The sequence below is a fragment of the Meles meles genome, chromosome 16 (genome assembly GCF_922984935.1).
Source record: "Meles meles chromosome 16, mMelMel3.1 paternal haplotype, whole genome shotgun sequence".
Classification (NCBI taxonomy): domain Eukaryota; kingdom Metazoa; phylum Chordata; class Mammalia; order Carnivora; family Mustelidae; genus Meles; species Meles meles.
In genome coordinates this window covers 54,946,884-55,074,697 of record NC_060081.1, presented here as the reverse complement: position 1 = coordinate 55,074,697, position 127,814 = coordinate 54,946,884, and the positions used below count along the sequence as shown (strand labels likewise).

At 46.6% G+C, this 127,814-nt stretch overlaps 4 protein-coding genes and 1 pseudogene across 8 annotated transcripts; all 5 read right to left on the bottom strand.

The window, feature by feature from the left end:
* Positions 1 to 11,590: 11,590 nt before the first annotated feature.
* On the bottom strand, positions 11,591 to 14,433 carry LOC123926618 (annotated as a pseudogene).
* Positions 14,434 to 18,573: 4,140 nt separating this feature from the next.
* Positions 18,574 to 46,511, bottom strand: FKBP1A (FKBP prolyl isomerase 1A). 3 transcript variants are annotated; one of them, XM_045980682.1, is made up of 5 exons: positions 46,305 to 46,486; positions 46,153 to 46,200; positions 30,828 to 30,940; positions 27,615 to 27,779; positions 18,574 to 18,780 (listed from the first exon to the last, which is right to left on the bottom strand). In XM_045980682.1, exons 1-4 carry the CDS (start codon positions 46,339 to 46,341, stop codon positions 27,651 to 27,653), a joined length of 327 nt encoding a protein of 108 aa, XP_045836638.1. In that variant the 5' UTR covers positions 46,342 to 46,486; the 3' UTR covers positions 18,574 to 18,780; positions 27,615 to 27,650. The 3 variants fall into 3 exon arrangements, with proteins under 3 accessions (XP_045836638.1, XP_045836639.1, XP_045836637.1); XM_045980683.1 differs by lacking the exon at positions 18,574 to 18,780 and adding an exon at positions 24,471 to 25,589 and having other exon boundaries at positions 46,305 to 46,511; XM_045980681.1 differs by lacking the exon at positions 18,574 to 18,780 and adding an exon at positions 24,471 to 25,589 and having other exon boundaries at positions 27,610 to 27,779.
* Positions 46,512 to 65,638: 19,127 nt separating this feature from the next.
* On the bottom strand, positions 65,639 to 87,623 carry NSFL1C (NSFL1 cofactor). 2 transcript variants are annotated; one of them, XM_045981233.1, is made up of 10 exons: positions 87,466 to 87,623; positions 84,802 to 84,899; positions 79,295 to 79,369; positions 77,402 to 77,407; positions 76,638 to 76,803; positions 75,925 to 76,017; positions 74,776 to 74,885; positions 73,815 to 73,952; positions 67,106 to 67,270; positions 65,639 to 66,046 (listed from the first exon to the last, which is right to left on the bottom strand). In XM_045981233.1, exons 1-10 carry the CDS (start codon positions 87,568 to 87,570, stop codon positions 65,884 to 65,886), a joined length of 1,119 nt encoding a protein of 372 aa, XP_045837189.1. In that variant the 5' UTR covers positions 87,571 to 87,623; the 3' UTR covers positions 65,639 to 65,883. The 2 variants fall into 2 exon arrangements, with proteins under 2 accessions (XP_045837189.1, XP_045837190.1); XM_045981234.1 differs by lacking the exon at positions 77,402 to 77,407.
* A 6,780-nt stretch (positions 87,624 to 94,403) lies between these two features.
* On the bottom strand, positions 94,404 to 99,884 carry SIRPB2 (signal regulatory protein beta 2). Its single transcript, XM_045980561.1, is given in 5 exon segments — positions 94,404 to 94,572; positions 96,231 to 96,466; positions 96,468 to 96,574; positions 97,984 to 98,042; positions 99,880 to 99,884. Coding segments are annotated over 5 exon segments (576 nt in total).
* Positions 99,885 to 112,468: 12,584 nt separating this feature from the next.
* On the bottom strand, positions 112,469 to 125,418 carry LOC123926785 (signal-regulatory protein beta-1-like). 2 transcript variants are annotated; one of them, XM_045980942.1, is made up of 6 exons: positions 125,303 to 125,418; positions 122,666 to 123,022; positions 117,569 to 117,883; positions 114,344 to 114,625; positions 113,602 to 113,713; positions 112,469 to 113,192 (listed from the first exon to the last, which is right to left on the bottom strand). In XM_045980942.1, exons 1-6 carry the CDS (start codon positions 125,373 to 125,375, stop codon positions 113,114 to 113,116), a joined length of 1,218 nt encoding a protein of 405 aa, XP_045836898.1. In that variant the 5' UTR covers positions 125,376 to 125,418; the 3' UTR covers positions 112,469 to 113,113. The 2 variants fall into 2 exon arrangements, with proteins under 2 accessions (XP_045836898.1, XP_045836899.1); XM_045980943.1 differs by lacking the exon at positions 113,602 to 113,713.
* Positions 125,419 to 127,814: the final 2,396 nt, after the last annotated feature.

The window sequence follows — 127,814 nt, the reverse complement described above, 5'->3', positions numbered from 1 at the left end:
TCTGCTGAATCTACACGGACTTAACAGTTTTGCAGATAAGATAAACTGAGGCCAGGGGAGCAAACAACTTCCACCATACCCCAGCCAGCCTGTGGTGCAGCCTGGGCCAGGGGTAACACCTACCTTCCCTGCCTTTGGAGAGGGAGGCTGGGGCTCAGAGGAGGAAGGCCTTGGTCAAGGTCACACAGCAATCGGGATGAATGCAGCAGAACCGGGATGCAGGGATTCTAGATCCTGGCTCCCAGGGCTGCCAGCCAGGGAAAGCTGCCCAGCCCTTTCACCCACTTTTTGCCTTGTGCTGGGGAAAGGTTAAGCCACACAGCAGAGGCGGCATGATCTGAGACCTCCACCCAGTCTCAGACACCAGGGGATGCAGCAGTCCCCCTTGGACCCTAGCGGCAAGCAGCATTCTGAAAGCCCACCCGAGCAGGACAGTTATTGAGGACATAAGTGCTCAAGGTGGGGAGCTCCGTCTGGTGCACGCATGATCTCACCTAACCCACACGGGGCCCTAGGGTTCCGTGTTGCCAGAGAGGACACTGGGCCGAGTAGGACTGGGGTCCCGGGACTCGCCGTCCAGGGCTCGCGTCCCCGGGGTGAGGGTGGGGGGGTCTTGGATGGAGGGGCCTGGCGGGGCGCCCAGAACAGTGGGGGAGAGCGCGCGCCGCCCGGATGCCCTCCCCGCCTGGGGCCGGAGCTGCTACCGCAGGTTCCCAGGCAGGCCAGAGCAGGAAGGAGCAACAATGGGCAGCGGGCAGCAGCGGGGAGCCGGGTTCCGGAGGCAGGGTGCGGCCCGCCCGGACACCAGCACTTTGCGAACAGAGGCCCCTGCGCCGGGGACCAAAGAGATTAACCGCTGCCACTGTTCGGGCCCTTACTGTCTGCCGGGACTTGTCAGACCGCGTTCCGTGGCTTATTTCCTGGGATCCTCACCTCGCCCTATTATTTAGCCCTATTTTACAGATGAAGCCATGGAGGCACAGAGTTTAAGTAAAATGCCCAAGGTTAAGGGAGACGTGAAAGCGAGACTTGATCCTACGCAATCTGGCTCCAGATCCTAAGCTCTTAACCACCCCTGTTACACACACACACACACACACACACACACACACACACACGTGCGCGCGCTGTATATACTCTCTCATATTTTTTCCTTTTCACCTATATCATTGACAGCTTTCTCCGCCATAAGTACAGCCCACGGTTACCACGGTTATCCTAGTCCTGACCTGCTGGGAAGATCTTGTCCCTGCGCCCAGACCCACCCCGTCTTCCCCACCGGCTGAGGGTCCCTGTCATTGCGTTAAGGTGGGCTTCCTCTAATAAAAATTGAGGATGACAATGGGGTGGACCGATGGGTGCTTAAACCCCTCCTCATCTCGATCACAGGCCCTTCTCCCAGCCAAATCGCACCTTTTAGATAAAATGTGCTTATGCAAACGAAGCTTAACAACAGGCCCACCTGCATCCAATCAGATTGCCGCACCCAGGCCCCGCCCACAGGGAAGTTCCGAGACAGCCGGGCTAGTAGGGCGAAGCTCTACAGGTTTCCTGCTTTGAACACAAGATGTGGAGACACTGCACGTTTTTTAGAATTGGGTCCCGTGAAGATCTGGAGCCCAGGGCCACGGAAAACCATGGATGGGTCCAGCCTGGCTGGGCGGTGGTGGCTCCAGAATTTCCAGAAAGGATGGGGCGGCTGGAGCTGATAAAGGGACCAACCTGAGGCTGCGCTTACTCCCTTTTATGTAAGATCGAGGCCTTAGATGGGTGCCATCGACGACTGGGAATGCCTATGGGAATCTAGAGCACTTCTCACCTGTCTCCCTTCCATCTGAGACAGACTGGGAGACCCCACTGCAATGCGGGCGAGGGAGCACATGTCGGGAGACTTGTCAAAGACTCTCCACCAAGGCTACTGGCAGAAAGTCCCAGGAGAAGCGGAGGGGCTTCCCAATCGAGAGTAAGGAACCAGCTGGAGGCCCCCTTCCAGAGCCCACTTTGGCCCTGGCCCTCACAGGCCAGTGGGAGCACCAGATGGAGAACCAAGATTCGGGAGATTTGTGTTCTGGTTTCATTCCCACCTGTGGGCTGTTTATAGCCTCGAACCAGTCGTTCCCCCTCTCTGTGCCTCTAGTTTCCCATTCCTACCACACCAGGGACCTCCAAGGACTCTTCTCACTCTGATAGGTGGTCTGGTGGTGTTTTATCTTTCTGGGATTCCCTGAGCTGTCTGGTGAATGATCTGGTAGGAGTCACCTCTCTGAACCTTCCAATCACCAGCAAATCACAGTCTTCCAAATATGGCTGCTACTTGGGGGGCCACCCAGCATCCACTTCCCTTTAGTTTCCTTGGGGGGAAGCCTCCCTCCTCCACCTCAGCCAGGTTCAGTCAGTGGAACTGACTTCATCCCTGACTCCCTGGGGAGGAAGGTGACCAGACAGGGGGATGCCTGCATTCCATTCCCTGAGCTGTCCAGGGTAGCCATGTCAATTCCGGTCGAGGCCAGTCAGGTTCGGGAACTGTCCCAAATGCAGAGAAGTCTGGAAGCATAAAACCTGGGTGGGCTGGCGGCTGAAGCTGCTGGCAGTCATCCTGCCTCCGTCGGGAATGGAGCTGCAGCAGAGAATGCAGAGTTTGGGGGCGGAAAGATGCGGCTGCTGATGTAATTCAGTCCCTCCGGTCCCACTGCCCTGGGCTTTTCAGGTTCAGGAGCCAATACACGCCTTTCTTGTATTGAAAGTGGATGCTGGGTGGCCCCCCAAGTAGCAGCCATATTTGGAAGACTGTGATATGCTGGTGATTGGAAGGTTCAGAGAGGTGACTCCTACCAGATCATTCACCAGACAGCTCAGGGGATCCCAGAAAGAAAGTGGCAGAAAGTGGCAGTTTGAAGTGGCTATTCTGTTGCTTACAACCAGAGGAATACTGACTATTTTGTTGGAGTTAACTTGATTCTACGACACCATCAATAATAAGAATTTTTTTAATAGTAAGAATTTTTTTAAGACAAATATTATATCCATTTAAATAGCAGCTTTTTTTGATGAGAAGAGGAGTGTATCTGGTGTGCTCTTAAAAGACTGACAATAGTATGTTATTATTTATAAAACTGTCTTCTTTTGATCAAAGTTCTTCACATTCAGAGTCTAAACTTTCCTTGGATGAATTTGGCAAATTTTTACTTCTAATTGCATTGGCTGGCTGGCGATGGCTTTCTGTACACTTAGCCTTATGCTTCCACATGGTGTCATTTTAGAAGTCTTGCTAAGTGATAATTAGGGATGCAGTCTGGTAAAATTCCATCAGGCTCGACTGTGGCCACCTGAGCCACTGGGTAGCAGACAGCAAGGACGCCTAATCACCTTCTGCCTGCCGACTGGCATATTTCTTGGACATCACCTGTGGGGCCCATCTTCATTCCAGAAGTGCTAAGCTGCCAGTGTGAGCCCACGGTATCAGAACTCTTTCTGATGATGCAGCTACCACTTCCTGCAGGATAGGCACCAAGCTAAGTGGAACAGAGTTAGGACCTTGGGCAAGTAACATTGCCACTCTGTTTCTGTGTTGCCCCGTCTGTGAACGAAGAGAATAGCTTCACAGCAGTGTTGAAATTTAATGAAAAAATCAGTGTAATGCTCGTAGAACAGCGTTGGCATATAAGGATCACCCAGTTTCAGTTACTGCTGTTTGAATTCTCACAGCTACCCTTGGAAGTCAACAGGATGGTCCTACTTGTGGTTTAGGACCCTGAGATCAGAGACAAGAACGGACATGTCCCAGGTCACTCACTGGGGAAGGAGATGGTGGATCTGGGACTCAAAACCAGGTCTGTCCAGTACCCAGGCTGATGTTCTTAACCATAATGCCACATGGACCTCCAAGGGCACAGGCTTGGGTGGGCCAGTGGAATTTGGGGTCCAGTTCTTAGACACAGAGCAGAGAAAAGTCAGACCCACTCACCAGCCAATCTCACTGCCCAGACCACTGTCTTCGTCTGATTTGTGGAACCCTGGGCCTTTGAAAACTCCAGAGAGAGAAAACACCACGGCCTCAAGGGAGATGGGATTGTCCAAGGCCATATAGGGAGAGACAGAGGTCAGGCTGGAACTCCCCATTCCCTACCTCCTCAGATCCTCCTGCTTCACTGCCCTCCCTTATAGGCATCTATCCCGGCACCTCCTCCGCTGAGAAGCTCTCCCAGACTGCCACAGCTCATGTCACTGTGCCTTGCTCCTTGAAGTGTCTCCACACTCACTGGCATTTCAAACATGCTCTTTGGAGTCAGGCCGACCTTGGGTTTGAATCCTCCTTTGCCACTTAAACTGTATAATCCTGGGTTCATTTTCCCCATCGCTGAGCCTTAGTATCCTCACCTGTAAAATGGGCTTTTTACAAAAGCCCATCTCATGGGGTCAGCAACAAGTTTCAGGGGAGGTCAGGGCTGAGTACAACTTGGTACAGCAGCCATCCCCTCCCTCCCTGCCTCTATGCAGCATAACTACTTACATGAATAATCTGAAATAAAATGAATGAGGACAATGGGCAGAAAAGAAAAGCAGAGAGTGAAAGCTTTTTATTGAACTACACATACATATATAATTGTGGCAGTGAAAACCAACAAACTAAACAAATAATACAAAATTATACTTCTGGAAATAGAAGAAGGAAACAGTAACAAATCAATACTTCTAAGTCACATTGTTGTTGTTGTTACAAAAGGAAAAAGAGCACATTAAGAAACACTTGCAGAAGAGCGGACCTGGGAGATTCAGAGCGTGTGATGCATTTGAGCCAGAGTGGGGCTCCGGGAACCTGGCTTCTGCCTCTTGCAGTCACGCGGCTGTCTCGCCATCACACAGCTGGTGCTGCTTGTCCCTCACCTGCTGTTAAATGCAGGGCTATGGAGAGTACTGGACGGAGCACCAGAGGCCGAAGTTGAGTTTAACCATTCCAAACGGTTACCAAACTTGTAGTAGTTGAGTCTGGGCATGCTGGGAGCCGAGCGTACAATGAGGTTTTCTGGATGAACTTCCGTTTCAACCCCAGTGTTCATCATAGTTAATGTCACCTTTCGATGTGCTGATCTCACATTAAACCTAACGGGAATGGCAGCAATTGTTTAGAACATGGCCTAATGAAATATTTGGGCTGGGAGGAGTAATTTCCTCACCAGCTTTGGTGAGAAGGGCCAGTGCAGAGTGATAATAAAAAGCAGACCGACTTTTAGAAGTTTTGTTATTGCTTTTAAACTCTGCAGATGCTGCTCCCCTCACTGCTTGCACGAGGCAGAAGGACCTCTGCTCCCTGCCTCTGTCGTCCACTGAGCTCATCTCATGGTAAGTGTTGTTTCGATGATCATAACATGATTTAATCACTGAGCATCCCCAGGAAGGGGTGAAGGAGGGAGGGAGGGAGGGAAGGAAGGAGGCAGCCTGGAACAGGGAGCAGTGGCTTCTGAGTCTTAGGCCTGACTCAGTTATAACATGCTATGTGTCTTAGGGAAGTCACACCCTCTCTGGGCTTCAGATGGGATGGGGCATCCTTCCCCAGCTTCCCTCAGCCCAGACAATAGAGATGCCAGGCCCAGGGACAGAAGCACAAGACAAATGCATGCCTGGTCTAACCCTGGGCCCCTCTTTCGGAGTCAGGCCTGCCTCCCTGGCTGCTAACCCTCCTGTCCCAGCTGCCTGGCTGTCCTTAGGCTGTGACCGCTCCACAGCGGCCCCACATGTGAAGGGGCTGAGCTCCGCTGCTCTGCCTGCCCCTGACTCCCAGTGACCTCTGTCACTAGAGTTACCTTGTGGTGGCCACAGCGGCCACCCCGTTTCCAGCCTATAAGGAAGGCCTTCCTAGTGTCCAGCTGTTGCAGAGGCCCCACTGCCCCAGGCTGGGGCCCCAGGCGACATCTCTCAATCCTGTCACTCAGCCGTCTTCTTTCTGGTGGGCTGCATTACAGTAGATCTTGGTTAGAAAGCAGCCTCCTTCCCTCCCTGGAACCTCAGCTCCCTGACCCATTGCAGGGCTGTGTGAACACTGGCCTGCCTGGAAGAGGACACATACTCCAACATACACCCCCATGTCACATCTATTTAGCCAAGGGTACATCTCATGGCAGCAAGGTGGCCACAGGGCAAAGAGCAGATGCGACAGGTGGTGGCCCAGCTTCTCCAGGTCCTTCGGCTTCTTGTGGGACCTCACAGCTGTTGGTTCTTTCTCTGAGGAGGTAGCTCCTTCCAGAACAGAGACAGAGGCTGAGTTCTTGCTATGCTACCGAATCTTTTATACTCAGGTTTCATCATTGTCCAGGAGAACAGCCATTAACAATGTAGGCAGGTTCTCAAAAGGAATGTTGACCAAGGTCAAATTCCCTGGTTTCTGATTCTGCATTTACAGCCCTCCGGTGACCTTCAGAATTGTCTCCCCAAGCTCCCTGGCATTGAGGGATCCTCCATGTCTTTTTGTGGCTTGATAGCTCATTTCTTTTCATGGCTGGATAATACTCCATTGTCAGGATATAATAAAGTTTGTTACCCACTCGCGGATGCAAGAACATCTGGGTCGTTTCTAGGTTTTGGCGATTATGAATAAAGCTGCTATAAACATACACGTTTTGCATGTAGATGTAACTTTTCTAAGATTTTATTTATTATTTGAGAGAGTGAGTGAGCACACTCATGTGGAGGGAGGCGCAGAGAAAGAGGGAGAGAGGGAATCCCAAAGAGACTCCGCACTGAGCGTTAGATCCTGACACAGGGCTCGATCTAATGACCCTGAGAACATGACCTGAGCCAAAATCAAAAGTTGGAAACTTAACCCTAGGCGCCCCTAGACATAACTTTTCAATGCAGTTGGGTATGTACGAGCACAGCTGCTGGATTGCGGTAAGAATGTTTACTTTTCTAAGAACTGCCAAATTGTCTTCCAAGATGGCTGTACTAGTTTGCATTCCCATCAGCAATGAATGAGAATTTCTACTGCTTTTTATCCTTGCCATTGTTTGGTATTAAACGTTTTGTGGATATTAGCCATTCCAAAAGGTATGAAGTGACGTCTCATTTTATTTTGCCATCCCCTAATGACATATGATGTTGAACGTCTTATTTCCTTATTTGTCAAACCTGTCTATATTCTTTGGTGAGGTGTCTGTTCAGATCTTTTGCCCACTTTTGAATTCTTATTGTTGATTTTTAAATACTCTAATTTTGGGGGTACCAGTCCTTTATCAGATATGTTTCGCAAATAGCCTCTGTCTGGAGAAGTGGCTTATCTTTTCGATCTAACTTTTTTTTCACAAAGCTGAAGTTTTTACTTTTAATAAAGTCCAACAGAATCATTTTTTTTCTTCTATGGATTGTGTTCTTAGTGTTAAATTAAAAAATTCATTGCCAAACCCAAAGTCACTTATATTTGCCCTTATGTTAGCTTTCATAGGTTCTATGGTTTTGTATTTTACATTTAAGTCTAAGATCCATTTTGAGTTTACTTTTGCAACAAGTGTAAGGGCTGAATCTAGCTTCACTGTTTTGTGTATGGATGCCCAATTGTTCTAGCATCATTGTAGAAAAGAATATCCTTTCTCCATTGAATTACCTTTGCTTTTTTGTCAAAAAAAGTTGACCCACATTTGTGTGGGTCTATTTCAGTCCTCTTTGTTCTGTTCCACTCATCAACCTGGGTATTTTTTCACCAATGCCATGCTGTCTTGATTACTGTAGATCGATGGTTAGTCTTAAAGTCAGGCAGTGTGAATCATCTGACTTCATTCTTCTTCCTCAGTATTGTGTTGGACATTCTGGGCCTTTTGCCTTTTCATATATAAAGTCAGCTTGTTAATATTAAAAAAAAATTGCTGGGTTTTGACTGGGATTATGTTGAATTTGTAGACGGAATTAGGGAGAATTGACATCTTAAAATATTTAGTTTTCCTATCCACGTACATGAACTCTCTCTCCATTTATATGTATCTTCTTTGGTTCCTTTCATTGGAGTTTTATAATTATCTTCTTATAAAGCCTGTACCTATTTTGTTGGACTTATGCCTCCATATTTCATTATTTTTGCTGCTAATGTAAATGGTATTGTTTCCAACTATTCATTGCTGGCAGTGGAAAGCAATTGACCTTTACATGCTAACTTTATACCCTGTGACCTTCCTATAATCATCTATTAGTTCCAAGAGTGTTTTTGGTCTAGTCTATGGAATTTTATACATAGATAGCCATGTCCTCTACGCACAAAGACAGCTTTATTTATCTTCTCCCCCTCTCCATATGTATATATTTCCTTTTCTTACAGCATTAACTAGGACTTCCAGTCCAATGTTGAATAGGAGTGGTGAGAGGGAGTATCTTTTCATACTCCTAATTTAAGGGGGAAAATGTCCACCGTCTCTCCATCAAGTATAATGTTAACCATAGGATTATGGTAAACACCCTTTATCAGTAAGTTTGAGAATGTTCCCTATTATTCCTAAATTGTTCAGAATTTTTATCATGAATGGGTATTGGATTTTGTCAAATGCTTTTTCTGCACCTACTGATCTGATCATGATTTTTCTTCTTCAGCCTGTGGAGTGATGTGATGGATTATATTAACTGGTTTTAGAATGTTGACTCAGATTTCCATACCAAGAATAAGTCTCATTTGGTCATAGTGTATGTCTTTCTATACATTGTTGGATTTGATTTGCTAATATTTTTTGAGTATTTTTGCATCTACATTCATGAAATTATTGGTAATATTCCTCTCTTATAAATATCTTAATTTGGTTTTTCTCTATTTCTTTAGTAAATATTGAACTATTCAAATTATCTAATTCTCCTTTTGTGAGTTTTGGTGGTTTGTGTCTTTCAAGGAATTGGCCCACTTCATCTACGTTAACAAATTTATGGGCATAAAGCCGTTCATAATATTCCTTTATTATCCTTTCAATGACTCCTTCATGTCCGATATTTATTTTTTTTTCTTGGTTATCTTGGAAGGCTTATAAACTTTAATGATATTTTCCCCCAAAGAACCAGTTCCCATTTTGTTGATCTCTGTTGATCTCCTGTTTTCAATTTCATTGATTTCTGATTTAATTTTTTATTACTTATCTTCTGCTTATATTGCTCTTCTCTATTTTTTATTTAAATTCAAGTTAGTTAACATATGGTGTAGTATTGGTTCCATATTATATATAATACCCAGTGTTCATCACAGGTGCCCTCCTCAATGCTCATCTTCCGCCCACCTCCCCTCCAGCAACCATCAGTTTGTTCCATATAGTTAAGTCTCATGGTTTGCTTCCCGCTCTGTTTTTATCCTATTTTATTTTTCCTTCCCTTCCCGTATGTTCATCTGGTTTCTTAAATTCCACATATGAGTGAAATAATATAATATTTGTCTTTCTCTGACTTACTCTTATTTTGCTTAGCATAATACCCACAAGTTCCATCCATGCTCTTGCAAATGGCAAGGTTTCATTCTCTTTGATTGTTGAGTAACATATATATGTACATATGTGGGGTGTATATACATATACATATATGTGTACATATACATATATATGTTTATATATGTACATACACCCTTTATCTTCTTTAGCTATTCATCAGTTGATGGACACTTCTAGTTTCTTATGGTGGAAGCTTATTGATTTTAGATTTTCTTTTCTGATATGTATTTTAAAGCAATAAATTTCCCTCTAGGCATGGCTTTTCATACATTTTGATAAGTTCTATTTTCATTTTAACTCAAAATATTTGTAAATTTCTTGAGATTTCTTCTTTGATCCATGCATTATTTAAAAGTATGTTGCTTAATCTCCAAATATGTTGAGATTTTCCAGCTATCTTTCTGTTACTGATTTCCATTGTGGTCTAAGAGCAAACCTTATTTGATTTCTATTCTTTCAAATTTGGTCAGGTGTGTTTTATGGCCCAGAATGTGGTCTATTTTGATGAATGCGCCACATGAACTTTCTAAGAATGTCTATTCTGCTGCTGCCCAGTATTCCATACATGTCCTTTATTATTTTCGTAATTGATCTTTGGTGCTATTCAGTTCAACTATATCCTTACTGACTTTCTGTCTGCTGGACTTGTGATTGAGAGGTGTTGATATCTTTAAAACTGTAATAGTGAATTCATCTATTTCTCCTTGCAGTTCTAGCAGTCTTTGCCTTGCATATTTTGTTGCTCTGCTGTTAAGCACATGCAAACTAAGGATTTTCATTTCCATCTTTTATTATTATATAATGCCCCCTTTATCCCTGATAATTTTCCTTGCTCTGAAGTCATCTTTGTCTGAAATCAGTACAGCTATTCTAGTTTTACTTTCATTAACATTAGCAATGGTATATCCTTCTCTGGTCCTTTACTTTGTATCTACCTGTGTCTTTGTACTTAAAGTGGGCTTCTTGTAGACAACATGTCAATGAATCTTGTTTTTATTCACTGTGACAAGGGATTTCAATTGATCTTTTCATTGGTGTATTTAGACCATTCACATTTAAAGTAATTTGGATATAGTTGGATTACTTTCTATGTCTGTAACTCTTTTGTATTCATTCTATTTTTTTTCCTTGTTCTTTGAATTCTTAAAACTCCCCGTCTGGCAGGTTTTCACTTTATATGTTTCTATTTTCTCTCCTTTTGGCCTATCAATCACTTCTTTAAAAAAAATTGTTAGTAGTTTCCCTAAAGTGTGGACAATGTATGTTTACAACTAATCCAAGTCCACTTTTTAAAAACTGACATATAATTGACATACTGGTTTCAGGTATGTAACATAATGATTTGATTATCTGCATGTAAGTACACTTCAAATAATGCTATACCACTTCCTGGGGAGTGCAGGTGTCTTGTAACAGAGTAGCCCCAAATTCCTCCCTCCCATCCCTTATAACATTGCTGCCACTCCCTTCACTTCCCCATATGTTATAATCACCCAGTTCATTGTTGCTATCATTACTTTGAACAAAGAGTTATCTGTATGATTAGGTAGGTATACAAAGGTAGGTATACCTTTATATACCTTTATATATACCTATATATAACCTATATACATTAGGTAGGTATAGCAAAGATTTTTTTTTTTTTTAAATTAGGCTCCATGCCCAATGTGGGCCTTAAACTCAGGACCCTGAGCCAGTCAGGTGCCCCTATTTTCCTATAATTTGAATATGATACACTTACGTGTAGATTTTTGGTATTTGCTCTGCTTGGTATTTTCTGAGCTACCTGAATTCGTGGTCTGGTGTCTATCATTAATTTTGGAAAATGGTCATTACCACTACTTCTGCTTTCTCCTTCTTCTCCTTCTAGTGTTTCCTGTTTTGTGTACATGACAATTTTTCTTCTTTACTATATAATTATTATTTTTAAAGATTTTATTTATTTGAAAGAAAGAGAGCACAAGCAGGGAGGGCAGCAGAGGGAGAAGGAGAAGTGAGCTCCCTACTGAGCAGGGAGCCCAACTCGGGGCTTGATCTCAAGACCCAAGCAGTCACTTAACTGACTTGAGTCATCCAGGCACCTCTATATAATTATTTTTAATGTCCAGCATTTCCAATATGAGGGCCAGAACTTTCTCTCCAACTCAAGTTTATAAATACTCAATTGGCTTGTGAAGCCGATGGGGATACTTTTTGTCTAATTTGATTTCTGGGAAGACTTCATTCAGGTCCTCAGTGGTCACTGGATCACATGCAATTATGATCATCTTCTCTAGCTCTTTTTCATATTCCTCAATCCTGGCCTTTGAGAGAGACAAAAATTCAGCACAACTTTTCACATCTTCTTTTTCTTTAGCATCCACCTGAACATTGTATTTCTCCTCTGGCAGAGGAAACTTCAGGGTATTAAACTTCTCAAAGTCATCTCCCAAGATAGCCTTTGCCACACTGGCCTTGTAGTTAAGCCCAGCCAACAGCAGGTGGTTTCTCAGGCAGAGTAGCCCACCTGGAGGTAAAGGTCTCATTCCAGAATTTCAGAAGTTAGCAGTGGCCTTCTGGTTTTGGGATATGATTTCCCCAAAAGCTGCCCAGTCAATGGCTTTTAGAGCAAGTTTCGCCTGGCCATCTTGAGATCCCTCACCAACCCCAGCAGCCCACAGTCCACCTATGTTACACTTTTGTAAATGTCCCACAGTTCCTAGATATTGTTCTAGGTTTTTTCATCATTTTTTCTACCTTGAGATATAACATATAACACTGTGTAAACTTAGGGTGTACAATGTGATGATTTGGCATACTTATATATTGCAAAATGATGACCACGGTTGGGTTAGTTAACACCTCCATCATTCTGCATGATTACTATTCCTTCCTTCCTTCCTTACTATTCCTTCCTTCCTTCCTTCCTTTTCTGGTGAGAACATTTAAGATCTACTCTCTTAACAGCTTCCAGGTACGTAATACAGTATTGTTAACTATAGTCTCCTTGCTGTATGTTAGATCCCCAAAACTTGTTTCTCTTCTAACTGAAAGTTTGTAACATTTGAACAAATATCTTCCAGTTTCCTTCATCCCTCACCCTTGGAAACCACTCTTCTACTGTCTCTATGAATTTGGCTGTTAGTGCATACTATTTTAGGATTTTTAGGATTTCCTGGCTTGGGGTTCTTCCAGCTTCTTTAATCTGTAGGTTTACGTCTTTTGCCAAATTTGGGGAGCTTTTAACTATTGTTTCAGTATATTTTCTGAACTGCACTTCTTCTCTTCTTCCTGTGGGATTCCTGTGACACACATGTATTTTGGTATTTTCCCACAGACCCCTGAAGTTGTTCATTTTGTTCATTTGTTGTTTCTTTGTTCAAGTTGTAGAATTTTTAGTGGTCTGTCTTCAAGGTCACTGCTTTCCTCTGTCATCTCCAATGGGCCACAGTGCCCACCCAGTAAGTTTGTTGTTGCTGCATTTTTCGGGTTTAGAATTTCCATCTGGTTTTTCTTTGTATCTTCTTTTTCTCTGTTGAAATTTTCTTTTTCTGTTTCAGGTCTATTCATGGTTGCTCACAGCTTTTCTTTTTCTTCCTTTCTTCTTTTTTGGGAATAGCTACTTTAAAATCCTTGTCAGATAATCCCAACATCTGTGCCATCTTGATGTTAGCATCAGTTGTGTTTTTTGTTTGTTTTGTTTTTTGTTTTTTAAATTAAGAGAAGCGCTGTGCCCAATGTGGGGCTTGAGTTCATGGCCCTGAGATTAAGAGTCACTCACTGGGCTGACTGAGCCAGCCAGGCACCAGATGTTAGCCATCCTTTCATTACCCTTTTTCATTCCAGTTCAGTCTTCTTCTGGCTTTTGGTATGACACATACTATTTGATTTTATCCTGGACTTTTGGGGTATTATTATTAGGAGTCACTGGCTCCTTTTTAAAACTATGTTAGTATGTATTCAACTTGTTCAAGTTCAGAATGAGTACCATGGCTCACTTTTGTGGTCTGTGAACTGGAATGTCAGTTTAGTTTAAAATCAGTACGATTTTGGTCTGCCATGCTGTGTGGTACCCAGAGGCCGTCCTGAAACAGTACGGTATTCGACATCATATTTGAGTTCTCAAGCTTTCACTATGTTAATTCTGGTGGGTTGCACACATAGGTCACTTGTGGGTGGGTGTACCCTGCACTTCATATACAAATTGAAGCAATCTCTTTGTAGCTCCCTCTTGTCTGTAATCCTCCCCACACGCTCCAGCTGTGAGAGGGTGGGTGCTGCCTCTTTGTCAGCTTTGCTTATTAGTGCAGTGCAAGGATGGCAACAGGGCCCTACCCTGCTGTCACAGCACTCCAAGAGGATGGGAGAGGAAGAGGATTCTCGCTGATCACACTTGTGCAGAGTGGGGCTGACTGACAGAGCTCCACATCACAGTCACCACTAGAAAGGAGAGTGAGGACTACCCAGACGGTAGTGCACAGCTGGGATGGTGGGCAAGCTCCACACCACAGTCTCCCCAAAGCCTGCTGGAGAGGACAGGCCTTGGCTTATTTCATGGTGTTTGCCCAGAGCAAAGCAAGCATTGTTAAAAAGTCTATCTATCACTGCTGTCCCTCCCAGCCCTTTGACCCCCTAGAAAGTGGGCTTTCATTGGGACTTTGTGCTTTGGAGATGGTTTTGGGTTTGGCTTTCTCTGGTGCCCAGGCTGGGATCTAGTTAAGTAGTAAAGCCCGCGAGGACTCCCAGCTGTCATCGCTTGAGACCCAAGTTGTCTATACAGTTCACCTTTTCCCCACCATCAGGGAAGTCTGATAGTTGCTTTATGTATTTTGCGAAGTTGTTGGTTGTAGTAAGTGGAAATAGTAAGGTAGAATCTCCTGACTCATCTTGTCTGGAAACGGAAGCCCCGTGTACTTTTTTTAAAGTCAACTTTTTGAGGTATAATTTACATGCAATAAAACATACCCATTTCAAGTGTACATTTCCGTGAGTTTCAACAAAGGTACATACCCATGTAACCACAGTCAAAATAGAGAACATTCCCATCTCCCCAAAAGGTTCCCTTGTGCCCCTTCCCAAGCAACCCCCCCATCCCAGCCTCCAACAAACACTGATCGATGTCACAATGGATTAGATATGTCTTTTTCAGAGTTTCAGATAAAATCACACAGAATGTTTTTTTAAGATTTTGTTTATTTATTTGAGAGACAGTAACTGAGATACCAAGAGAGAGCACAAGCAGGGAGGAGAGGGAGACAATCAGGCTCGATCCCAGGACCCTGGGATCATGACTTAAGCTGAAGGCAGACGCTTAACTGACTGAGCCACCTAGGTGCCCCCAGAATGCATTTTTTTTATAAAAGTCTGCTGTCTTTTGTTCAGCGTATCTTTGAGATTCATGTGTATCACCAAGTGTATCAGCAGTTCATTCCTTCTCATTGCTAAGCAGGGTTCCATGATATTTTTGTGTATGCTTTTCTTCAGATTGTCGCCCTCCTCTGCTCTAGAGACAACGGACCACAGTACCTCCCTGCCACAACCACTGCTGTGTTTCTGCTCTCAGAGCTCCTTCTCTTTGATCCAGGAGAAGAAAAGCTTGATGGATCACTAAGTACTTACTTTAAGGCATGGGTAGGATACTATTTCAGGATAAAAAGATGGGTTTCTTCTGGATTTAGCTCCATTGATCTGCTGTCATACACTTACTAATCCCAAGCTCAGACCAAACAGTCATTGTCTTGGCAGGGTGTTTTAGGGGTTTGTAACTTTGGTCTTATATTGCCGTGTCCTCTGAATTAGTAATAGGAATATGGACATGCTTTTCATTTTATGTAAGGATAACTATCTGATCACAGTGATGCGTAACTAACGCCATCCCTCCATGTTGAATTCCTGGTGGCTTGTGATGAACTGGGTACCTCAGCAAACAGTCTTATCCACATCCTCAGGTTCTTGGTTTTTCTGTCCAACCCATGCACTCATACAAATTCCATAAAAGAAATTTGGTACTTTAGGCAATCAGCTGATTCACTTTGCGATGGCAAAGGACACAGTAGCTAAGGGATGACCTGTAGCCTGACCTTGTAGATTCTCTCCTGGCTAGTTACACTTACAAAGTGGATAGATGCTTTCTCTGATGGCTGTCTTCTCAAAATTCTGCATTCAGACTCACAAATGAAGTGCTAAGTGGTTTTTATATAAGAAAACAAGGCCAGTTTTCTTTCCTACCAGTGCAAGTTTGGAAATATTCTTTTAAAAAAGATGACTGAATATTTCCCATTTAGCAAAGTCTTAAGGTAAATAGATGGTTGCCAGGCTTCTAGTTACACTGGTTTCTGCACTATCTATCTGTTCAGACACAAGCTCCTTTTAAAATGTGCCTAGTCAGAATTTCTTCATATACTGCAACCAAAACAACATATTGCAACAGACGGAATGCAGAAGTAGATGTGAGAACTCAGCTGTCTTCTATTAAGCCAGGCATTAAAGAGATTTGCAAAAAATGTAAAATAATGACACTCTTTTCTTTTTTATTTTTTTAGAGTGGAGAGAGAAAGAGCATGGGTGGGGGGCGAGAGGGAGAGAGAGAATCTCAAGCAGGCTCCAGACGCAGCACTGAGCCTGACACAGGGCTCAATCTCCCAACCCTGAGATCATGACCTGAGCCGAAATCAAGAGTTGGACACTTAAGTGACTGAGCCACCCAGGCACCCTAATGCCACTCTTTACTATGTTTTGTGAGAAAAAAAAAATATATATATATATATATATTTTTTTAAAATATTTTATTTATTTATTTGACACAGAGAGAGGTCACAAGTAGGCAGAGAGGCAGGCAGAGAGAGAGGGAGAAACAGGCTCCTCACTGAGCAGAGAGCCTGATGTGGGGCTCGATCCCAGGACCCTGAGATCATGACCTGAGCTGAAGGCAGAGGCTTAAACCACTGAGCCACCCAGGCGCCCCTGTGAGAAAATATATTTGTGGAAAATTGAGCTGTCAGAAAAATAATTCAAGAAAAATTTCAAACTACATTTCCAGATTAAAGTGACTTTCTAAATGCCCAGTATAGTAAGTGCAAAAGAGGAGGAAATAAAGAAAAAAAAGAAGACCCACACATGGCCATACTACGAAATTTCATCATACCATAGGTAAGAAGATCCTGAAAGATTTCAGAGGAATAAAAGCCATCACATATAAGGAAACAAATCAAAATGGCATCACCCTTCCCAACACCACCAGAAAGTAGAAGACAATGCAGAAATGCCTTCATTCTTAGGGAAAATAATTAGCAACCTACAATAATATTCTCAACTAAACGATCACTCAAGCGTGAGGGTAGAAGAGAGACATTTTTGGATATCACATGGTACAGTATGATAGTGATGGTCCCCAGTGAGTCACAACTCCCTTTTACCATACCCCTTTGTGATGTGACTTTGCTGTTCCTCCCAGTGACAGGAGTCTATTTCTTCACCTCTTGAGTCTGGTCTGGTCGAGTGACTTGTTTTAATCAGCACAACATGGCAGAAGTGATACTGTGTGAGTTCCACAGCCAAGGCTTTAAAGAAGACTTGACGTATCTCCTCTCATATTCTGGGTCAGAGATCACTGTGGAACTGACACCATGTTGGGAAGGTGGGGCATACCTACTGAGGATGAGGCCACATGAGAAGATATCTAAAAGTGAGGCATCAAGACAAAGCAGTCTAATGTGAAATTCTTAGAACACCTTAATGGTGTCTCCTATTAGACTATCACTTTCTTTAGAATTGTTTACATATTATTTGTTTTATTTTATGTATTTATTTTATATTTTTATTACAATAGTTTGTTATTATATATTTACTGTATGAGATTTTAATATTTTGCAAATATTTTCTCTTCATTATGGCTTATCTTTTGGTTATGGTATCTTTCAGGATACAGTTTTACTTTTTTATGGTCACATCTATTAACCATTTTCTTTGTCTTTATGTCTTTGCGATTTTTTTTTTTTTAAAGACTTTTTTATTTATTTATTTGACACAGAGAGAGATCACAAGTAGTTAGAGAGGCAGGCAGAGAGAGAGGAGGAAGCAGGCTCCCTGCGGAGCAGAGAGCCCGATGCGGGGCTCGATCCCAGGACCCTGAGATCATGACCTGAGTCGAAGGCAGCGGCTTAATCCACTGAGCCACCCAGGCGCCCCGCGATTTTTTTTTAACCTTATTTATTTGACAGAGAGCACAAGTAGGGGGAGCAGCAGGCAAAGGGAGAGGGAGAAGCAGGTTCCTCGATGAGTGGGGAGCCCAATGCTGGACCCCAGGACTCTGGGATCATGACCTGAGCCAAAGGCAAACGCTTAACCAACTGAGCCACCCAGGCATCCTGTCTTTGAGCTTTTAAAAAAAGATTTGTTTATTTATTTGACGGGGATAGGGTGAGGACAGGCTGAGGGAGAGGGAGAGAATCCTCAAGCAGACTCCCAGCTGAGTGTGGAGCCTGACACAGGACTCAATCCCAGGACCCCAAAATCGTACCTAAGCTGAAACCAAGAGTCTGCTGCTTAACCGACTGAGCCACCTAGGTGCCCCCTTATTTTTCTTTTAAAGATTTATTTATTTTAGAGAGACAGAGATTAAGAGAGAGTGGGGGCAGGGACAGAGGGAGAATCTTTGAGCAGACTCCCCACTGAGCACAGAAACCGGTTTGATTCCACAACCCATGAGACCATGACCTGAGCCGAAACTGAGACTCAGATGGTTAATCAATTGAGCCACCCAGGCGTCCCTTTGTTTTTTGATCCTCACACCACCACCAAACCAGTATAAGCAATTGGTGCAAAATGGTGGTCACTGTCAAAGAGAGAACTGAGAATTTTAAATAGTTCTTTCTAAGGAGTAGTCTGGAGTTAGGAGAGCCAGGCAAGGAGCTGCTGCTTTTCTACTGACTTTTCCCTCAGGCCAGGCTAAAAGTCACACTGACAAAGTGCGCCCTGAACTGGACTATTGACTATCCTCACTTCTTCCAGTCTGGTCAAGGCCTCTATTATCTCTGGCCTAAATGACCCCAACAACTGGCTCACTGGTGTCCTGCTTCCACCCCTGCCCCCATTTCAGTTATCCATTGCTAGGAAATGAACTACTTCAAGACCAGTTTATTACATCTCATAATTCTTTGGTTTTCCTGAGCTGACAGAGGTGGTTCCTCTATTCATGTCATGTTGCTGGGGCTGTGGGCACTTGTGGGCAGAATATCCAAGCGGCTCGCTCATCTTCTCTGGCAGTTGGTCCTGGCAAATGGTTGGGTCCTCAGCTGGGATTCTGGGCTGTGGGTCTCAATTCTCTTCCATGTGGCCTCTCTGTATAGCTTGGACGCAAGAGCTAGCATTCCAAGAGAAAGGGAATTCTCTTAAGGCCTGAGCTTGGAAGTCCCAAAACATTCCTTCCACTGTCTTCTACAGGTCAAAGCAGCCACAAGTAAGCCCAGAATCAAGGGGAATGGAGGAATCACTGGGGGCCATCTTTGGAGATAAGCTTTCATCATCCCCCCTTTAGTCCATTTTCCACTTTCCAGAGACATCTTTTTTTTTTTTTTTTAAAAGATTTATTTATTTGGAAGAGGGAGAATGAGAGTGTGTGCATGTGCATGTGGCAGGGGTGGGAGGGGGGAAGGGCAGAGAGAGAGAGAGAATCTCAAGCAGCCTCCCTTCAGAGCGCGGAGCCCAACACAGGGCTTGATCCCATGACCTGTGAGATTAGGACCTGAGCCAAAACCAATAGTCAGAAACCCAACCAACTGAGCCACCCAGGAGCCCCACCAGAGGCATGGTTTAAAAACAAATAGACATCACTCCTCTGCTGAAACCCACCAATGACATCATCATGCTCAGGATACCTGTCACGTTTCATGCCCTGTCTTACCTGGGTCCTGCCCGATCCTACCCATACTTCTGCTCTCCCCATATTTGGTCCTTACCATCTTCCCAGCACCCCTAACTCACCACCCTGAACTTTTTTTTTTTTCCATTTTATTTATTTTTTCAGCGTAACAGTATTCATTCTTTTTGCACAACACCCAGTGCTCCATGCAAAACGTGCCCTCCCCATTACCCACCACCTGTTCCCCCAACCTCCCACCCCTGACCCTTCAAAACCCTCAGGTTGCCCCAACCTCCCACCCCTGACCCTTCAAAACCCTCAGGTTGTTTTTCAGAGTCCATAGTCTCTTATGGTTCGCCTCCCCTCCCCAATGTCCATAGCCCTCTCCCCCTCTCCCAATCCCACCTCCCCCCAGCAACCCCCAGTTTGTTTTGTGAGATTAAGAGTCATTTATGGTTTATCTCCCTCCCAATCCCATCTTGTTTCATTTATTCTTCTCCCATCCCCCCACCCTGAACTTTTGTACTTGCTGTTCCATCAGCCTGGAACAGTATTCCTCCACGCCTCACTTGGCTACTTCATTTCATAGTTGGGAACCTAACATTATTAACTTATTCATGCTTTCGGTCTCGGCTAGAATTTCAAGTCCTTGTCAGCAGTGCCTTTCTTGGTCCTATCCTGTATTTATTCCTCACACCTAGAAAAGCATTAATCACGGGGCTGCCATACCATAAACATACCCTATAGTTAACTGAATTGATTTCCCTAAATCTTGCAGATGTACTGCCTTCAGAAATGTATGAATTTATTTTAAAATAGGCAAACTACAGTGGCAATTAGCACACGGATCCAATAGGGTACCCACTCTATATACCCACTGGCAAATATTTCCACCTTCCTAATGAAGCTGACAGCTGTCTCCTGTGTGTCGTGTGGGTCAGCTGCTACAGCAAGCCCAGCCTCTGAGAGGTCCATCATCAATCCACCCTGTGTGTGCACGGAACTCAGGGAACTCAAAGGGACTCTGATCAGACACACTCTGGGCAGAAGCATTTTTATTTTGATCCCTTTTGGTGTCAGCTGTCCCACATTAATTCACTGAATTTAATTAGAGGGTTGAATGAGAACCCTTCAACTATGGCATCTAAGTGACCACTGCAGTCCAACACTGTCAATCAAAGTGAACCCACATATATCTAGGAAGCAGGCATGCGTTACAGGGGGTATGCTTACAGACACACATCCCACATGTCAGAGATAAATCTAGGCCCAAAACAATACTAACAAAGCTTCTTTTTTCATAAACTGGCAGCAGTAGAACACTTCTGCCATCACCCTTGTTTCAGCAGGCGTTCAAAGGTGTCAGGGAGTGTATTTCATGGAGTAAAAAGGAAATGCTGTCCCACTGAAAAGCATTCTGCAAGGGTAGGATTAGTGCAGTGAGGGAGACTCATTGGTCTTCCAGTACATTTGGCCATCCTTGGTTAGCTGCAAGGGGGCAAGTGAGCATTTTGGGGACATTTCAAAAGAGGAAAGGGCGGAGGGTTTTCTGTGGCCAGCCATTTCCGGGAACAAGTGGGGATCGATGAGATGCTTGCCTGTAGTCAAACTGTCATCATGGTTATTGGGGGGGGGGGGGGAGGTTTGCTTTCCTGCAGAAAGTTTCTCATGTGATCATTCCATTTAAAATAATTATAATTTTAGGGGCACCTGGGTGGCTCAGTGGGTTAAAGCCTCTGCTTTCAGCTCGGGTCATGATCACAGAGTCCTGGGATCGAGCCCCGTGTCGGGCTCTCTGCTCAGCAGGGAGCCTGCTTCCTCTTCTCTCTGCCTGCCTCTCTGCCTACTTGTGATCTAAGTCTGTTAAATAAATAAATAAAATCTTTAAAAAAAGTAATTATAATTTTAGAGTTGAACTTTGACCCACCACCTATGGTCCCACCCCCCAAGTCTATTCAATGAATGGAAAACCTCAGATAACAGGGTAATTTGGTGTTTAAGCCTTAGCTAGCAATGGTCAGAAACATAATCAGAAGTTTTCCTGAATCCTAGGGCTGGGGATACAACCACCATGCTTCTCAAAAATAAAACAAGGAAAACAATGAAAATACAGTCAGTAGCAACATAAACCAGTTCTAGCCAGGCCCAAGGATACCCTTGCTTCTGTAACAGAACCCTGACCCCTGTCTGTTATGGAGTGCAGGGACTCTGGTCTACAGGGGAGCCTAAGCCTCTCCCCAGTACTGGAGAGAGTCCTCAATCCGTCCAAGTCAGTCAGTTCTCCATGGATCTTTTTCGCCAATGAATAGAAGGGAAAAGTGGGTGGGCGGGGGGTGGGGGGCAGGGGAGCATCTGGAAAAGAAAGTTTGAGGGTTCTTAAGGGCCCACAGAAGTGGTATTTTCTGCAGTGGGACATGGGTGGGGTTTGTTTTCCGTGTGTGGGAGAAAGGTTCATACAACTTGGCAATGTTAATTGAAAGTCAGAATCTCTTTGACCCTACAATCCCCCTTCTAGCATGTTATCCTACAGAATCAAGGCATTTAGGAAAGAAAAAAATTAACACATTCAAAGATGTATTGGTTTTTTGTTTTTGTTTTTGTTCTAATAAAACCAAAGAACTGGAACTTTGGTTTTGGAGCATCCAACAACAGGGCATCAGGAAACAGCGTGAAAGACTTTGAAACAAGTCTCCCCAACCTGCCGGCACTTAACAGAGTGCTTTTAAGCTACTTGAGCATGATGCAAATCGAGGGAAACAGATCATGCAGGTGATTCCATACATATGCAAGTTGCACCATGTAAAGTCCTAAATGTAACTGATTATCGTTCAGTAGATACTGGCCAATTCTGCCAACTATGTATCTACTAAAGCAAATTTTTCAGCATTCCTACTGGGCTAATTGTATTTTTATTTGTTCTCTGGATTCTCCTTTGAACCAATTAAAACATCTTAACTTGTTCTCTCATTGATGAACAAATATCTTTAACATACTTGTTTTGTATTTGAGTCATGATTTTACTTTCTAAAAACAAAACTTATCCTTCAGCAAGGTGGTTAAGTACATTTAGTACATTCATTTGACCTTACCTACAGCCCTCTTCAAAACAGTTATAAAGACAATACAGCTGGGTGCCTGAGTGCCACAGGTGGTTAAGTGTTGGGCTCTTCGTTTGGCTCTGGTTGTGATCCCAGAGTTGTGGGATCGAGCCCCGCATTGGGCTCTGCGTCAGTACGGAGGCTGCTAGAGATTCTCTCTCCCTCTGCCCTTCCTGCTTGTGCTCTCTAAAATAAATAAATAAACCTTAAAAAACAAACAAAAAACTTATACATTAAAACTAAAAGAGGGGCACCTGGTGACTGGGTAGGTAGAGCCTAACTCTTGATCTCATGGTTGTGAGTTCGAGCCCCATGATGGATACAAAGATTAACTAAAATTTTTTTTTTAGAAAAGATTTTCTTTATTTGAGTGACACAGAGAGAGAGAGCATGAACGAGAGGGAGAGGGAGTCTTAAGCAGGCTCCACACTAAGCATGGAGCCCAATGTGGGACTCAATCCCAGGACCCTGAGATTACGACTTAAGCTAAAATCAAGCATCAGATGCTTAACCAACTGGGCCACCCAAGTGCCCCTTCAAAATAAAATAAATAAATAAAATTTTTAAAATATAAATTAAAGAGAAACAAAGGCTCCACATTAGTTTCCTCTTGTTGCTGTAGCAAACTACTACAAAGTTCACGGCTTAAAAACGACACACATTTATCATCTTCATTCCAGAGGCTAGAAGTCCAAAATGCATCTCACTAGGCTAAAACCAAAGTGTTAGCCAGGCTGGTTTCTTCCAGAGGCCCCGTGGGAGAAGTGTTTCCTTGTGTTCTCCAGCTTTTAAGAGGTCACCACAGTTCTTGACTTCCAGTCCCTTCTTCCATCCTCAAAGCCAGCAAGCAAGGCATCTTCAGATGTTTTTAAGGAGTCTTATGATTATGCTGGACCCACCCACACAATCCATGAAATCCAATCCTGAAATCATCTCCCCATTTCAGTGTCCACCGCATAATCATATCTGCAAAGTCCCTTTCACCTTGTAATCTAGTCCCAGTCCTGCCTAACTTTAGTAAGTTTAGTGAGAACTAACAGCACCCCTGTGTTTCTGAGTGAAGGTACCACACTAGGTGCTGAATGCAAGAGCTCCTAGTACAGATCTCCTTTAAATCTAACTCAGAAGTAACAGGCAATACCAGAGTAGGAAAACAGAACGACTACTGACTTGGAGAGCGAGTGGAGACTGAGAAAGGGCAGAAAGGAATTCTCTAAGATAGTGGTCATGGTCTCTATTCTGTTGTAGGGTGCAAGAGGTATAAACAAATACTAAATTCTAACAGGTATTTAGAGGGAATTGTGATGTCTGCCATCCTAAAATGTGCTATGGAAGGATTAGGGCTAAGGTTAGGGGGGTAAATAGGTGATAAGCAGGTACAGTAACATATTTATCATAGAAGCTAGGTGGGGAGTACACAAGTGATCACTATAAAAATCTTGCATTGTTTGACCATTTTTATAAGGGAATTTTGGAAAAAATGAGTGATGACTCCGCAATATCACTCCAGTGACTTAAATGAATAAAGGGATGGGTCGTGTTTTGACAGGTGCGGGAGTACTACTGACTGTCTCATCACAAGGGAGGAGGGGATTATTACCAGCACACACAGGGTGGGGGCCAGAGAAGCTACCAGAACTAACTAGCCTGCCCACAAGACAAAGAACTTCTACACCAATGGCACCAAAGAGCACCGATTCAAAACCCCTATCTTCCCTGTGTAACCCTCCATCAGTTTGCTGCAGCACATCTCCAACCGGGTAGTAGCTCGTTTCTTGAGAGCCGGTTGCATCTCCCACTTCTTGCTGACTCCAGAGAACACAGCAGAATGCTCTACCCAGAACACGTATTTAAAAAAACATCTGATGATGGTGGGTGAGGGGCTGGCCTGATAGTTCCTCCACCAGAGAAGATGCAAACCTACCCCCTCTCACCCCGACCCCCAGAAGGGCCAACAGGGAAGGACGTTCCTGCTACAGTTCTTTTGCCAAGCCCCAATCTCCGACACGACATCCCCACTGACACAGCCCCTACCCCATCCCCTATACCAAACGGCCTGTGGGGCACCTGAAAGTAATCACGATCACACGGGGCTGAGAAAAGCCAGCATAAAGCACTTTTATTGCAATAATAAAACTTGAAACTCATACGTAGTGCGGGAAGGTGGGGGTGGGAGAGTAGGCAGCAATAATTTCTCTCACCAAATCACTACACAGGACAGCAAAGGGGTGAGAGGGGGAGGAGGAGAAGCCAGGAAACTCTGATTATCAGCAGGGGAGCCGAACATCAAAAACCAGAAGATGCTGAAGCTGTGATGACCAGCATCATTTTCTCAAGACAACACTCAAGGGTTTGTCATGATGGCTGGGCTTTCATCAGGTGTTAAGTGTCTACAAACAGCACCTTCAATTTAAACTTTCGATTAAAGTTCTTAAAATTTGGAAGTAGAGCTCGAACAGCTATGAGATTACAAAAGTCCTGAATATCCGTTAGAAAAACCACAGGATGGGGAGAGAGAAAAGAAAAAAAAAAAAGCCAGGCCACGAAGAAGGCTTCGGAGGTCCCTGCTGGCCTGGGGACAGATACCTGTAGTGTCCAACATCGCAGTGAGAACGATTTGCTTTCAAAAAGGCAGAGGGTTTAAGGGGAGGCTGGGGTGGGGAAGTGGAGGCAAATGCTCTCCCCCCCCCCCACCACTTCAGTTTTAGGTCGGGCTTTTAATACAACCCAAGGACATCTCTCAACTGGGAGAGTAATTCGGCCCTCGACAGCGCCTCAAATCTGCTATGGCTTTGCAGCGCAGCAGCAAGAATGTTTAATATATAATAGATAACAATTTCATCCAAAAAAAAATAAAATAAAATAAAGATTCTTGCATTCCCCCCCCACCCCAACACCAATTCCTATTCTAAAGTTAACCCATTACTTGTGCTGTTAATACTTGACTAATACTTAAGTGGAAACCTAGATCCAAAAGATTGAAACTGAACCTTCACCCCAAAACAAAATGAAATAAAATGAGTAACTTGAGGTTTATGGCATATAGTTTAGGTCAACACACATACGAGGAGAAAGGGAAAGAGCAAAGCCGGGTGACAGAACACATTCAGTCGGGGTCGATGTTTAGACAAAGAGTGTAGTGGAACATCAGGAAAAGCTCCGTCCGGGTTCGCGTGTGCACGTCTGAGGGCGCCATATCCCTCCGCGGCACATCTGTTGGGAACAGAAAATCTGTCAGTTCCAGCAACACGGTGCTCTGTATGCATGCTGGGGACAGGCACGGGACGTCAGCCATTCCAAGTCCGGGGAGCTGCAAGGTCTCAACCGGAACAAGCCACCTCCGTTCCAGCTGGGGAGAGCCTGCTGGGCTTGGGCTGGCTTCCCAGAGCAGCTAAGGTGCCATCTACCTTGCTGCGGAGAGCAGTGATGGCCCATTCCCCGTTATCACTGGGTCTCCCAACTTGGCTGCACACAGGAATCACTTGGGGGCTTTAAAGGCATGTCCTGCTGGGTTCCCACTCCCAGTGGTTGTGGTTAACTGGTCCCAGGTGTGGCCCGGCCATCGGCAGTCTTTGAACTGAGTCTTCCTGCGTGACTTCTGTGTGTGTGGCACTAAGTTGGTACATCCCTCAGGTTGAAGAGATTTAGAATGCGTCTGTGCTCTTTATTCATTTATTCAAACCTATAACTTTCTAGGTCTGGCCTTGGGCTTTCTCTTAAGACCTGTGCAAGAAGCTCTGAGATGTTCTTTGGTGATGTGGGGGAAGCTTTGGCTAGAGTGACTTGTAGCCCTCTCTCCCTGCCTTCCCCTCCCTTCATCCCATCAGATTTACAGAATGCCTCTACCCAAATCAGCATAATTCCAAGGCTCCCTTCAAATAGTTTTATGTCCAGACCTGACCCCAGGTCAAATAGTTTTATGTCCCTGACCTGACCCCAGGCAGCCAGTACTATGCCGCTGCCGCCACTCGGGCCTTCAGCAGTCTGTCACTCAGAGCACGTTAAGTGGCATCCATGCTCTTAAAAAAGGAGTACTTTGACCAAAACTCCGCTTTAAACGAAAACATATACACAGCTCTCAAAGAACAGGAAAGAGGGTATGGACTAAGTGTAGACCTTTGGGTAGACAGAGGCTCTGTAAAATGTCAAGAGGTCCCTCTTGGTGAGAATGACAAGTAGAGAAGCCAGGGTCGTCAAACCTGACCCAGGTATATATGGTTCAAATCAGAGAGAGAAAAAACAGCTACGAATTTAAAAAGCCCTTGTATTTAAAGAAGTCCATAGCAGCACAAGGTTAGACTATAAGAGACAGGCTGGCAGCCACTTGTCACAGCTTTCAAACAAAAGCGTTCTCACCCAGCCCCTGGTTGTGGTCCTCTGGTTCCAGGGCCAGGACGGGGGCAAACCTAGAGGTCTGGGGCCAAGTGGAAAGAAGACGGCAGCATTCATGTGTTTTATGATTCTGATACCCACGTGAAAAGTTATGAGCCATTAAGCCACTGAGTTCGGTTTCCTAGAGAGGAGGGTAAAAGGACGGAAAACAAGTCCAGGAAGGGGAAGCAGGAGAGGGGTTCTAGTCCTAGTCCGCCGCTGCCTGGAAGTGACCTCGAGTGACCTCAGGTCCCTCACCTGTTACACAGAAAGGCTGAGCAACCCCTCAAATCTCTTCTTAGGACTGAAGGCACCTCTATACTTCACAAGCACCCCCCGGCCTCACTCTTCCAGCCACAGACAGTAAGTGCGCCTATGTGCTCCAGTGTCCTGGGCATGGCCCCGAGGCAGCCGGCCTGGGTGACAGTGCCTCTTGCACACCCCCTCAGGCAGTGGCCTCGCTCTACATGGTGAGGGGGCTGCGTGCACAAGTCACAGCAGGCAGTCCTCAAAAGTCTTCCTTCTAAAGAACTAAAATGCTGCCATTATAAATTTGGCCACGTTTCCAGTTCCCAACTCAGTTTTAGTTTCTAAGTTAAATATAAAACATCCTTCATTTAAACGGCTACCATCAGCTGCCCCATCCCAGTGAGTTTTTTGGAGAGCATACACCATCCGTTTCCACAGTGTGACCAACTTTTACATTCAAGGTGTACACTAATAACTCAAACTGAAAGGCTACCCAACTGAGCAAGAATGTAGGGGGAAGAAAACCCATGGCATTTTTGGTTCTGCTACCCACCAAGCAGTGGGTGTAACATGGGAGGTACAAAGGTAGGAAAAGACCCTTCACATTCACTGCCTTACCCAAGAATGGGGAGCTCATGGAGGAGGCCATTCCTGTCATTCCAGTTTCAGAAGCTCCACGTCAAAGACGAGAGTGGCATTTGGCGGGATGATGCCTGGGTGCCCAGTAGCACCGTAGGCGTAGTCTGGGGAGATGGTCAGTTTGGCTCTCTGACCCACACTCATCTGTGAAAATAAAAAGAAAGACTCAAGCGGACACACTCCCCAACTGTCTCTGTAAGAAGCAGGGCTGCTTACTGGGGTGTCCCTTAGTCAGCGTCCCGGGACTCAGACATGCCAGTGACTGTATGGATGGTCTGGGGGCCAGGCACCTCCCAGTGCAGAACATGAAGGCTGGCCATCAAGCTACACAATCCCTGCATCTGGCTCTGCAGGGCCCAAGCCCGATGACACGCACCTTCCTGCACAGGCCTCCCTAACCTGACCCCAGGCAGCCGGTACTATGCCGGTGCCGCCACTCGGGCCTTCAGCAGTCTGTCACTCAGAGCACGTTAAGTGGCATCCATGCTCTTAAAAAAGGAGTACTTTGACCAAAACTCCGCTTTAAAAGAAAACATATACACAGAAAGTAGTATTTGGGGTAGTCTACTCTTCTGTACTTTCCATATTTTATACTTATGCTCATACAGAAAAACTTAAAAAAGACAGATTTTACAAAGTATCATGTATAGTAAGCTACCATTTGTATGAAAAAGAGGGAAACATTTATATATTTGCACCTTGCCTATATAAACAGAAAACACCTTTGGAAGGACACAATTCCAGCATTTTTCCATGGGGAGAACAGAGTACAGTGGCCAGGGTGGAGGGAAATTTTTCACTTTTAAAAATACATTTGTACTGGAGCTCCTGGGTGGCTCTGTCGGTTGGGCATCTGCTTCAGCTCAGGTCACGATCTCAGGGTCCTGGGATCATGCCCCATATGGGGCTCCCTGCTCAGCAGGGTGGAGTCTGCTTTTCCCTCTCTTCCCCACTAATGCTCTCGAGTAAATAAAATCTTTAAAAAAAATACGTTTGTGCTTTTTCATTTCCTAATCGAATATATAAATAAGTTTCCATATGTATTTTCTGAATGGTGAGCAGGCACTCTGTGTGTCTGTCCTTCCAGCACTCTCTGCTCAGCCTCCTGGTATGTGCTCCTGGCTCTCTGACCTGGCCCCAGAGACAGCGGCTAAGACGGAGCCACGGGCTGTGCTCAGAACATAATGCGACTTAGAACCTGTGCTCCCCACATCTCCTTTCAGAAACCAGGACACGCTGGACCAGAGTGGTAGAGCAGTTAAAAGCATATGGCTTAATCTAATGAAATTCAGAACAGTCATGTCCTTTTACCCAGCAATTCCACTTCCAGAATCTTCCACTAACCACCCAAATGCCCATTTCAAAGGGAGCGGTTTCACAGGCCCATCTGCACCACGGGTCAGCCACTAGAAAGAACACAGCAGCCTTAAGTGCACTAACACGGAAAGATGGCGAAGACACAGAGGGGAAAGAAGCAAGCTGCCCAAATAGCACCTGCGGCAGGACCACGCACCTGTAAACGCGTTAGAGCAAAACAACAATATCAAAAGAAAGGGAAAAGGGGCACAAGACAAACCCCCTTCTTCCTGTGCTTTTAACTCACTCAAAGAAATATCCCGTGGAGTTTTAAAGGTGATCTGTGCAGGTCTCAGACCACCCAGACTTCTCCCAAGTGACAGGCCTGGGACCGACCCCCAAGTACACTGGGTCCAGGGGTAGACTGGGCATCTCCCCAACACCCGGTCAGGCTTCGCCAAGCCTGGGATGTAAAATAGGCTGATAACACTATCTCGGTGGCCGCCAGATCTCTTGGAACACAACACAGTTATTGTTCCAGTGTCGGAAGCGCCACAGAAGATGGCTGTGGTGTGGACAATGGTTGGCATGGTCGTGGGGGATGGGCTACATACAGACCCAGAGCCAGCCAGACGCAGGCGGCGGGGACAGAGGTTTCCAAAAGGAAGTGAACCACAAAGATCCTCTCATTCTTGTACTGCCAACCCTCTACCCTGCAGGAACAGAAATCTAGACACTTAGGAGTGGGATGGCTTAAAGTTTTTCCAAGTTGAGCAGGTCACTGGGAGATAAATCGGTGATGGTTACTAGAGGAAGCAGAGCAATGTGTATTCTGGAAATGAGAAAGACCTCTTTCTCTCCACTTCGGTTACCCCTCAGTTCTCTTCGGTGGGAAGGAAACAGACTGATGGCCCCTCGCTCAGGACTGACTCTAAAGCCCCATGTCTCAGGACGCCAGAACCTGGTCGGTGCCGGGAAAAAGCCTCCTGGGCTTGATGGAAGGCTGGAACCCAACTGGAATTTGGCACCCCTGGGTCCCCTGTTGTCCACTGGGAATTCTGTTGTGCTGGCAGAACAAAACCTGGTTACACACCTGGGGAGGGAGGGCTGAGGAAACAGACGCAAGACAAACAAAATGCCTCTCTCCATGAGCATGAGCTGTCAGAAGGGGTCTGACACAGCATGGCCAGCAATTAGACAAACGCAAATTAAGACCACATCAAGGTAACATTTTCCCCTCATTGTATTGTCCTGAATCCAAAAGTTGAACAACACGCTGCTGGCGGGGCTGGGAGGAGACAAACACCCTCACAGCCCGCCCATTGGTGGCAGCTCGGGGTCATCCCTAGGGATGGCAACTGGACAGTATGTCAAAACACAGTGCACGCAGCCAGTGACCCGCTTACCCCTCCTTCTGAGAACCCGCCTGTGGCAACACGGACACAATGTAAAATTCAGTCCACATGCGACTCATCACTGCAGCACTGTTTATAATAGCAAAATACTGAAACTGACCATCAATAGGGTACTGTACCGATGAAACAAATAAAACACGCCCGCCTAAGGGCGTGTGGGAGGAGAGCATCCTCCTCTTATGTCCGGATATATAAAGTGTGAAAGATTAAATGAAAAAGCAAAGTGTAGAACACTGTGTGAGACTACAGCAAAAAAGGGGAAAAGTACGCTTTCATAAAATGCTTAAGGAAACTCTACCAAAAAAAAAAAAAAAATACCATGAGTTGCTGCAGGTGAGGGGACTGGCAAGATGGGGTGAGATGGAAGTGAAATTTTCCACTCGCACCTTTTGTTTGTTTCTGAACTGAATGAACGTCCTACCCACAAGCATCATTTCAAAGGCAGACACCAGGAAACAAAACAAAACAAACGAGAGCATACCTGGGCAACCCCTTCTTCCCAGCCTCGGATCACCTCCTGCTTGCCTAGCATAAACTTAAAGGGCTTGTTTCTGTCCCGGGAGGAATCAAATTTCTTTCCATCTTCAAGCATCCCTGTGAAAAAGGGCAGTTGTAACATGAGCAACAAGGAGTGATGACGTGAGGCGAGTCAGAAGCCAGCAGCAGAGCGCCCATCCCGGATGCTGGCGCTGAAGGGCCTAGCAGGGCTGCCGGAGGCCTGAGGAGGAAGTGCGGCGTCCAGGGAGGATTTCCTGTGTCCTCAGTGGCCCTCCACTGAGCTGGGATAGTCCCTTTACCCCGGGGCTGTGAATGTTCTGCCCGACTCCAGGCAGTAGGCTGACCACCAGAGGCGGGCAGCTGTCTGCCCTGGTGTGAGAATGGGCAAGTGTGTACGTGCCCAATGTCGATTTCCAGCACGCTCCCAGGCTAAGAACAACTGTGGGCCCTTTAGGCACACGCAGTGGCTGGCAGTCACATGCAGCCCAGAAGCAACAGGCCTTCCTCAGTTCACCCATCCTCTTTTACAGAAACGTGGGTAGTGTCAGAACTGAACTGAACGGTTCAGACATTTGGACGCCAGTTGGTGTCAGAGAATCAGGGAAGGGACAACAGAAAAGACACTGAAAGCCTCTCCGCAGGGAACGCCCAACAACTCCTGCAGAACTGTGGGCCGGGCTGCCACTCGGAGTCAGGGACTTTCCATACATGAACCTACTCAGTCCTCCCCCAGCACTGTCCCCATTTCACAGAAGGAAGTGAGGCAAAGGGAAGTGAAGCAACCTGACGAGTAGTGAAGCCAGACTATAAATCCAAAAGCCATGTTCGTCCAACTTCTCCAGCGTCCCAGGAGCCAGACAAAGCACAGGGGCAGCCTCTACCGAAAGGGGGACTTCAGAGATGGAGATGCCAGACGGTGAGTGCCACAAGAGAAACAGATTCCTGCCACTCCTCGCTGAAAAAGGACTGTCATGGTGGCTTCTCTGGAAGCCAGAGTCAGCCAGTCACAGCCATCACTAAGGTCCTGAACTGTCAAACCACCGTCCCACACTGGAAGGGGTAAGCCAGGTGTCAACATACAACTAACACAAAGCAGATTTCCCTGGAGGCGGAGGGTGGGAGCCCACGATGGTTCTAAGTATCACTCAGAAGACCCAGCAAAACACAGAATTCTGTTGTGTTCGGATGTTTTTAGAGGAGGAGGGAAATCCTAACATAAACCATAACATGAAAAACAACGTCAAACTTGCAAGTGGGATGGGGAAGCAGGGATCAACTGAGAGCTTTATCAGAGCTGCCAGAAGAGCTGAACTTTGACAAAATAGGAAATGGGCAGTGGCGGGGACGGGAACTGCTGTCCTAATAGAGCAGGAAGGCAGACAGATGTCCTGAGCAGAGTGGATGCTGACGCCGCCTGAAGTCTGGAGATGGGGGCCAAGGCCTGAGAGGTAGACAGGAGGGCGGGGATCCACCCCTGCCAAGTCAGTGCAGAGCCAGGAACTGGTGCCCCACAACTAGCAAGCTGGCGTGTACATGGAGCTCATCTCTTTACCAGAATACAATCATGGTCTGATGAAAGAAATGACAAATGGCAGCACTTGAGTAGTTTTCTATAAATGAGCAGCTAGGAGAAAAACAGGTATCCCCCCCTCCACAACTCTCACAGTAGTCCGTCCCCTACGAGCTCTACTTCATACGCTGAACCTGACCTCCTCCAACCCTGCCTTAAGGGTGAGAGTAGGCCATGAGCAGTCCGGGAATCTGAGAATCCTTTCTCTAACCAGGCAGAGAGCCTTTCCAGCCACGCACCCAAGCCTGCTTAAAACAAAAATAAGGAAACCAACTCCAAGGCTTAGTTAACCTGCCCAAGGTCAGAGTCACTGCATAGTGTGGCCTGGCTCTGGCAAAAGACAAAAACAAAAAGCACCAAATAAAACACAAAACAAAAGGCCTACCATAAAAAGAGAGTGAAGAGACAGAGAAGCAACACCCGCCACAGCTAAAACATGGTTTCTGAGACACTGGACACAGCAGTAAAGGAGAGTGATCCCTGAGGGGAAACTAACAAGGCCAGCGTGAGGACCGCCCAACTTACACCCTTGGGCGTTTCCAGGGAGAGGGACCTGGACCGAGCTAAAGGCATCTGGAGTCCAAAGGACACAAACCAGGAAGGACAGAGGTATAGAGTGAAATCCCTGGAGATTTACAGAAGGTCCCTCTTGAGTATTTAACAGAATACTAGTCAGCACATGTGTCTGAGGAAACTGCTTAAGGCCAGGAAAAGAACTATCCACAATTAGAAAAGTACCCAGCGCTTACACAGAGCTGGGATCAGTGACTGTTTCTACGAGGCAGACTGGAGAAAATCCTGGTTTATGAGGCACTGGGTAGGACACCCAGAAGATCTCATCTCAGCACTGGAGACTAATCAGCCCCAAACTGAACACTGCTCCAGACCCACCTAACAAATCATAAAAGATCCAAAGGATCAAACTGTTTCCAAGTAACTTAAGTGCTTCCAATTACAAAGCTCAAGAAGATTTATAGAAATAAAAATATCCAGCACCCCAAAATGTAAAATTCACAATGTCAAGCACCCAAAATTACCAAGCATGAAAACAGGAGGGAAAACATGACCCAAAATAAGGAGACTAAACAATCAACTGAAACCACCCTGAAACTGCCAGAGAGGGAAGGACAGAAAGAGTCAGACCAAACTTCCAGACATGACAACTACATTGGTCTGCAACAACTGGATACCCACAGGCCAAAAGTATAACTTTGGGCCTGCACTTCACATCATAATCAAATACCAACCCAAAATGGGTAAAAGACCTAAACATAAACATAAACCTATAAAACTTCTAGAAGAAAACACAGGGAAATAATGTCTATGACTGTGGGTGAGGCAAAGATTTCTCCGATATGAGGCCAGAAAGCACAATCCATAAAAGGATCAACTGAACTTCATTAAAGCTAACAACTTCAGCACTTTGAAAGATACTTTTAAGAGAATGAAAACTCAAGCCATAAACTGGGAGAAAATCTTTGCAAAAGCACCTATCTGATAAAGAATTTGTGTCCAGAATATAGGAAGAGCTTGCAAAACTCAACAACAAGGAAACAAACAGCTCAATTTAAAAAGGGCAAGAGAGGGGCGCTTGGGTGGCTCAGTGGGTTAAAGCTTCTGCCTTTGGCTCAGGTCATGATCCCCGGGTCCTGGAATCGAGCCCCACATCAGGCTCTCTGCTCAGCAGGGAACCTGCTTCCTCCTCTCTCTGCCTGCCTCTCTGCCTACTTGTGATCTTTGTCTATCAAATAAATAAATAAAATCTTAAAGGGGCAAGAGATGTGAACAGATAGTTCACTGAAAAAAATAGCTAAGTGGCAAGTAAGCACATGAGGAGAAGATGCTCGACATGACTAGTCATGATAAAAACATGTATGAAACCACTAGGCGGTATGACTACTTACTAGAATGAATACAACTGAAAAGACCGAGCACATCACGCTCTGTGAGGGTGTGGAGGAACTAGAGTTCTGACACGCTGCCGATGGGACTATAAAATGGAACGGCCACTCTGGGAAACAGGTTGGCCACCTAAGTTAAACAAATACCTTCCATATGACCTGACCGTTCCATTTATCCTGGATAAAGACCCAGGAGAAATGACAGCCATACAAAGACTTACATAGAGACGTCCACAGCAAACTCACTTGGAATAGCCGGAACTGGACCAACCCAAACATGTGCCAACTGGTGAACGTATAAACAAGTACATCCACACAACAGGAAACTATTCAGCAGTGAGAAAGAACGAACTACTGATAACACAGAACGACATAGGAATCTCAAAATAATTATGCTGAGCAGAAGCAGCCAGACATGGGTCTATACACTGTACAATTCCACGTAAATAAGCTTTTAGAAAACACAAACTCTGCTGAGAGAAAAGCCAGCCAAGGGTTGCAGAGGATGGAAAGAGGAGGTTTCAAAGAATGGCAAAGAGATATATCAAAACTCAGGAAATTGTACCATTAAATATAAGCAGGCTACTGGATGTCAATTATGCCTCTACAAAACTGGTTTGTTTTTTTTAAGGGAAAAAAAGTAAAAAAGTGAGAGTCACTAAAATCTTACACGTGTTTACCTCCTGCAGCCAGCCCGGCAGCGGGTGGTGAGGTGCTTCCTCTGTAAAGCAAGGGAGCAAGCGAAGCAGGTGGCCCGTCAAGTCTCAGCCGCTGCTCCCACTTCAATTCCAGACATCTGTGGGCCAGGACCTGGAGCCCTTGAACAGCAAAACCACCTGCCAAGCTAGTGCCATCATTTCCTCGAGAAAGCACGCTCTGATGAGAGAAGGCAACTGAGGTTACAGCTCAGACACGACAGCTGACACTCCGAGCTCTGGAGGCCACTCTTAGCAAAACCCATCACCAGCGTGGCCCTCTGTCGGCGGCACTGACGGATTTCATTTCTGACTACACGCAAACCTAGGCCTCACGACCCACCGACTGCCTGGGACCGCTCTGTATTCTCCATTTTGAAAATGACTTTTTTGTCTCTCCCGACTGAACACAGCTTGAGGCAAGAGAGCGGGCCTCAGAGTCCTGCGCCCCTGCCGCAGTCAGCTCAACCCCGGCCCCCACCGTGCTGGCAGCACTCGTGCCCACTTTGAGATGGGCTTTGCCTGCACGACTTGTAAGAACCAGCAGAACAGCACGAGGCTTCCATATTTAGACCTCTTCCCGTGTGGTAGGAAGAATCGGAGGGGTAATCCCAGGGTGACAGTTTTCACTTTCAGCACCTTTAAATGACTCATCAGTGAGAAAAAAAATGTGAAAACTTGAGGGCCTCTAGCTAAAAGCACAAGGACCATAAGCTTTGGTTGCACGAGGGACTGTGAAGCAGCCTCTGGCGGCCAGACCATGGATGTCACCTTCCTCTGAGTTGCCTCCCCAACGATTCAGCTGTTCTTCTGGGGAAGAACCAGACTCCAATCCTCGGAGAGGGAGCAAAAAAAAAAAGATGTGGAGAAGAATCTCAAGTTCGCCTCCCCCACAGTAGCCTGCTCCTTCCTGCTCGCTCAGAAGGAACCAGCAAAGGCAGACCTGGCCAGTGGCTGCTGAGCAAAGCGCCCGTGGCCTATGCTCCTGGTACTTGGTCCAAGTCACAGAAGTAGTGGTGAAGACTCAAAGGCAGGTTCTGGAGATTGAAGAGGACCACGGGGTTGATTTCACTAAGAATGCAACAGTGCATCATGGAAGGCAGAGAGCCCCGTTTCCTCTCCAGGGTAGGGAGGGCGACTGCAGAAGGACCTGCTGTGAGGGTGAGGGCTTCACACCTGCACCCGCAGGCACCTCCAGTTTATGACTCCTGCTGTGGTTTTCATTTGCTGATGGAATCTCTGCAGGTGGTTTTCACAAGCAGCATTTTACAGGGTTCAAGCTACTGAGAGTCTTAAAGACAAAAAGCCCAAACTATGACAACAACAAAACAGAACATCCCACACTCTAAACTTGCCAAAGCTTTTGCTATTTACAGCTGAAAGGAGGAGAAAGGACTTCTGCTTTCCACTCAACAGGTATTTTCATTAAGTACAAAAGTACAATGGTTGAATGGAGGAGGGGGAACCAAAGTGAAAGTCCCCAATCTTTCTGAAGATTTACACTTGAAGCCACTTGGAACACTCCCAAACGGATGTGCTGACCCAGGTGCAAATGGGCATAGTGACCCAGGCCAGGCTGTTTCCCTTCCTCCTCATTATATACAGAAGCTCCCTCAACTTTTCACCCAACTGCCTCGCCTAAGATTCCTACAAACCACAGCATGCACAGCTCCAGCCCAGCAAAGGAGCCTTCAGTCCTTTCTCCAGTCCCCCCGATTCTTCTTGCCCGCGTGCATTTTATCCCTACCAAGGGCTGGTCAGTTATGTTTACTCTCAGACTCATTTATGTCAGTTATACTTACTGAGTACAGACACAGAAATAGTATGCAAAGGAATGAAGTAGGAGTGTAAACAGAAAAGAGTGGTCCTAGCTGGCCCTTTGGAAAGACTCAACAAAGGCAAGTCACAAAAAATACTGCTAACGAATAAATGTGTGTCAATGAGACTAATGTATGTTTGAAGAAAGAAATCTTTTTGGGGGCACCCGGGTGGCTCAGCTGGTTGAGCGTCTGACTCGATTTCAGCTCAGGTCATGGTCTTAGAGTCTTGGAACTGAGCCCCATGCTGGGCTTCTCGCTCAGCAGGGTATCTACTTGAGGATTTTTCTCTCTCCCTCTGCCCCACCCTCCGCTGTCTCTAAAATAAATAAATAAATAAGTAAATCTTTAAAAAAAAATCCAAAATGGTTTGGCACTGATATGACCTCATAATAGTCCTTACTTTAAAAGACTATAAAATTAGACTTTTGCAAACTCTGATGGAAAATTCTATGAGAAGAGCCATCCTACAAGACATGGCCTTTAGCAAATGATTCATGTTTGGATTTGAAATAAAATGAAATAAAATGTTTAGAGAAGCCATGTCACTTTTATGATCAGCTATCCATTTGTCCCCGTCATGATGACCTGAAAAGAGATTTTTCCACCCTGCGGGAGCTATATCCAAAGCTTATGTCTATGCTCCATTTCCAGGCCTCTGTGGTTGCATTCCCTGGGCAACCTTCCTGAATTGGGAGTTCTGAGAAACCCATTTACGTGGTATGATCAGGGGTCAAGTGCCTACCCAAAGAGGGAGCCAGCTTCTTCCTCCCCATCACACAAACCGAGTGCAAGAACATAACCCACCTCTTATCTGGAAATGCTCCTAACCTTTTGCTAAATCTTTTTCGATTCAGTGACCAAAAGTGTATTTTCAAAGGATGTCCTATGAGCGTAGGAACGCATGGGATCCCAGAACACAAACCAGAATGCATGACCTTGTGGGCATGCCTTGTCACTTCCCACTTTATCACAATACAAATAAAAGGACAGCCACATTATATGTCATGGGGCTGGGGCGGGGCGGGGGGAGACGCAGAGAGGAAAACAATACTTAATCGTGGCTATTTGGTAATGGTAGAAATATGCATGATCTTTAGCTTTTCTTTTTTCCTGTTTTCCAGAAAATGCAGAGGCGGGAAGCCATCGGGTATAATGGGTAAAAGCATGAGTTCTGGGGCTTGGCTCCAGATGATTATAGTAATCCCCTCCCTGGTGGTCCTGCTTCTGCCCTCTTTCTCTTACAGTTTAAACTTGGCACAGCAGCTAGAAGGACATTCTTCTAAAATACAAGTCGGACCCTATTACTCCCCTCTGCTCCAGACCCTCCCATGACTCCCCATCTTACTCAGAATAGAATCCAAAGTCCTAAAAATGGCCTAGAAGCCCTGGAGAGGCTGCCACCCCACACTGGCATGCCGCTGACTTCATCTCTGATTACTCTCACACTTTCCACTCCAAGAACCTGGTTTCCTTCTGTTCTCTAGAGACACCGGTAGAGTTACTCCCACCACAGGGCCTTTGTCCCTGTTGGTCCCTCTGCCTAAAATGCTCTTACGGGAGAGCCACATGGATTACTCCCTTACCTCCTTCATGTCTTATCTCAAGTATTAGTTTCTCATTGAGGTCCATCTAAAATCTCAGCCTTCTGCCCCCCTCCTTTGCACTTACTAGCTAATGTACAATATATTTTTGCTTATTAATCTATCTGTTATCTGTCTTTCCAACTACAGTGTAAGATCTGTGAGGACAGGGACTGTGTTATATCTTCTTCATTCCTACACTCTTGGTGCTCAGAACAGTGCCTTGCACAAGATGGTCAATAAGGACTTGAAGAAAAACCAAAGGTACCCCTTCCCCCTCCAGGCCTTTGCACACACTTAGCCAGCTCTTTCCTCCCCAGCCTGAGGCATACACGTCCAAGACCAGGTGGCACTTCTACCCCAGGTGTGGGCTGCTCAAGGCACCTGTCTTGTAAAAGCAGGCACAGGGGAAGGCACTCCCTTAAGGTAAGCACCTCAAGGGCAAGGCCAAGGCTTTCTCCAGTTCCTAACACATCTGTTGAATGACTGAGGGAAGGGCTTAGTGTGCTGGCCTGTGTGTAGTAGGTGTGAGAGGAAGTAGTCGTAACTTTGTAAATCCACAGTGATGGGGGCAAAGTCCAAAACATAAATATTCTCATTCTTATTCTAACTTAAAACGAAACAGAAATATTATACCAAATACAACATGAATGTGGGCTTTGTTCACCTCTGCTAGAGTCCTGAGTGACTCCATGCCAGGCACTGATGTGGGGGTGCAGAGATCCTGGAGACTACCACCAGTGTGGGTCTGGTCTCCTGAGGCCTGCCGCCTGCTGGGGAAAGAGTGGAGGCAACCAGTCGTCCACCGCCTGACTACAAGGAAGGCCACAAAGGAAAGGGACGAGCACTCTGCTGGAGAATCAGAGGCGTGCGCTGTGAGCATGTCTGAAGAATCACTTTAGTCAAGGGTCAGTCAGGGGACACTCAATGAGGGGGCGCCCTGGATGCCGTGAGAGAGAAGAGCCTGTCTGTGGCAGGGAGTGGCGGCCTTGTGGGAGCTGCTCTGCACAGGGCCAGAGAGCTCCCTCCTGGGAGGGAAAGAGTAAAGGCCGTAAGAGCAGAGCCGGCAGCACCCAGGAGTGGATTATCCCCCACCCCTTCCTCCTCCTCATCAGCTTTGCACTGCTAGAATTTACCTGGACAAAGTTAAAGGGAGCTGGGGAAGGAATACAAGGACTCAGTGGAGTTGCTTCAGTAGGTAAAAGAACAGGAGAGGAAAAAAGAAATAAAACACAAACATCACCATGAGCACCAAAGGGAGAACTGGATAGTACACGCCTAAGTTATCCAAAATACCCCTGGACTTTTCCAGGGGAACAGCAGGTGACAATACTATTTTTGGAGAAAATCCCAAGGCAGACAAGCGATCCCTAGTTTACAGCTACAATGAACCCATCAGCACTTCATAAAATCAGTTTGTTTTTAAGTAGGTCTCCACAGCCAACATGGGGCTTAACCACTAAACCAACATGAAGAGTCGTATTCTCTACTGCCAGGCGTCCCACAAAATCAGTTTTTAACCACCAAAAACATCCAAGTCAAAAAGCCTCTGGATGAATGGGTAAATTTTATGGTATATAAATTATATCCAATAAAGCTGTTAAGAAAAAAAAAAAAAGTCCATGAGACCCACTGAAAGGAACCAGAGCTCTCTGGAGAGACCACTGAGGCCAGGACCACAGTAGGGGAACCAAGGAACTGATTAAGGAATAAGGGAGCCTATCAAAAAGGTACCGGAGGCAGCCCAAAGGGGCTCCTACTGGCCAAATCTGGGACAATGTGAGTATCAGAAAGAATAAGCAGTATCAGTTATTTTAAGCCCTGAGGGAATTTATGAGTCCCCAACATACTAACAACAAAAACCAAACAAGTTGATGGGGGCGGGGAGAGCCATTTGTCACCACTGGGGAAGATGACAAAACAGATTTCTCACTTTAACATTTGATAATTGAAGGAAAAGAATTAAGCTTTTCCCTATTTTATAGAACAGCAGCTGATAAATGTAGAGGGTATAAAGGAATTTTAAAACTGCCGGTCTGTAAATGCCAATGAAACAGTGTCTTCCGGCAAGAATGACCAGCAGTGTCAATGCCAGAGGTGGGAGGTAGATGAGGACCAGGCACAGGCAGAAGGCCCAAGAACCCCAGAAATGGCCGGCTTCCTACAAAGGGGACAAGGTGCCTTTACAGAAAAGATCCAAACAGGGGTGTTCACCACGGTGTGCCGGGCATCACGTGTGAAGCATGGAAGCCGTCCCCAGGCATGGGAGGGAGTCCCACAACACAGGGAGCAAACCAGGGGACAGATCAGGGGACAGACGGGCATTCAGATGGTAACAAGCCCGCTCTCTCTGAACACCCAGGGTCATTAAGAAAGAAAACCCGGGTGAGGACTCTTCTAGATTGATACCAGACACAATATCCAACTGCAATGAGTAAACCTTGAAAGAATTCTGGCTACAAAAAAATAAACACTTTAACGACATCTGGGGTGGTTTCAAGATGAATTTGGCTTTAGCTACTATTAAATCATTTCAAGTTTTCTTAGATGGACCAGTAGGAGGGTAAGGAGGATATTCTCCTTCTCAGAGCACGCTCGAGTGTTCAGAGGTACGCATCAGGCCATCCGCAGCTGGACTGATTTATGAACAACCCAGAGACTGTGTGCACACATGTGTCCTCTCTGTGAGAAGACAGAAATGCCAAACAGGATGAAACGCCATACATCATAGATGCCAGGTCATGGGTACAGGGGTATTGATTTTGATTTTTCTCTACGTCTGAAAACTTCACAAGTAAGAGTCACACATACACACAAGCATGCTACGGGGCCTTCAGTTCACTCAAGTGAGCCTTCTGCTCTCATCTGTGCAAGCAGAGAACAGGACACCTGCATGACTGCGTATGCTGCTAATCACAATCCCAGAGGAGAGAAAAGAATGCTTCCACAGCAAATCTATTTCCAAAACGTTAGAACCCCATTTTGTTCAGGAAACTTGAGGAGAAAAGAATGGACGCCATCGGACGGCGGCGATGCCAGAGGGGGACCCAGTGTAAAGCACAGACTTGCTCAGCTGCTGTGCTGTACACCTGAAACCAATGAAATGCACGTCAGCGATGCTTCAACTAAAAAAAAAAGGAGTGGCACCTCGACTTACACAGCCAGGCTCTCTCGTGCCCACCAAGAAACAAGGAAAGGGAAACGAACACTAACCATCTCCCTCGGTAGGTACAATTAGCATATCGGCTGCAACTTTCTTAGCCAGTATGTTCTATTCTGTAGGTAACATGCAGGCCTGTTTGAACATGAACCCTCACTCAGACGTGTCTCTTATCAGTGCCTATTTCCCTACGTGTGAAGGAAAGGAGGCTGGGGCTTGGCCCCAACCGTCCTGGGTCAGCCTGGGCCACTCCAGGAGCTGAGTGCTGACACCTCTCTCCCACTCTAGCCATCCCAGGTGATGCTGGCTGGCCGAAGGACAGGCCGGGACACATCACCCCGTGCCCGAGGCACGAGCAGCCCCGTGACCGTACTCGCCCCCAGAAGGCGGTTACTTCCATGTGTGGGAGGCACATGGAAACTGAGACAAGTGCAACAACAATTTGCCTAAGCTCTCCTGATATGTTACATGGCAGAGGCAAGATCTGAAACCCAGCAAAGAACCTCACATCCCCTTTGGGGTTCACTGTCCACCTAACACCACCTTTTCCCTCCTGGCCAGGCTGGCACACCGCACACCAGGATACAACCAGAACCCTGTTTCTCACCCTGCCCTCAAAAGTTCCACGATCACACAGCAGCCAGAAGGGACTAGGCCTGTGAAAACCCCAGTCAGCTCAGACCCTCTAACAGCTGCCGCCTCACTCAGAGAGAAAGCCGATGCTCTTCTAGCAACCTGCAAGGCCCCACCATCACCTCATTCTCCCACCGCTTTCCTCTCCCACCATACAATCCAGCCACACTGGTCTCCTTGCTGTTCCCCAAGCACAGCAAGCATGCCCCAGCCTCAGGCCCTCCGTCTAGAAGACTCTTCCCCTGGGCAGCACACTGCTAGTTCCCCAACGCCTTTTGGGTAAATATTAAAATGCCACTTTGTCAGAGGCCTTTGCCAACCACCCTCACAAAAGCAGCACCCCCTCCGCAGGACTACACTCTGCTTTCACCTCTCCCCAGGGCTTCTCGCCACCTGACACACCTGCAAGCCAGCAGCCTCGTCACCCCAGGGAAGCCCCCCAGATCTAGCCTTTGCCTCTGTAGTTCGCTGGCCATGGCCCCCGTGCCTGGTTCGCTGCTGCTGCTCCATAAACACCTGCTGCGGGAAGGAAAAGGAACAGGACAGCCAGTCTGACTGAAGACACCGTGGCGTGGGGGTGGGACCAGACCCGCCTGAGGAGCCTCTGCTGGGCATGAGCCTCCTCCCAACACGATCAGCCAAGAAATGCGCAGCAGCGGGGTGCGTGGAATAAAGCCGAGAGGGGAGGGGACAGAGAGGTGAAAGAAATGCAAGGGGTTGGAGACGGGGCTGCAGAAGAATGGCCCCCTCAGCTGCCCTCCAAGGGGACCCTCTGAGGAGGTGAGGCTGAGGGGCCCCTGGGTTTTTCTCATTTAGAAGCCAGGCTACTGACAACTTAAACCCAATCCCAAGGGCGAAATGTCAACTATCTTTTAAGAGGATAAAAAAAGAATTCCTTCAATCCACTTGAGGTTGCTCTGACAATGGCAGGCATGTGGCCCACTGACAGGAGCAAAAGGGACATAAGCCTAGCTGTGTGTCGGGACAAGCTTGACAGTAACAATGACGGAGCTACCGGAGGCCAGGAAGGAGCTGTGGGAATCCACTTGATCCTCAAGGCACATACTTGGCAGGCTGTCCCTCTACCTCCTTCCTCCTACCTCAGTGCCTGTCATGCTACTAGGAGGTCCTTGGCTGGGGACAGCAAGTTTTCGCTTTCCCTTCTGGCACCGCAGAGAGGTGAAGCAGGCCTTTCTCTGAGGCCATGTGCGTGCTGTGCTCTGCTAGAGGCCAGAGAAGGCACCAGAGGGAGCCCTGAGAGTGGCCTCAAGGCTATGACCAGCAGCCACCAGCAGCACTTAAAAGGTCCATTTGGTGAGAGTCGGCCTGTGCTATGCCCACCTCCGGCGGCTGAGAGGGGGCTTTGGCTACCTTACTTCCACTACTGTTTCTTTGCACCTGCCCCCGGAATCAGCAGCAGTGGACTGCAGGCCAGAGCAGGCCGGATCAACAGTGTCTGACCCAAACCTGGGTCAGTCAGATTCTCCCTCCTAGGAATTGTAATCACTGGAGTCACAGCCAAGCAATGTGAGAAACCGGGCATGGGGGTGGAAGGGCACGCAGGGGACTTCCAACATCCACCACTTGGGAAAAGGCAGAGAGAAAGAAGTCTGACAAGGGAATACTGACACAGCCAGGCAGAGAAAAACAGGGATGAAAACTAGGAGTGTTACGAGAATGTCTTCTTATTCTTGAGGCCCAGTGGGCTTCTGGCTATTGAAGACCCTCAAGTCCTTCTGGTGCTCCCCCACCCCCATCATGTTGCCCCAAGATGAATTGTTCCCACAGGCTTGAAAGCCTTTGCTGCTACAGATGAAATCTCAAAGCGCCTACCCATTCCTCTCACGCCCCCACAGGTCTCAAACAGGTTCTTCCTGGGAGGTTGGTGGCAAAGACCCGCAGGAACAAAGCCGCCTGCCCAAGAACAGCCTATTCTGTGAGCAAGAGGCAGAGCTGGCTTCTCACTGAGGCGCCTTTGTAGAGCTTATCAAAAATGAAATGAAAAAGAAAGCTTTTGTCCCAATGCATGCCAGGGTCCTGCTGCTGTTCTGGGAGCGTGTGGGTGGGTGCCACCCTCAAGGAAAACACAGACTTGAAGAGGCACTGGGAGCCCTGATGGTGTTCTGGGTCCCACGACCATCTGTTCTCTTAGGAAAGGCTCCAGACATGCTGTGTGGGGACTTTTCACCAAAAAGCACAGTGAAACATGGTTCAGGCTACGGATCCAATCCTGCCGTCAGCACCAGAAGATGGGCAAGCCAAGGATGAGGGGCACAGACTCGGGAGTGAGAAAGATATAACCAATTATCCTCATGTGGCTACTTATCAAATGGGGGTGGGAAAAGTCACCTCCTCACCCGTGTCCCAGTGTCTGCCCCGAGTGGCTGTGGGAACTAAGAACTGCCCACTCACCCCAGCACTGTAAAAGGCAAGGCTTACTCTTTTCATCCCACTGATCAAAAGCAACCAAACTGACAAGCTTTCCTCCATTAGAGCTCCTAGGCTCAGGTGCTGACCATGGCCTACAAAGCGAGCTATTTAAAATGTCAAAAGCACTTTCCAGTTTCATATCACAGGCATGAGAAAGTTCCCTAAGAAGATGGGTTTCAATACTTCCTCCTTGGGTAGCCTTTTAAAAGGTTCTAGTCCTTAACTCCCTCTACCCCCTGCCCCCATTTCTGCACCTGGAGAAGAGCCAGAGAAATAATACAGCCAAATAAGTAAAAGGGCATGGGAAGGGAGATGTTAGGTGCCATTCCTTTCCTTCCCTATGAAAGTCATTTCCCTTAACAGAGGGCTCCCCCCATAATCTGGGAGAGAAGGGTAGGAGCTTATCTCTCAGCAGCTTGGTCCTAACTGCTCACAGCCTACTACCCAGGAGGAGGAGGAGGAGGAGAAAGAGGAAAAGGGAGGGAAGGAGAAGAAACAGAGGAAGGGGGAGGAGGAACATAGGAAAGGGTGGGAAGGGGGAGAAAGGGGAAGGAGGAGGGGGAGGGAAGGTTATTCATATCAACAACTGTGGCTACACCAACGCCCTCCCACCCCTCCGCCACCTCCAGCGCACAGCCACGGAGTCTGGAGTCTCCGCCTGCTCAGCCTCCACCTCCCTCCCCTTCCCAATACAACCCAGGAGGACCTTGTAAGGGCATGGAGTAAAAGATGGTCTCAAGGCATCCACTCTTTTAAGTCTGAATTCCGGCAAAGTCTAATTCTGGCTGAAGGTCTACAGGCTCCTTTGGCTTACATTACTGTTTGTTACTCTAACTGAGCCTCAGTTTCTTTCTCTTTAAAATGGGCGGGAGAAAGCCTAGTTGTGGGCAGGGGAGGCTAAATTACACGTTCAGTCAGCCTGGGCCGTCAGTGCCACTGAGGCTGGGATTTCTAAGTGGCTCAAAAGTCAGAAGAGGAAGAAGACCGTGCGGTTCTAGCTCCTCCAAGGCCAGGCTGAGCCAAAGCAGCGCCTTAGGAACCCCGGCGTTTCTCCAGCCGCGGCGTAGGGACGAATCCCGACTTCGGAAGAAGCAGCTCTCGGAAGAGTGGAAATTACCTCGCCCTTCTTATCTTATCCAAGGGAGGGCCGGAAGGGGAGGCAGGGTGTCACCCGGGACACAGAATTGGTACAAATCCTTTCTCATGGCCCCTCGCCAGGGCGCTGCCCGTTCCGGAGCATGTGACCTTGCGCCAGCAACTTCACCTCCCCAAAGCCTCAGTTTCCCCATCTGTGCAGTGGGCACAGGATTGCTCTGGAAGCGCGAAAGCGCCGGCTCAGACCGTCCCGCGTGCGGCAGGCCAGAGGTCGTCCCCTCGGGGGCGCTGCCACCGCCCAGGCCTCCGCCTTGGGCCACGCGGGCCCCGCCGCCGCCACCACGCCCCGGGCCTTTGCCCCCAAGGCCGCTGTGGCCAGACGCCCGGAGCCGAGACCTCCCACCCCGCGAGCCCGCCGACTCACCCGTGTAGTGCACCACGCAGGTCTGGCCGCGCTTCGGGAAGGTGCGCCCTGAGGAGACAGACAGGACAAACAGACAGACAGACAGACGGGAGCGGTGAGCGGATGCGCGCGGCGGCGGGGGCACTCCGAGCCCGCCGAGCGCGCCTACTCACCGTCTCCGGGTGAGATGGTCTCCACCTGCACTCCCATGGCGGCTGCGGCGGAGACGGAGGCGGCGGTGGCGGCAGCGGGGGACGCTGGGCGCGCGGGCGGGCGGGCTGCACGGCGGGCGGCGTGGACCCTCAGCGGACCTGGCGGCGCTTCCCCGACTCTGCCTCGGCCCTCCGCGCCTCGCCTGCGCACGCGCGCGCCCCCGCACGCCCCGCCCTGCGTGCGCGCCCCACACGGCGCGCACGTCCCCGCAGCCCGGTCGGCGGGCTGGGGGACCGGAAGCCCGGCGGCCCGAGGCCTCCGGACGCAGCCGTCTGGAGGGCGGTCCTGGTTCCCCCCACCCTTCCCTTCCCATGCTCCCGGCCTGACGGGCCTCTCTCTCCCCAGGTTTCCGCATCTGGGAAATGGGATTAATGAGTGGGGGCCGGCCGCTTACAGGCTAGGTAACTTTGAGCAGGTTCCCACTTTGAAGTACACGCTTGCATAAACAGCATGGTCGTGGGGGGTCGGCGCCTCTGTGCGCTCAGGTTAGTGTTCACCGAATGGCTCACGATTCTGAGCTCTACTTTTCTTCGTGGGAAGAGGAGTCGGTATTTACACAGCCCTATGTCGGAATTTCACTCATTCATTCATTCGTTGCTTACATCCTTAGGTTCTTACCGAACGCCTACCGTATGTGGTGCACGAGGCACTGGGGAAGCAACAGTTGAAGGAGACAGATTCGGTCCCTGACCTCGCAGAACTTAGAGTCTGATGAGGGAGAGACCATCAAATTGTCGGAGATCAATGTAAAGTTTCAAATTTGTTCGTGCTGTCATTGATCCATGACGTTATGCTCCGAAGCACGTATAACAGAGATGCCTCACTTAGTCGGGGGGGGGGGGGGGTGTGTGTGTGTGTGTGTGTGTGTGTGTGTGTGTGTGTGTGTGTGCGCGCGCGCCTTCCGTGAGGTAGCCAAGTTTAGCCAAGGTCTGAAGCAACTGACCCACTGTGTGTTTGCTGGGAAAGAAGGAACATGCAAAGGCACCGTGGCCCCAGGGAACATTGTGACACCGCACAGAATGGGAAGGCGGCAAATCTGTATAATCCATCTCTGAGTCTTCCTATACATGCTCCTGAGATATTTTAAACATGACCTCAAAGTTCTTGGACACTTCCCATCATCTATGTCCCCTTCCCTAGAATCTCAGGAAGAGGGACGCCTGGGTGGCTCAGTGGGTTAAGCGCCTACCTCTGGCTCTGGCCATGATCCCACTGTCATTGGATCCAGTCCTGCATCAGAGCCCACTTCTCCCTCCGCCTGCCGCTCCCCCTGCTTATGGGCTCTCTCTCTCTCTCTCTGACAAATAACTAAAATCTTTTTTTTTTTTTTTTTTAAGAAGAATCTCAGGACGCTTGTGACAGCTTTGACAATTTTTATATTATTTTGGATATGGGCTTTAACAGAAACCAAAGTAACAGTGGCTGAAAGGAGACCGAAATTGTTGTCTCTCTCTTCTAACAGTCCAGAGGCAGGCAGTTTGGCTTCATGGGCTGATCCTCCTACTTGTGCCTCTCCATCCCTAGGATCCTACTCCTCGATGCATGACCCAAGTTGGCTCTCCAGAATGTTTACGTCCCAACCAGTGGCAAGGGGGGAGGGTGGAATGAAGGCAATGTCTCCCTCCTGTAAATACATGATCTAGAAGTTGCATGCATCTCTTCCCTCACACCTCATTGGCTACTACATAGGGAAGAATGTATATTAAGAGACAAAATTAGGGGCGCCTGGGTAGTTCAGTTGGTTAAGCAGCAACTCTTGATCTCAGCTCAGGTCTTGATCTCAGGGTCATTAGTTCAAGCCCTGTGTTGGGCTCCACCTACTTAAACAAACAAACAAAAAAGACAAAAATAAAAAGGGAGAGCTCGCCAGTGGCCAGGACTGGCCCCCTACCCCACCTTGCCACCTCCACAACCACCTGAAGAAAGTCAGACTGCAGAGTTCCTGGCCAAGCCCACCCTGAAGCCCAGCAGCCTGTGGCTTCCCTCATTTTCATTCTGTGATCCAATGGTTCTCTTGTGGCTCTAGACTGGGCATCAGTTCAGAACATAGACAGGTCTTTGAGACATGTCCATCCCAATCCACAGACAGAAGAATTTGTTTACCTTTTCATTAGGGAATTTGCCCAAAACCTCATGTTTGCACTCCCTCTTCTTCACTGTTTTGGGGAATAGAAACATGTGACTATATTTCAGCTCTTCGTAGTCCTGAGATGAATTGGCCACCAGGGCAGATGTGTGCTAGGTAACACAAGGGACACTTATTAAATATTTGTAAGACTTTTTAAATCACTGGGAGAGTTCCTTTCCAACCTGGCTTTTTTTTTTTTTTCTTTTTTACTGAAGTAGAGTTGACACACGATGTTCCTTGAGTTTCAGGCATACAACGTAGTGAACCGGCCAGTCTACACATTATGCTGTGCTTGCCACACATGTAGCTGCCACCAGCCACCACATAATACTGTTACAGTACTGTTGTCTGTATTCCCTATGCTGTACCTTTCATTTCCGTGACCTATTCATCCCCTAATCGGAAGCCTGTACCTCCCACTCCCCTTCACCCATTTTCCCATTGTCCTGCCCCCCTCCCCTCTGGTAACAAAGGTATGTTCTCTGTATGGGGCTGTCTCTATTTTTTTTTATTTATTCATTTATTTTGTGTTTTAGATTCCACATATAAGTGAAATCGTATGACATTTGTCTTAGGCAGTCTGACTTACTTACTCAGCATAATACCCTCTAGGTCCATCCATGTCGCAAAAAGCAAGGTCTCATCCCTTTTTATGGCTGTGTAATATTCCACTGTATATGTATATCACATCTTCTTTATCCCTTCATTTATCGATACACACTTGCTTCTATATCTTGACTGTTGCAAATAATGCTACAATAAACATAAGGATGCATACATATTTTCTAATTAGTTTTGTTGTTGTTGTTTTCTTTGGGTAAAAAAAATACCCAGTAGTGGAATTATTAGATGGTATGGTATTTCTATTTTTAATTATTTGAGGAACCTCCATACTGTTTTCCACAGTGACTGCACCAATTTACACTCCCAGCAACAGCGCAAGCTGGTTCCTTTTACTCTACATTTTTGTCAATGCTTGCTATTTCTTGTCTCTTTTATTCTAGTCATCCTGACAGGTGTAAGGTGCTATCTCATTATGGTTCTATTTACAATTCCTTGGTGATTACTGATGTTGAGCATCTTTTCACATGTCTGTTAGCCATCTGGGTGTCTTTGGAAAAATGTCTATTCATGTCATCTGCCCGTTTTTAATTGGATTTGTGTGTGTGTGTGTGTGTGTGTGTGTTGAGTTCCAACTTGGTTTTGGTTCTATCTTCATACATAGCCTAGTTATTACTTTTTTTTTTTTTTTTACAAAATTGTGATTTATTTTCTTGTAAGACTTAATTGGTTAGCTTAAGTCTAGTTATTCATTGATAAAAATGTTGTGTTCAAATTCTTTATTTTTTTAGTGTTTTAAAAAGATTTCTTTATTTTAGAGAGAGAGTGGGGGGAGGGACAGAGGGAGAGGGAGAGAGAGAATCTCAAGCAGACTCCCTGATGAGCGCTGAGCCCAACACAGGGCTTGATCCCATAACCTTGAGATCATGACCAGAGCCCAAATCAAGAGTCAAATGCTTAACTAACTGAACCACCCAGGCGTCCCAGTGTTCAAATCTTTTAAAATCAAACTTCAGCAACCTGAAGAACTTAAAACAGAAATAGTGAGTGACTCTAAGAGGTGGGGCTAGGAGAAAGGCAGATTAAACTTTTCATTTAATGTCATCCTGAACTGACTGAATTTACTTCAGTCTCTGTGTGTATTATTTTCATGGTTTATAAAGGACACATGATGTCATTTGAGTCTCAAGTTATAAGCATCCCTGATGACAGGAGAAGTGAACATTCCTTGGCACTCCGAAATCTAAAAAATGGGGCTTAGGTTTCTTTAGGATTATCCTGTTTGTATTTCATTCATCTTCTTGAATGTGGGTGTTTATATCTTTCACAAAATATGGGAATTTTTCAGCCATTATTTTTTCAAACGTTTTTTCTGCACCATTTCTCCTGTTCTTCCCAGATTCCGAGGCCATAAAAATCCACTCTTTTGGAATTGTCCCACCAATTCCTGAAGTTCAGTTCATTTCCTCCCAATCTTTCTCTGTGTTGTTCAGATCGGATAATTTTTTTCTTTTTTAAGATTTTATTTATTTATTTGAGAGAGAGACCATGAGGGGGGAAGTACAGAGAGAGAAGCAAGCCTCCTGCTAAGCAGGTACCCCAATGCAGGACTCAATCCCAGGACTCCAAGATCATGACCTGAGCTGAAGGCAGTCACTCAACCAACTGAGCCATCCAGGTGCCCAATTTTTTCTTTCTTTTGAGAAAGAGAGAGATAGAGCATGCACACACAAGTTGGAGGGAGTGGCAGAGGGAAATGGAGAGGGAGAATCATAAGTAGACTCCACACTCAGTGTGGAGCCTGGCACAGGGCTCGATCTCATGACCCTGAGATCATGACCTGAACTGAAATCAAGAGTAGGAAGCTTAACCAACTGAGCCACCCAGGTGCCCCCAAATTGGATAATTGCTATTTTTCTATCTTCAAGATCATTGACTTGTTTCTCCACCATCTCCATTCTGCTAGGCACCCATTCAAAGAGCTTTTTAGTTTTTGCTTATTTTATTTTTCAGTTCTAAGATTTTCATTTTGTTCTTTATATGTTCTATTTATTTGCTTAAAATTTCTATCTGTCCATTTGTTTCTAGATTTTTTGCTCTTATTTGCTGGAGCATTTTTATAGTAGCTGCTTTTTTTTTTTTTTTTTTTAAAGATTTTATTACTAGAGAGAGAGTGAGAGAGTACAAGCTGGGGAAGGGACAGAAGGAGAAGGAGGCTCCCGCTGAACAGGAAGCCTCACACAGGGCTCGATCTCAGGAACCCTGGGGCTCAATCCCAGGAACCCAGGATCAGGATCTGAGCCAAAGACAGATGTTTAACTGACTGAGCCACCCAGGCGCCCCTATAGTAGCTGCTTTAAAGACTGTCAGATAATTCCAACAGCTGTGCCATCTCAGCATTGGCATCTCTAGATGGTCTTCTCCTTTGTGAGTTGAAATTTTCAGGTTTCTTCAGGTTTCTGGAATGTATGTGGACTTTCAGAAAATCATCTTATAATACTCAGAGTCTTTTAAAAATCATATGGAGAATGTTGATATTTTCTTCTAACAGTGATTGACCAGATTGGCTCAGGCTATCGGTTCCATTCAGCCTTTTGGGGGTTATGACTTCGAGGTCATTTCTATTTTCAAAAGCCTCTTCCACGCCATTTGAATTCATCCTGTGTGTGCACGACTCGGTGGTCTGTCTAGGACCTGGGAAGTAGTCAATCCTATAGTAAATTCTCAAAGTCTAGGTCAACTGTTTAGTGTTTAATTCATGTATCTGAAACAGGGGAATGGGCCCAGAAGTTTATAAACAACTTTTTAGGTTGCTTTCCTGAGCTATTCCCTGTCTGTGATTGCATCAATAAATTTTTGATTTGCTGGGGTTCCTCTTTTTGGTCCTCCAATCAGAAATCTGGGAACTTATTTGCTTAGTTCATACTTATATGTGGCCTCTTCAAAGGCCATTTGGCTTCCTTACCGTGTGATGGCTGGATTCCAATAGGAATTCCAATAGGGGGTGTCCCAAGAGAAGCAGGTGGACTCCCTATCACATTTTAGGACCCAATTCTGGAAGCCACATCACATTACTTACTCCATAGTGAGCCCCACCCCCACACTAGATTAAAGGAAAGGAAACGTAGACCTCACTTCTCAATGGGAGGAGAGTAAAAGTCACATCATGAAGAAGAGCAGGTGGGATGGAAAACTCTGTCATAGCCATTGCTGGGACATACAATCCACCACAAAGATCTCGGTATTATTAAATATTAAAATAACTCCCAAACTGTTACTAGATAGCAGTGCCCCCCTGTCCCCTATTGCCTTTCTCCCTTCTCTTCTCTGGGGCACCACCTTCTCAGAACTCTCTGTAATCTAACAATTGAAGAGTTGATAACTGGTACAACAGGGACCTCTAGGAAACTGTTTCAACCTAGGGCCAGTCTTGTGATCAGCATTGTCCTGCTAGTTGTTAACTCTTTTGAGTATCACCTCTGGCACTGAGGTCCCCCACGCTGGCAGCTTCCCCAGCCTGATCTAGAAGTATGGGGGAACTTCAGGGAACCTTGTAAGCCTCACCTAAGATGTGGGGTTTTACCTTCGGGTGTAACCTTCTCCAGTGCTTTTGACTTTCCCTTTAACCTAGTTAGCTCTGCCTTTTGCAGGATTTATGCCCTCAGTGGGAAGCCAGTGCACACAGATTTCTACCTACCTGCCTCCCCCACCCCACCCCCACCCTGCTTTGTGACCCCATCCTTCACCCATGGTGGCATCTTTTTTCCCATCTAGCACGGCAACAGGTGGCTGACCCCATAACACCAGATAAACCAAACTGACCAAAATCATATAGCAAAGGCTCTAAAATCTAAACTGTCATTAGAACGGCAGTCCCCCAAAATGGTCCAGGACCTGAATGTTAGACCTAAGCAGGGTGCCTGCCTGCTGAAATAAAGAACTTCAGTGGGACTCGGCATTTCCAAATATAATAAAGAAAATGCCCAGAAGACAACTGAAGATAACCCGTCCTAGTAAGAACCAAGAAAATCACAATTTGAACGAGAAAAACAATAACCTGACTCCAGCACTGAGATGAATCTGATGTTAGAATTATCCGAGAAGGTCTGAAAGCACCGTCATAAAAATGCTTCAACAATCAATTGCAAATTCCCATGAAATGAAGGAGAAAAATAGATAATCTGAGCAATGAAACTGACCTTATAAGAAAGAGTTGTAAAAAGAGCCGTCAGTAAGAACTATGTTAAATTTAATATAGATACAGATGGTTACATACAGAAATATTTATGGATATGTGTATATTACAGATTAGTATATACACATGTATTTCTTTGCTCTGTTGGCTGTCAGGGACTAAAAGAAAGACATGCAAAGAGCAAGGAGTCCACTTAGCACCCAGGTCTCAGTTTCTAATATCATTCTCCAATAAAAGGAACCAGGACTCCTTGAAGAAATAGCCAATCTAGGATCAGGGTAGGAAATATACAAGATGAGCCTGAAGCATCTTGTAGTGATAGGAAATAAGAAAGTGCTCAAAAGCAAGCAAGCAACCAACCAACCAACCAACCGACTGCCCAAGGATCCTGCCAAGGAAACTGGGAGGGACAGGTGGTTGAAAGCAGGGTCTCTGGAAGCCCTGAGGGGCCGGTGAACACTCTATGGAAACTACTGGGAGGACAAAGGGCCAGACAGTGGTGATGTGGAGATGTTGGTGGCCTTGACTGCAAAAATCAGGAGAAAAAACAATTGTCACATCTGGGCTTCTCCATCCACACCAGAGCAAAGTGACTCTGGCCAGGCTGGTCTCCATTCTGCCACCCTTTTGGGGTTCAACCAAGTTCAGGGTAGGGCTGAGCCTCACTTAAATATTCTGGTGACATTTCTTCTCTGTCTGGGTGTCCCCACAGTCTCGTGCTTGGGTCCCTGGGACGTGAGATCACTCCCATGCTCTTAAATCCATTAGGTGCGTTATCTGCTTCCTGCTTCCTTACGGGACTGTCCCTTCACCTCCAGAACCAGCACCAGGCAGGAGAGGCAGGAGAAAGCACCCAGCCAGCATGGTTACTCTCCAAGAGGGAACAAAAAGAGAGAAGCCCACATAGGCCCCTGCGCTCAGTCCCACCTCCCTACCTCTGTGTGATGAGTCCTGCCTGGAGAACCTTTTCTTCCCACCTCTCCAAATCCCACCCCGGCTTTGAGTCCTGGCTCCAGCCTGCTTCCTCTCTCAGGCCTTCTCTGCCCCCTATACAGATTGCTGTCTGCTCTGAGAAACTTTGGTGCCACAGGGACATCAGCGGAAAGAGCAACCACTTCTGCCTCCCTATGGAGCCTAATAATGATAATCAAAACCATAACAATAAATGCTAATAATTACTGAACTGCTATTCTATTAGCTCACTTCATTTTTTAAAACATTTTATTTATTTATTTAAACATTTAAAAAAATTTATTTGACAGAGAGAGAGAGAGAGATCACAAATAGGCAGAGAGGCAGGCAGAGAGAGAGAGGGAAGCAGGCTCCCTGCTGAGCAGAGAGCCCGATGTGGGGCTCAATCCCAGGACCCTGGGATCATGACCTGAGCCGAAGGCAGAGGGTTTAACCTACTGAGTCACCCAGGGGCCCCCTCCTTTTTAAAAAATGAATCTCTACACCCAACATGGGGCTCAAATTCGAACCTGAGATCAAGAATCCGATGCCCTACCAGCTGAGCCAGCCAGGCACCTCGAGCTCATTTCATTTTTGCAACAGCCCGCATGGTGGGCTCTGTGACCGGTTTTACAGATGGGAGGAGGACTGAGGCTCAGAAAAGTTAAGGACTGAACCACAGAGTTCATAAATGGAGCCAGAATAGAGGCCAGCTGTTAGGAGTCAATGGCATGAAGTCTGTTTCCCGAGGGTGTGTGTTCCTCAAGGGTGGAGCTTGTGTCTGTCTTTTCCTTGCTGCAGCCCTAGTACTCAGAAGAGTACCTAGCACACCCGAGGGCCTTGCTAAATTTGGGCTGAGTGGGTGAATGAATATGGCTGGTAGTAAAAATCGTTCCGAAGCAAAACAAAGCTGGTTGAGGGGGTTGGGATCAGGGAGGCCTTCCAGGAGGTGGCATTTGATCAGACACCTGCAGTGTGTGTGTGTGTGTGTCCATGTGTGTGTCTGGGCCATGTAAAGATCTGGAAGGATGTCCAGGCAGATGGAAAAGCATGTGCAAAGGCTGAGGGTGGGGCGTGCCAGGCAGGTCTGAGGAACAGCAAGGAGCCCTGTGTGGGGAAAAGGGTGGAGACGAGAGCAGGACAATTCACCAACTCCGTGCCTCAGTTTCTTCACCTGTAAAATGGAGGAAAATGATACACGCTTCATAAGGTTGTTTTGAGAATTACGTTTATAAATCTGTCGTGGAAAGTTTTCATTTGAAGCGTTCCGAGCTGGGTTTGGCAGGAAGTAAGCACTCAGTGATTATTCACCATCATCCTGGAAGTCAGGAAGGAAGGATTGGCATTCAATGATGTCATTATCTTGGGTGGTGATGGTGGATAATGAAGGACAGTAACTTTTGTTTTATTTATTTATTTATTTGACAGAGGTCACAAGTAGGCGGAGAGGCAGGCAGGGGGTGGGGGGGAAGCAGGCTCCCTGCTGAGCAGAGAGCCCCACAGGGGACTTTATCCCAGGACCCCAAGATCATGACCTGAGTCGAAGGCCGAGGCGCCCCAACTTTTGTTGTTTTAGATGTTTCAAACGATTGGGTATAATCAGAAAAAATTCCTGGTATTATCTTTCCTTAAAAAAAAATGTTTTCCCTGTGCAGTGGGTCTTCTCGGATAGCTTGAGTTTGGAAGAAGCAGGGGTGAAGAAGGAGAGAGGGGAGGAGGAGGGGAGGGGAGAGGTGAGGAAGCCCAGGCTGCTGGAATGGGTGGTGGAGGCTGCCGTGGTGGTCGTGGTGGGGCAGCAGCTGGAGGACGGGTAACTGTGGGCATGGTGGAGGGGCAGCAGGTTGGGGGGGGGGGGACGCTAGGGCAGCAGGGAGTAGAACACCGCGGAGATGGGGGAGGAGAGGGTGTGCGGGCAGTCTGGCATTTGATTGGGTGCCCTGCATCTCATGCCCCTGGGAAACAGACACCTTGTTATGGGATCCTCCGAGTTTCCAAGAAGGGGGCAGATTTGAGGCTCTGTAGGAATACTACAGGAAGCTTCTTTGTGAAACTTCAGTTTCCTCAGACCCCAACCAGCTAGAGCTGCCAGGTTCCATCACGCCCCCAGGGCTCTGTGGATAAAGCTTAGAAGGAACAAGGCTGTTTTTCCTTGCCAGTGAGTAGGAGTCCTCCTGGAAGGAACTCCATGTTGGACTTTGCGAAATCAAAGATTCTAGATCTTTCATCTGAACCCAGAAACAGCCAACCATTTCTTAGAATGACATCTGTCCTGCACATCTCCCAGGTACCACAAAAGCCCGCTTCCTCTGCTCCCTGCAGGCCTGTGCCTGCGACCGCATGTCCCTGGGACCAGCATCTCTCTGGCCCCACCATAAGCTGGGTGCCCTCCTGACTTCTCAGGCTCCCTCCCTGACCCGCTCCTCAGCCCCCCTCTAACCCACCGTCAGCACTCCAGGCAGGCCCCGGCTCGCTCATCTCTCACCCTGACAGTTGGCAACTTGACAGTTGCCAACGCCTCCTGGCTAGTGCTTCATTCTGGAAGACTTTTATTCATAGGTGACATGCATACAGATAATTCAAAGTCAAAAGTGTGATCTCGATGAATTATCATGGACTGAACACACTTAAGAAACCATCACCCAATTCAAGGAATGGTACACTACCAGCCTCTGAGAAGTCCCATTGAGCCCTTCCATTTGCTCCTTCCCTCTCTCCCAAGGATATCCTTGATCCAGACTTTTGACACCACAGATCACTGGAGTCATACAGTATGTGCTCTTTTGTGTCTGGATTCTTTGGATGAACGTCATGTCCGTGAAATGCATCAGTGTGATTGCGCAGTGGTCCCCTGTTCATTTGCCTTGCTGTGTGGTGGTGGTCATACATTATGTAACTAGACACATGGATTTGCATATTCTACCATTCATGGGAACTTTGGTTGTTTCTTGTTTGGGGGTATTGAAATGCCTTTTTTGACCTAGGCACTCATTTCTTTTGGGTTTACATCTAAGAAAATTCATTTTCCAAGGTGGTCCTAGCAAGGTGCACTCCCATACAAAGCATACATGCTGTGAATCCATCCTCTTCCCCCAGCCAGCAGGATCTTTAGTAGGCACTAAAAGTGCATGATACAGGGGCGCCTGGGTGGCTCAATGGGTTCAGGCCTCTGCCTTCAGCTCAGGTCATGATCCCAGTGTCCTGGGATCGAGCCCCACATCGGGCTCTCTGCCTGGTGGGGAGCCTGCTTCCTCCTCTTTCTCTCTGCCTGCCTCTCTGCCTACTTGTGATCTCTGTCTGTCAAATAAATAAACAAAATCTTTAAAAGTCATGATAAAAAAATTCTAAAAAAAAAAAAAGGGCATAAAATAATCCCTCTTCCACACCATCCCTCAGCCACCCAGATGCCCCAGCTCCTGGCACCCACGATTACTGTTCAATGTGTCTTTCCAGAGTGGAGGGGTCTCTCTAGATATAATCAAATACGTATTTATAACCATTTTATTTTATATGGATGGAAGCGAAGGAAACCAGAATGTGTCATCCCCAAATATGCCTCTTTGACATAAAAATTATTTTGAGCTGAAGGCAATTAAGAAGGAGCAAACCCAGAAAAAGCTCCCTCTTCGCTGCCTAAAGGCAAGATATAAATTCTCTTTTTATTGGAGACAGATAAATCTAGAGATGACACCAGAGGAATTTGCAAACAAACCTTCCTCCATTCGTTCCCTCCCGTGTATTTACTTTTCCACAGTCTGTTGCCCTCTGAAGCCTGAAGTCATTTCCCTTTGTCCTGTCATTTCTCTGCAAATGTATTGTTCTTTGTAGAAGATGCTGTCTGGGTTAGAATTCTAAGCTGCCATTTTGAGTGGCTTTTCAGTAGGTTTCTCCAAGTAATGTGTGCTGCATGAATTAATCCAAGTGTTTTCTCTTGTTAATCTAACTTTTGTTAAGAGTGCCAGCTGAGGGGCGCCTGGGTGGCTCAGTGGGTTAAGGCCTCTGCCTTCAGCTCAGGTCATGATCTCAGGGTCCTGGGATCGAGCCCTGCATCGAGCCCTGCATTGAGCTCCGCATCGGGCTCTCTGCTCCGCGGGGAGCCTGCTTCCCTCTCTCTGCCTGCCTCTCTGCCTAGTTGTGATTTCTCTCTGTCAAATAAATAAAATATTAAAAAAAAAAGAGTCCCAGCTGAAAACCTAAGATGGGTAGTGGTGACATTTTGCCTCCCCTACAGATGCAAACTACACAATTCTGAAGGAGGGAGGGAAAATGGTCCAGCAGAGATGCTGGATGCAGTCCCCGAGTTCAAATCCTGCCTCCCCCAACTGCTGCCTGAGTGACTTGGAACAAGTAACCTACATTTCATGTTTCTCTTTTCTTTCTCCTGAATGGGGTTGGTGTGAGGATCACAAATTAACTCTCATCGAGTGCTTAGAACAGTGTCTGGCACATGGTGAGCCCTATTCCTGGAAATGACTTATCAGGTATCTTGGAGAACATCCATTTTCATGCATGGAGAACTCATTCTTTACAAATGGCTGCACTGAATTTACTATGTGACTGTATCCAGAATTTACTTAATCATCTGGGTGAATGGACATTTAAAATTCATTTGGAAATATCTTATATTACAAAGACTGATCCAAAGCCATTCATTCATTCGTGTGTGCATGTCTCACTCCCAGAATGCACCACACTCTTTTGAGCTAACCGGCCTTTGTGCCTTCTGTCCCTCTTCCCAGAACATTCTCCACCTACTCTCTGACCACTTGGTTGGTACCCGCAACATCCAGTTTTCGGCTCCAAAGTTCCCTCCTTGGAGAAGGCTCCCTGCCCCCCTGACATGGGGCCTGTGAGAAGCTCCCAGGGTTGGTCTCTCCCCTACCATCCTTGCTGTCCTTTCGTTACCACCCTTCTCTACAGATTCTGGATGGGGTGGGACACTGGACAAACCTGGTGGCTCACCATGAACTCCGGGGTCTGGCACCAAGCAGGTGCTCACCAACCCTTGCTGGCTACATGGGCTACAATTTCTTTCACTTGTTTAACTTTTTAAAAAATATTATTTATTTTTTAAAAAGATTTTATCTTATTTTTTTAAAGATCTTATTTTTTTTAAAGGATTTTATTTATTTGACAGAGATCAACATAAAAGAGAGAGGGAACACAGCAGAGGGAGCGGGAGAGGGAGAAGTAGGCTTCCTGGCGAGCAGGGACCCGATGCGGGGCTCGATTCCAGGACCCTAGGATCATGACCTGAGCCGACGGCAGACGCTCAAGGACTGAGCCACTCAGGCGCCCCTAAAGATTTTATTGATTTGATAGAACACAACCAGGCAGAAAGGCAGGCAGGAGAGGGAGGGGGAGAGGGAGAAACAGACTTCCCACTGACCAAGGAGCCTGTTGTGGAGCTCAATCCTAGAACCCTGGGAGCATGACCTGAGTGGAAGGCAGACGCTTAACCGACTGAGCCACCCAGGCACCCCTCTCTCACTTGTTTTCATATTCTAAATCTTCGAGAGACTGGATTTTACAAAGTGCACTTTCTTGTGCTCAAGATCTCAGCTGCAAACAGAGAGCTCAAGACAGATAGCAGTTAGCAAGCTCACTTGTCTCTCTCTTGCCCTGACCAAGTAACACCAGATGCTGGAGTGTGAGCCTCTATGGATTACTTCACTTCATTCACTGTCTTCCTTTAGAAATGAGGGATTTAAGGCTCAGAGAGGGGGAGCAGCCGGTCCAAGGACACACAGTCAGTTAAGGGGTGGGGTGAAATTTAAATTCAGGTCCAGCTCAGGGCCCTGGGAAAATTGTCTTTTGGTTACTTCTATGTGAGCCTTTGGGGCTTCAAGGACTTGGTCTGGATAATTGTGAGGCCTCTGTGACAGCTCTTGTCCCCAGAGAACCTCCCCCCACCCCAGCCCTGCAACTATAGATCTCTGTCATCTGGCTGGAGAGCTGAGAGTGTTTGGAGTTCAAAGTCTCTTTTGAAATCTGGCCACCACTGGGGATTTGGGCACCTGTCTGGTCTGCCTGGAGCGGAAGCGGTCACATCTTCCTGGGACCGAGGATCACTGATAAGCCGCCTGGTCAAAGACTTCTGGGTCTCATCTGATTGGGACCTTGACTTTCAGGTTCTTGGCTGAAAACCAAGTGGGAAAGGGCAAACCCTGGGCCCAGCAAGAGACAGTGCAAAGGTCACTCCGGCTGCCCAGCCACCTTATCAGTCTGATATCTTCCGATAAGCCCTATCACCTGTGGGGAGTTAGTTGTCCCAAACCTGCCCTAGAGGCTGGAGTGCGGTTTTCAAAATCAACAGTACTGGCTGATCTGGGGACACAGGAACTCAGAGGTCTGGGAAACTGTTACTGAAAACTGAGGGCACTGAATTAAGAGCATTCGGTGTGTTGATTCCTTTAATTCTGCAGACAAACCACTTTACAAATGGGAAAACTGCAGAGCAGAGAGAGGGGTGTTGAGGAGGAAGGGCTTGGATCCCAGGTTCTGGGGTCCATTTCTGGTTTCATCAGTTTGCTCTCATCTCACAAGTCTGATGGGAGACTCACTCTTGTCCTTCAGTGAGGGAGCTAATGCCAGGGACAGCATCTGGTCCCTTACCAGTTGCTGTCCCTGGCAATGGCTCCCTCTCAAGAGCCCAGAGGTCCCCCAGATCTGCTTGCCCCACACCTTCATACATCCTTTGGGTTTGTGTCTTAAGGAAGGGATATCTTCTTGCCTCTTTCCCCAAGAACAAACCCTTGATCATCTTTCATAGTCCATAGTGCCCTCTTCTGAGAAGCCCTCCCTGATTTCGCCCTGCCCCAGTCACCTCTCCTGCCTCTGTCCTTGGGCCTGCCTTTTTCACAGCAATAGTTTGGTGGTCAGGCGGCTGGGATTCAAATCTTGGTTCTGCCTTTTTCTCAGTGTGGGACTTCAGGTTAGTCCCCTTTCCATGCCAAGACTCAGTGTCTTTCTCCATTAAAGGAGCATAGTACCTCAGGTTGCTGTCAGCCTGCGGGGGGTAAGGTACATACAGGGCCTACACAAAGTATTGCATGTCACTGTTAGCATCAGTCTTAGCTGAAGACCTGGTCTTGATATCGAAGGCCTCAGGTGCTCAAGACAGAGGGTAACTGGCCCTTAATAAGCGTCCTTGTCCAGCTCAGTCAGGGTCAGGAAAGGCCTGCAGGGCATTCCCTTCACACCCTGCTCCCCCTCCCTAATACACCGGGTTTTTAGCTCCACCTTCTCAGTGCCTTTGCTGGAAGCAACAGGTGCCCTTCGGGATGATGACCCCCTGTGGCTGAATGAGAACCTGCTTTGGGGAAAAGGCAGGGCCTGCAGTTACCATAGCACGACCACATGGGGCATGTGCGGGCATGTGCTGGGCAGGGCAGTCGTCACCCTTGAGCTGAGAGAGGGAGGTCTTCTCTCTTTCACAGGTTCATCCAAACAGTTATTGGTGGAGGACTTGCCGAGTCAGGCACTGTGCCGGGGGCTCAGGGTACAAGAGCGAAGAACACAAAAGCCCTGTCTTCATGGAGCTTATCATCTAGTGGAGGGATGAAGGAAACAGACACACAGAATATGTAACACACCAGAGGGAGTTCAGAGGAGAAGGGAAATAAAGGACAAAGGGATATGAGTGACAGGCAGGGGCCAGAGCTTTCCAGACCTCAATGAGCAGTTTCCAGGGGTAAGGGGGGGGGGGACCACCTGAGGGCTTTAAAGGAAGTGATGGGTGTGGTCCATTTTTTTTTTTTTCACTTTTTAAAAAAATATTCAGCGTAACAGTATTCATTGTTTTTGCACCACACCCAGTGCTCCATGCAATACGTGCCCTCCCTATCACCCACCACCTGGTTCCCCAACCTCCCACCCCCCGCCCCTTCAAAACCCTCAGGTTGTTTTTCAGAGTCCATAGTCTCTCATGGTTCATCTCCCCTTCCAATTTCCCTCAACTCCCTTCTTCTCTCCATCTCCCCATGTCCTCCATGTTCTTTGTTATGCTCCACAAATAAGTGAAACCATATGATACTTGACTCTCTCTGCTTGACTTATTTCACTCAGCATCATCTCTTCCAGTCCCGTCCATGTTGCTACAAAAGTTGGGTATTCATCCTTTCTGATGGAGGCATAATACTCCATCGTGTATATGGACCACATCTTCCTTGTCCATTCGTCCGTTGAAGGGCATCTTGGTTCTTTGCACAGTTTGGCGACCGTGGCCATTGCTGCTATAAACATTGGGGTACAGATGGCTCTTCTTTTCACTACATCTGTATCTTTGGGGTAAATGCCCAGTAGTGCAATTGTAGGGCCATAGGGAAGCTCTATTTTTAATTTCTTGAGGAATCTCCACACTGTTCTCCAAAGTGGCTGCACCACCTTGCATTCCCACCAACAGTGTAAGAGGGTTCCCCTTTCTTCACATCCTCTCCAAAACACATTGTTTCCTGTCTTGCTAATTTTGGCCATTCTAACTGGTGTAAGGTGATATCTCAGTGTGGTTTTAATTTGAATCTCCCTGATGGCTAGTGATGATGAGCATTTTTTCATGTGTCTGATAGCCATTTGTATGCCCTCATTGGAGTGTGGTCCCTGTTTGTGAACAAACTGTCGGGGCAAGGGCAGAAGCAGGGATCAGCGAGCTCAGTGCAGTGGTCGCCAGCAGAGACATGGAGGCATATGTGGTCTCTGTGGAGAGACCACAGGGGAGGGACCAGTGGCTTGACTGGGATGCACGTGCAGCTGAGTCCAGGGGACTCACTGATGGACCGGATGTGGGGGGAAGGCTTGGGGCCATGGGAGGAGAGAGAGAGAGAGAAGTCCCAGGTGCACGAGCTGCTCAGCTGGGCAACAGGTTGGACGGCTGAGGTGGACGGCATGGTATCTGCTCTGCTTCCCAGTCCTGGCCCGAGAAGAGTGGACCCAGAAGGGAGTGGGGGAGGCCACAGCTACCACCCAGGAACAGGAGCAAAACCCATTTAAGGAAGGAAGACCTTCCTTAATTTGGTCCTGGGAGGGAGAAGTCCTGAAGCACTGCCCCCCGAACATGCCAGTGGCTAGGGCAGAGGGTGCAAAGCAGCGAACCCACCTTTCTGCACCAGCTGCTTCCCCCCGTGAGCTCCAAGTCGGCTTTAAGGGGCTCCCGGCGGGCATGGGAAGGGGCGCTGCGGCCCTGGAGGGCACTGTGGCAATGCCAGCCGAAGCCCTAGAGCTATGCTCCACTGCCACCCCACATGCTTGCTTCTTCCCGTGGCCACCTCCTGAGGAAGCAACCAGATAGACCCCAGACGGTACATACAGGGTTTGGCATGGTATCGTTTGCAAGACCACACAAAAACAATACACGTGTGGCCTGGGAGAGAACAGTTTAAACTGAACTTGGTGAGGCATCATCACCATCACAGTTAACTTGTGTTGTTCACTCAGTGACATATAGTTCCATCAGGGAAGGTCCCATGTTTTCCAATATATCCTTGGCCCACGCAATGCCAGGAAGGTCCCTTACCAACCAACCAATTCTGGGGATGACTCAAAATCCTCCTCCCAGATGAACTGAATGTTTGGTTGGGAACAACTGCCCTGAATTCAGATGCCCCAGAACCAGCGACTGTAGTTTTTTCTTAAAAAACCTGTGATGGACTTTTACATCTTAGCCACCCAGAGCAGAAAGCCGGGGCTGAAAACATCCTTGCCTAGGCTGGATCCAGACCAGTGTGAGCTCTGGCTCGGTGGCTGGCAATCCCTCTGACCTTGGGCTAGACACCCGCTCTGTCTGAACTGCCCTGGCTGACGACAATCAGACCTGCTGCCTTACCTACTTCCCCAGAAGAGGTGGGAATCTGAAAAGCCCTTTGTAAGTTCTTCTAGATGATGCAGGTTCTAAGTGGTGTTTTTATGATCTCTCTGGGTACGTACTAATTAATGCAGAATGAACGTAAGCAGAGTGTATGTGAACAGGGCCAGGGGTTGGGGGATGGAGTGTACACAGACCCAGGGCATAGAGGTTACGGGTGCAAGCTCTGGAGGCAGGCAGACAGCACCTCATCACTTACCAGCCATGACCTGGGCTTTAGGGTTTGCGTTGCAGTAGCTACTGTTATTATACTCCTTCAGAGTAAACCATTAAAAAGTACAAAACTCTGCTGTCCTCGTTCTGGTTTTTAATGGTCAAGGTGACAACAATTTACAAAGTTTTTCCAGACCCACATTTCGTTTCCGCGGTCACCTCTGCCTGCCAGATGTGCTGAGGACCTTGCTGCCCTGGCAAGCCCCTGCCAGTTTGGGATCAGAAACGCCATGCCACATCCCCGTCTCAGGATGGGTACCGGCGGAAACCCCAAACCCTTCCCTAGCTCTGGGGTTGGGAAGCTGTCTTCCTGTCTCGCCACCGGGGTGAAGCAGGAAAGAGCAAGTGTGTGGTGAGGAGTGCCTGGGAAGGGGGCTGAGGCACGTTATGATTCAAAACCAGGAGACTCTGAGTCAGTGCTGATTCAGTATGTGGTTCGGCTATTAGGGCGGTGGAAGGACTTCCATCTGAGACCCCTGTGATCCTCCTCTGCCAAACCCGCACAGGAAGCATGCTGCTGGGAGGCGGCCTTTATCAGGGGGAGCTCGTGCCTGTGCTGTGACAGTCGGAGGGCGGCAGGGCAGAGAACTGCGCGCAGGACCTGCACACTAGAGCTAGGACACTGCACTCGCCCTCGAAACGGACTCAGCAGGAGCCTCTTGCAAATGCTCACACAGTGGAAGGGGCTCATGGCACAGGGAAGGCGTTCCTTCGTCACCATCTGATTTGCCCTGCGCCGTGAGAGGAGAGCACAGGGACATTCAGATTCCCTCTCCTAGGCCGAGAGCTCTACTCTGCACTCACATGGGTTGGCAGAACTGCTTCCCAATGAGAAAACACCCTATCTTGTCTCCCAGGTACAGATCTATGCACGTGGAATAAATAAGGCAATGGCAGAATGGCTGAGAGAGTCAGGGTGCGAGTAGCCCAGACAGGGGAGGAAAGGGCTGGGGCAGGTGGAGGGCAACAAAATCCCAACTGGCCCAGGTCCAGGGAGCTCGAATTTCCCAGGATTTGAGTGAAAAGAGCACAGGGAAGTATTTATTTTCACCTGAAGGGCTCGTGGGCATCTAGATCTGACCTCACACTTCAGGCACTCCTGCTGCTGCCCAGCTTGATCCACTCAAGAAGTTTGTTCTCGTGGGAGCAAGTGGCTACAAAGCCTCTTTCTTCAAGTGCCGGACTCCCTTCCCAACAGAGGGGAACCCTCCACTAGTCATCTCAGGGACGGTGGGTGGATGCTAGCGGATGCAGTTGTGGGCCACAAGCCATTTTTAAGCAGCAATCATGGAAGGGAGGCTCCTCCCCACACACCCTGGAAATTAATGTGATTTTAAAGCAATCAAAGGCAGCTTCAGTGGGAGAGGTTCCGTACAACATGCTGGTGATATTCCTTCAATTTTTTTGGTTATTTTTATTTTTTTCTTTAAAGTCCATTGATCGTTCACAAAAACCCAGGAAATGCAACTAAGGAGAAAACAAATGTCCAACCGAGATCTAAGAACCCAGAGCTACGGAGGAGACGTGGCACTGGACTGCTGGGTGTGCGGGAGGGGGGCGGGAAGGGTGGTCCCCGCGGGGCAGCTGGCCGTGGAGGACGCAGGAGGGAGATGAGGCTGCCAGCCAGGTGGGCGGCTATGTTAACCGCTGCACGATGACGGCGTTAAGGAGGTTGGCTTCCTTCAGGGTCTGGCTCTCGTCAGCCAGCTCTTTGTTTGGGAAGGTAGTCATGAGGACAAAGCTGGTGGCAGCCATGGCCGGCCGGGCGTCCACAATGAAGAGTCGGATGTCGCTGATCCTGGTGGAGCGGGGGTGAGTGGGGAGGTGGGTGAGCAGAGCCCTTCTCTGCTGTCCACAACCCCCGGCCATCCTTCTCCACAGGGCAGCCAAAACACTCACTCGGAAGCACATCAGATCATGTCACTCCCTTGCTTAAAACCTTCATGGTTGCTCCCCGTCTCTTGGGATAAACACCGACTGCCTCACTGTGATCCCTGCCTACTTTGATACCACCCTTCTTCCCTTAGGTTCTCTATCTTCCTCCTCCTAGATTTTCATCATGCCCGGCTTCCAGCCCACATTCGGGTCCCTCCTCCTAGAGGCTCCTCTTCCTGACCTACCTCCTGTAATCCTAATCACACTCGTGTCACAACTTAGCCCACATGAGACCCCTGTCAGCACGCAAGGACTGTCAAACCATTCCCCGGGCCCCACATGTGCTTCCGATTTAGTGGGCCTACGGCTAATGAAATTCAGATAGGACTATTCCAGAAAAAGGAGTTGCCAAATACCTATAATACTATTAACAGTCCTTCCCTGCTAATCTCTTCAATCTCTCTGTGCCTCGGTTTCCCCATCTTTAAAACAGGGTTGGCACAGTTTGCTTTAATCAAGCCCAGGTGATCTGAAACAGTAGAGCAGGTATTCTAGTATTCTCAAAGGGCATATCTAGAAGAGACTTTGACAGCCCAGTGGTTTTCAGAGATCCCCTGGAGGTGGGTGGGTAGAAGAAGCCAATTGGAGGGGATGGAGACCCTGTGCTCTCCCCTCCCCCCATCAACCACAGTAGTTTTTATTCTTCTATACTTGGGCTTTACCATGAAATCTTCTGTGAACAAATGCTGTGGGTGCTAAAAATACCCTGAGAATTCCAATCCCCTAATTTTACAGGCGAGGAATGAGACCCACAGCAGGAAAGTAAGCAGTTACTGGCCACAATGTAAGAGCAGGGACTAGAACCAAAGGCTTTTGACCTGCAGACTTTCCCATTCCACTATCGCCTTCAGGGTGGCATGGAGCGCCTGCTGGTGTTCAGGGGGCCCTCCCAGGATAAGCAAGGCCAGACGGCACAAGGCACCTGTGACTGTGGTTGAACTTCTGCACCAGCCTCCCGCCGTCGGCGAGCCGTATTTGGATGTTTGTGGTGGGCTGTGACTCGTCGATTGAGACGGAAGAGCTGGCTTTGGCTTCATTTTCTGCCTGTTGGGCTGGAGAGCTGGTATTCAACACCTGGGGGGCCGTGCTGAGGAAAGAGGAGTTAATGTCAGGCTGCACACAGAAACAAGGCCCCTGGAGGAAGCAATCCTGCCTTGGAGTTGGCCTGAGCACTCGCTGTATCTGGGACTAGGCTTGCTGCTGCCACCACAGGGAGCGACGGTGTCCTGCCCTCGTGGAACCTACCTACAGGCCCAGCAGGACTCGCTCAAGCCCCGAGTCGCTGCTATCTTCCTCACTCCTGAGTAACTGGGGCAAGTGACTCAACCCCTTCTTCCTTGGCGTCCTCAAAGCAGTATGCAAGATAGCCCACAGCAGGACCAGACCGGGCTGAGTTTGAGCCTCAACGAGAGAGGGGGCCTGACACAGCCTGGCAGGTGACTGCTGGGATGTAGCGACCAGTCCAGACTCCTTCTCTGTCACAGAATTTTCTGGCCTGCATTCCCTAGTACAACCTTACTCGTGTGCACATTTATTCTCCTGTGTCAACTATCAGAAAGGGGCAGAGATTTCCCACAGGCCAACCAAGTACCCCACACCATAGGGATTAGTTACACATTATGAACAGGACGTGGTATCTGCTGCAGTGTTTAGAGCTCAGATCTTAGATCAGATGGACCGGGGTCTGAATTCACCCATTAGCTATGTGGTGCTGGGCAAGTTACTCAAACTCCCTTAGTTTCAACAAGGGTAGTAACGAGGATCTTGAACAAGGGTTAAGGCTATGTGCCTTACTCTGTTTTTGTTAGGGATAAAAGGGACAATTACATACAGCACAGACATATACAAAATGACATATATAACTCTTGGGGTGCCTGAGTGGCTCAATCAGTTCAGTGTCCTAATTCCTGATTTCTGCTCAGGTCATGACCTCAGGGTTGTGGGACTGAGCCCCACGATGGGCTCTGTGCTCAGTGTGGAGTCTGCTTGTCCCTCTCCCTCTGTTCCTCTCTGCTAGTGTGCATGTTCATTCTCAAACAAAATCTTAAAAACAAAAGAAAACACCTTCCAATTCTTGAGAACTGCTGGGTGGTTTCACTTCTCTTCTGTAAACACCTGTGCATCTCATTTCCCAGCCTTTCTCTTAGCAGACAGCCTAGCCCAGACCCATGCAGAGAAAAGGCCATGAGATGTTCGCTTGCTTGCTTTCCTAAGACATCAGTTTTTAAACCTCTCCTTTCGCCCTGATCTTTACAAGCTTAAAATGGTACCCATAGCAAATCCAACAGAAAGTGCTTTCCCAAGTGTGTTTTCTGAGATCCAGTCCCTCCATCACCCAGGAAGGTTATAGAAATGCCACAAAACAAACTGGCAGCATCCGAAGCCACTTGCATATTAAACGTCTTGAGAGACTGTGCAGTTAAGGCAAACTTACTTGACCACCACATGCTTTGCATGTGGGACTCAAATGTGAGCCAGGGCATACAGAGAAACCACAACACCCCAGACTTCAAGAGATGCTCACGAAGTTCAACATTACCCCTGTAAATGCCTAAGACTGACTCTGTTTTGCTCGGGAATTCCATGGGCATTAAGTCAACTGTCTAATTAGACTGTAGGTGGCCTGTCCGTCAACTGTTCGTGTAACACTTCCAAGGACAGAACAGGTACTCAGTGAAGCTACTGCCTGCCAGAAAGGGAACTCTCACAACTTCAGTCAGGCCTATAATGAGAGAGGCTATTCCAAGAAAGCCCAGAGTATCTGTACGGGCAAGGGTGGGAACGCAGGGAAATGGAAATGGTGTTCACTTTGTGAACGTGCTGTCTTTGGTGGGGGGTTTGATAGCCACAGCCTCATGACTCATCACAACTGTCCTCTGCGACAGTACGGTCTCCATTTCATGGGTGGGAAAATAGAAATGCATGCTGTAGGGCAGTTTTTCAACTTTTAAAAACTTATGTAACAAACAAGCTTTCTCTCTCTACATTCTGTGTGTTCCTACCAGCCAGGACTTGGTCAAGCTTCACATTCTATGGCTTACTTTAAGAAACAAATACCTACATTAAAATTGCTTTCTCAAACCTGTCCCCTGCTCCCAGAGAATCTGATACACCTCTCGCTCATGAGCTAGGGGACCCTCAGCAATTAGTGAACATCTGGGCTTCTCCATTTCCTTTTCTGTAAAAGGGGAATACTATCCCTATCCCACCTCCATACCTCTTAGGGCAGGCAGTCCACTACATGGCAGCCGTTCCCATGAAGGAGAGTCAACGTGATGCTGGAGGAACAGCACAGGACCGGCCATCAGCAAGCTGGGCCGAGGCGGAGTATTTCATGCACAGCAGTTCTTTTAATCCTCAGTGGTGTATGAGGTAGGAATTCATCATTACTTTTTAGGTGAGGAAACTGAGGCACAATGGGATTAAGCAATGTACACCAGGTCCCAGAGTTATTTCGAGGTGAAGCTAGGACAGAAGTCAAGCTGCCTGGCTCTTGTCCTGTGCTCTAACACCTGCCATACTCTCCCACCAAGCCTTGGAGTCAGGCAGACCTAGACCTGGACTTCTGGAACACTGTCCCAAGACAGTTTGCTCATCAATAACATGGGAGTTAAATGAAATTTCTGGTTGAGATAACAGCTAAAAATAATGCACTGTATCCAGCATAGACTAGAAACACAAACAAAGACCTATGTCTATGTAAGAACATCTCAGATGCAATACAGCACGGGAGGTAAGAGCAGAGACTGGAGGGAAGCCATCTCTGCACTAACCAGCAGTGTGACCTTGGGTGTGACCTGACCTCTGCAAGGCTCAGAGTCTTCATCTGTAGCCTATGGATTGAGACAGGATTAAAGGGGGTAACACATATGAAATGCTTACTCTAGTGCTTTGCTAACAGCAGAAAAACACTCTAAAAGCTGATTACTACCATTCCTCAAGGTCCTGCCCCACTTATATTTGTCTACATTCTGGACCCAAATCAGCTGGAGATGCTACTGCCTGGCCATGAGTTGTAACTGAAGGTCACCTAAGGGGCACTCCCAACCTACACAGCCCGCAAGGAGGGTGAGGACTGGAGTAGGAGGAACCTCCATACCAGATCTTATGGTTCTTATTTGTAGCAAGACACTCAAAAAGTAGTAGGTCCAAACTGCTCTAGTTGTATACGATAGCCACATGCATTGGTTCAAGGGAATGAAGCCTTGGGTCTGGTGTTTCTGGAGAACTGCTGGCACTTGAGTCATACCTCTCAAGGAGCGGCTGGGTCATTTGAGGCAAAGAAGGCACTTCACCCAGGGACAGGAATGGTCAGATCAGACATCCGGAAGTTTCTTTACTATCTCCCTGCAAATACCATACAACTCACAGGGCAACAGTGCCTCACCCAGATCGAGAGCCTGAATCACCCAATTGCTCATTTCCTTTGTAGTCAGGAATTAACTGGACACTAAGGTGCTTTGTTGTCACAATTATAAGCGCTGACACCTTGCCCTCTCTTTACAAAATGACCACTGCAGAAAGAATGGTGAGCAGCCAAAACCCAATCCGGGTAGCAGCAAACCCACACCCTCCCAGGGTGTTCTTGGTGTTTGCTATTCATAATCAAACAGAGGCAGTCTTTCCTGGATCTTCAGATTAGTTCCCATCCAAACAAACAGACGTAAAACCTAAAACAATGAAGTTTAATACAACTTTAAGAGTTTTCTCAAGTTTTTGAACTGAGAACAAGTTATTCATTCAGATAACTGGAGAAAAAACCCAGGACTGATTTTTTTTTTTTTTAATTTGAGAGAGAGAGATCACAGGCAGGCAGAGAGAGAGACAGAGAGAGAGACAGAGAGAGAGAGAGAGAGAGAGGAGGAAGCAGGCTCCCTGTGGAGCAGAGAGCCCGACGCAGGACTCGATCCCAGGACCCTGAGATCATAACCTGAGCTGAGGGCAGAGGCTCAATCCACTGAGCCACCCAGGAGCTCTGACTGACTGATTTTTTTTTTTTTTTAAGATTTTATTTATTTATTTGACAGAGAGAGAGAGATCACAAGTAGGCAGAGAGGCAGGCAGAGAGAGAGGAGGAAGCAGGCTCCCTGTGGAGCAGAGAGCCCGATGCGGGGCTCGATCCCAGGACCCTGAGATCATGACCTGAGCCGAAGGCAGAGGCTTTAACCCACTGAGCCACCCAGGCGCCCTGACTGACTGATTTTTTAGGCAAACCTGAGAACATTTTCTTACTTTTGGCTCTTGATCATTTTAGTTGACAAGATAACAAAACCTTACTTAGCTTACAAAACCTCACTTAGCTGTATAAAACAAGTCTTTTGCTCATTTTTCATAGAAAGCCAAACTGAAATAAAATGAAAGTGGCACTGGCAAAGAATATTTATTTAGACAAAATCAAGCTCTGTCAAACACCTGATTATCAAAATCTGTCTCAACTTGTTGGATTCATCCTCCACACTAATAAAATTATTTATTCCCCTCTTGCTAAAAGAGACATTTTAATTTTGGAGGGGCACCTGGGTGGCTTAGTAATCTGCATTCAGCTCAGGTCCTCAGAGTCCTGGGATGGAGTCCTATATTGGGCTCTCTGCTCAGTAGGGAGTCTGCTTCTCCCTTTGACCCTCACCCTGCTCATGCTCTTTCTCTCTCCTTCAAGTAAATAAAATCTTAAAAAAAAATTTCTAAAAATTTTTTGAGATGTGGAGTCTTGCACCAATAATATAGACTTTCCAGTAGTAGCACTTCCCATCAATATCATGAAGCCAAACAAGCCCAACTGTACGGTGTTCTGGGTCCCTCCTTACAATAGCTGGTGGGCAAAAACGGATACATCCTTTCTGGAGGACAATTTGACACATCTTAAAAATATGAAGACCTTTTGAGCCAGCAATTTTACTTCTAGCCCATGATTAGAGGGTATACAAAGATTTAATCAGAGATATTCATTGCAATGTGGTTCTTAATACTGGCAACTGCCTAAATGGTTCACAGCAGGGACTGGTTAAACTATAGCACATCCTTAAGATCGAAAGTTATGTTAGCATTAGAAATAAGATTGCAGAAATACATTTACTGGCGTAGGTAGCCATATTAGTTTCATTAAGCAAAACAACGAGTGATAAAACAGCATTCCCAATTTACACACATACACACCCACACATACAGAACTAGAATGATACTAACTGGATATATATGGGTATTAGATTATTCTTGATCTCTATTTCCTATTATTTCTTAAAAGATAAATATATTTTATTTTAATAATTAAAAAAGAATTATCTAGTGCTCTACAAAGTTTACCACAGCTGGCAGGGAAGCCACAGACAGGACCACTCCGAGGACAGCTGTCTTGGGACTAATCCACAGGCCCAACGTGGTGGACCAAATGAGAGCAAGAGGTAGACTTCCTATTTTGGTCTTGGGAGATTAGCCCATTGGTCTGTAAAGTCCTGAGCTATCACTTTAGCTCCCCAACAGGGAGGCAGGGGAGTCCAGGAGGGCCCAGCTGAGGCTCAAAGGGCACAGCTGCTGGCAGACCACACTCCAATCCCTACAGATGGTGATGAGGTGAGCATGAGCAGTGCCTAGCTCAAGAGCTGTCAGGTCTAGATCAGAGAGGGTGCTCACTGTACAGGTGTGGGAAGAAATGCTAGTCAGAAGGCCTGGGTTCCAATCCTGGTTCCACCACATACCAGTCATGCCTTCAAGGATAACCCTTAGAGTCCAAGAATCTCAGCACTCCTTCTGTAAAATAATGCTCTAATACTAGCAGGGAGGCTCACTATTCCAAGTGCCTCTTCTGGGCACAGCTCTCTCTGAAGAACACTGATCAAGTGACTCCATGGACAGAGGTGAATGGGACTCTGAGGGAAGGCTGCCCGAGTATGAGTTGGCCAAGATCTGGTGGGAGAACTCTACCTATCAAAGGCAACAGTGATTTCGACCAATCAGATCCTATCAGGGGTCTGAATGCAAGATGAAGGCAGTGGCAGAGGACATAAGGCTGAAAAAGTCACAGGAAGTGACAGTGTCAGGCAGGGGCAAAGGAGAGATAAGGGCCGCCACAATGGTGGAGCAGCCACCTGCACAGGGCAATAATGTCCCTGAGCTTCCTTGGATCTTGAACAAAGCTGTTGTAACGTTGGCTGGGTGGGAGAGTCCAGGATTTCTCATCCCTCCAAACCCCCATTTCCGGTGACCCAAGAAAACATGTGTCTGTTTCAGCCAAAAGCCATGAAGTAGGTCACTACTGCTGTGAACATGCTAGATTACTGAATCAAAGCAGCAACGTACTGCCCTTCCTGCTTACTAACTGACTGCTCACTGTAGGGCAGCGCTCTGGGCTCCTCAGTCACTAAGGAGGTAAGGACTCTCATCAGTCCCATTTCATACTTGGGCAAACTGAGATTATACAGTCGAAGCTCATATGGCTAGAAACTGAAGAAGAGATTTTAAACTCAGGTCTTTTAACACCAACGCCCACAGTCTCCACACACTTCCTCCCATACAAATGAAATGTACAATGATCTTAACGGTGAAGAGCTACATGTCAAGTGAGTGAGATGCAGGGTCTGTAGGGGCGGGGAGAGTGAGCGACCAGCATGTCCCGCTTCTGCCTGTGCTGCTCTTACCTGCCCAGTTTCTGACCCTCTCCAGTGAAGGCTTTGAAGGCTCCCTTGGGCTTCACAAAATCCTCATCCCGATGGTCTTCCATGTCCAAATTCACCTGCCCACCATGAGCTAACCTCCGCAGCTCTGCTGGCACCTCCCTGCAGGAGAAAAGGCAATGCTGGGGTCCACAGGGAGCGCATGGGAATGGCAGTGATGGGTGCAAAGGGAGGAGAAACATCATAGTTCCAAATGTGAAAGTCGCTGGGTCCCCACAGGGAGCGGCTACTTCAGTGGCTATTGTCTGCCTCCCACGTGTCTCTCGCTTGCTCAAAGTCACAACTGAGACCTCTATCTTATTTGGTCACTTGGTTCTGTCCCAGGCCCAGAAGGGAAAAACAGACACTCAAGGTTTTAGATCTGTAAATCTGTATTTTAACCCTGTTAAATCTTAAATTTTTTTTTTACTGTTTGGGGCACCTGGGTGGCTCAGTCAGTTGAGAGTCCAACTCTTGATTTTGGCTCAGATCATGATCTCAGGGTCCTGAGAACCAACCCTTCATTGGGCTCCACACTGAGTGTGAACCTGCTTAAGGTTCTCTCTCCCTCTGCCCCTCCCCATGCTCACATTTGCACACACGTGCGTTCTCTCAAAATAAATAAAATTTTTTAAATATCGGGGGAGGGCCGCCAGGGTGGCCTAGCCAGATAATCATCCAACTCTTGGCTGCAGCTTGGGTCGTGATCTCAGGGTCACGGGATCGAGCCCCACCTCAGGCTTTGTGCTCAGTGCAGAGTCTGCCTGAGATTCTCTCTGTCTCACTGTCCCTCCCCAATGCACTGCCCCACTCTAAAATAAATAAATAAATAAATCTATCTATTTCCTTTTACTTCTGAAATAATAAACATTTTGATCAGCCGCTTCTTTTCCATCTCCCATTCCACTCACTGACATGGAACCCAGAGGAGGGCTTCTCTTCTCACCCTCTGCGGATAGACTCCAGAAACTGGGCATTGGATGGGTCTTGGTAGCTTCTGAGTTCACCATTGTCCAGGCTGAACCCACTCTTCCAGAGCTTCAATACTACATGAACCTGTGACAAAAGAAGGTAAGCAGTCATACACCCTCAGGAAACTGATAAGCATACCAATGCGACCCTGCAATTAGCAGGTTCTTACTGTTTTCCTGTGTCATTATCAAAACACAGACAGACACGGCACACACACGCATGCATGAGAAAATCCAATTAACCACCAAGTATTAACTTAAAAGAAGGTGATATGGAACAGATTAAGAGCATGGACTTTGATTTAAGCAGACCTGGGTCTGCATCTCAATTTTGCACTCACTAGCTAAGTGGCTCTGAGCAATTGACTAAGTCAAAGCTGTGGCTTACCCGTAGGGTTGCCAGTGTGCTTGGCCTGTAGCTTGTGCTCAACTCAACTGCCGCGGCAAATTTACTCATGGGACTATTTTGCAGTTATTACAAAGGCTATCTATAATCTCTGTTAATTCCCCATACATATTCACAGTAAAGGGTCAAGGCTACAGACCAACATATTAGCAGCTGCTGCCTCAGGTGCGTACGGTTTTTATTTTCCTCTTGCTTGACTTTATTTTGGAATAAAACCCAAAAATGATTAAAACAAATACATTATAGAAACTAATGATCACAAGGCCAAACATCTGTTTACGGCACAATATTAAATTCACAAATCTCACAATTACTGATATAGTATGAGACACTTATTGGAGAGGGGACTCTAAACAGAGAGAAAAGGACTGAACAGTAGTAAGGAAAATTTTTTCAAAGTTGTGTTCTAGGCCTCCTTGGGTGGACTGAAGCCGAAGTTCTTTAGCCATATCCACACCACCAGAAAACCCCAGAATCATGATCCCTCTGCCCAAGGTTCACAGAATGCTCAGGAAATGGCTTCATTCATCCATCTCCTCTGCTCACCCCTTCTCACGAGTGCCCCTGCCCGTCAGATAACCCTCTCCATTCAAGGACCACAGTAACGGCACTGCCTCTTCCCTTTCAGAGGCTGCTGATACAAATAATGTGTGACCAACTGCCTCTGAAAAATGGCAGAACAGTCTATGAGCTTCCCAAAGAACGTAAATGCACTCACATCCTGTCCGGAATGCCGCCTCCTTTCTCCTGCCACGTAGGCAGACTCTTCCTCCGGTGCTGCCCCCAGGCGATAGCCACCCCCTGCAAATGGCTACAGAAAAGAAGTTCATAAACACTTGAGGAGAGGGGTAATGGTGATGGGTCACTCAGATACAATGACATACCTCAAGCTTCTTACCTACTAGGTGTACTTGCTCTGGTACTGAACTCAGGGCCATAGGGCCAGGCAGTACGGTAGACGAATGACGTGACCAGCATTGGTGGAGGGGGGCGGGGGAGGCACTGCTTGGCTAAAGGGAAGAGCTGCTACTAAGCTCTAGTTAATTATGGTCATGCAGGAATCTGGGTGCAAGATAATACCGAAGACTTTCTGACTTTTCCAAAGACAACAGAAATCTAGAATTTATGTAACACAGGTGCTACTAATTTAATTAAAACAAAAAAGGTAAAACACTGAGTAAATCAAGTTGGCCAAATAAAACATGTATATAGGACCTGTTCTAGCCCACAGGCCGAGATTTGAAAACTGCCTCAAATCTTGATTTCATGTTAAAAGGTGAGAGAAACTACACTCCTCTTGCACATGTAAGAGCAAAGTGAGCAGTGAAAGACAAAACAAAACAAATTCAGTCACTACTGGGGTGAGAAAGGGCTTCCCCCAGCCCCCAAAACCAGAGGCCTATGGCCACAGACAACAACCCTTATGCTCACTCTTGGTTTACTGGTTTCTCCAGGGCTCTTGGTCACTCGCTCCACAGCTACAGCTCCATGTTCCTTGGCACCTTTAAAGAGATCATCCACCAGCTCGTTGGGACTTTTCTTCCTGGGAGGGCCGACAATCTGCTGTCCACTTCTTTCTGAGCCCCCAGCATAAAACCTGTGCAGAAAATACATGTCTAACACTAAACACACTTGGAAAACATGAATAGAGCAGCTGTCAGGCTCTGGGCTAAGTGCTAGGCACACTGAATTAAAGGGTGCAACGTCCATCTTTAAGGAATTTACTGTCTAGTTGGGGAAACAGGTTAAGTAGGCAGGCAGGCATAATGCAGTGTGAACAGCAATGCAGGTCAGTAAGGGGTGCTCTGGAGCACTGAGCTGGGGAGGATAATCACGGCTTCCTAGAATATCTTCTGGGCTGAGTCCTGAGGATGAGGATACATTTTATCAGGTGAAGAAACCAGGGAAGGCATTCCAGGCATGCATGACAATATGCCAGGTCCAAAAATAGTCCCAAATGGGAATTATCCATCCGGTGGCCAGCACCTCTCTAGGAGACAGCAGCTATGGTCACAGGCAGAAGCAGCTACCACTAGCAGCTCTAGGTTAACAGAGGCAGCGGTGTGGTTAGCACGAGCAGCTAGGCTCCGGTGTTGGCTCTGCCACTAAGTGACCCTGGGTGAACCAGTGCATTGCCCTGTATCTCATTTTCCTTATCTCTGAAATGGGAGGAAAGGACCACATGCCCTACCTACCTGCTCCTTAAGTCAGGGCCATGAGGTTCAAATCAGCAGATGTATGCAAAAGAACAAGCACAGAGTAATGCACACATGTAAGGTGGTGTGATACAACACCGAGAGCTCACCCAAGCTTCACCTCACCTCGCTATTCTGGTGACACCCTCTGGGGCACTGAGAAAAGGGTACTGAAGAAGGTCAGGGAAAGCCAAATACAAGCCCCAAGATACCCACACCAGGCTCTGCAATGGGCCAAACGTGGCTTGAGATGAAGCTAGCAGTTTTTAATCTGGTTCTAAAAACCAGTACTCATGTAGCCTGGCTAGCCACCTGCTTGCCGCTCCTATTCACTGCTAGGTCAACAGTGTGTCTCCCAGTGGGGAGAGCTGAGAACCTATAAAATTAGTCCCAGCTTTCTATTTCCTGACATTCCCCACTGAATGCAAGGCAAGCCACAGGCCTTGACAAGGACGACAGCACCAATGTCATCAGGTCTGAAATGCTGAGGGGCTGAGGATGTAATCAGGATGTGAAATAAAGGAAGGTCATCACCTGGAGGATGTGACAGGACAGGAAAAGGAGGCAGCGGCCATTTAGAAGTTGGGCATTCACATACTTGATGGCATTGCCTTTCACTCAAGGAATGTAAAACTCTGAACCTTGAATGTATCTAAAAAGAAGGCTGTGAGGCAGTGTAAAGGTCACTATATGGATGAAAACAGAGAACAGAACACATGTAATTTCTCAGCCCACTTCCCAAAGAGTGACCGTCATGAGATAATTAAATTTCCATAAGGGTTACTATAATGATCTTTAAGAACGTCTGACAGACCGAGGCAGGGCCCGTGGGGAACTCAAAGCTGTGAAATGAGGCTGCAGATGAAGTTCTTTCTGCTCAGCGGACTGAAAGTCTTTATAATGCAATCTCAAAGCCTTGGCTTTTGAACTAAGAGCCTGTGATCAAGTGATTAAAAATATTCATTCCCTCAACCTGCACTTTCATTTCTAGAAACTACCCTAAGAAAATTATCTGAAATGTAACCAAAGATTAATACACAGAGATGTTCACAACAATGACATTTACAGTGGTAAAAAAAAAAATCAAAAACTTAAATGCTGGACAGCCCATATGATGAATTATTACTGTAGTTGTTGAAAACACTAATGAATCTCAATGGTACAGAGAAATACTGAATAAATAGCATTAATCCAACAAAAACAAGAAACAAAATTATTTGACTATCACCATGTAAAATATAATACCAAACAAAGTACATTTATATACAGAGCAAAGACTGAATAGAAATATGCCAAAACATTAACTCTAGTTACTAAAGGGTGTATGACTGTTACATTTTCTTAGTACACTATTCCATCTTCCACAATGGACACTTTTTTTATTATAGCATTCCTAATGGTTAAAAACAGACAAATAGTATGTATGTGTTTGCATTAGGGGAATACACACTGATAAGCCTTTAATTGTTATTATGTGATATATTGCCTTTTCAATTAAAAAGAAAAACCTGAAAAAAAAAACCTGGAAAGATATACACCCAAAATAACCGATACCTGGTGACCACTGGAAGACCAGGTATTATGAATAACTTTTTTCCTTCTTATTGATTTGTTTCCCTTCCCCAATACTCTTCAACAAATACATCTTATTTTAATAATTAAAAAAAGAAAAACCCAGAATAACCCAAAAGAAAAAAATAGTAACAGGGGAAAGGGATGACTTCTAAGCTAGAGGGACTAGGAGACTGTTTCTAGAATATAACCCACCCAGACTAGCCCACAGTAGTAATGGCTAATGATAACTGAGCACATTATCCTTCTAGGTCCTTCTAGATGGCTTACACATTATCAAGGACATTCCAGTGGACTCTGCACCCCCCAGCAAAGACTCACCTCTGGCCCTCTTCCTCCTCCTCCTCCTCGTCTTGGTCATGAATGAGGTCTCTGAAGGATGTCACCCTATTATCGCTGGAGACACAGAAAGGAGCAAAAAGATACCGGGAAGAGTTAAAAGTAGCCCCATTATCAGCTGCTAAGGAGTTGAGGACACAGGGGTTTAATTTTTTTGGTGGGGTAGAAGAGGATCTACATGAAAGAGGGCTAACCTTTCTATCAGAATAATGTGGAATTTTTCTTCAAGGTAACACAGGACTGCAAATAAATTAGAAAGGGCTATTGTGAAATAAAATGGAGTCCATTTAAGCTCTCCTATAGGGAGGAAAGAGGAACAGTATGGGGTGTGTACTACTTTAAAAACTTACGACTGGATAGTTATTTTCATCATTTAATTCTTATTACTTTTTCTTTAACAGATTTTTATTATTTTTAGATAATCCCCACACCCAACATGGGGCTCGAACCTACAATCCTGAGATCAAGAGTCACATGCTCCACTGACCGAGTCAGTCAACCACTCCTCTTCACTTAATTTTTAAATACTGAACTGGACACTAGGTCTATAAAGATGACCAGACGCAGCTCTTATTCTTCAGTTGCTATAGGCTCATGGCCCCTGTTAAATACTGTGCAGTATGGGTTGTGGCAGAGGGAAGCACATGGCACATGTGGGTACAGAATGTCTTGTCCTTCACGGGGTGTGGATGGGGGAACATGGAGAAAGTTTTCCCAGGAAAATGCAACATTTGGACTGTGTGCCAAAGAATGAGTAGACTGTCAGTCAGGTAGAGAAAGGGCGGGAGGCTGGTGGGGGTAAGGGAGCAGCAGGGCACAGCACAAACACAAAGTAACACATTCCAGGAAGGGCAAGCTCTCAACAAGTGAAAATGAAATGAGTATGTGGCTGAGGATATCTCTGCTTCTGCTGCAGGTCAGTCAAGAGCAAGGCTTTATTAGCATTTAGGAAGAAAGCAGAGCTGTGTGGGGGGCTGGAGAGGGCACAGAAGAGTCACCTCTGACATGAAGAATCACCTTCCTCCTCTGACACTGTTTTAAACTGTCACTTTTTTTCTAGTTTAGATTGTCTTCAAGGAATTCAGAAATCATGAGACACATTTTATAAAATGTATTTCTTAGAGGTACAAGTAAGTTCTCTACAATATGGTGTGGGGAAGAAGAGGATAATATAGGTTTACAGGGGCTAGACTGAGAAGGCTCAAGGGAATTATTTTTTACGGAGAAAGCTGCAGCTCAGTCTTAAAGATTTATATCAAGGAGACAATCAGAGGACGGAACAGGCTTTGAGGTGCCGTCAACTAGAAAGGAGAGAACAAAGACCAATTAATGTAACAAATGCACTGCCTGCTTGAGTTAGCAGAGAGCAACGACCTGGGCATTCCTCCATCTCTATGCGACACAGTTCAAAAGGATCCAACTGACAAATGTGCACTCCGGACCTGAAAGGCTAATTTCACTCATTCATCTTCCCAGGGGGAGTTTTCCACAGATGTTCAGCCTCACATCCATGGGAAAAAAGCCCTCTCTCTGTTGTTAAACACCTTTAAATACCATGTGTACATGTGCTTGAGCAAACCACTTGTTCTGGCTGCAGATTTGAGTCTTTCTCCAGAAGTTCTCCCATCCAGACTCTGACACTATCTGACACAGACTCTGGTGTCCACATGCCTGGTTCTAATCCAGAGCGAGACCACCCAGGGATCTGGGGCATGCTAATGGAGTTCTCGAAGTCTTTGTGTTCTTAGGTGCCACAGGGACCAATCCCAGCACCAACCCCGCCGGCTTCTGTGAGCTGTCGGGGCGCTGATGCCTGGTGCAGCACTTTACAAGTGCTTCTCAAAGTGCTAGTCCTCAGACCGAGAGCATCAGCAGTATCTGTGAGACTGAGAAATGCCAGTCCCCAGGCCTGCCTTAGAGCTCCTGAGTCAGAAACTCTGGGAGGAATGCCCAGCACCCTGCACTTGAGAAGCTCTCCAAGTAATTCTGACACATGGTCAGATCTGAGAGCTGCTCTAGGGTAGTGCTCTGAGATTACCTTATGGCATGGATGATCAGGGGACATCACCAATTTTAGAACACTTTGTCCTTTGTCCTCCACAAAGTGGCAAAATGTCTCAGAAATTTCAATTTTTTTCAGCATCGAAACTCTCTCAGGTACCCTGGCACCCTGAAGTGCACAAAAGTCCTTTGTCAGATCCATTTTTCACAGTGATGGAAATGTTGTTCCTGTGCTGTCCAGTATGGAAGTCATAGTCACACGTGACTACTGAGTTTCTGAAATGTGCTTAGGATGAATAACTGAATGTTTGTTTTATTTAATTTTAACTAATTTAAACAGCCACATGAGGCTATAGGTTCCTACACTGGATAGTACGGTTTTAGAGAATCAGAAAACGGCAGTCCCTGACATCCTAAGAAAGTACAGTTAAGCTGGATGAAGGAAGAAAAGGAAGAAACTCACCGCCACCTCCTGCTCTACCCTGTGCTAGGTACAGGGTGGGAGGTGCTAGACAGGGGCGGGTAGCATGTGGCAGAAGCAGCTCTTTATATACACAGACTTGGGCTTGAATCTGCCATAACAGCAGTTGTGAGTCCCTCAATCTTTCTAAGACCCAGTACCCAACCTAATTCCCAAGTTGTTGAGGCATAACAACCTAGGTAAGAGTATCTGGCAGAACCAGGCAGATGGTGGGTGCTCCTGAAATCCTAGCCCTCCCACTTCCAGGAACTTACAATTTACTGAGGGAGAAAAAGTGAAGTTAATATCAGAAGAGTTCAAGACAACCCACAAGAGATGTCACCAAGTAGTATGTGGACACGGGTCAAGAAGCAAACGAATTATAGGTGACTAGATTTCTGAGTAACAAGACCATGGCATGCTGCCTATAGGTTGGGGACAACACACTCAAAAGAGAACGTAGGGACTGAGCTAAACCTGGAAGGACCCATGGGAACTGGACAGAAAAGAGAGCAGGCATGGCCAGTTAGGGGAGAGGCTCAAACAAAAACAGGAAAACCAAAAATGAGGCAAAATTGAGATATCAACAGAATCAAGTCTGGTGGGACTAAAGATCTGAGACACAAGGAAAAGGGGGTAAGATTAGGATGGCTGGTTCAGGGCCAGCTCTGGAGGACCCTGTATGTCCACGAAGGGAGGCAGTATATCATTCTGGCTGAGAGCTGAATGCTGGAAACAGAAACAGAGCTGCATTTAAATCCCTGTTTTACCAGCTGTGTACCATGGGAAGACATCCAGCTTCAGTATCTTCATCTGTAAAATGGGTAGAGTAACAGTACCCATACATAGGGTTGTAGTGAGGACTAAAGACATGTACATGTAAAGGTTTAACCCAGGGTCTGGCACTTGGCAGGTGCTCAATAAATGACAGCTGCAATGACTGAGGAGTTTAGACTATCTTTTAGCAATGGTTAACTTTTTTACGTTCCAAAGACCTTGGAAAATCTGATAAAAGCTATGTATTTTCTTGCCAGAAAAGAAAATATACACACAAAATTCTGCCCGCAACTTCAGGTCATTTATAAATCTTCTCCCATCATTCCAGATTCTAGAATCAACGGAGGACCTCACTAACAGAGTGCTGCTCTGCAGCAACAGTAAGGACATGAAATAGCAGTCAAGGAGAGGACAGCAGGGGCGGGGTGGGGCGCGTGGCGGCAGGCTAGGTGTCCTGCATGTGGCAGTCCAGTCCCTCCGGGTGGCAACAGAGACAGGTCACACAATGCAAATCCTCTGACGGCCTAGTACAAGTGTGGCCTCTCCTGAGAATGTCCTCCGTCTTTTCCTTCCGGGCAAGGATAATGATGTAACAGACTATGTCCTCCCTCTCCGTTTTTCTTGGCTTCACCCAAGCTGAGCACCAGGTCTGAGGCTTACCCGAAGCAACAAAGCAAGGCCTTTAGGCCTGCACATGTGTTCAGTCCCTGTTGGTCTTAATACTAAACTCTATTTCCTCGATTCTTTTACTTATAGGTCTATTTTTTATCTATGTATTCATTGTGGAAAGAGACAGGGGACACACAGAAAAAGAATGGGGATGATGAAAACCAATGCTGATAACAATGAAAGGGCAACAGCTAACATGTGCTGTGTTCTACATGCTTTGTAAGTTATAGTCTTTTAATCCTTCATGTTATAGGCACTGCCCATTTACCAGGTGAGGAAAACCGAGGCACTGAGATGTTCAGTAAGCCATCCAAGGACACAGAGCTCCCAAGTAGCAGAGCTGGGATTTGAATGTAGGCAGTTGGGCTCGTAGGCCTATGCTCCAATAAACCACTGCCTTGACAGGGCTTTAAGGCTATTAGCAGAGAGAAGTGCAAACTTGTGAATGATATCAGGCTACATTTCAACTCCCCCCTGCTCCCTCATGTCTAACACGCCAATATCCCTACAGTAACCTGGAGTACCTATTAAAGACTCACGCAGGAAATCAGATGGAACATCTCCCTAACAATCATGTTCCCGGTAGTAACAACCAGATGAGCCATCACCCATACCTCGTAGGTCAGTCCCTAATTAATAATTAAAAGATCAACTGCCAACTACCTCTTTTCTCTGGACATGGGAGACAGGGAAAGAAGTTAGGGAGGAACAAAATCTGGGGTTAGTACTCCTTCTTCAAAGGGCGGAAATATAATTTAAAGCTTGGATGCCCTTGGAGAGAAACATAATTTACACTCCACTGGCAAAGAAACACTCCATCTGTATTCTGAGGTTGATTTAAAAAGCAAACAATTTTTTCTGATGAAAACATAAATCAGAGGGTAGAAAACAAATCAGGCTAGAGCAGAGGGGAGGTGTAGTTCAGACACCTTTGTAGGAAGAGGCCCTGCCTGTCTCCTGGAGGACCAGCACTGTCTCACTCTGCAGATCACAGCAGTGATCTGCCATGGGAACCTTAGGTGGCTGTGACAGGGGATGTAAATTGGATCATAAAGGTTAACTCTGTTTCACTTAATCAATCTGGGGAAGAGTGGGTTACACAGGTTTATTTTCTCTAAGACTATACAGGGTAACAGGCATCCTAAAATATCAAAAGAGCCTTTCTAAAGTCATCTAGTCCAATCTTTTACATCCATAGCCCCCAGAAAGGAAGTCCTTTGGTTTCTACTTAAAAACTTCTAGAGACGGAGAGATCACTCCTCACATTCATAAATAAAAGACCCTCAAACATCTTAAAAGCAGGTTCTGTGGTTCCCCCTAGGACTGGGTCGTAAACCACAGAGCAAAAGACAGTCAGGTAAGAGTCTCCACTGCAGTGTGCTGTGCCTCTCTCTACAGGAGAGGAACATGTCATGCAAGGAACTAGTATCCACCAGTTAATCTAACTTTCTTACTCCAACCCACTGGTCTGTATCCCCAGGATTAATCCTCCATTAAGTCAGGAAATTAAGTCTCCATTAAGTCTGGTCCTCATCACTGTTGGTAGCACACCCAAGTAGCAATAATTGAAGTTGGCCCTTACCTGGGGGCTGTGCCTCTGGACACTGAACTGGGGGTTGCCTGCGAAATGGTCACAATGTCTTCGTCCCCTCCATCCTCATAAAAGCTCGCTAGGGCGATCTGCAACAGAGACGTAGTAACTTGGGATTCTTAAATAGGCCTTCATTTAACATATATTTCCTTTGAGTGCAAAAAAGCAAAGTCACGAAGATATGGCTCACACTTAGAAGGTGGTCTCTATCTGGGGACCACAGAAAATGAGATAAAAAGATAGCAAGCATCTCTTTTCTTATCACCTGAAACAAATTCCATCCACTAAGGGAAATAATAGAAGGCAAGAAGGCAGGCTAGGATGGAGACGCTCCTCATTCTCATTTTACTAGGAAACGTGATCCAGTAAAAGCATTGTACATTTATTGAGCATTTATTTATGTGCCACGTTGTTCTGAACATAACTCTACATGTGTTAACTCATTTAATCTTCTAAGAACCATATGTAATTGGTGTTACTGTCTCATTCTATAGCTGATACAGAAACACGGAGAAATTAAGAAAATTCCCAAAGTTAAGCGGTTGGTAAGGACTAGAGCCAGGTTCCATCCCAGGCAGTCTGCTCAGGCCCTTACTCTCAGCTTTTATGAGACAGCCAGGAGTCAGGAACAGGGAGACTGGTCCAAATTCCTTTGTTTACTTTCTCACTAAGGCCCAGTTTCCTCATTTATGCAACGCAGACACCTGTCCCACCAACCCTGTGCAATGAATGAGAGGATCCAGTAACATTCCTGCACAGTTATGCCCTATCTCTCTACATACAGCAGGTATACGGGAGTCTTTTGGCCATTTGTGTTTGGTTGTTCTCTCACTGACTTAACAGTTAAGTATTTACGAATCACTTCATACAAAGAAGAAAGAGCATGGAGGTCTACGGAGATGAAAAAGGTATGGTTCCTGTCCTCAAGATCACCAGCCTTATAGTAGGCAATGAGTCCCTGTGGGATATAATCAGCCAGTCAGGAGTATGCCTTCATGGGATATAACCAGTCAGCTGGAGGCAGTATGCGTCATAGGACACGCACTGAAATCGAGGGGGGCCTACATTCCAGTCCTGGCCCTGGCAGGCAAGTCATGTCACATGCACAAGCCTCAGTTTCCCTACCTGTAGTGTGAGGAGACTGGGACTGATGACCTGGCAACTGTGTAACACTGTGAGCTCCTAGGTTTTCCAGGCCGTGGCTGCATTTTGTATTTCTGCCCTGCACAGGGCTGCACGCTGTGTGTACCGGCATGACACTATACCTAACTCTTTTGCTCTGCGGAAGCAATTTAAATGGTGGAGTCAGGGGCGCCTGGGTGGCTCAGTGGGTTAAGCCGCTGCCTTTGGCTCAGGTCATGATCTCAGGGTTCTGGGATCGAGTCCCGCATCGGGCTCTCTGCTCAGCAGGGAGCCTGCTTCCCTCTCTCTCTCTGCCTGCCTCTCCATCTACTTGTGATCTCTGTCAAATAAATAAATAAAATCTTAAAAAAAAAATCTTTAAATGGTGGAGTCAGCAGACCCAGTTCAACCCAACCTCACTACTTACTGGCTGTGGGATCTGGGACATATCACTTGCCTTCTGAGCGTCTAACTGCTCACCTATACAGCGGAGCTAGTTTTCTTAACCTCACTGTTGTTAGGATTAAACAAATCATCACCTGGAAAGTGCCTGACACTTGGCGCTTCAGTGCTCTGGAATCAGAACTGAGTTCTAAGGCTATCTTTTACAGTCTATAGCTAGTGATGCCTTGAGCAAGTTACTTAACCTCCCTAAACCTCAGCAGCAAATTGCAAAGATTAAGTAATTTTAGACACGTAAAGGAGTTAGAATAGCACCTGGCTCATGGTAGGGAATCAAGAAATATTAATCATTGTCATCCACCTAAGACGCAGGCAGACCAAGACCATTTACACAATTCTTTCTACAATTAATTACTGAGTGCCCATTATGAGCCGGGAGCTGTTCTGGGCACAGGAAATTCAACAATTTACAAAAATCCCTCCCTCGTGTAGCTCATGTTAATGCCTTAATTAACAAGTATTTAATGAATACGTTAATACGTGCCAGTACATTGAACGATAAACTCCACGAGCCTCCCATTTTACAGACGACTTAACCAGGAAAGACGAATAGGCTCCAAGGCTGCGCCACCACCCTGGAGGGAGTCTCCCCCAGGAACAAGGTAGGAGGGGGCGTGGGCCAATGCCTGGGCCGGGGTGCTCCCTCAACCCGCGGCAGAGGCGGCGTGAAGGGAAATAAACCATCACCTCCTCCCCCGCGCAGCTCCACCTCGGACCAGATCATTCCCGCCCGCCTGGCTCCAGCCGAACCTCGGCGCAGCCGCCACGCCCCCCGGTTCCCTCTCCACGCGGGTCGCGGCAGTGCCCAAAGTCTCGCTGGCCCCGCGAGCAGACAAGGCGGAGGGGGGACCCGAAACCCAGCAGAGGAGGGCCCGGCCAGGGCCGGCCCGCGTTTTCCCACGCCCAGCCGAGCTGGCGACGCGTGGCAAGCGGCCTCAGGACCCTGAGGCCTGGGTCGGGCCGCAGCCCGGCGGGATGACTGTGCGCTTCGGCCACCGCGGGCTTGATGCGCCGGACGCCCGCCTCCCGCAGCCCCCGGGCCGCCCGACGCAGCCGGCCCAGCGCCGCTACCTGCAGGTCCCAGCCGGCCGACTCGAGGAAGAAGCGGGCCCGGTCCTCTTCGGCCCCAGTCACCGCCACGAACTCCCTCAGCGCGTCCTGTCGCTCCGCCGCCATCTTCGCTCTGTGCGCCGCCCGAACCGCTCCGGCCACCGCCGCACAGCCTCAGCCCTGCAGCCGCGTTCCGCCCGCCGGTCGACCAGACCCAGCCGAGAGGCGCCCGCCCGCAGGCCCCGCCCCATGCGGTGCCTCACGCAAAGCCCTCCGTGCGGGAAACTCCCCCGGCTCCGCGCTCCCTCTGGCGGCCACGGCGCGGATCTGCAGCCTAAGGGCGGGGGTGGAAGCCGGGCGGTGGAGAGGCGGAGCCGGTCTTCCTGGCACCTGTGGGATGAAGGATCTCTGGAGGAGTCAGATACGTAATTATTCATTGACTGAGTCCTTCATTTCATTCATTTATTTATTCGTCCATTCACTTCCTTGTTCACAGATTTACTGAATGCGATCAAAGAACCTGGTGCTCTTCCAGGGATGGGGACAGGTAAAGAGCAAAAGGAATTCCCTGCCCTCTTGCTCGCATTCTAGGGTAAAAAATAGACCTGGAACAACAGGTCCCTCCTCTGCTCTCAACACGAACCCCCGTAGCAGACAAAATCTCCTGGCCTGCAAGACCGGTGTGAAATACGCCCGCCCCTCCATCTCATCTCCTAGGCTTCCTTAGGCTTCCCTAAATTCCTCTGCTGCTCCCTACTTGGTGCCAAGCGTGCATTTGCATCAGAGCCTTGCCAGCGGCGGCAATTCCCTTTTTCTTTACCAGTGGGCAAGGTGTTCCTCGGCTTTCTTCAGGCTCCTGCTCCAAGGACACCTTCTGAGACCCAATCCCGTCATTTAGGTCCTCAGCTTCCTTGCCCTCTTGTCTCTTGCCATCCTGCCTGGGACTCTCTTCTCTTCCTCTTCCCTTTGTCAGCTTCTGCACATCCCCTCCCTTCAGTTTAGGTATTCCCTCTTCAAGGAGGCCTTTCTGCATCCCTGGGCTCTCCATCAGGTAGCCTGTGCACACCCTGTGACGCCATGTTAAGTGTCACCCTTCCCCAAGGGCCACATACCCGTGACAGCAGAGGCTGTGGCTGTCTCCCGCACAATATGGCTTATCAGCACTCGCTCTGGTCTCAGCCTGGGGTTGAAGCGCAAACATGAAGCCAATTACCTTTAGCCTCAGTGTCCTGATGGGTAAATGGAGCCCCTTACAACTTCAGAGGGAGATGTGAGGATCCAATGTGAACTGTTCGGAGTTATACTTGACACTTACTAAGCCCTCTGCTAATGTTAGTTGTCATTTTATCTCCTGGAACCTGCAGTCACTGGTATAACATATTCACTTAAAAAGGGCGCCTGGGTGGCTCAGTGGGTTAAAGCCTCTGCCTTCGGCTCAGGTCATGATCTCAGGGTCCTGGGATTGAGCCCTGCATCAGGCTCTCTGCTTAGCGGGGAGCCTGCTTCCTCCTCTCTCTCACTCTGCCTGCCTCTCTGCCTACTTGTGATCTCTGTCAAATAAATAGGTAAAATCTTTAAAAAAATAAAATATTCACTTAATGATCTTTTGCTGAATTAATGAAGGAGTGAATGAATAAGACCAAGTATCTGAGCATCCAGATGAGAAATTCAAGGTCACAATCTGAGGACAAGGATACAGGGCAGGTACCTGGCCCCCTGATGAGTGGTGAGCTGACTCTGGGATGTGATCCAATTTCAATAAGTAAAATTTGTCCTTTTCCATGAAACAGGTGCCTTCGTGGTGGGGAGAAATGGCCTGAGTCCTCCGACCCATAAACATGCCTTCCCCAAGTGAGGTTCTACAGAGGCACTGCCCTCAGTGTTCATCGTGGATGCAGGCTGGGCTCTCGGGGACAAGCTGGGTGGCGAGGGCGGACCTCTGCCATCTCTGGGCCTCAGGGCCTGCTTTTAAACAAGGAGGGGGCATGGAAGCTGGACCAGTACAGTGTTCACAGCCTCCTCAGATCCACATCCCCTTTTTCATAAAAAAACCTTCTATCACCCCTTTGTTACCTTAAATGGAATTCAGATATAATAAAACTGACCTACACATGTTGAAAAATCAGCATTGTGCCTTAACTGGAGAAATAATTTGGAATAAAATGATCTGTATTTCAATTCTCAGGGATAAATATAATGCAAGACAAAATGGGCTTGCTTCTATGTACAGGGCTGTTTTTTGTTTGTTTGTTTGTTTGTTTGTTTAAGTACATTCCACACCCAGCGTGGAGCCTAACATGGGACTTGAACTCACAAACCCTGAGATCAGTACCTGAGCTGAGATGTAGAGTCAGACACTTAATGGACTGAGCCACACAGGCGCCCCTGTACAGGGCTATTTGATGCATGATTAAAATATTATAAGTGTGTTGCTGTGGGTGACATAATTTTTCAAAATGGTAAGAAAAAAAAAACCTTGTTAAGTTGTGAACAACACAAAGTTCAGTCGTCCCTCGGGTGACAGTAGTTTCATTCCTGGGAAACTTGGTATATCTTTAAAACCATGCAAAAAAGTACTTTTAGCTCATATGCCAAATGAGTTAGGGGCTAAGGGTTATTAAAAGCGGGTTTTCAATTCTGTAAGGTCCTGGAAGGACATGTGGGTGGAGGGACCTTCCTTCGCGATGCTAAGGCATCAGAACACAACTTGGCAAGCCTAGTGGAGTGGAAGAATCACGAAACCTAGATCCCCCGCCAACTCCACTTGTGGGTGTTCACCCCACGTAAATGTTGGCATGCACACACCAGGAGACATGATGACATTGTTTCTGTGGGCGATAGTGAGAGAATGGAACAAGTCAGGTCTCCAGCATCAAGAGAATCACAAATGTGATGGATTGCTTCCGGGGGGCAGGGGTGTTGCCATATGACCATGAAGATGCATGACTTAGAGTTACAGGTAGTCAACCTGGAGAAATCTTGAATATTGATCCAAAGAACAAGGTTGGGAATGACATGTGGAATAAAGTGCCATTATATAGTACCATCTAGATGGTTTAGAAACGTGTAATATCATGCTTGACTTAGGCCTGGCACCGCCCACTACCACACTCCCGGCCCAGTGACCCAGATGCACTCTGGGCTGTGTATGTTTTATGGGTCATAGTGGGGTATACTTGATCAGACCTGGTACCCCCTCTTGCCCACTCCAACACAGAACCCTCAAGGGTGCCATTGTCAGGGTGGTGGGATGCAGGAAGCCTCTGTCTATCCCTCCCCTTCCTCTGGCTCCAGGCCTTCTCTGCAAGAGCAAGTGCAGGGTCCTGGAGGTCCGAGTAGAGCAATGTGAACAGACCCATCTCTCTCATTAGGAGCTTCCACAGAGGCCAAGCCTGGGCAGGTTCGACGGGGTTTTTTGGGGAAGACAAGGAGAGGGCAAGAACCATTGGTGGGGAAGGAAGGAGAGAAAGAAGAGGAGCAGGAAAGGAGAAAACAGAAGAACAGGTGGAAAGAAACAGACGTTCTGATTCAGAGAGACTTGGAGGACAGCCACTGACCTCCAGAGGTCCAGATTCTGAGACTTAAGCAGGATGAGCCTGTGTTGGGAGCTGTGGCCGGGGCCCACCCCCTTCTCTGTCTTCGGTGGGTCATCTTGCTTGTGCAGGGCTCTGGGCCTTAAAGCAGGGGAGGGGCTGGACTGAGCAGCTCTGACTCCAGTTCCTCCCCTACTCTTTCAGTCTGTTAATGGCAGGTTTTCCCGAGTGCCCACCAGGGTTCCCTGAGTTACCCATGGTTTGTTTTATCTGCTAGCTCTTTCTCCACCTCTTCTGGGGTCTGCTCCCGCCCGCACATCCACTGGGACTGGCACAGTTAATGTCTTACATGCACCAATGCATTTCAGCCTCAAAATGACCTAAGAAGGGAAATGATAATGTCATTACCAGTTTATGGATAAGAAAACCAAGACACTTGGAGAGAACTCACCCAAGAGATGAATAGAGAACAGGAATTTGAGTAGATTCCCAAGATTGTGGATTTTACCTCTACCGTCTACACCCCCTATAGGGGTCTAACATGTGCCAAACACCTGTTTGGTACTGACACTTCCTGTGCCATGCCAGGCATACTCCTGCCCCAGGGCCTTTGCACCTGCTGTTCATTTTGCCTATTACCCCCCCTCCGCCCCCATAGCTACAAGTCTCTCTATTCACTCCATTCAGGTCTCTGCTCAAATGTCACTTTACCTGTAAGGACCCTCCTGACCTCCCTAATAAAACATATCTCCTCTCCCTTGCTCTGGCAAGCACCCCCCCACCCCAGATTCTGCCTTATTATTCTAGCACTCACCACCATCTGACATGTTACTTATCTATATTTACTGGCTCATTGTCTGTCTTCCCCCAGTAGTAGGGATGCCCTGAGAGAACAGACTTTTCTCTTTAATTCTCAGCACACTGATTAGTGCCTGGTTTATTGTCCGCCTTCAACTACTTTTTATGATTGAGTTTTTATGACTTTTTATGAATGGTGAAAAGTGAGGCCCCTGCCCTCAGTAAGCTCAGATTCTGGAGGAGACAACTGGCCTTCATGAAGGAAATATCCCCATGTTTATTTCAGGCAGTGGTGAGTGCTGGGGAGAATACATCCACTGCGTGAGGGCAATGAGAGGGATGGAGATGTCATGGTGGATGGAGCTATTTGGGAGCCCTCATGAAGGACACAATTGAGCAGGGACACTTGGATGAGTTAGGGAATGTGGTGTGGCCAATGCCCAGATGGGTGTCAGGGCAGAGTCAGTTTACGGGGTGGTAATGGGATATGTAATTGGGGAGGGGGTTGGTTTGCAGCGACTGGATTGTGCAAGGCCCTGCAAAGTCCAGGAGGTTTTGGGGGCAAAACAGTTCTTCCAGAGGCTCGGTTCCATGTTTCCTTCTCTGCTGTTCATTTCCTGGGGCTGCTGTGACAAACGACCACAAACCTGGGACTTTAGAGCAGCAGAAACTTATTGTCTCATCGTTCCGAAGACGAAAAGTCTAAAATCAATATCATTGGGCAGGAGTCAAGGTGTCAGGGGGCCATGCTCCCTCCAGAGACTCTGTGGAGAAGCTGTTCTGGCTTCTTCCAGCTTCTGAGAGCTCCTGGCTTTCTTCAACTTGTGGCCACATTACTCCCATCTCTGCCTCTGTGGTTATGTTGCTGTCTTCTCTTCCATGTCAAATCTCCTTCCTGTCTCTTCCTTATCAGGATACTCAGGACTGCATTTTGAGCCCACCTGGATAATCCAGGACCCACTCCCATCTCAAGGTCTTTAATTCCAGCTGCAAAGTCCCTTTTTGCCATGTGAGGTCCTGGTCACAGATTCCAGATATTACGGCATGGATATCTTCTGGTAGGAGGCTATCATTCTGATGGCCATTCAATGCTTTAGGCAATTCTCAGGCTAAACTACCATCCCCCTTGGCTGAGATTTTGCAAGCTGTTTTTACTGTTGTCATCATGAAAAACAGCAAGGCAAGTGCAGTTCCCCACAGAGCAACTGTTAGTAAATGATCACGTGGAAAACAAAAAGGGAGCTCGCAGATACTGAGTGTACATGGTGCACACAGCACATATGAAGCCCACAGTAAATGAATCGAATTAGTTCTTAGACAATGCAGAGAAGTCCACATTATGATCTGTGTCTGCATTATTATCCATCAGGGTCCAAGACGTGAAGCGACTGATTAGTCACTAAGGGCATACAGGGAGGGAATGGGGACTTCGGGATTGCTAGCCAGGCATGTCACACTTCCCCCTGGCTTCTTGGTCCTGGCGCTACTGATGTTTTGGACCAGACAACTCCTCGTTGTGCGGGCTGCCCTGTGCATTTTACGATGTCTAGCAACATCCTCTACTCACTAGATGGTGATAACCAGTTGTGACAACCCCCAAGCTGTGACAACCCCAAAACTGTGACAACCAGAAGTGTCTCTAGATATTGCCAAATGTACACTGGGGAGAAAACATCCTCTTCTTGAGCACTACTGTTCTCACTTACACTCCCTATGGCAGGTGGTGGTACAAAGACGTGCTCTTTCAGCTGGGAATTGAACTCAGAGCAAGGAAGCAGCTGCCTCTTGCCACTGAGGTAGACATTACTGGTTATCTACTGACATTTGGTCTTTGGTTCCTTTAGTGAAGAATGACAACTGGGCACAGGGCTGCCAGAATAAAGACTACATTTCCCAGCCCTCCTTGCAGCTAGTCGTGACCATGTGACCAAATTCCAGCCAATTAGAGGTGATGTGGGCAAGTTCCCAGCTGTGCCCTTGAAGGGGAGGATCCTACTCTCCTTTCCTGCCTTCTTCCCTAGACTTGCGAGGAATCCCCTATTGCTCCGCCTGCCTATGCTTGGTTATTACCAGAGAAATCAATTTTCTTCTGGCTTAAGCCACTGTGATTTAAGAGTTTTGTAAAAGTTGCCAAATCTGTGTTTAACTATTATAGACACCTAAGCCAGCCATGGTGGGGAAGGAAAGAAGTCAGGAAATGGAAAGAGAAGGATGTAAGTGGAGGGACCTGGGCAGTCTGGCTCTGCAAGCTCAGAGATGCTTAGGAAAACCTTCCAGAAAGTCTCTGAGTTGGATCTTGCAGCATAAGAAAATGTGGAGAGGGGAAGACGGGAGCAGCCACACCAGAAGGGGTGTAGCAGGAACAAGGGCCCTGAGAAGAGAGCCAGGCAAAGCCCTGAAGGACAAGGAGGGCTTGCATGGGCTGCAAATGGAGACACGCACACCAGAAGGGAGCCCAGTCAGTGCCCAGTGGAGAACTTCACCAGGTGAGTGGAAACCAGGTATGGAGATCCTGGAGTTTGGCACGAGACCTGGGGAACATGTGGAGGTTGAGATCAGAGGCAGAGAAATGGCTGGGGAGCTCTGGCCTCTCTCACGACTCAGAGGAGCCACTCTGGGGCTGACCTTTCACCCATGGCCCATGCCCCATGCTAAAGTGGGGCTCTGTCCTGCTGGGCCTGGGGTCTTGATGTCTTCTTGCCGGGGCCTTCTCCGGCAGGCAGCCAGGGCCAGCGGGAGTACAGCCAAGATCACTGTCTTCAGCTGCAGGACCAAAGTGTGAGCATAGACAGGAGGTCTGGAGGACACAAGGGAGAGCTCAGGAAGGACCCTGGGTGAAGCCCCGATAGTCCAGACCTCAGTGTCCTCACAGGGAAATCTGGCCCAGCTGCTATAAACCACGGGGCCACATTCTCTTTACACTGAGAGAGGAGATCTAAGACCTCCCCTCCCTCTGTCCCGGATCTGAAGAGGCTTTGCCCCATATCCTATCTGTACGCTTAATCATCTTGACAGCATTCCTGACCTCCGACAGTCATAGAAAACTGTATTCATTTATTGGTTGCTCAGCTCCTTTCCCCCAGACCTTGAGCTGAGCATTTCCTAATTGCCTAATATAATCCTTAAACTTATCTTGCAAGGTAGGATAATAATGTATTGGTACAGATAAGGAGGCAGACTTGGAGAGGGCATATGATTTGCTTAGGGACATATATGTCAGAGAAGTGATGGGACCAGGTGGTCTGGCTCCCAAGAATGGAAGGAACAGGGCTGAGCAATAGGGAACATCCGGGGCTGCTACCCCAAGTCTCAAGTCCCAAGTGCCCCTGAGTGTTAAGAGGTGATGTGACATGCATGGGTCTGGGCACTTGGTATGCACAAATCTTATCAGATCTACATACAACCTTGTGAAGTAGGCTCTCTGATTCTTGTCCTTTCTCCCCTCTAGTACACAGAGCAGGACAACAGCCATTTAAGAAGCGAGGCAACCTGCCCACAATCACTCAGCGAGAAAGAGGCTCAACCCAGGACGCTTGTCTACTAAGCCATGTTCTCCAGTGCTGTGTTGTATAGTTTCATGCTGTATCTTTGCCCTGGCTCACGGGGAGCTCACTACCTCTCAAGCAAGACTGCCCTCTGAACAGCCAGCACTGGTTGTTAGAGAGTCCTTTCTTTGACTGAGCTTCAACATGGATCTCTGGTTTCCTGGTTCTGCAGTTGAGAAGAAGTCCTGGGACTATTTTCTTGGTGGCAGATAACCCTGGAAGTCAGGGACTGCTCCCTTCCCATGGCCAAGTCATGTCTGACTGCCCTTGTCTGTGGAGACTGTTTACCTGCACAGCAGGTAGGTACGTTTACCTGATAGATACATCCTGTCTACATGCTCATTAGTGAATTCTGTCTCTTGGGGAGAAGTGCGGTTTGCTGCAAGGAAGGGAGACAGTCTCTCATTCCCCTTTCTTTTCTGTCCTGCCACTTCCCGAACCCCTGTGCTATGACTTGGGGTCATCAAGATGAATCTGCCTTGGATCGGGGGCTAGAAGTCAAATGCTGCAACTATGAGGGACTATAGTTAGACCTGTGGGAGCATCTCTGGGGTAGGGACAATGTCTGATTCATTGCAGGATCTACAACACCTAGTACAGTGCAAGGCAGTGAAGAGAGGAAGTTAAATCATTGATGGTCTATATACAAAGTTTTGTGGAGCCCAGAATGGCAAGAAATTAACTCTGCCTGGGAGAAACAGAAGGTTTCAAAGAGGAGGGGCTATTTGTGCTGGGCCTTGAAGGATGAGTAGGAGTTCTCCAGAGAGAGGGAGAAAGAATTCCAGGCAGAGGAAATGGCTTGTGTAAAGGTTGGAGGCTGAGAACAGCTGACTTATTTGGGACGTGATGGAAAGTTCCTTGTGGACCAGCTCCCCCTCACCCCTGATGCCTCCTAAACCACCTGTCTCACCTTTTACTCTCAGCCTGGTGCCCTTGTTCAGACAGGTATTGTCCATTGAGTTTCCTCTGAAACTTGACACAGTAGTAGTTGCCTACCTGCTCAGCGGAGGCACCTTGCAGAAGAATGCTAAAATCCCTCCTGGAAGCCTGGACTGCTGTCATGTTGGGGTGGAAGATAACTTCAAAGTTGTAAATGGCTTCCTGGCTCAGGCCAGCCCCCAGAAACCACCTGATGGGTTCTGGGGGGACTATCTCCAAGCACTGTGCTGTTCAGGAATACAGCGTGTCTAGTGGTTGCCAACACCAACCCCTGAGACTGGATGATCCAGAGGTATGGGTCTGGGTCCCCGGCTCCTGAAGCCAAAGAGAGGGGCCTTGCTGTATTCTGTTTCTTCCTCTGCTGTCCGCTCATGACCTCCCTCATATCTTCCCTCTCTCCCCTCTTCCCTGATTTCTCAACTCAGCGACTCCCTCTGTATCCCGCCATTACTCTCAAGTAGATTCACTCAGTAGAGAACTTCTCAGTACCTCTTATGTGCTGATGTTAAGATCGGGAAAAATGAAGCTCAGCAGGGCACACAGATACCCTGCTAGGAGGAACAGATACCCTGCTAGGAGGAAGTTCTCAGTCTGGTGGTGGAGATGGCCCAGAAAACCCCCCTGAGGTCAGAAACCCAGATGACTGTAGGACCAAGAGAAGGCTCCTGTCTCAGCTTGGAAGCAGCCCAGGAAGCCCTTTGGACATGCTTGCACCAAGTTAAAATGCACCTTTTCCCCTGCCCCCAGTCACCTGCCACAGGTATTCTGCCTGTCAGCAGTCTACAGGATAGTTCCACAAACATCCATTCTCTAGTTCATCACCCGAATGACCTTCAGTGTAGGAATGTCACTTACTCTGCAAGTTAAGCACTTGAATTATATAGAACTGAAGTGATAATTTAAGAACATACTCTCATTGAATGGCAGACCCAGGATTTGAGTACCCAGGTCACCACTACTGGACCTCGAGATATCATGACCGATAGTGTGGGGAGTGCAGTAGATGAAATTATCAGCCCTAGTTCTTGACTGTCCTGGCGGTATGGTGCATTCCTACTCTTGCCGGGGTCTTGAGGTGGGAAGGTTATATATCATGATCTCTTGACTTTGAGCTTAGCCACGTGACTTGCTTTAGCCAACGGGCTGTTAGTGGACATGATGCGATTAGAAGCCAGAAACATGCTTGGGGTGTTGGGACTTGTCCTCTTTGCTCCTGCCATCTCCATGACACAGATGTACTCTGGATAGCTGCGAAAAGACATGGCCCTGGAACGAGAGGCACGTGGGGCAGAACCCCTTCCACTGCCTGTACACATGTGAGTGCGACACACTTATTTCCTGTGCCGCTGGGATTCGTGTGCACAACATGGCTGTGGGTAAAGGGACACAGATCAGAACCGGGTGCTTGGACCGGCAGAGCCTGCTACTCAACATTCACAAGCATGGAGGTGCCCTCCTCCGGGACCTTTTCTGATTTTTCACTCATGTCACTAACCCCCACGCAGTGGTAGCTTCCAGCATGCTTGCTGGGGACACTGTGGATATAGATGGAATAGTCACAACCAAGTGGCTCCGTGTCTGCTGGATCACTGGTGTCACCCCAGGAAAGCAGCCATGTTTGAAGTTAAAAATCTCCTGCTGGTGCTGATGGCTCGCCTTGACCCATTTAAGGATGTCATCGGTGTCGGAGTCATCCACTGGCCACCACAGTATGAGTGCCTTACCTTCTGCCACCAGCACAGGGCCCTTGGGCTGTAGCACCTGCTGCTCACTCCCATTGCTCCTACAACAGAAGAAGAAAGTCTTTGTGCTGAGCAGGAAGGACCTGGAGCCCTCAGAGGGGAGCTTGACCCCATCTAGGCATTAGCTAACCAGGAACAATTGATCAGGATGCTGGAGGGATGTTGTCAGGGGAGGAAAGTGCGAAAGATGGGGAGGTTGGCTGGAGAGACAGAACGGAAGTATTAGATGGAGAACATAAAAATTATAGATGGCACTTAAGTGCCCACCATGTGCCAAACCCTACATGTATTACCATTTATTCTTCCCAATGCTCCTGTGATGTGAGCAGCGATATTACTATCCTCCCAGATCGTTAGGTAAGTTTCCCAGGATCACTACTTATGGGCTGAATGGCCAAATTCACGGTGGAGTCCTAACCCCCAGTACCTGTGAATGTGGTTGCATTTGCAGACAGGGTCTTTAAAGAGGCAATTCAGTTAAAATGAGAGCATGAGGGTGGACCCCTAATCCGATATGATGGGTGTCCTTATAAGAAGAGGAGATGAGGACACAGATACACATCGAGGGAGGCCTGCATGGAGGCACAGAGAGAAGATGGCAGATGGCTGCCAACCCAGCTGATACCTTCACCTAGACTCCCAGCCTCCAGAAGGAAGAGAAAATACATTCCTGTTGTTCAAACCACCAGTCTGTGGCCCTTTGTTATGGTCACCCAAACTAGCACTTTATCCAATAAGAAGGGGACAGTCTGTTTCTGGAGCCCCTGTTCTCAGCCCTCAAATATATCACACAAAAGGTGTGTGTGGTGTTTTTCAGTGTAAACATCCTCCCTGCTTCCTGTGACTTCTTTTTAAAATTTGTAATTTTTGGATTTTCTTATTTTTTAAGTAATCTCTATGCCCAACATGGGGCTTGAACTCACAACCCTGAGACCAAGAATCACATGTTCTATAGACTGAGCCACCTAGGTGCCTCCCCCCCAACCCCGTAAATTCATTTTTTTTTTAAAAGATTTTATTTATTTGACAGACAGAGATCACAGGTGGGCAGGGAAGCAGGCAGAGAGAGAAGGGAAGCAGGCTCCCCACCGAGCAGAGAGCCCAATGTGGGGCTCAATCCCAGGACCCCAAGACCACAACCTGAGTCGAAGACAGAGGCCCAACCCACTAAGCCACCCAGGCACCCCTCTTTTTTTTTTAAAAAACTACCTTATTGAAGTATTATTTACATAAGTAAATACCAGAAATTGTACTATATACAGTTCTATAACTTTAAAAACATTTTTTTAAAATTTGAAGTACAGTTGACATATAATATTGTATTTATTTTCCAGGGTCAACCACTTTGGGGGTTGAACTGCTGAGTTTGTCCTCAAAATGGGCATCGAGAAAGAGGGCTGAGGCCTCCCATGCAAGTTCTTTCACAGCTGGGTTATGAACATCATCTCAGGTGCTCCCCTCAAGAACTCCCTGAGGTAGGTATTGTTCTTGTTACCACCATTTTCCAGATGAGAAAACTGATGGCGGAAACATAATGGGACCGTATATTCAGTTGGCATCATGAGAAGGATCTGGACTCAGATCAGGTGACTTAAAGCTCTGCTCAACGTAGGTCATCAGCTTTGTGTCCCAACTTTCCCCTTGGTGTATGTGACCATCAGACGGATGACTCCATCTCACCTCAAGACATAAGTTTGCAGGATATCATGGTGTTTCTCCATTGCAGGTGAGGTGGGGGAGTAGGGAGGTGAGGCAGATGTTTCCTTCTAAGAGGGTCTGGGGAGGGGATATGGAATTCTAAAAACCTTTCCCGCCTGTTCTTGGCTAGGCCTGTGCTAGGAGCCCAGGAACTGCCTCACAATTGTGACTAAGTCATACCTCATGTTCAGTTCTAGGGATTGCTTTTGTCTGTGGAGTCCTTAGTTCCAAGAAGTTCAGCTGCATCTGCCCTCAAACACCATGATGTGAGCCAGTCAGGTCTGTTCACTCTAATCCTTTCTGGTGGTTTTTTTCCTGGCCTCAGGTCGTTTCCCCACACCTTGCACACAAGCATAGCAAGATGCCCTCCACTCAGCACGGGGCTGAGAATAGTGCCTGTTCCCACCAGCCAAACTGGAATACCTCACGACTGACAGAGCAATGGATAGAACACACAGAAGGGAGTACTCACAGAGAAGTGCTCTGTTTCCATCTAGCAAAGCTGAACAGCAAGACCCTGAAATGATAAAAACAGATAACATTCTATTGTGAGGCTTTGACATGTGTTTAAGTAAAGTTCTGACAATAGTAGAATAAAGACTGGGCAGTGGGGGAGACACTAGAATCCCTTCGAAGGTTTCCTATCCTGTGTGCTTAATGGTGTGCTGTCATTTAAAGGTAGATGGTGATAAATTATAGACAAATACTGTAAACCTTAAAGCAACCTCTAAACAACAAAATGAAGTTATGGCTAATAAGCCAATGAAGGAGACAAAATAGCATTATAAAAATATTTCTCAACCAAAAGAAGACAGAAAAAGAGAAAAAAGGGAACAAAGGACAAATAGGACAAAAAGCAAGGCAATAAGATCTAAACCTGATCCTGTAAAAAGTCATCTTGAATGTAAATGGTTTAAATACACCATGTAAAAATGAGAGATTGTTGGATTGGATAAAAAAAAGTAAAACCTAACTATCTGTTACCTACCATAAAGCACTTTAAATATTGAAGGTGCAGCGGGCTATGGACATTGGGGAGGGGAGGCGAACCATAAGAGACTATGGACTCTGAAAAACAACCTGAGGGTTTTGAAGGGTCAGGGGTGGGAGGTTGGGGGAACAGGTGGTGGGTAATGGGGAGGGCACGTTTTGCATGGAGCAATGGGTGTTGTGCAAAAAGAATGAATACTGTTACGCTGAAAAAATAAATAAAATGGAAAAAAAATATTGAAGGTGCATGTATGTTAAAAGGAAAATGATGGGAAAAGATATAGCCTATGAATACAAATCAAAGGAGAGCTGGAGTGTCTATCTTAATATCAGGTAAAGTAGACGTCAGAGCAAAGAATATCTCTAGGAAGAAAGAATGTTATTTCATAATGATAAAGGAGCAAATTAATCAAGAAGACTTACAAATCCCAAACATTTGTGCACCAGATAACAGGACTTCAAAGTATATGAAACAAAACCCAGTAGAATGGCAGGGGGAATCAGACAAATCCACAGCTATACTTCGAGATATCAATATCCTTCTTTTCACAGTTGAATAGAACATGTAGGCAGAAAGTCAGAAAGAATACAGAAGACTTGAAAAGCACTGTCAACTAACTTAGTCTAATTGACATTTTTTGTGCACTATGACCCCCAAATAGGAGGATATACAGTTCTTTTCAAGCGTACAAAGAACATTTGCCAACATGGAGCATATTCTGGGTCATAAAAATGCTCTCAACAAGTTAAGAAGAATTCAAGCATCCCCTTTAACCGCAGTGTGTTTAAATTAGGTTCAGTAACAGATGCCTAGGAAACCCTGAGATATTCACAAGCTGAATAACATACTTTCCAATAACACATGCATTAAAGACAGAATGAAAGGGAAATTAGAAGGTATTTTTATCCAAATGAAAATGAAAACACAATATTAAAATTTGTGGGATGTGTCAGGAGATTTATAGCATTTAATGACTATATTAAGAAAGAAGAAAATACTTAAATAAATGACCATAGTTACTATCTTAAGAAACAGGGAGGGGCACCTGGTTGACTTAGTTGGTTGGGTGCCCAACTCCTGATCTGGGCTTGGGTCGTGATCTCGGGGTCCTGGGGCTAGAGCCCTTCATCAGACTGTGCTCAGTGTGGGGCCTGCTTGGGATTTTCTCTGTCCCTCTTATTCTGCCCCTCCCCAACCACCCACGGGCTCTTGTCTCTTAAAAAAAAAAGAATAAAAAAAGGAAGAAACAGGAAAAAAAGAGCAAATTAAATTCAAAGTAAGTAGAAGAAAGGAAGCAACAAATATCTGTATGAAAATCAACAAAGTAAAAAACAAAAAACAATAGAGAAAAGTCAATAAAAACGAAATCTTTGAGAAGATCATTATAATTGATAAACCTGTAGCCATACTGGAAAGAGAGAGAGAGAGAGAGAGACTCAGATTATTATTCAGGAATGAGAGAGGTGAAACCAGTACAGACTTTACAGATAAAACCACAATGAGCTATTTCTACACACCTGTGAGAATGACTAAAATGAAAAAGATTGACCATACCAATGTTGGCAAGCATGTAGAGGAAATATCATCTGCATACATAAAGACTCATTAATACTGAAGCCTCTGAGGTCCTTGAACCTGACTTTCTGCAACATGTCCTTCCTGTGGCTTGGTTGGTCTTTCTCGTTTCCTTTTCCTGTTTTATGTCAAATCCCATGACATGCTGGTTGGTGTTGTTTGAAGGTTTTTGTTTTTTCTTTTTTTTTTTGGATGTATGACACACATAATACTGTAGGCAAGTGCACAAGTATTGGGGGCTCACTGAATTTTTAGACTTTTGGTATCTGTATACACCTGTATAATCACCACCATAAGCCATAGAAGGATCCTTCTTGTTCCTTCCCATTCAATCTCTGTGTAAGGCCCCGACAGTTGTGTGGGAGAAGCAAACTGTGTCCTGCCTCATCTTACAAGGGCACTAATCCCATTCCTGAGGACTCCCCCTCACGACCTTGTCACCTCCCAAAGGTTCCACCTCCTAACACCATCACGCTGAGGGGGGCATGTATGCTTCAACATAAGAAGTTGAGGGGGACACAGACATTGTGTCCATGGCCGATGGCAGTGCAGTGGGGTGTGAGCCATCCATGAGACAGTGGGTGTGCTTTTCCAAGATGTTGGGGAAGGTCATGGAAAAGCTGTGACCACCCTTTGACCTGTTAGCTGAGCCTGGGGACTGGGAAGCTCCACACCTCCTCCTGTCCTCCAAATAGGGGCTCCATGGGCCTTTCCCACACCCAAAGGCTGCTTCAGGGACGTGGCCTGGAGACAGTGATGCGGTGTTAACATTTGGACGGTATATATGACTGAACCCAGTTAAGGCCACTATAGAAATGTTTAAACTTTGGCAGTGGAGGGGGGATCCATTCCTCTTGCTGCCACCCAAGACAAACGTTGTATGTAAGTTCCTTTTGATTTAGCACGGGGATCCTGCTTAAGATTCTCTCTCCCTCTGCCCCATCCCCGCCTTTTGTTCTCTATAAATAAATAAATAAATAAATAAATACACAAATAAAACTAATGTCTATCAGACTGGAGTGGCTAACCTGTTTCTTTGATCTCTCCGGGGGGGGGGGGGCAGTGTCTCATGGGGCCAGTTTTAGATTACACGCAAGAAGTTCCCCAGGAGGGCTATGAACGGACAGTTGTTGCCTTTTTTCTTTTTTGTAATGCAAGTACCTGACTTAAGCTTTGATGGCTAAGGCATGCATTTCAAGGAGGCATCCACCTCTCAAATAAACACCAGGACTGCCCCCAGCCTGGATAAAGAGCCAGGCTTGCCCTGCTGCAGCTCCTTTGTTTCAGAGATCTTGGTTAATTTCTGTAACTGACCATTTGGTCCTCTTGCCTTTTTCTCTTCCCAAGCTTTAAATTTCTGCTACCCTGTTTTTTTTTTTAAATATTTTATTTATTTGACAGAGAGAAATCACAACTAGGCAGAGAAGCAGGCAGAGAGAGAGGAGAAAGCAGGCTCCCTGCAGAGCAGAGAGCCGGATGCGGGGCTCGATCCCAGGACCCTGGGATCATGACCTGAGCCGAAGGCAGAGGCTTTAACCCACTGAGCCACCCAGGCGCCCCTCTGCTACCCTGTTTTAAATTCAGCAATAAAGAGTGAGCCCAGGAAACCCTAGCCCCCTACCTTTGACTCCAATAAACACAGAATCCCATGCCCATGCACACTCACTCTCTTCCTGTGACCTTGCTGTGTGGCTTCAGGTTTCCTGTGTGATTTCCAGGTCTCATAAGTAATAATCCTTTATTTCTTTTTAAAGTTTCCTGATGGTTGTTGCTGAAGGGCATCTTGGAATCATAAGAAGAACCACAAGGGCAGGTCCGACCTCAATTGTGGTTATTAATAAACTCAACACTCCGGCCTCATAGGTAACCACCAATCTGATTTCTATTACCGTAGACCAGTTTTGTTCGTTCTTGAATTTCATATAAATAGAGTCATACAGTGACTGGTGGTGTCTGGCTTCTTTCATTCATCTCAAAGCTTTGTAGGTGTACGTGTGTTCTTTTTTCTGTATTGTGGTAAAAAACAAAACCAAAACCGTAACATTAAGTTTACTTTCTTAACCATTTTTAGGTGTACAGTTCAGTAGTGTTAAGCATATTTAAGTGGTTGTGCAACAGATGACTAGAACTTTTTCATCTTGCAGAACTGAAATTCTATACCTCTCAAACACTAATTCCCCCTCCCTTCTCCCTTCAGCCCTTGGCAACTATCTTTCCACTTTCTGTCTCTATGATTTTGACTATTTTAGAATACTTAATATAAATGGAATCATATAGTATTTGTCCGTTTGTGGCTGGTTTATTTTGCTTAGCGTGATTTCCTCGAGGTTCATGCATATTGTAGCATGTGATGGGATTGCCGCCTTCTTAAAGGCTGAAAGGTTAAGTTAAGTTAAGAAAGTTTAGGTTAAGTTGGTTAAGCGTCTGACTCTTTTTTTTTTAATGATTTTATTTATTTTTTTTACAGAGAGAGAGAGAGAAAGAGAGAGATAGATCACAAGTAGGCAGAGAGTCAAGCAGAGAGAGAGGGGGAAATAGGCTCCCTGCTGAGCAGAGAGCCTGATGTGGGGCTCGATTCCAGGACTCTGAGATCATGACCTGAGCAAAGGACAGAGCATTAACCCACTGAGTCACCCAGGTGCCCCTGACTCTTTTTTTTTTTTAATTTTTAAGATTTTATTTATTTATTTGACAGAGAGAAAGAGCACAAGAAGGGGGAGCAGCAGACAAAGGGAGAAGCAGGCTCCCCACTGAGCAAGGAGCCTGTAGGACTCAGTCCCAGGACCCTGGAATCATGACCTGAGCCAAAGGCAGATGCTTAAATGTCTAAGCTACCCAGGTGTTCCTTTTTTGTTTTTTTAAGATAGATAGATAGATAGATAGAGCAAGCTCACCAAGCAGGGGGGAGGCGCAGAGGGAGAGGGAGAGAGAGAATTTTAAGCAGGTTCCATGTTCACTGTAGCACCCTCTGCAGGGCTCCATCTCAGGACCCTGAGATCATGACCTGAGCTGAAATCAATACCCAACTTTTGTATCAACATGGACAGGACTGGAGGAGATTATGCTGAGTGAAATAAGTCAAGCAGAGAGAGTCAATTATCATATGGTTTCACTTACTTGTGAAGCATAAGGAATAACATGGAGGACATTAGGAGAAGGAAAGGAAAAGTAAATTGGGGGAAATCAGAGGGGGAGATGAAGCATGAGAGACTGTGGACTCTGAGAAACAAACTGAGGGTTTTGGAAGGAGCGGGGTGGGGAGGTGGGTGAGCCTGGTGGTGGGTATTAAGGAGGGCACTTCTTGCTTGGAGCACTGGGTGTGGTGCATAAACAATGAATCTTGGAACACTGAAAAAATAAAAAGATTAAAAAAAAAAAGTTGGAAACTTAACTGACAGATCCAACCAGGCACCCCAGCATCTGACTCTTGATTTTGCATTTCTTTTCTTTTTTAAAATTACTTTATTTATTTTTTTAAAATTAATTTTATTTTTTCAGTGTTGATCTTGCATTTCTGCTTGGAGAGGCTGACCATCTATTTTCATATGCTTGTTGGCTATTTGTAGGTCTTCTTTAGAGAGGTGTTTGTTTATTCAAATCCTTGGCCATTTTTGATCAGATTATTTTTGTTGTTGTTGATTTGTGGAGGTTTCTTTTATGTTCTAGATATTAACCCCTTATAGATACATGACTTGTAAGTATTTTCTCCCATTCCATAGGTCATCTTTTCTTCATGTGGATGTTTTCTTTGATGCAGTTTTTTTTTCTTAATGCTAAATAATGTTTTTCTCTAGTAGAAGTTTCTAGTTTTAAGTCATAGTTAGGTCTTAAATCTATTTTTGGTTAATTTTTGTCATATCTGCCTGATGATTTGATTCTTTTGTCACTATATAATGACCTTCTTTGTTTCTTGTGACCTTTTTTCCCCCTGAAAGTCTGTTTTATCTGATATGAGTATGGCCACTCCTTACTGTCTTTAGGTTCCCATTTGCATGGAATATCTTTTTTCTATCCTGTCACTTTAAGCCTACCTATATTCTTAGAATTAAAGTGAGGTTTTTTTTTTTTTTTTTTTAGACAACATATAGTTAGAGGGGGTGTGTGGGGGAGAAAGGCAATATATAATAAATAAAGTAAATAAGTAAATCATGCAGTATGTTAGAAAAGTGATCATTCTTATGAAAAAAAAATAGGAGGATGAGGAGAGAGGGTGGTGAGAAGTCACGGGGGCCAAGGTAAGGACTTGGACGTTTTCTGTCAGTGATATGACCACCTATTGCAAGGTTTTGGAGCAGAGGAAGGACAAGATCTAACTATTGTCTTGAAGGGCTCCTCTGCTGGCTACAGGGAGAATGGATGGGCGAGGCGAGGGCAGAAGCAGGGAGATCAATGAGGGGCTAACTACAGCAATCCAGGAAAGAGGACGGTGGGTGAATTCAGGGGGTGGAGATGGAGAGATGTGGTCGTTTCTGGATACATTTCAAGGCAGAGATAACACGGTTTCCTGATAGAAAGGATGTGAGATGAGAGAGGAGAGTCAAGGATGCCTCCTAGATTTTAGACTCAAACACCTGGAGGAGTGACGTTCCCATGAACTGAAATAGGGAAGTCTGTGGGTGGGGCAGGCTTTGGGGGGATGAGTAGAAGGTCAGTTTTTAATATGGTGAGTGTGAGATGTTTTTGTGCATCCAAGTAGAGCTACAGAAGAAGCAGTTAGATATAATATCTAAGGGAGACATCCCAGCTGGAGAATAAAATGTGGGAGAATCAGCCCCTGGAGCTGGATCTTCATTGGACCACGTCAGTTATGGAGTCCCACCTCCTGGCCAGTGACTGGCTGAGTAACTGGTCGAGGGACAGACGTTGAGATTTTGACCTATCGGATGTGAAGGGAAGAGTATGGCTGCCTGGGGGATGGGGGCAGAATTCTTCTAGATTTCTCTGTGCACAGATAGTGGATTTTTAAGAAACCTGTATGGAGGAGTCTAATACTTACTGTTACTAAAGCATCATAGAAACTATCTGCAGGATATTCAGAGCTCTAGGTTCTGAGAACTGGTTAATACATCCCACTGTCTGAATTTGCCTTCCACATGACTTTTTTTTTTCTTTTTTCTGCCAAGCCTGAAATCAGTTCCATCTGGGAATCTGGGGAAAAATGAGATTTCCAAATCTCATTTTTCATGAAACTCATGAAAAATAAGTTTTCATGAAACTCATTATTTTCTCTCTTCCCACATTTTAATAATGGAGGAATGTTGGAAAGTTGAGAACAAGGCACGCACAGATTTGATGTTTTGTGTAGTTGAGAGAATTAGTGTTTTATGTGGTTGGATGCATTAGATATTCTCCTCCAAAGTCAAATTGATGTTTATTAAGAAAAGAAAAGAAACTAAGTAACTTTATATCATACCCCCACGTTGTTGTAGCCTTTTAATCTTTTTTATAGATTTATTGAGATACAACTCACCGGGCCTAAAATTCACCATTTAAAGTGTGCAGTTCGATGGCACATTCAGAGTTGAGACGCATTGGGCTTTAGAAAGCATAGACTTCTGACAGGTAATTATAAAATGTGCCTGCTGGTGTCACTGCCCAGCTCTGCAGCCCAGTTTTTACAGATGCCTTTCTCTCCAGTGTTCTGTGCTTTGCCGTGGCCAGGTTAGGGCGAAGATAAAGGTAATGCATCTGTCCCAAGGGAGATTGTATAGAGTATAAATGCATCTTTGAGTTTCAAAGGCTGAGCTCCAGATGAAAGATGCGGAAGTTTGGAAAAACAGTCTCCTGTAAAGGCAGTTTCTCTCTCTCTTTTCCCTCCCATCCCCTTAAACACACTTCTGAGACTAGGCAACATTGCCCCATCTGCAGGGGAGAAAGGGAGCTAGAGGGAACCAGCACTGGTGGGGCCCTGAGAAGGGTCCTGCAACTTACTCCTCCTGCAAACCCTAGCTCCCATTTGGAGGGACTGGAGAGTCAGGACTTGCACCTTCCCTCTTGGTGACATGACCTGTGGAGTTCCTGCCCCCAGTCTGGCCCAGCAATAGAACAGATCTGGAGATGGGCTCTGCCTGGGTGGAGAGGACCTGAGACAACCCTACAGAGTTTCCTGGGGTCCCAGAGTAGCCAGATTTTCCAATATGCTTAGGAGGATTGTAGGCAAAGCTGAAAGTGAGCAAATGGAGGGAAGATTTGAGATCAGGAAGAAGTAAATTCTAACACCACTGGTGTGGATCTGAAGTTAAAGGCAATACGGGTGATGGACATGCTAGCTCATACCTGCAGAGACTGATGTCACAGAGATCACTTGGACACTACTGGGGATAGAGAGACTGGGGGAGCCCTGATTTGACTGAGGATAACCTGAATGTCAAGTTTAAGTTCCTGAAAGGGTGCTTAAAATAAAAATTATGTTAAGTCATGGAAAAGTAAAAAAAAAAAAAAAGGTAATACTTAAAAGATTTTATTTATTTGAGAGAGTGATGGAAAGATCATGAGAGGGAGAGGGGCAAGTAGATTCCCTACTGAGCATGGAGCCTGAGGTTGGGCTCAATTCTAGGACACTGAGGTCATGGACCTGAGCCAAAGTCATAGTTAATCAGCTGAGCCACCCAGGCATCCCCCAAAATGTAATACTTTTGGCATACCTGGAATGGTGGCTTGAGAGTTGCATCAAGGTTTGGTTGCATTAGGTTAATCATGTCACCTAATTTCTCCAAGACACAACTTCACTATTTGTCAGCAGGCGCTGGGAAAGAAGGGTTGGACTAGGTGTATCAGGCGCTTTTCCAGCTCAACTTGACCAGGATGTGGTCTTAACTGCCCACTTGTGAACATTTTTCTTATAGGTCACTCTCTTTGCAGTCTTCTCTCCAGTGTCCACTGAGACTACAGAGAATCACCAGGATAGCCCAGGGTGACAGGGGAGAAGGGGGACATTCTCAGTCCCTGCAGAGATCATATGAATATACAAGAGAAAAAAAATATATACACTCATGCCATCATGAGAGATGGAAACATTTTGTCCTTCTGCTTCCCTTTCCAAGCCATGCCTACAGAAATACACCTTTGGTACCAGAGCCAGAGTCTGCATTGTGTCCAAGGGCTTTTGGAAGGCAAGAAGGGTGAAGAAGGAAAAACTGCCCTAGCCACCAGCCTTCCAATCCCCATGACTCTAAAAATCTCTCTCCAGCTCCGACCCTTCTCCTGAGCTCCAGACCTGTATGTTCATCAGCCTACTCAACATTGACACTTGAATGATGAACAAACATTATATGTATCATGTTCAAAACTGAACCCTTAGTTCCCTACACCAAACCTATTCTTCCACCTGTCTTCCCCATCTCATCCATTGCTTATCCTAGCCAGGAAGCCACCCCCTATGACTTCCTCTTCATTACATTCCACCTTCAGTCTTCAAACAATTACCCCTCACATTAGTCAATTTCCCTTCCTTCCATTGGCACTGCCATAACTCAGCCACCCTCCTTGTCCCCGGTTTACTGCAGTAACCTTACAACTGAATTTTCCAATTACTTGCTTTCCTCTAATATACTTACCTCCTAGGAGTCATGGTGATTTCTAAAAATGTATATCTGATTTTGTAATTTATTCTGTAGATTCAAACTCTTTACTGTCTTTCCATCCTTCTTTGAGTGAAACCCAAACTCCCCACCATGGCCAACAGCCCTCCATGATTGTCTCCTGCCCATCTCTTCAGCACTGTTCCATATCTACTATTTTCCAGTGCTAGCCCCAGTGGCCCCCTTCCTCTTCCTCGAAGGTTCCAAATTCCATCATACCTTAGGTCTTGGCTCATTGGGTTCATGTAACAGGAGTATCTTTCCCCTGGCTCTTCCAGCTTTCAGATAGCAGTGCAAATACTCCCTTTTCAGAAAGGCTTTCTCTACTGTTCTTTCTAGATAGCTGCCATTTAATTCCTGATTCCACGGAACTCTCTGTCATTGTAATCTGCAGTATCTTGCATCTTTATTTTCTTCAGAACACGTATCACTTTCTTCTTTCTTCCTCCCTCCCTCCCTGTCTCCTTCCCTCTTTTCTTTCTTAAGTATCTGTCCTCATCAGACTGTAAACTCCACAAGGGTAAGGACCATCCCTACCAGTGTTTACCAATGTTTCCTTGGTGTCTAAACAATGCCTGCTACAGAGTATAAACTCAGTAATATTTATGGAATAAATGAAGGCATTAACTTCTTTGCAATGAGCCATTATTTGTGTGGAAGTTTTGGGCTTGATCAGAACATGAGCTTTCTCCTAAAGGGAGGAGGCATCTTTATGTACAAGCTGGGACTCTTCTGACTGCTTCATTTTCCCTCTGGTGTCAAGGTATGGGACATCTGGGGGTAGTCGCTATCATCTTTTTGAGTATGACTTAGGGACTGAGAAACTGCCTGAAGTTTTTTTGTTTTATTTTTTTTTTACTGAAGTATAGTTGAACAGATGTTTGGAAAAGACCATTCTGAGGTCTGCATCATGTATGGGTTAGAGACTCCAGAGTGAGAATCATGAGGAGGCTATTGGTGTGATGGAGGAACATGTGATCAGGGTCTGAGCAACCATGAAGATGAACAGGAGGGAGCAGCAAAGTCAGCGGACTTGGACACCTGGGACGTCTAGGACACAAAATATGATGTGGCAAGTCCTTGTTGTCCTTGCTCAACCCGGAGAGAGTGTCTCTCTAAATTTTCTCCTGAGGCATTTTGCTAGCCTCATCCCTCTCCTTGCCCTGCTCCTGGGGGGAAGCGTGGGGGAGGGAGGCCAGGGCAACCCCAGGCTCCCAGCATGGGAGGCTGGGGACGGGAATGTTGAAACAGAAGCTGCTCTACTGCGAGTAGAAAATGTTGAAGAGGAGATTCATATCTGAGCGTGTAATGGAGGTTGGGCTCAGAACCCCCATCTTTGTGACTACAAAGGTTCAAGGCCACAATGAGACAAACACAGTAGGATGCCTGTTTCCCCTGGGCACATTTTTCCTTCTACAGAGAACCCTTCTCCAGGACTTGGCCTACACTACTTCCCCCAAATCTTTACCAGTGCTATTTTGGGGCTCAGGACTAATCCTAGATCTACTCCATTACCAGAAAAGTACATGTGTTTTTCCCTTCTGCTCCCCAGTTGTAGGCACAGAGTGGGCTTTCATGTAGAACAAAAGGCCTGAGACATTGGGAAGCAGTAGAATGAGGATGAGTCAAGTTCTCCCCAGCTGTCCATAGGCAGTAGGCCATGTGACTCCCTGGAAAGCACTGAGCAGAACTGGGTTTGAATCTGGGTTTTTTTGGTTCCACCACTTGTTATCTGAGTGACACTGAGTAGGTTCCTTCAGATTCCTCATCTGTAAAGTGGGGAATGATGTCCACCTTGTGGGATCGGTATGAGGATGAAATAAGATACTGCTTGTGAAGCGCTAGACCCGTGGTGATACCCATTAACTATGCGTTCCTTCTAATGTGGATTTGTAAATGTCAACATAGGAAAGGAACTTGGGGGTTCCTTAGGGATCGTCCTTCTATTTATTTTTCCTTGGATCTTAAGTACACAGAATTGTACCTATCACAATTCTTGCTTCATCACACCCTTATCATTGATCCATGCATGACCCTCTTTTATTAATCTACTTTCCATCCATCCATTCATCCGTCCATCCATCCATCCATCCATTCATCCATCCATCCATCCATCCACCTTCCCTCTTTCCCTCCTTTCCTTCCAATAATCTGCCCATCTAAATCTACCTATCTTTCGACATATCTACTTATCAATCTTATATTGTTATTCTTTCTATTTTTAATTTATAATGATAAAAATATTCATGAAACCACCACCCAGCATGGCAGCTAGAACCCTGATATTAACTTCCATCTACCTATACATGCCCACCCTTCTCATCCTTTTCCCTTCACCCACCTCAGGCAACCACCATTTAAAATCTTGAGTTCATCCTTTCAGAAAAGATACGGGTTTATCATATTTATATGTATCCCTAAAAACCATTTGTTAAGCTGTTTTTAGCTTTATGAACATGATATCATGCTGTTTGATGGGGGCTTACTCACTCCTAGTATTTTTTTTTTTTTTGCTAAGATTATCCATATTATTGTGTATAGCTGTAGTTCACCCATTTTTATTGGGATTGTACTGAATTATTTCCCATCATCCTGTGGATGTGTATCTGGATTTTCTCTCAGGTTTTTCTAATTTGAAACCATGCTACCATGGGTATACTTGAATATATCTCCTGGAACGCATCTGAAGAGTTTCTTTGGGGTATATATAACTCAAAGGCAGAAATAACAGGTTTTGGAGTACATGAATGTTCAAGTTCAAAGTTTCCAAACTGTCTTCCAAAATAGCTGTGCCAAGTTACATACCTAGCAGCAACATAAGAAGGAGCCAGTTGCTTCTTTATTTTTTCTATTGGAATAGGGACAAAATGGCACCTCAGTGTGGTTTCACTTTGGCTTTTCCTGATTACTGATGAGATTGAACATCTCTTCATATGTTTATTGGCCATAAGAGTTTCTTTTAATCCCATTTTAATGATGGCACTGTCAAGGTTTCCTGAGAGTTTGGGTGCCCACCATGGGCTTTCCTTGAGGAGTTGGGAGGAGCCTTCAGAATTGCAGGTCTGTGTTCCTCCTTGAGTAGGAGCTTGTTTTGCTCTTGCTGAGTTTCTTGCTCAGGGTCATGAACTTCATGTCCAGAATCCCCAGAGAAGCTTCTTTCTTTCATACGATGTGAGAGCCTACCTCTCCCGACTGACTCTCAAGGTCCAGGTTCTCACTTTCTCTGGGGGCTGCAGGAGACAGCAAGGGACAGCCAGCGCAGAAGGTCTCAGAAGGCTCGCGAGGCAGGAGAAGCTTTGGGAGTTGCTGCAGACTTCATGGCCAGTGCCTCTCCTGGATCAGTCCTCCTATATAAAACAGGAGGGGACTGAGGGTCCTATGTCCCTGAGGAGGGACTTGTGGTGCCCATGACCTGCAGGGGAAGCAGGAAGCTGGGGCAAAGCCCTTGTTCTCAGACTTCTCCTCAAAGACCACCTCAAGAGTGCTGTCTCCATATTAACTTTCCCCCCTTCAGTGCTCCCCCTGCCTAGACCAGGGAGCCTGCATCTTTGTGTATCTTCAGACTGGAGCTGTGAGAGGCAGAGGGGAAGGCTGAAGGGATTAGGGTGTGGATCTTAGGGGCCCTCTAGTTTCCACATGCCTTCAGGGTCGGTGGGAAATGGGAGTGATGCGTGGCTTCTCCTCACAGTGTCCCCTGTTGGCCTGGAGTCTCCTCGCCCCTGGGGAAGCCCAACCCCTTTCTGAGGTCCCCCTTACTGGGAAGAGAATCTCCTCTTGAGGACATAGATGATGGAAAGTGCCGTCAGGGCAAACAACTTCCAGCCAAGCAGGATGATGGTCCCAGAGAAGGAGCTGGATGCTCTGGCATCTGGAAAGATATTAGGATGGACGTGGCTTCCATTTCCCACCACTCAGCCCCTAGGCAGGCCCAGCCTCCCTCCTGACTCCGTACCAAGACTAAGCTTGGACTGAGAGGGAATCCCCTCACCTCTCTAAGCCTCAGTTTCCTGATCTTTAAAATGGGGATGATAACGTATACCTTAGAACGTTTCTGTATCACATGAGAATACCCCAATGACGTACCTAGTGGGTACTCAGTAACTGTTGAATCTGCGGGGCTTTGTGTGTGGGGGGGTGAATGGGGGACCATAGCTCATACAAACATAGCTATTCGCTGGAAGAGCTGGTGGCGTGGGTGCGTGGTCTGGATCCCGCTGTGTGACAGAAGCGGTACTTCCTGCTCTTTGGTCCCTAAGGCAGCACACTCCGCAGAGGTGGCTCTAATTGCTGTCCCGTTTTATAGATGAAGGAACTGAGGTACAGAAAGGGGAAGTGACTTCCTCAAGGTCACACATGACAAACATGGCAGAGCCAGCATGTGAACCTGGCTTGCCTGTGTCCAGGTCTGAACCTTTACTGGCTTCCCCCCACCGGTTATCACACCCCCCCATCCCACTGCCCCAGTCACCCAAACATGTTGGCTCTTCTCTGAACTCACTCAGCTGCACGCTGGCCTGGATCAGTGGCTGGGCCTCTAGCCCCACTTGGCAGGTGAATGGTGCTCTGTCCTCTGAGACGTAAACCAGGATACGACTGTCTTGGTTGAATGTGCCGTCGGGGTCCTTGGTGGGGGTGGAAGTCTCATAGGCCTTAACACTTCTGTTCATCTCCAGCCAGGTGATTTGTATGTCTTCAGGGTAGAACCTTTGCACGTGGCAGATGAGGATGGCCAACTGGAGGCTTGGGACCCGGTGGACGGATACAGTCACTGTGGGTATAACTGAAACAATATCCCTTCCTTTGTTCCTTCCTTCCCTCCAGCAAAAGATGCTCAAGGAGCCTCCTTACCTTTCTAGGCCCTGCCCTTGGTTCTGGGGTAGAGCAGTGAGCAAGACAGACAGAGTCCCTGCCTAACAGAGCTCCTGCTCTGGTGGGGAGGACAGGGCAGAAGAAGAGCAGTCACGTGATCCTCATAGGGGTTCTGAGAACCTATGCGGGGGCACCTGACCTGGTCTGGAGTTGGGGCAGGTTAGGGAAGAGTTTCTGGAAGAAGTGACCTTTCAGCAGAAGTATGACACATGAATAGGAGTTAGCTATGTGTGGTGGATTGTATTTTCTAAAAATGACCATGGCAAGTTCCCAGATGTCTTCCAGAACCTTGCCTCTCCCCACCAGAAGGGGAGTGGACTTCTCTGGAACCTGGTTGGGACTTTGTGACTGCCTGCTGAAGAGAGTACAGCAGAGAAGACACTGTACCTTCCAAAGGTTGGTCATCAAAGTTCACGAGACTTCCCCTTGGGACATTCACTTTTGGAACATAGCCACCAAGCTACAAGGATGCTCAGACTAGCCCGTGGGAAAAGATGATCAGGAGAGGCAGATGTCAAGAAGAACTGAAGCCCCAAGCCCATAGCTAGCACCAATGGCTAGACATGTTAGTGAGGCAGCTTTGTAATAACCTCAGCCTTGGAGTTCTTCAGGTGAGGTCTCAGATATCATGGGGCAGAGACAGGCCATCCCTGCCAGGCCCTCTCCAAATTCCTGCCCTACAGAATATGTGAGCATAATTGGGAGATTTGGAGTAAGTTTAGAGCATTGGAATATGTTTGGGGAAAATTTGTTATGCAGTCCTGGTCACTGGAACACTAAGCAAAGGGGTTGGTGGAGGGCCAGAGGAAGGAAGGCTCTGGGAGAGGCCAGGCAGTTGTGGGGAAGGGTGTCTCAGGCAGAGGGAAGGGCATGGGTAGAGGTCCTGAGGTGAAGCCTAGCGTATCCTAGGACAGAAAGATGATCAAAGTGAGTGAGGGGGAGCAAGATGAAGCCAAATTCACAGCCAGTGGCCATGAAGACCGTCTGTATTTATGGTGCTACACTTATTCCTGGGGGCACATAACGACATCCTAAGGAATCCATACGTTGATAGTTTATTTCCAGATCCCGAGCCCTCATATGATTCTTTCCTGAAACTGATCTGCCTGAGGATGCCTACTCCTTCCTCCTGTTCCTCAGTCCTTCTCCCAACCTTATAGAGGGAAGGTCTTCCTCCCACACATCCCGAATCTAGTTATGGTACAGTGCCCTTGGTGTAAAGACTCTGGGACACAAAATAAAAGGACAGTTCAAAATTGGATTACATTTTAATGGTTATTTTGATAATTATTTATCAGAATTTTTCAGATATTTAGATTGTTTTGATCAATTGTGTAATTCAATCCAAATGAAAATTTTTTAACACTTAGAGCCTATGGTCATAACAAAAAGATTTAAAAATTCAATTTATGTGTATTGAATATTATATATAAGTTATATATAATATAAAATTCAATACATATATATTTACTGTAGTTCTCTGTTTTCTCATAGTTCTCTATGAATGTGTGATGATGTGGTCAGTAAGGGCTTTCTTAAGATTTTATTTATTTATTTGACAGACAGAGATCACAAGCAGGCAGAGAGGCAGTCAGAGAGAGAGGAAGGGAAGCAGGCTCCCCTCTGAGCAGAGAGCCCGATGCAGGGCTCGATCACAGGATCCCGGGATCATGATCTGAGCTGAAGGCAAAGGCTTTAACCCGCTGAGCCACCCAGGTGCCCCAGGATTTTCAAGTATAAAATAAATTTACAGTAGGATAAAGTTCTCCCCAGGAAATTGGAATGGAAATAGAAATTTAAGAGGAAAAAGGAATGTTATAAAATTTCTGTTTATTTAAGAAGAGCTTATTTATGTCTGTTGTAATGGATGACGGTGGAAATCAAATCAGTATGATCTTATTTTTCCTTTGAACATTTCAAAGAGATGTAACATTTGTTATGTTCCAGGGGTTCTGGCCTGTGCAACCATTTAAGTCTGTGATGAATAATTCTGGATGTTAACTTTTAAATATACGAGGAACCACATAGTTCTTCACAATTATGAACAAAAATGTTTGAAGATTGCTGTTGAACGCCCTGATAAGAATTTTATTTTGTTTTGTTTTTTGTAAAAGCAGCGGTAAGCCACTGAAAGGTTTTTAAAGAAAGGAGATGGAGCCCCGTGTTGGGCTCCATTCTCGGTGGGGAGTCTTCTTGGGATCTCCCTCTCCCTCTCCCTGTGCTCCTCCTCCCTGCTCTCTCTCTCTCAAATAAATAAATCTTTAAAAAAATTAGAACTGCATAGTTGGTTTTTTAAAAAATATTTTATTTATTTATTTGACAGAGATCACAAGAGGCAGTTAGAGAGAGAGGGAGAGAAGCAGGCTCCCCGCTGAGCAGAGAGCCTGATGCGGGGCTTGATCCCAGGACCCTGAGATCATGACCTGAGCCAAAGGCAGAGGCTAAACCCACTGAGCCACCCAGGCACCCCTAGAACTGTATAGTTTTTGCATCTTGTTGATGGGGTTCATGTGACTGTGAGCTCAGTGGAGCACAACTAGATCTGTTCCGTTTACCACGGAATCCCCAGCACCAAGAACAATGCTGCCACATATGACTTGCTCAATAAACACTTGTTGAATGAATGAATGAACTTCTACCTCCCAAATACAAGAGAGCAAAGGGAACTCTGAACGCCAAGGACCCGACTATGGCATCTTGTAAGAAGATGATGGTTGGATAAGATAGGGAACTTTGCACCCATCTCACAGAGGATTTAAGGAAGAATAAATGGGAGGAGACAGGTGAAGTCCTCCAAATAGGGAACCAGTGGTCATCACCAAGTGTTGGCCACTTGGCTGGGGAGGGCCCTTACCTTGGAAGAATCTGGAGACGTTCACGTGCCTACTGAGGGGGCTCTGCAATGTACTGTGAGTCACTTGGCAGGTGACCTGGGAGTGGAGTAAGGATAAGTCAAGGGTCACCAGCACTGTGCTGAAGATGGTGTAGGATCTGGCATCTCCAGGCGGGAAGACGAGGGTCTGAAAGGCTGGAAGCTCCACATCCTTTTCAAACCATTTCAGCTGTATGTTTTTGGGAAAGAAGCCAGTTGATGTGCAGGTGAGATTCATTATCTGACCTGGGTTGACCCTGTTGGAGGGGCCATAAATCTCTGGAAGAGAGGGCTTAGCTTTGGCCAAAGTGAAGTTGAGAGAGAAGATAGAAAAATGAAGATGGCAAGTTAGTTTCCAGTGCGATATCTGCCCTTATGATTCCCCCAGCTAGACTTACCCAATCTCTCATCTCCAGTTTTCTCCTCTGTGTAATTTTTATTATGACCCTTCTTACTGTTACAGCTTGCCAACTGGCCTCATGGACTGCTTCTCAACACTTGCCATCAGCACTCGACACCAGACCATGGTGATCATGTTAAAATACAGATTGGAATTTGTTATTCCCCTTCCCTCTCTTCCCTCCTTCCTGAAATACATTGTTTAAAAAGTCATATAACTTATGGAACTAAATACATCAGGCCCCTTGCTTCCTCTCCTAGGAAAAAATTATGGACCAACCACTTTTAATTATTTTAACTGATGCATTGGACATTTCTCGTCATGTTTCTATCTTCTTTTTTCTTCTCTTTCTCTCTCTCTCTTTTTTTTTTTTTTGAGAGAGAGTGCATGAGCATGAGCACAGAGGGACAGAGGGAGGAGTGGATCTTAAGCAGGCTCCAAACTCAGCATGGAGCCCAAAATGGGGTTCAATCCCACAACCCTGAGATCATGACCTGAGCTGAAATAAAAAATTGGACGCTTAACCAACTGAGTTACCCAGGTGCCCCCCTCTCTGTGTTTCTAAATAAGGTGCCTATATAATTATTTCTCTTTTTTTTTCAGTTTTATATATTTTGAATAGACCTACTTCCATAGTAGTAGATGGCTTAACTCTCATCTTCCTTCACATGCCATTGACACTACCTTTCCTTACATCCTCTTATCATAGACACATCAGAGTCTTTTATTTTTTTAGTAGTCAGCATTTATATTATAATGACCAACGAAACATTGTTCACAACTGGGCCATGCAATATCATGCTTACATTTTCCTTTCTTGTACACTTTTTGTTTTCCCAGTTTTTAATTGTCTCTCTCTCTCTCTTTTTAAAAGTTTTTATTTATTTAAGTAATTTCCACATCCAATGTGGGGCTTGAACTCATGACCCTGAGATCAAGAGTCACATGCTCTTTTGACTGAGCCAGCTGGGTGCCCCCAATTGCCTTATTCTTTTTATTTGCTTAGTTTTTATGAACCTAGGACAAATTCACTCTTAAACTTTCTGCCAATAGGTATAATTCCTCCCAGATTGCTGGATACTGCTAAGTACTGTAGTGACTTCAATTTAGGGTACCTGAACCCCCTGGGAATGCAGAAAGACTCTTCTAGAAGTATACAGGCTTAGGTTAAGACAAACCCTTTATAACACACCTTAAAAATACGGAATACACAGGTGCCTGGGTGGCTCAGTCAGTTAAGCGTCCAGCTCTTGATTTTGGCTCAGTTCCTTATCTCAGGGTGATGAGATCAAGCCCCAGGTCCGGGCTCCATGCTGGGTGTGGATCCTGCTTAACGCGCTCTCATCCTTCCCCTCACCCTCCCCCGCTGCTCACACCTGTTTGCTCTCTCTCTCAAAACAAAAATACAAAGTACTCATCCTTGGACTTTGGCAATTACCAACAAATGTTTCATTTATATGTCTACCATCCACTGTGTTGTTTTAAAGCAAAACTAGACACTGTAATTTCACTCACAACTACCTCAGCATGTATATGTTAAGAATTAAGAATTAACCATAATCCTCTGTGCTTTTATTCCTCTTTTAAAATAAGATAACCAAATATGGACATGCTTGTATTTCCCACTCTTCTTAACATAAAAGATTGTCTGCTCCACCCACTCTGCTTCACACTACTTTTCTTGTTTAATGATACCCTGTGGGTCATGCTGAAGCCAAGTGCTGACTTCTTCTCGTGCTTTTTTAAAGTTACAGAACCCCATTGTGTGATTCTGCCGTAATTTATTTAACCCCTTGTCTTTTATTCTTACACATAGTGTTGTATTCAAGAGCCTAATCATAAATCATCTTGCACTTATGTTAGTATATCTTTAGGATAAGTTTCTAGAAGTAAGATTGTTAGGTCACAGGGTAATGTATATATGTCTATGTAATATGTAATTTGGCTAAATATTGCCAAATCCACTTCCTTACGACTTCCGTGATTTTGAATTTCTACGTACAAAATATGGAAGTATCAATTTCCCCACAGCTCCTCCAACGGAGAGTGTTGTCAAACTTTTGGATTTTTGGCCAAGCAGATAGGTGAGAGTTTGTGTCCCAGTGTAGTTTTAAATTGCATATCCTTTCATGTGAGTGTGATTGAACATACTCATACATTTAGAAGATGTTTCTATTTCAGTTTCTGTAAATTGCCTTCTCATATTTACTGCCCATAATTCTATAAAATTGCTTGTTGTAAAATTTTAGAAGCTCTCGGGGTGCCTGGGTGGCTCAGTGGGTTAAAGCCTCTGCCTTGAGCTCAGGTCATGATCTCAGGGTACTGGGATCGAGCCCCGCATCGGGCTTTCTGCTGGGCAGGGAGCCTGCCTCCCCCTCTCTCTCTGCCAGCCTCTCTGCCTACTTGTGATCTTTGTCTGTCAAATAAAAAAATAAAATCTTTAAAAAAATTTTAGAAGCTCTCTTTGTATGTTAGGGGTGAATCTTTGTATTATAAGTCGCAAAATAGTGTATGCACACACATTTCCATACACAAGTTTCTTTTTGTACAATATGATCAAATTGTCATTTTTTTCTTTTTGTTTCTGCATTTTGAATTATAGTTGGGAAGGTTTCCCCTACTTCTGGGTTACAGAAGAATCCAGACATGATTGCTTCTCATACTTGCACAGTTTCATTATTTAAATATCTGATCCATGTGGGATTACTTTTGGCTTGTGGTGGGAGGAGTGGTTCTGGATTTTTTATTCTGTTCCACTGGTTTGCTTACTAATGTTCCAATCGATCCTCCACTATCGTTGAAGACTTCTTTCTCCATGAGATTGCCTTTAGTTTTTTTTTTTTTTTTTTTAAAGAAATCAATTGACTGCATGTATGGTATTGTTTCTGGAACCCATTCTTTTTCATTGATCTATTTGTCTATCTTTTGTTTAAGTTTATTTATTTTCAGTAATCTCTATACCCAACGTAGGGTTCAAACTCATGACCCCAAGATCAAGAGTTGCACGCTCCTCTGACTGAGCCAGCCAGGCTCCCCATCTACTAGTTTATCTTGATGCCAATACTACACTGTATGATTTTTGTAGCTTTATAATATATGTTTATGAGGGATATTAGACTCAAGTTTTCTTTATCTGGTTTTAGCATCACTCCAATTTTCTGGAATAATTTGTGTAGAATTGTTAGCATTTCTTTCTTCAGTGCTTGGTAGAGTTCTCAGTGAAGTCGCCTGAGCCTGGACTATTGTTTGTGGGAGGCTTTTTAAACTGCCAAATTCAATTTCTTTAATAAATATAGAAATAATCAGGCTATTGACATTTGGAGTGAGCTTTGGTAGCCCATGCCTTCCAAGGAATTTGTGCATTTCCTCTAAGTTGTTGAGTTTATAGGTACAAAATTTTTCACAAAGTTTCCTTATAATCTTTTTAATATCTGTGGAAAATGTGGGGATGTTACCTCTCTCATCCTTTTTTTTTAAAGTTTGTTTGTTTGTTTATTCATTTATTTATTTATTTATAATCTCTACACATCCAAGGTGGGGCTCAAACTCATGACCCTGAACTCAATAGTCACATGCTCTTCCAACTGAGCCAGCCTAGTGCCCCATCTCTCAGTTTTGATACTGGTAATTTGTGCACTCTTTCTTTTTTCTTGACTGACTGCGATCCCACAATTCTACATATTATTCTATGCTCACTATGATAACTGTAGTTACTTGCAGGTCAGCTTGGTAGCTATAAGCTGTGAATTTTCCTTTGTTTGGTGTTGGATATTTTGTAATCGTCTAAATATGCTTGAACTTGTTTTGGACCTGGTTAAATTACCTGGAAACAGTTTGATGGTTCTGCCTCAGTAAGAGGTAAAAAAGATAAAAAGGGGCTCCTGGGTGGCTCAGTCGGTTAAGCGGCTGCCTTCAGCTCAGGTCTTGATCCCAGGGTCCTGGGATCAAGCCCCACATCAGGCTCCCTGCAATCAGGTAGCTCAGCAGGAAGCCTGCTTCTCCCTTTCCCTCTGCTTGCTGCTCTGTCTACTAGCTCTCTCAAATAAATAAGTAAAATCTTTTAAAAAATGTTAAAAAAGAAAAAAAAATTAACCCTCGACCAAATGATGCTCCTGTCCTGCATCGCAAAGCTTAAATACAAACACATGAAAACATCAAACTGTTTCCAGTTCACTATATCATCACAGTGATGATATATGCTAACACAGTAATTATGTTACTGGTGCTCTTCTAAGTGTTCCACATTTATAAACTCATTTACGTTTGTACTCCTCATAACAAATCTACGAGGTGGAGTACTATTATTATCCCTACCTCACAGATGAGAAAATGGAGGCACTGAGAATTTAAGAAAGTCGCTAAAGCCACACAGCTTGAAAATGGCAGAATTAGAAGTTGAATCCAGGCCATTTGGTCCTGGTGTCTGCAATTTTACTCATTCTGCTTTCCGATCTGTTTTGTGGCCGTTGAAAATGTAAGATTCTAAAGGGTAGGACTCTATTGCTAGGGGCCCTGGGATTATGTTTCATCCTGCTCGCGTGCTGATTTCTCACTATCCCCATCTTCTACCCTCAACTTTAACACAAGCGCTGACAAAGAGGGAGCCTGGGCTGAGAGCCTGGAGCTTGTGATCTGTCTTTAGAACAATCAGGCTGGGTTTTTCAGGGATCTGGACTTACCACGTACAAACATCCTGGTGCCTGGTCCGGACTTAAACTCCACATCATCAGGGGTTCCTTTCTGGAACTTCACACAGTAGTAGGTACCAGCGTCTGCTGGGGTGACTTTACTGATGCGGATGGAAAAGTCCGTGTTGTTTCTCCTTGTGTTGTCTGAAGCATTTGTTACTCGGGGGAAGTGGCCTCCTTTGAAACTGAAGATTAACTCCCGGCCTGGCCCTGTCCCTCTGAACCACTGAGCCGGCCCTATGGGGAGCAGGGAGGTTATGGTGCAGCGCAGAGTGGCTGTCTGTCCGGCTACGACAGTCACTGACTTGTCAGACTGGATCACCTGCAGCCCCTCCGCACTGGCCACTCCTGGAGGGAAATACAAGTGAACTCCACGCGTCCCCTGCCTGGCCCAGGCTTCTCTTATGGCTTTGTTGTGAGACTGAATCTAAAAACTATTGAAAAACACTCAGGGGACTGTGCCCGAAGGACCCGGAGTGTGTGGACCTGGAGTCAGGCTGATGTGGGCTCAAAGACCCACTGCAGCTTGGACAAGCCTGCTGCTGTTTGGGCCAAGCCCCTCCCTCTCTCTGCTTTTGGTGGCTTCCTTGGTCAAGCAGGATGGATCCAGCCTTTCTCCGTCAGTGTTGTGAATTTTCAAGGGAGGTTTGGATTGTCAAGGACATGAGTGAGTGCTATAATGGCCAGAATGAGCAGAACCATTCTGAGTTGTTTGCATTTGCATTTGCATTCACTAAACACTGCAAGGATTCAACAGTGAGTTTCCATAGATGCTTCTGGGTACTAGACATCACTCTGAGTACTTCGATACACTAACTGACTCTTTCAATTCCCACCATTACTCTGTGAGAATGGCATGATTATTATCCATCCCTGTTTCCAGACAAGAAAATGAGATGCAGAGAAATTCACAACTTGTTCCAAGCCAAATAAAGTATAAGTGATGAACTTGGATTTGAACTCTGGATTTTCAAAAAATATCTGTGCTTTTAACCACTTTCCTGGACAGCCTTTCAACTGAGATGTCAACTCGCTGGGAAGGAGAGGGGGCAATTCATCTATCTGTGGATCCGGGGTCAGCTCTGGGGAGAAGGGAGCAGACAGGCATGGCTAACTCCCAATCAAGAATAAATAAATTTAAAACAAACAAACAAACAAATAGATAAGTCAAAAAATGGGCGGGAGACATGAGCAGCTACTTCTCCAAAGAAGATGTACAAATGGCTAACAGACACATGAAAAAGTGCTCATCATCATCAGCCATCAGGGAAATTCAACTCAAAACCACACTGAGATACCACCTTACACCAGTTAGAATGGCAAAAATTAACATGGCAAGAAATAACAAGTGTTAGAGAGGATATGGAGAAAGGGGAACCCTCTTACACTGTTGGTGGGAATGCAAGTTGGTGCAGCCACTTTGGAAAACAGTGTGGAGATTCCTTAAGAAATTAAAAATAGAGCTACCCCATGACTCTGCAATTGCACTACTGGGTATTTACCCCAAAGATACAGATGTAGGGAAAAGTAGGGCCATCTGTACCCCAATGTTCATAGCAGCATTGGCCACAATCGCCAAACTGTGGAAAGAGCTGAAATGCCCTTCAACACATGAATGGATAAAGACAATATGGTCCATGTATACAATGGAATATTACTCAGCCATCAGAAAGGATGAATACCCAACTTTTGCATCAATACAGATGGGACAGGAGGAGATTATGCTGAATGAAATAAGTCAAACAGAGAAAGACAGTTGTCATATGGTTTCACTTATTTGTGGAACATAAGGAATAACATGGAGGACATTAAGAGAGGGAAGGGGAAAATGAAAGGGGAGAAATCATAGGGGGAGAGGAACCATGAGAGACTGTGGACTCTGGGAATGAAACGGAAAGTTTTAGAGGGGAGGAAGGTGGGGGGGGGCAGGTGAACCCAGTGATGGGTATTAAGGAGGGCACGGATAGCACGGAGCACTGTGGTTAGATGCAAACAAGGAATCATGGAACACTCCATCAAAACTAATGATGTACTGTATGGTGACTAACATAACACAATAATAAAAAAAAGAATATAATTTTAGAATGCTGAGATTTTGGGGGACTTCATAGTCTACAAATCACCACTTATCAGTTTTCTGATCTCTCTGCATGGCAGGTGGAGTTCTTGCGATCTATCTACCTACCTATCGAGATCTCCATCTGAATTGGGATGGCTCTGACTCCCAGACTCTAGGATTTTCAGCAGGAGTCTGACACTGCACCCCTACCTCCTCTCTGAGGATGGACCCAGGTCCTGCAGGTCAAACCACTGGGGATCATGGAGGCTTCACAGGGTGACAGGAGGGTGGGAGGGCACTGAGAAAGGCCTGGTGGGGTAAATCCTGTCTGGACCTGAGTGGGAGAGGAAAGGAGCCCTCTGAGGAATTAGCTCTGGGAGCATTCATTTGGGAGGGCCTTGTTGTAAAAGAAAACATTTAGAGAAGTGTCTTCAAGAGGAAGCCATAGTGAAGAAAGAGGACTTGGAACCGAGATCCCTTCTCTCTACTGTCACTGGGGAAGCCCTGCCCCTGGGCCACACTCAGGTGAGTTCCTTGCATGGGGCTCCCCGAGGAAGGGCGGCACTCACCTGTGAGGCCCAGAAGCAGAGGCAGCAGCAGGGATGGCCCAGGCAGCTGGGGTGGGGAGGCAGGTGCGGGCATCCTGGTGGCCCAGAGCCCTGCTCTGGGTGAATGTTGCCCTGCAGAGGCCTCGAGACTCCGCTCTGCGATGAGAGGGGAAGTCTTGTGTCCCTCACTCACATAAGAGGAAGTGACTGTGTTGGGTGGAACATGGGGTTTTCAGTTTCTGCTTCTAGATTGTGAAATAGGAATCAGAACCAGCTGGGAAATTACCAATAGAAGGCTCCCAAGATGCTTGGAGAGTTGTGGCAGGCCCCCTTAGGCCTGGGGCTGTATCCACGGACCCCTTGGCTCCAGGTCTGAGGCCCTGCTGTCCCTTCCTCACCCCGGAGCACAAAGGTACATGGCCTCTCAGTGTGGAGGTATGTTCCGTCTTTGGGAACCGTACAACACCCTGGGCTCAGTGAACCGCCAGCTGTCCAGGAGGAAGGCTCCTGGGAATACAGCCTCCAGGGAGGGGGAGCCCTGTTTTCCTCACTCCAGAGGGATCAGTGGTAAACATGAGCCATGTCTGATGGGCGCCCCTGGGTTTGAGGGTACACTTGCAGGGGAAGGGGCTTCCGGTGAATGAAGATTTCGGTCTTTGGAGGAGGAGATGGCTTCTGTTTTAGAGGGTGGAGGAGGCCTGCGTGGGGAAGGGGTGTCAGCATGTTCATCCTGCAGGGACAACAACACACCCCATGCCCAGGAGGAGGAGGAGGGGTGCCTCTTCTGTTTCCCCAGCTCTGGGGCCAGCTCTGGGCAGAGGGGGTGCATGAGGAGGAGAAACCCGTATCAAAAGTGCACCCCCTCTTTTGTCCTGAGCACCAACAGCCAGCACACAAGACTGTGTCTGGAGCCTGAGAAGCTGGGAGCTCCTCACTTCTGTGGGGCCCACGTTGGACCCTGCCTTCTGTGACTTAGTTTCCCCACAGTTCCCAGCCCTCACCTCCATCCCAGCAGCTGACTGGATGTTGGTGACACGAAATGGCAGAACCCAAAAGGGAGTCAGAGATGGGATTTGATTGTTCTGTCATAGAACACGTTTCCTCTTTCCCTGAGATGCTGTTATTGTTCTAGCTTTTTATTTTTTCCCCCCTGACAGAGCTCGACTGTGGGACCCTTGAGAAGGCACTGGCCTGAGTGTTCCTTTTGTCTCCATTATTCCAACCCGGTGGTGACAGATTGTATTTTCCAGAGCTGACTGCAGCCATAGCCTTTCTCATGCTCTTTGACACGCCTCCCATTGAGAGGTGGGTAAATATTCCTTCCCCCTGGGCAGGCTTGTGATAACACAGGTAGTGAGGTAACTTCCAAAGCTTGACAATAAAACTCCTCTGTACTTTTTCCCTGCTCTCCTGGGCAGCTCCTTTTTGGAATCTTGCTGCAGGGAAAGGAGGAAGCCCAAACTAGCTCACACACAAGGACCACACTGTAGGGATGCACGTAGAAGTCCTAGCTAAAAGCCCAGCACAGAGTCCAGCCAGTAGCCAGCATCAATCATTAGACATGTAAATGAAGAAACTTCTGGATGCTTCCAGACCCTAGAAGTTGTCACCCCTAACCAAGGTCCCAGACACCATACAGAGGAGACAAACCATTCTTACGCCCTCTCTGAATTTCTGATCGCAGGATCACTGATCACAATGAAATCATTGTTGTGGCACCTGGGGGCTCAGTCAGTTAAGCGTCTGCCTTTGGCCTGGGTCATGATCTCAGGGTCCTGGGATCCAGCCCCTGTGTCAGGTTCCCTGCTCAGTGAAGAGCCTGCTTCTCCCTTTCTCTCTCCTACTGCCTCCCTCCCTGCTTGTGCTCTCTCTCTCTCTCAAATAAATAAATAAAATATTTTAAAAAATAATGAAATGGTTAGTTTACCACCCCAAAGTTTTGGGGTGTTTTGTTACACAGCAAAAGTGACTCCAACACTGCCCTTGGCAACCCCACTCATTAGTGTCTACCTTCTTTACTGGGCTTGGTGCCCTTGCTGGCAGGGACCATTGAACCTGGCCTTAGGAGACAGGCTTAGGGGTCCAAAGGACCTTGGTTAGAATCCTGGGCCCACCTGGTCTCTGCACAACTGTGGCCAAGTCACCTCCACGCCCATATCGTACTGTTTGCTCAGCACCTGCAAACCATTCTTATCACTCACCTCCTCATCGGGCTCTCTGTCTGTGTCCCCATTTCAGTGTCTGACACCCCCTGTGAACCACTTAGTCCAGCTGGAGACGTTGGTGTCATTTTTGGTGACACCCCTCCCCCCACATGCTTTCATCTAAACCCATCCTAAATCCTCCCGTGTGTGTCTCTCCACCGTCACATCTGTCAGTTCGCCTCCTTCTCTGTTCCCCTGTTGCGTGCGGTCTTCTCCTCGCACTGGAGCCAGAGCGCTGCTTTTAAATGAGACATCTGAGCTTGTCACTCTCTTTAAATGGCTTCTCAGTGCTCTTCGGGTCACCTGGGATTCTCCTCATGTGTCTGACT

What these genes read in the sequence shown, in the direction of transcription:
- FKBP1A (XM_045980683.1), bottom strand. Translation starts at nt 46,341, where the DNA reads ATGGGAGTGCAGGTGGAGACCATCTCACCCGGAGACG. An exon ending in CTGCGTGGTGCACTACACGG is followed by an intron (nt 30,941 to 46,152) that starts GTGAGTCGGCGG and finishes CCTTTTTCACAG; the next exon opens with GGATGCTTGAAGATGGAAAG. An exon ending in GGGAAGAAGGGGTTGCCCAG is followed by an intron (nt 27,780 to 30,827) that starts GTATGCTCTCGT and finishes TTATTTTCACAG; the next exon opens with ATGAGTGTGGGTCAGAGAGC.
- LOC123926785 (XM_045980942.1), bottom strand. Translation starts at nt 125,375, where the DNA reads ATGCCCGCACCTGCCTCCCCACCCCAGCTGCCTGGGCCATCCCTGCTG. An exon ending in TCTGCTTCTGGGCCTCACAG is followed by an intron (nt 123,023 to 125,302) that starts GTGAGTGCCGCC and finishes ATTTCCCTCCAG; the next exon opens with GAGTGGCCAGTGCGGAGGGG. An exon ending in AAGAGGAGATTCTCTTCCCA is followed by an intron (nt 113,193 to 113,601) that starts GTAAGGGGGACC and finishes TGTTTTATATAG; the next exon opens with GAGGACTGATCCAGGAGAGG.
- NSFL1C (XM_045981233.1), bottom strand. Translation starts at nt 87,570, where the DNA reads ATGGCGGCGGAGCGACAGGACGCGCTGAGGGAGTTCGTGGCGGTGACT. An exon ending in GAGGGTCAGAAACTGGGCAG is followed by an intron (nt 67,271 to 73,814) that starts GTAAGAGCAGCA and finishes CTCTTTCCTCAG; the next exon opens with CACGGCCCCCCAGGTGTTGA. An exon ending in AAGTTCAACCACAGTCACAG is followed by an intron (nt 66,047 to 67,105) that starts GTGCCTTGTGCC and finishes CCGCTCCACCAG; the next exon opens with GATCAGCGACATCCGACTCT.